The sequence below is a fragment of the Ictidomys tridecemlineatus genome, unplaced genomic scaffold (genome assembly GCF_052094955.1).
Source record: "Ictidomys tridecemlineatus isolate mIctTri1 unplaced genomic scaffold, mIctTri1.hap1 Scaffold_63, whole genome shotgun sequence".
Classification (NCBI taxonomy): Eukaryota; Metazoa; Chordata; class Mammalia; order Rodentia; family Sciuridae; genus Ictidomys; species Ictidomys tridecemlineatus.
Window position 1 is genome coordinate 1,184,909 of NW_027524348.1, and position 144,179 is coordinate 1,329,087.

Here is a 144,179-nt window from a genome sequence, read left to right on the forward strand (position 1 = left end):
ACTTAAAAGTGGACACCACGTGCTGCCTATGTTTCTGCAGTTCCATTGCTAAAACATACAAGAAAAAACAATGCAAAATATCTTCAAGGCAAAATGTGTTTGTGGCAGAGGTTTGAAACGTTCATGGTTGAGAGAGTCCAGGCATTTGGGCATGAGGGTTTATGCCACCCCTAGTATCAAGAGAGTCATCATTACCAGGACATTCACTGGCTTGAAGGAAGAACCCGAGAGATCTCCTCAAGTTACAGAGGTCAAGGAGCATTTACCCATCACTCTGCTAAGGTTTTTGGAACGTTATTTAGCTTTAGTCAGCTGGTCGTTTTATTTTTTTTTCTTAATTGAGCATACAAAACATGAAAATCATTTGATCTTGTTTTGAACGTCAGCATTTTGGTAATATTCCCAAAAAACCTGAGTGCATGTACTTCATCCGTTTGGGAAGAGTAGGATGTACATCTGGAAATGGGAATAAGATCTTATTCTATAGGGACTTCCCAACAAATTCCACAGTCAGCAAATCAGACAAAATTTATAGAAGGCCAAAATTGAACTTGGACATCCTTTGTTTTGGCAATGGGTACAGAACCCAGTAATTAAAATATTCAAGAATTTTCCAGGTTGCAAGATACATGCATACTTCTGGATATCTCTGCCCTTTAAGAGTGGTTTTGCCAGTTTCTTCAGTTTCCCCCTGGCCTTCAACTCCTCAGTGGTGCTTAAGGCGGTAAAAGTCCTCCTAACTTGACTCCATGAACACGAGTCTTGCTTCCCTGTCAGGGCTCACAGCTCACCCCCATGTCATTTCTATGGGCTTGGCCAGCATTCATTGAGAATTATTTGTCAGATCCTTTCACACAAAGAGAACATGGAAGGAAAGGACCAGAAAAAGGGATTTTCACCTTTTTCTCATGCTTACTCTGGGAGGACCTACTCAGAGTCCCTCCACACCATTTACACTGCTGTTTCCTCCTCCCGTATTCTTCTAGCCAAGCTATTAAATTTAAATTTTGTTAATTGAATAGGTTTATAGTGTGACTTAAAATGTTAATCGTGGGGCACAACCTGGGCTAGATCCAGGTTTTTAACAGTTCTTGAAACAGATCCAATTTGAAGATGTTAAAATGTAACACAGTACAAAATTACACACAGAGCTGAGTACAGCGCTTCCCAAAGCCACTGTGCCAGGGAAGGGCACGGATGATCCGTTTCAGCGACTTCAGAGTAAACCCGCCCTGGACCCCTTAATTTGATTATTTTTTAACCTAGGGAGGCAGAAAGATTTGGGGGGCAAGAAAATTTCTGGATCTAAAAATAATTCAGTGAAATTTTGTGAGACCAATTAGAGCAAGGTGAATGTAGGAATATCTGTTAAAACTCTTTTAAAATTTTAATCCTACCTAAGGAGATTACATTGGCATTGAAACCCCCCAAAAAAGAGTTTTAAGGGTTTAAAAACAGATTAGCAGTTAAAAAAAAAAGAAGAAAAGAAAAGAAAAAATATGAGAATTAACCACAGTTCCAAGTTTGTAATATCTATAAAAAAACTAGATAGGAGAGCTTTGGTACCCAGTGAAAGACATAGAAAAATCAAGAACTTCAAGTTTGTAATTCTCGCTTTCAATATTTGAGATTTAATTGTGAACCAAGAAGGGGCATCTAGGAAAAATATCAACTGGGAAGGAAGTTGAAATGTCTGCTAGACAGAGTGGGACTAAGAAAGTGGCAGTTTTCTACATGAGTTTGTAAATACATATCTCCCCAAATACTGCTTATGAGTAAGCAAAGGCAAAACAAATGCATACAGTATGATTTATTTTGTTGTTACACATTTACTTTTATTTTGTTAATACATTATTTTCCTTTCAGTTCATTGAAATTTTGGAAACAATGTTTAGACTTACACAATAATTACTAATCTTAGGTCATCTTTGTATTTATAGACCACTATTATCAGAGCTCTTTCAAAAATAGCCAGTGCTCTGAACCTCCATATATATTTTTCTTAATGACCAATATGGTTTTATTTAAAATATAATTTTCATTAAATAATTGTTTTGTTCTTGATAAATGCTAAGTAATATAATTGTAAAATTATAAATTAACAGTGATTATGCTTAAAAAAGTGATGCTTATAGTAAAAAAAAAAATTCCTCTCCATGTTTTGTGTCTGTTCCCTTATATTATAAAATGGACATACCCCTAGAAACCAAGCAACTTCCTGTTTGATGAAACATTAAAGATGATTCAAATATGAAATAGAAATTTAAATTAAAATATTCTCTATTTATAATGAATGGAGAACTCATTTAAATATTGATGTATAACATTTTTCGACAGCTTATTTTTAACTCTGCACTCCATGATCATGACTCAAAAATATAAAATATAAAGTTCCAAAGAGGGGCTAATTAATTTTAAAATCTGTGCCAAGAGTGAATTATACAACATTTGAGGTCTGAATACCACTAGCTATTATAGACAAATGTTTGTGAATGTTGATGGAAAGGGTTATGCAGCTAAGCAAGTTATCTGCAGATAGGAAAATTCTGAATAGAAAAGGTGATTTCTTCTATGTGTGAGATTCTACTGAGAGGGCAACAGGAGTAGCTTGAAGGTGATAAAGAATGAACTTAGTAACGTGCAATATCACACACATCTGAACATTTAAAAAATAATTATGAATCTAAAATTACCCTATTAAGAGATAAAGGTAAGAAACAAATGCTTCAATAGTGTAAAATTCAAGTTAGGCTAAGAAGCGTCACTGATGACAAAATAAAGCGGGGCAGCATGGACCAGAACATCAGCCTTTATTCAGGCTGTATTCTGACAAGAAAAAATTTGTAATTTTATTCCAATTAGTTCAGAACATTCTGTCAGTGATTCGGAAGAACAAGCCATAGCCATGTATGGGAGTATAGAGTAGTGAATGCATGTGGGTTCTGGAGTCAGCATTTATGGGATGAAATTATCTGGTAGTTTAAGTTATTTAGATGTTTTAGATTCAATTTCGAAAATTCAGTTGGTACTATAAAATAAAAATGTAAATGATCCCCAGCTCATTATTATTATACATTTTATTCAGCTACTGTTTTAATATATTTAGAATAGCACCTAACATATAGTAATTTCTTGATCAAAGTTAGCCATTTTTGTAGAAACCTGTTGTTGAATGGTCTATCTTTTATGAAATTAGTGGCATCCACATTTGGGACATAAATATTTATTATTGTTATATCTTCTTCTTGGATTGTTCTCTTTACCAATATGAAGTAATCTAATCTGTCTCTTCTAGTTAACTTTTGTGTAAAATCTGCTTTTTCCCATCTGAGAGTAGCTACTCCTGATTGTTTTGGGGCTCTATTCACATGGTATTACAATTTAAATTCTTTCACTTTCAGCCTGTCACAGTACTTTCTTATAAGGTGCAGCTCTTCAAATAACATATACTTGGATCTTGTTTTTTTTTAATCCATTCTGCTAGCTTATGTCCTTATTTGGAGAGTTGAGTCTACTTACATTCAATGTTATTATACAAACATGTTGATTAATTCCTGCCATTTTGATTTATTTATCATGTTTAATTTAGTCCTGTTTCTCATTTGCTTAGCAACTCTTCAAATGATATTTATTCTTTTGTGAACTCTGAGGGTGGTTTTTATTTATTCTGGGTATCATATTTCTTTAAGTAAATTCTGTAGTACCAGTTTAGTAGTTATGAATTCTTTCATGTTCTCCTTATCTGGAAGGATTTTATTTCATCTTCAATTTTGTATTATTTTGTTGAATATAGCAGTCTTGGTTGATAGTTATTTTTTTTTTCTTTTAGTACTTGGGACACATCATTCCTAGCTCTCATGGCTTTTAGAGTTTGTGCTGAGAAATCAGAAGTTATTTTGTTTGGCTTGCCTCTAAATTTGACCTGATATTTTTATCTTGAGGCTTTTAAAATTCTAGCCTTGTTTCTTTATGTTAGACATTTTAATTTTAACATGTTGTAGAGAGGTTTTTATTTTTTCTTATCTATCTGGGGTTCTGAATGATTCATGTATCTGGAAGTGCATCTCATTCTGAAGGATACAAAAATTTTCTGTTATTATTTCTCTGGAGAGTTTATCCATTCTATTAGTCCTCATATCATAGCCCTCTTCAATTCCAATTACTCTTAAATCTGGTCTCTTTGTGTTGTTCCAGAGTTCTTTGTACATTTTAATCATGGTTACTTTTTTTTTCTTAATACTCTCTGAATGTTCAAGGCTGGCCACTCTGTCTTTCAGCTCTGAGATTCTGTCTTTGGCATGTTTTAATCTACAGTGATATAGAGAGGTCTTCTACTGCACATTTAATTTGATTTAATGTGTCTTTCATTTCCAAGATTTGTTTGGTTCTTTTTCAATATTCCTATTGCCTTACTGAATTTCTCATTCATATTCTTTAGTAACTTCTTTAATTAATTTAGTTGTTTTCCTGTGTTCTTTTGAAATTCATTAATCATTTTTATATGATATTTTTGAATTCCTTATGATATTTTTTTTTATTACTATTATTTTATTTTAATTATTATTTTTTTCAGGTGGGGATGGAGAGAGTAACCATTTCCTCTGTAACAGTTGCAAATGTAGGAAAGGGTTTCAGTTGCTCAGCAGCCACAAAGCAAACAGTAAAGACTGCAATCCTCCCTTATCGCAGCTGGGGAAGGTTATTATTTTTTTTATTGGTTGTTCACAACATTACAAAGCTCTTGACATATCATATTTCATACATTTGATTGAAGTGGGTTATGAACTCCCAATTTTTTTTTTTTTTTTTTTATTGTTGGTCGTTCAAAACCTTACACAGTTCTTAATACATCATATTTCACAGTTTGATTCAAGCGGGTTATGAACTCCCAACTTTACCCCGTATACAGATTGCTGTATCACATCAGTTACCCTTCCATTGATTCACATATTGCCTTTCTAGTGTCTGATGTATTCTGCTGTCAGTCCTATTTTCTACTATCCCCCCTCCCCTCCCCTCCCCTCCCCTTTTCTCTCTACCCCTTCTACTGTAAATCATTTCTTCCATTTGTATTATCTTGTCTTACCCCTCCATTACATATTTCTTGATATATCATATTTCACATTTTGATTCAAGTGGGTTATGCACTCCCATATTGCCCCTTATACAGATTGCAGATTCACATCAGTTTCACTTCCATTGCTTTACATATTGCCATCCTAGTGTCTGTTGTATTCTGCTGCCTTTCCTATCCTCTACTATCCCCCCTCCCCTCCCCTCCCCTCCCCTCTTCTCTCTCTACCCCCACTACTGCAATTCATTCCCCCCCCTTGTATTATTTTTCCCTTTCCCCTCACTTCCTCTTGTATGTAATTTTGTATAAACCTGAGGGTCTCGTTCCATTTCCATGCTATTTCCCTTCTCTCTCCCTTTCCCTCCCACCTCTCAACCCTGTTTAATGATGGTCTTCTTCTTGTGCTCTTCTTCCCTAGTCTGTTCTTAATTACTCTCCTTATATCAAAGAAGACATTTGGCATTTGTTTTTTAGGGCTTGGCTAGCTTCACTGAGCATAATCTGCTCTAATGCCATCCATTTCCCTCCAAATTCTATGATTTTGTCATTTCTTAATGCAGAGTAATACTCCATTGTGTATAAATGCCACATTTTTTTTATCCATTCGTCTATTGAAGGGCATCTAGGTTGGTTCCACAGTCTTCCTATTGTGAATTGTGCTGCTATGAACATCGATGTAGCAGTGTCCCTGTAGCATGCTCTTTTTAGGTCTTTAGGGAATAGACCCAGAAGGGGGATAGCTGGGTCAAATGGTGGTTCCATTCCCAGCTTTCCAAGAAATCTCCATACTGCTTTCCAAATTGGCTGCACCAATTTGCAGTCCCACCAACAATGTACAAGTGTACCCTTTTCCCCACATCCTCGCCAGCACTTATTGTTGTTTGACTTCGTGATGGCTGCCAATCTTACTGGAGTGAGATGGTATCTTAGGGTGGTTTTGATTTGCATTTCTCTGACTGCTAGAGATGGTGAGCATTTTTTCATATACTTGTTGATTGATTGTATGTCCTCCTCTGAGAAGTGTCTGTTCAAGTCTTTGGCCCATTTGTTGATGGGATTATTTGTTATCTTATTGTCTAATTTTCTGAGTTCTTTATATACTCTGGATATTAGGGCTCTATCTGAAGTGTGAGGAGTAAAGATTTGTTCCCATGATGTAGGCTCCCTATTTACCTCTCTTATTGTTTCTTTTGCTGAGAAAAAACTTTTTAGTTTGAGTAAGTCCCATTTGTTGATTCTAGATGTTAACTCTTGTGCTATGGGTGTCCTATTGAGGAATTTGGAGCCCGACCCCACAGCATGTAGGTCGTAGCCAACTTTCTCTTCTATCAGATGCCGTGTCTCTGATTTGATATCAAGCTCCTTGATCCATTTTGAGTTAACTTTTGTGCATGGCGAGAGAAAGGGATTCAATTTCATTTTGTTGCATATGGATTTCCAATTTTCCCAGCACCATTTGTTGAAGATGCTATCCTTCCTCCATTGCATGCTTTTAGCCCCTTTATCAAATATAAGAAAGTTGTAGTTTTGTGGGTTGGTTTCTGTGTCCTCTATTCTGTACCATTGGTCCACCCGCCTGTTTTGGTACCAGTACCATGCTGTTTTTGTTACTATTGCTCTGTAGTATAGTTTGAAATCTGGAATCATTATACCACCTGATTCACCTTTCCTGCTTAGTATTGTTTTTGCAATTCTGGGTCTTTTATTCTTCCATATGAATTTCATGATTGCTTTCTCCATTTCTATAAGAAATGCCGTTGGGATTTTGATTGGCATTGCATTAAACCTATAGAGAACTTTTGGTAATATCGCCATTTTGATGATGTTAGTTCTGCCTATCCATGAACAGGGTATATTTTTCCATCTTCTAAGGTCTTCTTCAATTTCTCTCTTTAGGGTTCTGTAGTTTTCATTGTATAAGTCTTTCACCTCTTTTGTTAGGTTGATTCCCAAGTATTTTATTCTTTTTGAGGATATTGTGAACGGGGTGGTTGTCCTCGTGTCCATTTCAGAGGATTTGTCGCTGATATACAGGAATGCCTTTGATTTCTGCGTGTTGATTTTATAACCTGCCACTTTGCTGAATTCATTTATTAGCTCTAACAGTTTCTTTGTAGACCATATTGGGTCTGCTAGGTATAGAATCATGTCATCTGCAAATAGTGATAACTTAAGTTCTTCTTTTCCTATTTTTATGCCTTTAATTTCTTTCGTCTGTCTAATTGCTCTGGCCAGTGTTTCGAGAACTATGTTGAACAGGAGTGGTGAGAGAGGGCATCCCTGTCTTGTTCCAGATTTTAGAGGGAATGCCTTCAATTTTTCTCCATTCAGAATGATGCTAGCCTGAGGCTTAGCATAAATTGCTTTTACAATGTTGAGGTATGTTCCTGTTATCCCTAGTTTTTCGAGAGTTTTGAACATAAACGGATGCTGTACTTTGTCGAATGCTTTTTCTGCATCTATCGAGATGATCATATGGTTCTTATTTTTAAGTCTATTGATGTGGTGAATAACATTTATTGATTTCCGTATATTGAACCACCCTTGCATATCAGGGATGAATCCTACTTGATCATGGTGCACAATTTTTTTGATATGTTTTTGTATCCGATTTGCCAGAATTTTATTGAGGATTTTTGCATCTAGGTTCATTAGAGATATTGGTCTGTAGTTTTCTTTCTTTGAAGTGTCTTTGTCTGGTTTCGGAATCAGGGTGATGTTGGCCTCGTAGAATGAATTTGGAAGTTCTCCCTCTTTTTCTATTTCCTGGAATAGCTTGAAAAGTATTTGTATTAGTTCCTCTTTAAAGGTTTTGTAAAACTCTGCTGTAAACCCATCCGGTCCTGGGCTTTTCTTAGATGGTAATCTTTTGATGGTTTCTTCTATTTCCTCAATTGATATTGGTCTGTTTAGGTTGTCTATATCCTCCTGACTCAATCTGGGCAGATTATATGACTTAAGAAATTTATCGATGCCTTCACTATCTTCTATTTTATTGGAGTATAAGGATTCAAAATAATTTCTGATTATCTTCTGTATTTCTGAAGTGTCTGTCGTGATCTTGCCTTTTTCATTCCTTATGCTAGTAATTTGAGTTCTCTCTCTTCTTCTCTTCACTAGCATGGCTAAGGGTCTGTCAATTTTATTTATCTTTTCGAAGAACCAACTTTTCGTTTTGTCAATTTTTTCAATTGTTTCTTTTGTTTCGATTTCATTAATTTCAGCTCTGATTTTAATTATTTCTTGCCTTCTACTTCTTTTGCTGTTGTTTTGCTCTTCTTTTTCTAGAATTTTGAGATGAAGTATGAGATCATTTATTTGTTGGTTTTTTCTTTTTTTAAGGAATGAACTCCAAGCAATGAATTTTCCTCTTAGAACTGCTTTCAATGTGTCCCATAGATTCCGATATGTTGTGTCTGTGTTTCATTATACTCTAAGAATTTTTTAATTTCCTCCTTGATGTCTTCTAAAACCCATTGATCATTCAGTAACCTATTGTTCATTCTCCAAGTGATGCATGATTTTTCCTTGCTTCTTTTATGGTTGATTTTTAGTTTCATTCCATTATGATCAGATAAGATGCATGGTATTATCTCCGCTCCTTTATATTGTCTAAGAGTTGCCCTGTGACATAATATATGATCTATTTTTGAGAAGGATCCATGTGCTGCTGAGAAAAAAGTGTAGCTGCTTGATGTTGGGTGGTATATTCTATATATGTCAATTAAGTCTAGGTTGTTAATTGTGTTATTGAGTTCTATAGTTTCCTTATTCAACTTTTGTTTGGAAGATCTGTCCAGTGGTGAGAGAGGTGTGTTGAAGTCTCCCATGATTATTGTATGGTGGTCTATTAGACTCTTGAACTTGAGAAGAGTTTGCTTGATGAACGCAGCAGCACCGTTGTTTGGGGCATATATATTTATGATTGTTATGTCTTGTTGGTGTATGGTTCCCTTGAGCAGTATGTAGTGTCCTTCTTTATCCCTTTTGATTAACTTTGGTTTGAAATCTATTTTATTTGATATGAGTATGGACACTCCTGCTTGTTTCCGCAGTCCATATGAGTGATATGATTTTTCCCAACCTTTCACCTTCAGTCTATGTATATCCTTTCCTATCAAATGCGTCTCCTGAAGGCAGCATATTGTTGGATCTTGTTTTGTGATCCATTCAACTAGCCTGTGTCTCTTAATTGGTGAGTTTAAGCCATTAACATTTAGAGTTATTATTGAGATATGGTTTGTTCTTCCAGCCATATTTGTTTATTAATGCTGTTAAACCTGATTTGTTTTTCTCTTTGATTTTTCCCCCCCTTTACTGTCCTACCTCCCACTGTTGGTTTTCATTGTTGTTTTCCATTTCCTCTTCCTGTAGTGTTTTGCCAAGGATTTTTTGAAGAGATGGTTTTCTAGCTGCAAATTCTTTTAACTTTTGTTTATCATGGAATGTTTTAATTTCATCTTCCATCCTGAAGCTTAATTTTGCTGGATACACGATTCTTGGTTGGAACCCATTTTCTTTTAGCGTTTGAAATATGTTATTCCAGGATCTTCTAGCTTTTAGAGTCTGTGTTGAGAGATCAGCTGTTATCCTGATTGGTTTACCCCTAAATGTAATCTGCTTCCTTTCTCTTGTAGCTTTTAAAATTCTCTCCTTATTCTGTATGTTGGACATCTTCATTATAATGTGTCTAGGTGTGGATCTCTTATGATTTTGCACATTCGGCGTCCTGTAGGCTTCTAGGATTTGGGGTTCTGTCTCATTCTTCAAGTCTGGGAAGTTTTCTCGTATTATTTCACTGAATAAGTTGTCTATTCCTTTGGTTTGGAGCTCTGTGCCTTCCTGTATCCCAATGACTCTTAAGTTTGGTCTTTTGATATTATCCCATATTTCTTGGATGTTCTGCTCATGGTTTCTTAGCAGACTTGCTGAGCTGTCTATGCTCTTTTCAAGTTGAAATACTCTGTCTTCATTGTCTGATGTTCTATCTTCTAAGTGATCCACTCTGCTGGTAGTTTTCTCAATTGAGTTTTTAAGTTGGTTTATTGCTTCCTGCATTTCTAGGATTTGTATTTGTTTGTTTTTTATTTCCTCTATCTCCCTGTGAAATTGATCTTTTACTTCCTGGATTTGTTTATGAAGTTCCTTGTCAATGTGATCTTTCATTGTCTGATTTTGCTGTCTCATGTCTTCCTTGAGACTCCAGATCATCTGAAGCATGTATATCCTGACCTCTCTGTCTGACATTCCATCTGTTGCAGCTATTACCTCTTCTAGAGTTGAGTTGACCTGCATTGCCTGTGGTCCTTTCTTTCCTTGTCTTTTCATACTGCTGGCGTTTCTTTCTGCTTGGTGAAGCTGTTGTGTTTTTGAGATTTTCCCTCTATTTATTTATATTGCTCTTGTATAGTTGAAAAGTCTCCCTTGCAGGACAGATGGTGGCTGTGATCCTCCACCAATTGGTGCGATCTGTCTACCACGCTGGCGGGCCCTAGGTCTGCTCTGCTGGCCGGTCGAAGGTCCGCCTACCCAGCAGGCGCGAGGGGCACCTCTGTCTCTCCGTAGGTTGCTGGGCCTAACCTCCCGATGGGTCCCTGGTATGCCTACCTTGCAGGCACTGGGGGTGGCGCTGGCTCCGGCCGCAACAAGCCGCTGGGCCTGATCTGCCGCTGGTCGCAGTCCCGCCTACCTTGCAGGCACTGGGGGAGGGGACGGGCCTGCCCCACAGAAGGCCGCTGGTGGGTCGCAGGACCCTGTTCCTTGCAGGCGCGTGTGTCAGCTCTGTCTGTCCGCAGATTGCTGGGTCTGGCCTGCCCGTATGTCGCCGGTTCTCCTACCTTGCAGGCACTGGGGGTGGGGCCGGCTCTGGCCCCAACCAACCGCTGGGCCTGCTCTGCCGGTGGTCACAGTCCCTCCTACCTTGCAGGCACTGGGGGAGGGGACGGGCCTGCCCCACAGAAGGCCGCTGGTGGGTTGCAGGACCCTGTTCCCTGCAGGCGCGTGTGTCAGCTCTGTCTCTTCGCAGATTTCTGGGCCTGACCTGCCTGTGGGTCGCCGGTTCTCCTACTTTGCAGGCACTGGGGGTGGGGCCGGCTCCGGTCCACAACCAGCCGCTGGGCCTGATCTGCCGCTGGTCGCAGTCCCGCCTACCTTGCAGGCACTGGGGGAGGGGACTGTCCTGCCCCTCAGCAGGCCACTAAGCCTGATCTGCTAGAGGTGACAGTCCCGCCTACCTTGCAGGCTCTGGGGGAGGGGACGGGCCTGCCCCACAGAAGGCCGCTGGTGGGTCGCAGGACCCTGTTCCCTGCAGACACGTGTGTCAGCTCTGTCTGTCCGCCGATTGCTGGGCCTGGCCTGCCCGTAGGTCGCCGGTTCTCCTACCTTGCAGGCACTGGGGGTGGGGCCGGCTCTGGCCCCAACCAGCCACTGGGCCTGCTCTGCCGGTGGTCACAGTCCCTCCTACCTTGCAGGCACTGGGGGAGGGGACGGGCCTGCCCCACAGAAGGCCGCTGGTGGGTCGCAGGACCCTGTTCCCTGCAGGCGCGTGTGTCAGCTCTGTCTCTTCGCAGATTGCTGGGCCTGACCTGCCTGTGGGTCGCCGGTTCTCCTACTTTGCAGGCACTGGGGGTGGGGCCGGCTCCGGTCCGCAACCCTCCTTATGATATTTCATCACTTCACCATTTGGAGGGTCATTTGCTGTTGAATCATTATCTTCAGAGGTGTTGTGTTAGCTTGCCTTTTGGGGATGTGTGAACTGGGGATTGAACTCAGGAGTACTTGACCACTGAGCTACATCCCCAGCCCTATTTTGTATTTTACTTAGAGATAAGTTCTCACTGAGTTGCTTAGTGCCTCACTTTTGCTGAGACTGGCTTTGATCTCATGATCCACCTGCCTCAGTTTCCTGAGACTTTTCATATTTTTTGCATTCATCTCTTTAGTTTTATACATGTGTTGGAAGGGATTTCTCTTCCACCCTATATGGATTGAGATTCCCTCATAGATGCGGTGTCTGTAGACTTCATTATTTCTGTTTTTGCTATAGCTATGAATGTCCATAGGGGAACATTTGACATTAATTTTTGTGTGGAGCAAGGTGTACTGTCCTTTGGTTGAGTTTAGTTCAGCAGCAGATTTTCTACCCTGTGAACTTGTAGTGTCCCTGTAGGTTCCCAGCACTTCACAGAGTAGGGGAAACAATGACAATCTAAGTGGACAATGTATACCATTAAATTAAATGCTTGGTTCCTATTATGACATCTAAAATGTTAATTGCCAAAAAAAAAAAAAACAGAAATGGTGGGATCAGCAATTGGCACCAGCAAAAACAGTAAGAAACCATGAACTGTAGCTGGCAAATAATATGTGTTAACTATGATAGCCATAACAATAATAATTGCAGTATCATTAATGGTGGGTCAGGAGTTATATAAGCCAATCAGTGCTAATATATAGTAAAAATACAGTTAATTAGAGGAAATAAAATGTGATAAAAGGTAGAAAACAGTTTGTGACTTCCAAAGGGGAACAGAGAGAATGCAGAAGAAATGTACACGTGATGGTTATAAGCAAGGAGGAGAAAAAATAGAAGTAACAAAGTAAAGAGAGAGAGAAAGAGAGAACAATAAAATTTGGCTGTTAGCAGAAGAAAAAAGAGAAAGAGAAACAAGCAAATGAAAAATAACACAAAACCAAACCAAAATAGATTAATCAAAAACCCTAACCCTCAAAAGACAATGCAAAGAAAACTAACTATATTTTAAAATTGCTACAGATGAGAAAAAAAGAAACAAATATGTATACATGTACATGAACTGATCAGCACAGCAAAAGCACACACAAAAACAAAAAAAAAAAGAAAAATGGTAAGAAAAAGAAAAGATTCTTAATACAAAATTAAGGAGTCATTTTCACTGGGGTAGTCAGTATAGATGATCACTGTCCATGTCCACCTTTCTGTTTCTCCTTGAGCTGGGTACTGAGGATGAGAGCAGGGTCTGAGGGTTGTTGAATCCTTCCTCTTTTGGTGTTGCTCACCAAGCTGCCAGGTGGAGTTCAAAAATTCTCAGCTTGCCTTCACACCCGTATGAGGTAGGATGGGATGGGAAGTACTATCAGCTGGAGTTTCGTCCACAGAGACCAGATTGATGCATTCCCAGGGTGGGGCTCTTGCAGAGTTCTACGAGGGGATTCCCAATAGGTGGGAACCTCAAGATGGCTGGGCCTCAGCTCTCCATGACAGTTGGGAAATACTGGGCACGCTTCATGCAGCAGTGTCCAGTACAGCCCTGGATCAGGGAAGGGTGGCTGCCGTTCTGATCTCAGGATTTTACATACTAAATCTGTGTGTTGCGTTTCTCTGCATTCACCCTCCCTCTGTGCTGAACCAGTTGCTGTTGCTGTTACTGCTACTGACTGAGCTCCAATGTAGTCTTTCTTTGTCTCAAATACCCCAAATTCTAGGCCTCTAAGACACTCCTGATTGTCCAATATTGAGTTTTAGTAAAATACCTCTTTCACCCACCTCACAGAGAAGCAGTATTCCTGCTGCTTGAATCCCAAGTCATGAAGTTCTGATGAATTCAGCCTCCCCCTAGCCCGCCATCTTGAATCTCTCCTTGTAGCCTGCTACATTGCTAATTTAACAAACTTGGAGTAATACCATCTCAAACCTCTTGAAAATAATGCCAAATCTTAAACTTCTTTCATAATTTCTGGCCCAGTTTTTGGTGAAGAGGAAAATAAGTATTAGTTTATTAACAAAATTAAACTTCATGAAGTATATTATTGCTGCCTAATTGTATCTGTCAATTTTTAACTTTGTCAGTAATTCAGACTTTCTGTTATAATATATATAAATAGTGTGGTATACATACTAACCAGATATGAATAGCAAATATTTTTGTTATGAAATAGTATTTTTCACAGTGTTATCAATGAATTATTGAGGTAAACTTTGTGGAATTTATAAAGAAAGGTGTTACCAAGTGGAAATAAGCATCAGAATTAATCACTTTCAGTATGGCAGAAATTCTGTGGTGTGTTCTTAATGACTGGTGCCATTCTGGCTAGGATGAAAAAATGAGCAGAGAACAGTTGGCGTCAAACTCCAAAAAAAATAAGCCCGCCAGAAAATAAAGAATGTCAGTCATTAAAATGGAACAAAAATGGAGAAAAATAAATAGTACCAAGACTAAGAGGAGATCGGAAAATATCTTAGCCAATTAAAGTCTCCATGGAGACAGCAGGTCTCAGGAAAATTGTAGGTTTTGACTTGCAAAGATTATGGTAGAGACCATAGGTGACTGTCATTTTTTAAAAAAGCATATATTGAAATATAAGACACTACTGATTTTGATAAATTAGTAAATTTTCCATCTAATAGCATCTAAATAGCTACATTGACATGGGAATAGCTGTATTAACATGGGAAGTACAGTAATTGCAGTCTTCTGGTAGGACCAGTCCCACAGATTCCTCTTAGGAACATGGAAATGGAAATGTACAGAATTATGCTGCACTTATAAGTAAACTTCTGTATTATAATGTCATGTGACTAAGTAGTAAATTCTTAGGCATTTGCTCTCTTATTTATCAATCACATACATTGGTAAATATTTCATTCATTCCTTATTAAAGTCACACAACTATTACTCAATACTTTATTCATGTTTTTGTTTAATTATTTTTGAATCAACAGGTAAGTGTGTCATGTTTTGGTACAGGTACATATTATGTAAGGATCAACTCAAGATATTTAAGTTATAAATCATCTTAAATATCCATGATTTCTTTGTGTTGAGAACTTTCAAAATCCCCTCTTGTGATGCAAACCATCAACCATGTTTGGAAAGAAAAGCATCCTGGCAATCACCTTCCTAACAGAGAATGTCATTTGAAGAAGGGAATTTGGAAACAGGCTTCTACAAGGCCTGAGGATTGCCATCATTCTTCATCTCTCCCACCATTTTAATTAAAGTTGACAAAGAAAAACCTTAGCTTGCTATATTATTAGCAAAAAAAAAGTCAATTCATGGATTATGAGTGTAAATGGCTATAAGCAGTTAATAATGTAACATCTGGATTTAATGAATAAATTCAGAGCCAAAAACACTTGGTGAAAGTTTAAATGAGGTCATTCATCTGTTTGTGAACAAAGATTTCCCGTTCTTAGTCCCAAATGCAAAAGTAAGCAATGTTTGATGAAGATCTTACCTCAAAACTATGTTGGTCAGTTAAACCACCATGATTTTGTGTCGCCCAATTAAAAAAGTGGACAAAGGACAAGATTAAATCTTCAGTAGTTAACATAAAAGTGCCTGAATCTAGAGTGCTTTTAATTTACAACACAAATTATTTGTAGCTATTAAAGGTCATAACCTTGAATTTCATTGCTAGATACTAATACTTAAAAATTTGAAATGTTTTAATTATACAAAATTTCAGAGTGGTGATCTCTTCTGGCCAATAAGCATCTTTTAGAGATATAAATTTAATTAAAATTATGGTGAAAACATGACCAATTTCAGCTTTTAAGAGTAAAATTAGCTGGCAATTATAAAGAAACAAACTAAGAAATGTTCCCATTCTGCAGTAAGCTGTTTGCACACGAATATTCCTGGTTCATATTTTCTTAGAGACACATTTCTTTATACCCAGAGCTACAGCTTGGGCTATTACTTGGCTCTGTGTGCTACAGAATGTCAGCCAGTAGCCCCATTTGAAATATCACTCATGGAAAGCAGGAATCATTGCAAATGCTGAATTAGGGTAACTTGTGACAATTTACCTGGCACAGGTGGTGAAGGGCAACTGGGACACTGACTTTCTCCTGGTAGAGAGCAAGGCGCAGCTGCATTTGACTGCAGCTCCCTGGCCTTCTGCTAAGACTGACTCACTGGATGCTACCACTTCCATAGGTCTTTCAACAATTTCTTGTAAATCAAGATAACTAAACTTTGCATCATTTAGCTGTCAGGAATGTCCACCAAAAGAGAAAAAGCAAAGCAAAATAAAACCAGATTGGTCCAAAGAGGACAAAATAGTATGATTGAGAAACTACTGGTTTTCTGTTGCCATTTTGTGTTCCCAGTGGAATTTCTAATATATTATGATTTTAAAGCCATAGAAATGTAAAGGGCTGGAGAAATGTGAATTAAATGACTTCCAGAACTGTCAGTTTCTAGTGTTCAGTGGTTACCAAGGTACTGTCACAGTCAAACTCACTAAAGAAAGTAAAAAAAAAAAAAAAAAAAAAAAAAAACACAACCTCAGTAGTGCTAGATTTGCCACCACTTTTAATTAAAATTGTTTTTAACTCTTAACACTCTCTAACAGTCAAATTTTAATTTATTTATTTTGGAAGCCAGCCATGAATCATTTAAAGTGGCCTTTAAGTGGACTCCAGTGTAACTGCTGAATGGTTTACGATGTAAAAGTAGTCAGTTGGGTAGGATTTTTTTCTATTAATTTAGGGCTGTCTGCTAATTATAGTCTATATGAAGCGACATAATGAAACCTACCAATAGTTCAGAATCACTAGCAGTTTAAAACCTGCTTACCTTTAACTCTAAGATTACAAAAACCTGTAGCTCTCAAATCTGAGCCAATTCTTTACCTCAACGTCAGGCTCCCTGCAAACACAGGGTGTGCATGCTCAATTCACGGCCAGTGCAGACTGTCGGCCAGGAACACCAAGACAAAGACGCTCTAAACCTTTGTAGTCATTTTGTTTTTCAAAATTTAGAGCCTTCTCTAGTTTATTCTCATTTTCAATTATGCTTGCCTTAATTCTGCAACCTGAATTAACGGAAATAGTAAACATTTAACAATATTTTTCATGTGCTTATTTGAGAAATATGGCATATTTGAATAAAAACCCGTGAGTCACGCTAATGGGGAACAGAATGATGGGCAAGGGCAGGGAGAACACGGCCCGGAACCTAGGCATCATGAAAATAAGCTGCTTCATGCGACCATTCCCAGGCAAAGTGCAGCAAAGCTTGATGGGAATTTTATGACTACCTTGAAGTCACTATTCCATGACTTTGAGAACTTCAAGACATCTGTTCTTCAAGTAAGTTGTCAGCTTCTGTCAACTTATCATTTCCCTCTCTATATGTTAATTTAAGACTAGAAACTTGGGTTGAACCTACTATGTCTTTAAAGTTAGTGAGGAATTAGAGGTAAAATTGCTTGACTAAAAGCACACACCATTTTCTACTTTTTTAAACAGATTGTTTCTGTTCCAGAATGAAAGTTTGCTCCCACGATTCCCAACCACGATTCCCAACCACGATTCTCATAGGACACACAATCGTGTTGAACACTAGTTCAAAACCCCTTAACCATGAATGCGGTTATGATAGGAGTGGCTGTATGGAGCATATAAAAATTCTAGAAAGAGGAACAATGCTGTTTTCTTTCATATTTCTTATTTCCTCAGCTGTTTCTTGTCAGCAGTGAACTTTAGAGACAGCACTCATGTCTTATTTGTTATTTTGTGGCAAGGCTTGAATATTAAAACAGTTTGCTTATAAATATCAATGCAACAGGAATTTCATTAGTGTGTACAGTTATACAAACCATAGGAGGCCCTTGGAGTCTATAAAGAGAGTATAAAACACAGATCTGCTCTTGAGAAGTTCAGAGTACTTCCTAAGAAGATGGAGCATGCAAGTGTGGGCACAGACCCCTGCGTACGTGGCCTTCCTACAGCATCCACAGGACGACGCAATGCCAAGACAGAGCACCAGACCATTCGTCCACTTACCATGTGAACACTGACACAGGGGGAGATCTATGTGGCATGTATGAGTTGAATATTTTTTTTAAATTAATGAGCAGACAACAGTAACTTTTCTCTTACAAATTAAAAATCATTTCATTTTAGAAGAGACCAGAGACGTGAAACGGACAAATGGAGCCACCCCAGGAGAATGGCCTTCCAGTGATTAGAAAATCTCTGGGAGACAAACTGGAGAGAGGCACCTAAGAAGTCAGTTGGCAGCTCTGTGCAGTGGTGCCCCCTGAGCTAGCCTACCTTAGCCTATCAGCTGCATCTCTTCTAAGTCACCACCAGCTTCCCAGTGTTTGCCCGAAGGCTGGCTGCTCCTGAGCAGCCAATCCCACTCAGCAGACCAGGTCATAGCTCAGGCCCGGCCTACCTGGCTCCGGGATTCAGATTTACTGACGCATCCTGGAGAGTGTTCATTCCCATGGGTCTCCACTTCCTCAACAAAAAGTATAATAGAATTATTTTTAAATGACTTTTGTTAGATAAGCTAATGTATATGAAATACTAAATTCAGTTCTTGGAATATAATGGGAATTTTAACTCAAATCTATATTTTAGAATAATGTTAATGACTGTAAAATCTCTGCGGAAGCCTGAAATGATACTGAAGAAAGGCTAGACTAATGAAGTAAGTGGACAGCTCCAAGATGTGAAATCACTATGAAAGGGAAAGATAGAGGTGTGTTATAGATTCATTTACTTTCCCAGTGTATTCCAGAAAATAATTTCAGTTCATCTATATGAAAATCAATTATACCTGCTCAAATTAATATGCAATGATCTGACACTAGTTGTCTGCTCCTTAGACTATTTTAGAGACTTTTGGTACCCGGGTTACTTTTGGTCTGAGAAGCACATGCTCGTTACCCAGGAGGCCCCCCAGGTGTTTCCTTCTGTATCAGCTCGTGGTAAATTGTAACTCAGGACTAAATTTCTGGGTTCCCCAATGAAGTGAGACAAAATTGCATATGTAGGAGATGCCAGGGAAGACATTAATTTGAAAGACAATTTCTAAATTTTTCCTTGATTTCCCAGGGTACAGCCTTCTGTCCATCACTTTTTGAACTCTCATAGTATTGGGAGAAAGTGCCCCATAGTGTCTTTTACTTCTGCACCTCCTAGGAATGAAGACACTAATGGTTTTTGTTTTGAACTATTTCAAGGATGTTTGCATGGTAAGCAGTTTAGGAAAACAGAAATAGTCTCCCCTTTGTTCAGCAAAGGAGCAAGCAGGTTCGAATTGCTTTGCAAGAGATTCGGTCCTCAGAGCCCATTGTTCATCTCCATATGGGCTGTGTGCCACAGGCGCTGCTGTTACCTAGTCCTCCTCATGTCACCTCATGGTTACTCAGGCTCAAGGGACTGTGCAAAAAAAATGTCCATACACGGATGCTGGCACTGTTATCCACAGTGACCTTTCTGTCTCCCTCTCAGAGGTTGCCTGTCTTCCGCCTGCCTGGATGAGAGTGCATGTCCGACTTGCAGAGATAACACGTAATCTCCGGCTCTTTAAAGTTCCCCACCTTCTCTTTATTGTAATACCTTTTCTTATAAAAGCAGTAGTTCCTGAGAAATTCAATCCAGTTGTGCTTATTTACAAATTTTGACTGATTCTTCAACTCCGTTGAAGTCATGTGTCTTAAGAATGAAATACAATGTCTTATACATGTTTAATAAGGCACTCACATAAATTTTGGATTAAGAAAGTATTTTTATTAATTCATTTTGATTAAAAATTAAATACTAAAAATTCATACAAATTCTCTCTCTAGTACATATGCAAAGGAATTTTTGCCACCAGTAGTTAAGGCAAAAACTTAAACTCTAAGCTGAAGATGGTTTCACAGTTTGTCCTACCACAAAAAGAAAACGTAGTTATTAGATCTCTTTATATTTTCATATTATTTTCTTCCATCTAAAATATTTTAAAGTGTATTTTTGGATGGTATTAAGTCCATCCATAATGTTTGTGATCATCATCTCCATATATTTCTGGAACTTTTTTTAATCTTGCAAACCAAAGTATATGCCCATTGACTAATACCACCCTATTTCCTTTGAACCCCAGCAAAAGCCCTGGCAACCACCATTTTACTTTCTGAAACTGTGTTTTTGGCAATTCTTAGTAACTCACATACAATTTATGCTTGGTGGTTGGAGTATTTCATGTCCCATTATATACTCAGGGTTCATCAGAGTTGGAGCATGTGTCTTTTTAGGACAGTAATCATCTACTGTGTGCCATACCACATTTTGCTTATTTATTCATCTGTCAACAGAGACTAATGTTTCTTCCACATTTTAGGTGTTGGGAATAATGCTGCGGACAGGAGTAACTACAACTGTATATTTTAAATTTTATTTTCAGTTATTTAAGTATACACACAGACAAGGTATTGCTGGACCACATGATAATTTTATTTTTAATTTTCTGAAGGACTGCCATAGTGCTTTCCATAAGAGTTGCTATTATTTTATAACTTGAAGTGTAAGAGATTTTTCAATGGATTCTCAATATTAATCCCTTTCATGTATATAACTGCAAATATTTTTTTATATTCTGTGTGTCATCTTCTTACTGTGACAATGATATCTTTTGGTGCATATGTGTGTTTAAATTATCATGAAGTCTAATTTGTCTATTGTTTTTTATTATTGCATATGTCTTTGGTGATGTATCTAAGAAATCATTTCCAAATTCTACATGGTGAAGCTTCTGACTCATTTTATTTTAGGCATTTTATACTTCTAGGCATTAGGTTAGGGTCTTTGATGCATTTTGAGTACCTTTTGTATATGGTTATATATATGTAAGGGTCAAATGTCATTCTTTCCCAGGTGAATGTTCAGCTTCCCAAGACCAGTTGTTAAAAACACTGCCCTTTCCCCACGGGGGTCCTTGAACTTTTTGTTGAAAATCACTTGACTATTCACATAAAGGTCTCCCTATTCTATTCCATTGGTCAATATGTCTGTTTTCCACCAATACTAAACTTTTTTGATTACTTCAGCTTTGTAGTAAGTTTTGAGGTAAGAAAGTATAAGTTTTGGGGGTATGTTCTATTTATAAAAATTGTTTTGTCTCCCTTGAGAATATGTAAATATTTATGTATATATTTATATTTTTATATATGAAATATATATTTATATTTATATATAATATGTAGATAATATGTATATATATGTAATCTATATAATATATAGATTTTAGAATGGACTTTTTTTAGTTCTGGGGAAAAAAGTCTTTGGAATTTTTATTGGGATTGCATTTAATCTGTAGATAACTTTGTATAATATTGAGATCATGATACTACTGTCTTCCAAACTGTGAACATGTGCTATGTTCTTCCTTTTATATATTTATATCGGAACTTCTTTCATTAATTTTTTAGTTTTTTTTTTAATAGTACAAAGCTTTCACCTCCTTAATTAATTCCCAGATAATTTATTCTTTTAGATGAATTTCAAATAAAAATTTTTTAAAAATTCTTGTTGGATTATTCATCATTAGGTTCTAAGAATGCTAATGATTTTTGTTTGTTGATTTTGCATCCTGTTGTATTGATTAATTTGCTAATTCTAATATTTTTGTGGAATTATGAAGATTTTCCACTTATTAAATTATACCATACATGCTTGGAAGTACTTTGTTTTTCTTTCCAATTTGGATGTTTTTAATTCATCTTTCTTGCCTAGTTGCTCTGTCTGGAACTTCCAGAATGATTTTGAATATAATTGTGAAAGTGGGCACCCTCGTTTGCTACTGATGTTATAGGAAAGGCTTTAAATATTTTGCCATCAAGTATGATACTTTCCTTGGGTTTTTCATGTAGGCTTTTTATTATTTTAAAGTAATTTCCTTTGAACTTTGCTGAATAATTTTATCATAAAAGGTATTGAATTTTTCAAAATATTTTTCTGTTTCACTGGAGAAGACCATGTTTTTCCTTCATTGTGTTACTGCAGTGTAGTACATTGATTGATTTTTCTTATGTTTAACCATTCTTGCATTAAAAGAATAAATCACATTTATAATAAAAATCATGGTGTATATGTGTCCAATATGGTGCTGAATTTGGTTTACTAATATTTTATTGAGGACTTTTGAATCCAAAAGGGATATTGGTCTTATTTTACCTTTCCTGTAGTGTCTCTGAATGGCTTTTTATCATTTTTTTATCATATTCTTTTATTAGAGAAATGTCTAATTCATGGGATGAATTTCTTCCTTTCCAGCTTCTTGGAAAACCTTAAGAAGAGCTTGGTTAGATCTCCTCTAAATGTTCAATAGAATTTACCAGGGAAACAAACAAGTTTTCGGCTTGTTGAGTTACTTTTGGTTACTGCTTCAATCTCCTTACTAGTTATGTCTATTCAGATTTTATGTTTCTCAGGATTTCATCTTGGCAGGTGTCATGCCCACAGTCGAGTTCTGCCAGGGCAGTGGGGTGGGTTGAGGAAAGACAAAGTGCCCAGGACAGCAGGAGATCATGTTCAGGAAGGAGGATCACATCACAGCCAGTCCCAGCAACTTAGTGCAGCCCTAAGTAATCCAGTGAGACCCTGCCTCAAAATAAAATACTAAAAGGCTCTGGGGATGCGGCTCAGTGGTTTAGTGCTCCTGGGTTCAATCCCAGTACCACAACAGAAGAAAAGAAAAGATGCCTTCTCATTTCTTCTGAATTGCTAACAATGTCCTAGATTTCACTTCTGCTTTTAGATTTGAGTCTTCCCTCTTTTTTTCTTTCTTAGTCAATTCAGGTAAAGTGTTGTCAACTTTGTTTATCTTTTAGAAGAACCAACTTTTGGTTTAATTGATTTTGTATTTTGCATCTCTTCTGGTCTTTGTTATTTCCTTCGTTTTGCTAGCTTTAAGTTTAGCTATTTCTTTTTTGAGTTCATTGATTTGTAAAGAGGCTGATAGTTTAAATATTTCTATCTTCCGGTGTAATAATTCCCCACTGAGTGCTGGCTTCTCTGGGTCCCCTAGGGCTCATCACTTGTGTGTTGATTTTCATTCACCTCTAAGTACTCATTGCTCTGTGGCTGTTTTTCTGTTTGATGCATGCATGGTTTGAGAGTTGTTTGAAATGTTTAAGACTGTGTTGGTTAAGAGCATTCTGTCTAAAGAGTGTGTTGTTTAATTTCTATTGATCTCTGAACTTTCCAGTGTTGTGTAACGTGCTCTCTAACACAGTCCCTCATGTTTGCTTGGGCATTAGAACTTGGTTTGCTATGTTTGGTCCTCTATTTCATTAGTTACCTTCCATCACTATTATCACAGAACTATTTTTCCTTCCATTCTATTAGGTTTTGCTTTTAGGTAGTTGGATGGTGTCATTCTGGGTGTGAATGTTCATTATATCTTCTTGCTATGTGAGTCTTTTATTAATATATCATAAATGTGCTTCTTTGTATTTTGTAACTCTTATTTTTAATTTGATTTAATTTAAAGGCAATTTTGTCTAAGATCAGTGTAGTGATACCTGCTCTCCTTTGGTTACTGTTTGGATAGATATCTTTCCCACTCTTTTCCTTCCATTTCCTGTGTGCTTGGATCTGAAGTGATTCTCTTGTAGAAGCATATAGTTAAATCATGTGTCCTTGTTCTTTTTGCCAATCTCTGAATTTTAATTGGAGAGTTTAATCCACTGTCATTTAAATAATTTAAATTAATTATTGATAAGGAAAGATATGTGACATTTTATCATTCTTTTATATATACCTTTTGGCCTTTTCTCCATCCTGTTGTGAATTACTATGATCATTGGTGTTTAGTTGATATTTTGGTAGTGAAATGTTTAAACTCCTTTCTCAATTTCTATTATGTGTAAACTCTATCTATTTTCTCTGTGGTTACTATGTGGTGGGGCTTATATTTAGCATCTTAAAGTTTTCTTTCTAATTTGAATGTATAGTATCTTATATTCAATAATAAAAAAAAAACCTGTTCCTCTATTACTCTGGTCCCATTTCTTTTGTTTGAAGATGGCACAAAACTACATCTTTATACATTAAGTGCCTAGTGAGTGCCCCAAATTATAAGCCAAAAAATCATGTAGAAAGCAAAATGTGGGCTTGTGAACCAAAGTTGCAGTTATGCTAGCTTTTAGACTAATGATTTTTAATGGAGTAGTTTGTAATTATGTAAAAGATAGAGTGGAGTTATAGCCTATTGTTGCAACAACACCAGCTTTAGTAACTGAGAGTGTTTACCTCCACTGTGACCACTGCTTCCTCAAGTGGCTTGGAGTTACTGTGTAGCATAGCTTCTTGTCCCCCAGTGGGACTCTCTGGAAACTTTCACCCACAGCCAGTGTCGAGGGAACATATCCCCTCAGCTTTTGTTTAATTTGAAAATGTCTTTATTAGCACCCTCTTTTGAAGGACAGCTTTTACTGATGTAGTATTCTTTGTGGATGGCTTTATTTTTTTCTTTTAGCATGTTGAATATGTCAGCTCACTGTAACCATCTGTCTCCTAATGTCTCTGATACAATACCCACTGAGAATATTACTGCGAATCTCCTGTATGTGATGAGCTGCTCCTTCATCTCTCTGTGTCTTGGTTTTTGAAAGTTTGGTTATCATGTGTCTGAATGTGAGTCTCTTTGAATTCAAATTTCCATGGTCATTTAAATAATTTAAATTAATTATTGATAAGGAAAGATGTCTGACATTTTTTCATTCTTTCTTCAGATTTGCTGATTCTTTTTTTCTGCCTGCATATAGCTATATTTGAATCCCTCTAGTGCTTTTTATTTTCTTTCTTTCTTTCTTTCTTTCTTTCTTTCTTTCTTTCTTTCTTTCCTTCTTTCTTTCTCTCTCTGTTTCCTTCCTTCCTTCCTTTCTCTCTCTCTTTCTTTCTCTCTCTCTCTCTCTCTCTCTCTCTCTCTCTCTCTCTCTCTCTCTCTTTCTTTCTTTGTTCTTTCTTTCTTTTTACAGCAGATTGAACCCAGGGTCATCTGTCTACTGAGCTACATCCCCAGTCCTTTTTTTTAATGTTGAGACAGTGTCTTGCTAGGTTGCTGAAGACAACTGCTTCAGCCTCCTGGATAACTGGGATCACAGGTGTGGCCACTGTGCATGGCCCTTTAGTGTATTTTTTATTTCAGATATTGTACTTTTCAGTTCCAGAACTACTCTTTGGTTTTTTGTTTAATTTTTTTAATGTTTTCTTTTCTCTTTATTAACATTCCCATTTTGTTCACATATCATTTTCTTCATGTCATTTTCTTGCCTTTCTCCATATCATACTTTTTTTTTTTACATCTTTAAGGCAGTTGAGTTTAAATTCTTTGTCTAGTAGATCTGCCATGAAGTATTTTTTAGGAACTGTTTCTGCTGAGTTATTTTTTAATTTTCTTTGGGAATAATTTTCTGATTTTTTTGTGTATTTTTAAATTTTGTTGAAAACTAGACATTTGAGTCTAATAATCGGATAAATCTGAATTTCAGATTCTCATCATTTCCTAGGATTTGCTATTTTTTGGGTGGGTTATATTTTATTGGAAGCTTTCTTGTGGTTAATAAATAGCCTGAGGTGTGAACTTAGTCTTCTTGGATCTTTTCTGAGTCTTCGCCTGAGTATGTGTGATTAGATTCTGATTTTCCCTTATGTTCCCTTGCTTTTAAATGTCTTAAATTTTATTGCCTAGTTCCAAAAGGGGGGAAAAGAGAAATATAGAAGGAGGAACACTAGCCCCTTAAGTCCCATGAAAGTCACTTTTAGTTGAGAGCTAGGGGCTTGCACAGGGGGAATGTTACAGTAGGAGGGTTGCCTGCCTTTTTGCCTGCAACTCAGCACCATAATAGCAGTCAGAGATCATACCATAGATCCCAAACATTTGCAATACCGTGTCTTTTTGTCCACTCTGGGTCTCTTCATCTACTTGAAAACAACTGCAGGAACCCATTCATGGACAGCTGCTGTATGTCAAGGAGAGGTGAGTGAGTAGCTGCTGTTGTGTTTCAAGGTGAAGTTGATGAAATTAACCACAATGTACCCTCCTCACCTTCCCCTGGAAGTTTCTAGACTTAAGTGGATTTTGGAGTTCCAAAACAGTTCTTTCAAAACTGTGCAATTGCTGCCTAGATAGGAAATACATTCCAGAGGCTTCTCCTCTGCTGTCTTCTTGGGATCCTCTTTGTAGCGGGTATAATTTGTTGACTTGGTTTTTCAGAGTCTCACCAAATTAAACTGCTCTCAGAGTATTTTTTCAAAGTTTCTTTGTAGAGAAAATTCAGATTCTAGGATAACAGGTTACATGTTAGGATTATACAGACTTAAGCATCATCTCCTTTATGGTCTTCTCACCCTTAGGAATTCACGTTGCACCCTCCTCTGAAATATGTTTTTCACAAATGACTACTTTATCCCATAGATTCTTGCTTAAGAACTTATAGTGGTAAGATTTACTATAAAATCAGATTGATTTCTCCTGAATATGAAAGCATTTATCTTATTCAGTTCTTTAATTTTTACTAAACGTTTTTTAAAATATTTTTTTAGCTGTAGGTAGACACAACACCTTTATTTTATTTTATTTATTTTATGTGGTGCTGAGGATCGAACCCAGGGCCTCACACGTGCTAGGCAAGTGCTCTACCACTGAGCCACAATCTCAGACCATAATTCTTACTAAACTTGGAGCCCTATCATTTACAAATTCCTGATTTTTGCATCCCCTGTTGCTGATGTCACTTCTATAGAAATCTTCTCTTAGTGGCGCTGACCCAGAGTTAGCCGACTTCATGTGGATCATTCTGGCTCATGAGTTTTGGTGTCACAAAATTCATCTCTTTCTTATTTAACTTTCTAATTTAACCTTCAATTAGAATACATTTTTTTTCTTTTCAAAATACAGTAGTTTTGTTTTCTCATATCCTGTAACTTTTTTTTATCCTTTATGTTGTAAACGTAAGGCTTACTACATATTAATATTTCACATATTTAGATTAAAAGCAAAAATTGAAACATTTGAATAGGACAAATTCCAAAGTTTTGAGCAATGATACATTCATTGAAGCATTTTAAATTGTAAATTTCAAAATGAAAAACAAAGAACATACAGTATCCTTTTAGAAACACACATGTTCATATGCACACACACACACACACACACTCACATGCATACACACATTTGGCCTGATAAATAAATTTATCTGACATGCTATTTGACCAGATCATAGTAAGTTTATTCTTGGCCGTCCTCCAGGGACAGTGGGTAGTTCTTAACAGATGGAGTATAAATTTTTGGCTATCAAAATTTTATCTTGTAAAATTGATAAAAATAACATATTTTCTACTGCCAATTCAAAAATGAAATACAATCCAACACAGTGGTATAAACTGTCCCAAATGTCAGAACTTTGAATGAATGACATTACATAGAATATTAATACCACATAAACAGTGACAAACTTTCAAACATTCAAAAACACCCAGCTTCTTACATGAGAAACTAATGCTGGTGACAGTGATCACCTAACATGGCCAATCTTTGACGTCTTTCTCCTGTGACGGGTGATTCAGAGGGCGATAGCTAACTCACTCTGTGAACATCTGGAATTGGAAAATAGCCTAAGCTGAGTCTTATTATGTTTCAGTTCTAAAGGTGAAGGAGAAATATTACAGGTCACACTAACACATATATCACTTCTGATGCTTTGTCATATCAACAGTACTTCGAGTTCTTGACCATATTGTATGTTTATACTGAGATTATCATAACATGAGGCCAACATAACAGGACGATATAAAGTATTTTCATTGATCAAGAAACTTACTTTATTTGAATTCTACCAGTCTCCTATCAGATATATCTAGCAAAATACAAGCAAATATCATGGATTATAGGTTTTGCTACCAGAGAGAGAGTCATATGTGTACCTTTAGTAATACAAACATATTGGGTGCGTGTCCTTTGTATAATCATATGTGCCTTCACACAGCCATCATTTTCAAATTTCCTAAGACCCCCTTGCTCAATTAAAGTCCATACAGTGCAATATTCACAAAACAATTAAAAATGTGAAATGTTTATCACCGAATGTTATGTGGATTGAGAAGGGGAATGATGAAATTTATCTGGATTTTTCTCTCTATTCATCAGTGAAATAGAAATCAAGGTAAGGAGCTGAGATGGAGGATAAATAAGCAGTTTGTCCCCAAAGCTCATGTATGAGAAAATGCAAGAAAGTTTAGAGGTGAAGTGATGGGGTTATGAGAACATTAACCCAATCAGTGCATTAGCCCCTGATAGGGATTAACTGAGAGGTGCCTACAGGCAGTTAGGGTGTGGCTGGAGGAGGTGGGTACTTGGGGGCAGTCTTTGACTGTGGATTTTGTCTCTGTCAGGTGGAGTCTCTCTGTGCTTGCTGGTTCCCTATCCTGACCTGCTTTCCTCTGTCACTCTTTCACCTTGATGCTGTACCTCACCTTGTGCCCTGGGGGATGGAGATGCCTTCTCTAACCTGAGTCCTCTGAAATCACCAGCCCCCAAATAAACTTCTCCTCCTTTAATTGTTTTTCTCAGGTTCTGGTTACAGCAGTGAAAAGACTGACTCAAACCGTCGTGGCGACCTGAAACCAAGACAAGTCAGGATTCCTTTCACTCCTCTTTAGAAATGCTAAGTTGCCTAGGTAAACACACAGAGGTAGCACATTTTGAATCAGACTAAAAATTTGTATTTTGTCATAAGAATATTTTGAACTGAAAAAGGGCTGGTAAGAGTGCAAAAATATATACAATTGAATTAGCCATGGGATTTAATATGAGTCAAGAGGAGAGTGTTTTAGTCAGCTACTTCACTGCTGTCATCAAAAGACCTGGTAAGAACAGTCAGAGGAAGAAATATTTTATTGGGGGGCTCACAGTTTCAGAGGTCTCAGTCCCCGGAGAGCTCTGGGCCCTCGAGGTGAGGCAGAGCATCATGGCAGAGCGTGTGACGAGGAAAGCAGCTCAGGACATGAAAATCAGGGGGCAGAAGCGACTCTTGCTTGCCAGAGGCAAAATATAAATCCCAAAGGCACACCCTCGGGGACCTGCTTCCCTGGCACCCCTACCTGCCACAGTTACCACCCAGGTAACCCCCATCCGGAGACAAGTGCACTGATTGGGTTAAAACTCTCCTAAGCCAATCACTTTCCCTCTCAGCTTCCAGCATTGTCTCACCCGTGAGCTTTGGGGGACACTGTATCCAAATCACAGCAGGCAGTAACCATGACCAATGGGTGAGAAGCCCAACGGTCCCTGTGAAACCGGGAGGGTGGCTACTCCAGTGACTGAGCTGGAACTACAGAATCTGCAGGCAGAGTGGGGTGACGGACATGGTGGCCAAGAGAATGCACCTCCTGGCAAGGATGGATTCTTGACTTTGTGGGTAGTGGCTGAGGGAATTTGGAAGTTGGAATCACTGGAAGAAAGAGAATGACTGAAAAGGTAAGGTGCTTCAGGAGAAGCATGGATTTTGAAATAACCAGTAATCACAAAAGAGCGTGTTTGTGCAGAGGAGCCTGAGTCGAGAGATACTGTATAAGACTCTGGAAGGAGAGGAGAGCAGGACGGCTGAGCAGGTCTGTCCGGACAGTCAGTGCAAGGGGATGGAGGAAGAGGTAGAGGAGGACACTTGGAAAACAGCAACAGCAAGGAAGGAATGTGGAACAGAAAGCAGAAACCCCTGAAAAGACAGGGGAACATTGTCTAAGGGAAGGGCCGGGTTTCAGGCAGAGCAGTGGAGAAGAATGTGCAAGCCAAAGACCAGGACCTCGAGAGGTGGCTGACCAGGGCAGCGAGTCCCCAGAGGGCCCGGTGGAAGGTATCTGGAAGAGAAGGCTGAGGCTGGGTACAGGAGAGGAGCTGTGCGGAGTACCAGGGATGTGGGCTGGGAGCCGGGCTCTGGGCAGTCAGAGATGGAGGCAAGGCTGGATTCAGACAGTCAGTCCTACACTTAGGGAAATTCCTTTCTTTGCAATTAAGCTTTTAAGAATAGCTCTCTGGGTAAGGGCCTACCTCACAAGACTTCCATGTGACTTATTAAGGATTGACATGAGCGTTTTGTTGCACATTTGTTGTTAGTTGGCCAAGATGGATAGCTTGTACATAGCATATACATAATGCCTCAATATTTGGAATATAACTCCTCAAGTACCTTTGAATGGGCAAATAGTCTGGAGAAATTTATTACCCTCACTATATAAGCAGTAAAGCATGTATTCCCTTTACTTTCCTTAATTAGGTTTGTGTGAGATTTTGATATATGTGCTAGGAAAAGAGATTGATGGTTTGTAAACCACTATGGATGTACTACTTATTGGATTATTTTGCTATTCCAAACATATTTCTCAAATAGACATAACCTGATGTTTTTCTATAAAACCTTAACTAAAAACACCTTGATGGTTTGAGCAGCTACTTGGACTTTGTACCAGTGACAGCTGGAATAGCTTTTTGTTCCTAATTCATCCTCCTCCTGGTTTTCAAAATTATTATTATTTCTGCTCAGTTGTAGCACTGTAACTGGAGGACATTAATTGGTGAACAAGTCACCACAAGTGTTTTGAACTTGTGATCCTCCTGCCTCAGCCTCCTGAGTCACTGGGAACAGGCATGCACCACCATGCCCAATTGATATTTCTGATTTTTAACTACAGATTTTCTCAATCTACCACCAAAAATGCCTAAAAAGTTGTGAAAGAGTAGTATTTACTTTTTTTTCTGATAAGTTTTGAGTGAGCTTTCACTTTTAGAGAAACATTTTGATAGGCACTGGGAGGGCTTGGAGATGTCTGTCTGCTCTTCCTGACATTTAGCACATTGAAGTCCATCAGAGATGCAGGAGGTAGACCATGAAGCAGCTACTAATCAATAAATATGAATTGTTCATACTGGTGATTTAACAGTGAATATGGTCAGATGGGAAGAGCTCAGCATAGGCTGTGCTCCTACAATATAATTATTAAAGTGAAACTGAGTAGACCATGAAGCAGCTACTAATCAATAAATATGAATTGTTCATACTGGTGATTTAACAGTGAATATGGTCAGATGGGAAGAGCTCAGCATAGGCTGTGCTCCTACAATATAATTATTAAAGTGAAACTGAGTAGACTTGCATAAGGAAAAGAAAGGTAAAGTCTTTCAAGCTGATGAATTCCCCCAGAACTGGTCATTTCTTGAGATGTATTCATCAAACAGGATGGAAAGCTACACAGCAATGTGTGTCTATAGTACTTTCTATAACTTCAATGTGCCAGTTATAGCAGAAAGCCATCAATGCCATTGTTTGTGTTTAAATTAAAGATCTAAAAATTTTGAACAACTCCAAGATTAGAACTTTGCCTAATTGATGACTATATTCCAATATTTTAAAGTAACTGATCAAGTTGACATTATTTGGTTTATCATATTTTCAATACTATTCACTTACAAACTGTTCAAAAGTTACAGGAAAGTGTACTGTACCATGCACCCTTTTATTCTACTAGTCATTTATTTCTCCTCTCTAGAGACAGATGAGCATTTTCTTGGGTGTCCTTCAGAAACAATCTATGCTTTTTTTCGTGAGAGCAATGCACATATTTGTTAATTTTCTCTTCTTTTTTTACTCCTAAAATAAATATTATTGAATTTGTTCCATGTCATGAAGAAGCTTCTTGATTTTCTTTTTAGATGCATGCTATTGCCTTACTTAGATGTACAATGTTTTTTAACCAATCAGCTGCTGGTGGCATCAATCTAGTAAAAATCTCAACCAATATACATGGATATACTTCAGTTTTCAGTGATATAAGGAGAACTCTGGGATATAAAAATAAAAAAAAAATATGCACACATGTAAGTAGTTGCCGATTGCACACCAGAAATGCACAAGCCTACTAGTTTCTTAGCTAATAATATCATCAAATTTTGGGGTCTTTGCTAATTTGATAAGTGATAGTTCACTACTGTTGATAGTTTCCTTTCACTTATTTTGAGAGAAACTGAACATCCCATTATATCTTTAAGAGATATTTATATTTTCTGCAATGTCTAATCAGTATCTTTTGGGACAATTAATGTCAGTGCATTTTTGATTGACATGTAAAAATTATTAATATAGTAGAATAACTGCCCAGGTTCCTGAAATACAAATTGTCAGTGTTTTTCACTGTTGCTGCTTGATTTTGTTTATGGTTCCTTTGTCAAAGATCCTGTTTAATGGCAATATGTTGAAGATCTCTGGATTTTCTTGTGTGGTTTTTTAAAATAATTCCTCAAATGCAATTCCACACTATGATTTTACAAGTTCCATAATTTCTAGAGGCTTTGTAATTTCCTTGGTCATTTATAATATAAGAAACTTTCATTTGTATTTGGATCTTTTGTTAATTATTCATTACACTCCAGCTTCAAATCAATCTGTCTTGTCTACTTTACGATATAAGAGCTGCACCGTGTAAATGTGTCTCTTGGGTTGGCTGGCCATCATGCTAGGCTCCGTCACAGAGGGGCTGGGGACAATGCAGGGCTTGGCAGAGGCCAAGGCGGAGGCCTGCTTCCCTCTCCTGGCTGGTCTGTGCTTCCTGATGCACCAAGAGCCAGTGACACTCCGAAAGGTGGGGTTCACATCTCCCTGCAATGTTTTCAGCCCCCTTCCTGGGTGCCATTAAAGTGGCTGCCTTGCCACCAAGCTGTGCAGCAGCCAGTGGTCCCTGTGGAGAAGCGACAGAGGACCACTGAAGTGGCGGAAGCACAGGCCGCTGGCCCTGGCTGCCCTGCAGAGCCTGCCACACAGAAGGGCAGCAGCAGGCCTGAGAGGTGAGCCAGTGCCAAGTGGAACCAAGCACGCTGACCCGTCACCCTTGGGGGCCAGGCCTCGGCACTGGGCAGAGGCCTGCTGCAGAAGCCATTGCACACAGGGCTGCAGCCTGAACCTGCAAACATAGACCTCAACCTCCCTCTTCCTGGAGTGGGGCAAAAATGGAAGTAAGGCAAACTGAATGGAATTCACGAGTATCCAAGAGTGTCAGTACTTTCCCAGACTCTAATTGGCATGAGTTTGGGCCAATCCCATGCCCCAGGTGCTCTACAAACCCCTAGACTAGCCTAGTTATAAGGAGAAACCTGCCATGTGTTCCCCTCCTGCACTGCAGAAGTTCTATTCCGGTTTATTCTCTTCAGTAAATCCTGCTCTATAACTCACATCCTGTAGTGTGGATTTCATTCTTTGCACTCACAAAATAAGACCCAGAAAGAAGAAGTTGAAGATGAGCTGCTGGAGTCAACTGAACACAGAGGGCATGGCCTGCCACCAAGAGCCGCAACCCTTCTCTACTGCAGAGGCCAGCAACTCAGTGCAGACCCCACGGCCAGCAGAAGCAGAGAAGCCAACTTCATCTTACCTGATTATTTTTTTGCAATTAATTAAATTTATAGATTGTAAATGTATAGATGTTTAATAAAAATGATACAAGAAAGCAACTTGCTTACTTATTTATTTTTTTCTTTTTTTTATATATAAATGAAGTTCTTTTCAGATTTGCTAAATGATTTGATACTTCTAATATTTTTATTTTCTTTTAGATACCACAAATGATGTCATTTTGCCATTAAAACTTTACACTTTCCTACTTATATTTTTTCTCTAATCAAATACTTCAATTTTCTATGGTGAGCACTTTTCACATATTCATCTACTTCATTAGGCACCAAGCTTCTCTTGAAGTTGTCCACAACCATTTACACTGACATACATGGATCAATCTTAGGTGCTCCGGAACTTGTTTTATTGACGTCTCTGCAAAGTGCTTTCGTGATTCCAACACCTCCTAACTTCCAAGTGCCAAGAGCTTTCTCAGAGCTTATGCTTCTTTGCCTCGTCCTCTTACCTGTGCTAGTGGAAATCAGCAGCACAGGTGCTCCTTCTCTTCTAGTTTTGATTTCTATGATACCCATGGGCCCATGATCAGCTCTGGTCTGAAAATATGACATGGACAAAAATCAAGAATCCTTCAGTTCTCAATCGTGTGCCCTTTTTCAGTAACAAGATACAGTCTGCTGCCTTCCTGCCTCATCCTGCCTGGGATGTGGCTCACTCCTGTGTTCATGCCCCACACTGTAACGTACCTGTGCACTGGTCACACGGGACACACCCTCTTATCATGGTATCACAGTGCATGCTCAAGTAATCCTTGTTCCACGCAGCGGTGGCCCCTAAGCAGATGGGTAGGAATGCTGGCAATTCAGCTAGGCCAAGGAGAAGCCTCAGGAGAAAAGGTGAAGATTCTGGGCTGAAGGAGAGAGAATCGTGTCTGCCTGTGTTGCTAGGGCCTACGGTGAGAATGAATCTTCTGTATGTGGAAAGGGAGAAAAAGAAATGTGTGCTAGTTTTGCTATTTCTCCCCAAACTTTTGAAAGTCACGACCACAGTGTGTGAAAAGTGTTTACCTGAGTGCGACAGGATTAAATATAGGGTTCAGTGCCACCTCTGGTTTCAGACAACCTTTCCTGGGTGTCCTGGAACTGCCGTAGTCGCTCCTGAAACTCTTCTCTCCTTTGGTATTAATAACACCCCACACTTTCTCTTATTTATTTTCCTCACATCACGTATACCCGTTCTCATCAGCTTTTGTTAATCTTTCTTACCTTTTCCCACTTTTTTTGTTATTTCTTATAGTTTCTCATAGTTTTTGCTAATTTTCTCATTTATTTTGTGATCTTAGATGCTTCCTGGTTGATTTTATTAGCTCTATCACTTCATTTCCTAGTATAAATAAATGACCTTTTTATCTATGTATGTAATTGCTTACATTTATTGAGCACCTACTGTGTGCCAGGCCCTATGTTGTGTGGTTTACCTCTATTATCTCATTCGAGTCTCACAAAACACTTGTAAGTTAGGTGCTTTTATTAATTCCATTCTGCAAGTGAGGAACCTATAAACTTTATATAGGTTGATTAGAGAGATGGAGTTGAAGTTCAAATACACACCATCTGGCTCTAGAACCTGAGCACTTAATGACTTTCCTGTACTGCCTCTTAGTGTTCTTTTGGGGCTCAAGAAAACTTGGTAAGAAATGATGTAAGTTCATCCAATGCCACACAACCAAACGGAATGTGCAAATGGGGATTTTATTTTAAAACTCCTCCACTTACTATTATTTATTTACAGAGGTTAATAAAAGTATTGCTACTCCTCCCCAGGCTGAAAAGATGACAGCTCCGCCTCAAAGCCAGTCCCCACAGGGCACACGAGGCCCCTCCCCTTCTCTGCCATCTTACCCGACTGTTGCTGGGATCCCATTGAAACTTCCCAAGGACCACACAGCTGGCTTTTTAAATATTCTCTCCACCTACATTTTCTCTCATATCCAGCTCACTAGCCAGACCATGCACATATATTGTCATGTTCTTGTCTTATTGTAGAGCTCCCCCACCCTTAGTCCTGGAGCTACATGGGTTGAATTCTAAGCTCTTTAAGACAATGAGCAAACCTACCTATTTTTCATATGCCTCAATATGAATTTTCCAAGTCACCTCCACTCCCATCTTTCTATGTACAATGTTGAATTTAGAATTTTTTCTTAACAAGCCATAGACAGCCATTTGCCCTGGTGTTACTGTACAAGTTGGGTTTTTGCCTAGAATTACTCCCTCTTTTTTCCACATGTGGTGTTCCATTAATTTTTTTCTCCATCTAATTGATTGCTTAAATCTCTGATTATGTCATAAATGCAACCATTTATTTTAGAGTTTATTATGCCCATATGATCTTGTGAAACAAAATGTTCACAGACATGAATAGATATTTCATGGACTTTTGTTCATTAGAAGAGGAAATCCCTATAAATTCATATTGCCTATCTGAAAAAGAAAACCACTACTAGGATTTGTAATTATACAATCCTACAATATTTTCTTTAAAAGGCACTGTTATTTGGGCTTTCTCATTTTTCTTTTCTTTTAATGAAGAGATTCATCAATTTAATTGATCTTTTCAAGAAACAGCTTCTGCTTTTGTTATCATACTCTATTGTTTACTTGTTTATATAACTTCACTGAATTCTGCTCTATTCATTATTTCCTTTTTTCTGCTAATATTGTATTTATATTGTTCTTCATTCATTAGTTCCCTAAGATGAAAGCTCAGGTTATTGGTTGTACACGTTTTATTTTATGTATTCATTCAATGCTGTAAATTTCAATTGTGACACTGCTTTTGCTTTTATGTCACAAATTTTTATGAGATGTGTTTTCATTTTCATTTACTACAAAACATTTCTTGAATGGGAATTCATCATTGACATGTATTTGCTTTAAATTGTGCCTCTTAATTTCCTAACATTTTTAAAAAATTAGCTATTTTTCTGTTATTGAGTTTTAATTTAATTTCATTATGATCTGCAAACATAATCCACATAATTTCCATCCTTTTAAACTTGTTAATGTGTCTGTTATAGCCTGGAATGTGTTTTATCCTGAAGAATATTCCCTGTAAATTTGAGAAGAATGCAAATTCCAGTATGATTGGATAAAATGTTCTGTATCTCCAATTGGATCAGATTGATTGACAATGCTGTTTAGATTATCTATGCCTGTAACTGACAGAGAGATGTTGAGGTCTTCAACTATAATAATAGATTTATCTGTTTATTTTTGCATTTCTTTTAATTTTTGAGTCAAAATTGAATTTCATGTCATAATTTGATTAATTTGATGTACACCATTTTTTTGTATGATTTTTTTAATTGGTTGTTCACAACATTACAAAGCTCTTGACATATCATACTTCGAACAATAGTTTCAAGTGAGTTATGAACTCCCATTTTTACCCCAAATACAGATTGCAGAATCACATAGGTTACACATTCACATTTTTACATAATGCCATACTAGTGACTGATGTATTCTGCTACCTTTCCTATCCTCTACTATCCCCCTCCCCCCATCTTCTCTTTCTATCCCATCTACTGTAATTCATTTCTCTCCTTATTTTTCTTCCAATTCCCCTTTTATGTAGTTTTTTATAACAATGAGGGTCTCTTTCCATTTCCATGCAATTCCACTTTTCTCTCTCTCTCCCTCCCATCTCGTGCCTCTGTTTAATGTCAATCTTTTCTTCCTGCTCTTCCTCCCTACTCTATTCTTAGTTGCTCTCATTATATCAAAGAAGACATTTGGTATTTGTTTTTTAGGGATTGGCTAGCTTCACTGAGCATAATCTGCTGTAATGCCATCCATTTCCCTGCAAATTCCATGATTTTGTCATTTTTTAGTGCTGCGTAATACTCCATAGTGTATAAATGCCACATTTTTTTAATCCATTCATCCATTGAAGGGCATCTGGGTTGGTTCCACAGTCTAGCTATTGTGAATTGTGCTGCTGTGAACATCGATGTGGCAGTATCCCTGTAGTACACTCTTTTAAGGTCTTCAGGGAATAGACCAAGAAGGGCAATAACTGGGTCAAATGGTGGTTCCATTCCTAGATTTCCCAGGAATCTCCATACTGCTTTCCAAATTGGCCGAACCAATTTGCATTCCCACCAGCAATGTATAAGAGGACCCTTTTCCCCACATCCTCTCCAGCACTTGTTATTATTTGACTTCATAATGGCTGCCAATCTTACTGGAGTGAGATGGTATCTTAGGGTAGTTTTGATTTGCATTTCTCTGCTAGAGATGGTGAGCATTTTTTCATGTATTTGTTGATTGATTGTATGTCCTCCTCTGAGAAGTGTCTGTTCAGGTCCTTGGCCCATTTGTTGATTGGGTTATTTGTTGTCTTATTGTCTAATTTTTTGAGTTCTTTGTAAACTCTGGATATTAAGGCTCTATCTGAAGTGTGGGGGGTAAAAATTTGTTCCCATGATGTAGGCTCCCGATTTACTTCTCTTATTGTTTCTCTTGCTGTGAAAAAACTTTTTAGTTTAAGTAAGTCCCATTTGTTGATTCTTGCTATTAACTCTTGTGCTATGGGTGTCCTGTTAAGAAATTTGGAGCCTGATCCCACAATATGTAGATCATAGCCAACTTTTTCTTCTATCATACGCAGAGTCTCTGATTTGATATCAAGGTCCTTGATCCATTTTGAGCTAATTTTTGTGCATGGTGAGAGGAGGGGATTCAGTTTCATTTTGTTGCATATGGATTTCCAGTTTTCCCAACACCATTTGTTGAAAATGCTATCCTTCCTCCATTGCATGCTTTTAGCCCCTTTATCGAATATAAGATAGTTGTAACTTTGTGGATTAGTCTCTGTATCCTCTATTCTGTACCATTGGTCCACCCGCCTGTTTTGGTACCAGTACCATGCTGTTTTTGTTACTATTGCTCTGTAGTATAGTTTGAAATCTGATATTGCTATACCACCTGATTCACACTTCCTGCTTAGAATTGTTTTTGCTATTCTGGGTCTTTTATTTTTCCATATGAATTTCATGATTGCTTTATCTATTTCTACAAGCAATGCCATTGGAATTTTGATTGGCATTGCATTAAACCTATAGAGGACTTTTGGTAATATCGCCATTTTGATAATGTTAGTTCTGCCTATCCATGAACAGGGTATATCTTTCCATCTTTTTTTTTTTTTTTTTGGTAATGGGGCTTGAACCCAGGAGTGCTTGACACTGAGCCACATTCCCAGCCCTTTTAATTTTATTTTTGTTTGAGACAGGCTCTCAATATGTTGCCCAGGCTGGTCTCAGCCTCCGGGATTACAGGATGTGCCACCTGCTTGTTGGTGACAACCCTTTCCACATGCATACACATGCAGAAACATTATCTCAAATTTTTTACTGTTTTATAATTTCTCCCTTTCCCATCATTTTTCTTGCTATGAAGTTTGCACCTTCTGAAATTAATTCAGAGACTGTCTTCTTTTAATTAGGTATAGTGTCGTTTGTCTTTCTCCGTCTCTTTTCTTTAAACCTGTATCTTTATATTGAAAAGGGTTTCTTGCAAGTAATATTTAGATAGGTCATGTTTTTTTTCATTATCAACTCTGACGCTCTATCTTCTAATTAGTGTATTTAAATCACTAATAACTAAAGTGACCATTGACATTGTTGGATTAGCATCTGTAATTGCTTCTACTTTTTGCCTTTGTTCTTTGTTTCTTGGTTATTTTTCTGCATTTATCAGCCTTGACTGGTTTTAATTGAACATTTTATATAATTACATTTTTTTTCTCTCCAGTCATCGTCTGTCAATTGAACTTTATTGAATTTTAAGTGGTTCTCCTGGAGTTTGCAACATATCTTTACAAAAACAGAAGTATTATTGTGACAAGACTCATTAAATGTATTTAAGAGTTTTCAACATTTTTCACTGGAATTCTTGCTTGCGATCATAAAAGTTGACTATAGATTAACACTTGCCATAAAATGTTTTACATACATAGCATCTTGTAATTTTAAGCTAGTAATTGTATGAAAAACTGCCTAGGTCTCATTTTAATAAAGCTGAATGTATACTCAGGCATGGATGAATGTGCTATGGACTCTACATAAGACTGAGTTTTGAAATTTTAAGGAGTTTCATTAATGTGTCTTTGCTTCCAAATCAGAAGCTGTTTCACAGAAAAACCACAAATTTACTAAACTCCTAAGAAAGTCAGGTTTGTGAATGGAGCCCACTATATAACTGAAGATCTAGGAAAAGCTCAGGATGATTATTTTCTCTCTTACTTAGTAAGTAGGTTCTCGTTCTATAGCTCTAGATCCTCAACAATCAATTTATCTTAGGTCAATTTGTTCTGAAGACTTGCATTCATTGTGCCTGCTCAGCACGTGGTCTTATTATGGATGTGTGTACTTGATTGGGTGAATAAATGAGAGGGAGTGCATATTTTGAAGTCTGTTTAGGATGGTGAGGAACTCAAGGTCTTCATCAGCTTGAGCTGTCCTGTTCAGTGCTGGCCTTTAAAACTAGAGGGACACCAGAAGCTTATTATGGAAACAGGTCTGAAGGGCAGAGCTCAGGAGGTCAGCATGACTGGCATTGTGAGGAGGAAAGTTGTTACTGCTGGGAGCAGTCCTGCACACTGCCCAGTAGTCAGCAGCAGCCCTGAGCTCCACCTGCAGACAGCAGCAAGACCTTTTGCCCTGCTCTGGCAGTGGTCAGTGTTAGCAGACACTGTCAAATGTCTCCTGGTGCAAAGTCACAAATCCCACTTTCAAAGAAGAAGGAACGTTACGTGTCCATCATGTCATTTGCCCACCTATTTATTCTTGGGTTTAGCCCCCACATTAGGCTTTTCTGATAATAAAAAACAAAAACAAAAAAAAAAGACAAGCAAAAAATTTTGTACGGCGTCTGAGCACAAGTAGTACCCAGTGCAAGTGTGGCGAGTCTGTCTGATGACCACAGAGGGAAGCTTCAGAACTGGAAATCAGAACCCAGCTTGCCCAGCCAGGGGGGTGAGAGGCAGTGGAAGCGGCTGCTGTGGCCCCAGGGTGGTGAAGATGCCTAGGCAAAGACTCCGGGTGCCCCAATATGGCGGCCATCCTGCAAGATACACGAGGCAGCCCTTCAGCTCAAACCTTCCTGTGAAGCCCAGCAGTGATCAGAAGAGACAGCAGGTGGTTTAAAAATTGAAGCACCACTAATATTCCAAAATCCATGCTTTGCACCATTGCTTTAAATTGTTCTTAGTATCAAACAAGTCTACGAAGCCTGGACGCAAGGTGAGTCCAGCCAACTGGCTTCTCAGCTCACCTCAGTTTCTTTCCATGTGCAAACTCATCTCCATCCTCTCAATATGCACACTCTTCTTTCTGCCATCTGGCCTCCTTCAACTTCCTTCTCTCTCTCTTGCCCAGCCAACTACACCCCAGCCACATACACATCACAAACAAGTGCAAAATGGCATCTCTCCAAAGAGGCAGACATTGAGTCATTAAAACCATTGTGTCATGATTTAGTGGATCATGGTCATAATAATCAATTCTTATCAAAAATTTATAGTAAACACTGGAAAATACTTAATAAAGTAACCTGAAAAAAAAAGGTAGATCCTAACGATCCATAATGGAGCTCTTTGTTTATGGATTTGAGGTATGTTATCCTGATTCTTATTATTATTACGTGCACAAAGTCGACAAGAAGTTGGTTTTCTTCCTTCATTCTGATTGGTGATTATCAGTATTTTTTCTTAACAGAGGAGAGTCTCACATGAAATATGATACTGTACTAAAACATTTTATAGTAAAAGGAACATTCCAAATGGCCCTTCTAAAAATTTTAGTTTTCTATATTACCTCAGACTTTAAAACAGACTAGTGAAACTTAAGAAACTGTTAAGCAACAGCTTGAAAATCCACAGGAGAAAGATAAATTAGATGATGAAAATACATTTAAGTTGATTTCAGACTCTGGGCTGAATTGGCGCTCACGCTCCCAGTAAAACAGCTTCAGTTTATCTAGAGAGTGTGTCAGTGGCTTCTTCCTGGATTGTTGGAGTGAGTAGGGGAAAGGGGGCAAAGAGAAAAACAAAGGGACCTTTAAGAAGTCTCTCTTCTGTTTTTCACATTGCTGATCCAAAAATAATAACATTCACTTCAATTTTAATAAATGTGCTTATTAATTCTTCTCTATTAAAGCTAGATAGAAAAAGCATTGAATCAGATTTTTCCCTCTAGGGAAGAAGAATCTTAAATTTTATGTTTATATGAAACCCTGATAGAATTTTAGTTGTGCATGGGAACAAAGCCTTTTGATATAATTTTTCATTCAATGCAGGAGCCCCTTTTACTGTGTGTTGGTAAAATAATCTGAATCTGAAGTTAAACAGCTCTAGTCACAGAAATTTCTAAAGTATTTTTTAAGTATCGATATTTAAGGTATACAACATGATGATTTGGTATATATAATAGAATGATTATTTCAAACAATATATCCACCATCTCACATCATTACCTCTTTTTTGAGGACTAAAAGTACCTGAAATCTACTCTCTTATCAAATTTCCAGTCCACAATCAAGTGTTGTTAACTACAGTCTGCATGCTGTAGAGCTGAAGGGGAGATACTTTGGGGGACACAATCTGCTTCAAATCTTGACCAAACTCTGTCACATGTGAGGTCATGGAAACTTAAAAAAGGTCTCAGCTTCAATAGCAGCCCATGACTACCAGGGGGCGTCACAGTTCTGGGAAGATGAGGACGTTATTTGTCCACAAGTTGCTATGAGCTGGCAGCCAAAAGAACAATGCCCTCATGGCAGAAATGCAGTCACTTTGGACATGTGCAAGGGGAGTGCCCATGGAGGTCAGGTGACCAGGGTGTCCAGGTTCAGCAGCAATGGACTGAAGGTGACCAGTCAGCTGGGTTGGGTTTATGAGGGAACATACACTATAATGTGTGTGCTGTATCCTGAGAAACCCAAGAAGCTTGAAAACGCCAGATTTCAGCTGCATGCGATGCAAACTGTGGGAGGATACTGTACTCATTATTAATGAAATCTATAAATTTTACACTTAATTTTTGGCCTCAAAATGTTTTAATAATTCACTTCTACATGTAAAAATTTCATACAAAAATCACTGGTATGCATATATTCATTATTTTCAAAGGAAATACATCTATTGTTTTACATGTACATACATTACAAAATATACAAATAGAAAAATATGACATAAAGATGAATTATAAATTTTATTTAGTTTTCTCAAATATTGATGTTTATTAATATGTCTAAAAGTCATACTAATAGTAGCTTTTGGTTACCATTAGCCTCCATCTCATAGCACAAAATATCTTTACGTAAAGCCCACCATCAACAATAAAGGATATAAACCCATATTTCATATGGTCTTCTTCTTATTTTTTTTAAGAAAAGCTTAGTTCTCTTTTTTAATTTATTAGTTCTTTTTAGTTATATGTGATGGCAGAATCCATTCTGTTATAATTATACAAGCATGGAACATATCTTCTGAATACTATCTGATGTTTTTGCCCAGCCTTACTGATTGGATTAAGTCATTACTGTTTCCATCTACTTAAGAGGAGATGGCTACATATCCTTCAAAAGGACAGATGTGATTATTTTGTTTGGTTGGTACTTAAGATCCTATCCAGGGGCAACATAACACTGAGCTACATCCCCAATCCTTTTTATTTCTTATTTTGAGACAGGGTCTTGCTAAGTTGCCCAGGCTGGCCTGAACTTGCCATTTCCTGCCTCAGCCTCCCGAGTTTCTGAGTTTACAAGCATGCACCATTGCACCTGGCATAGAAATATATAAATATGATGAGTTCTTATTGTTTGATGTTTCCTTCATTCTGTTATTCTCCCAATTGTGGTTTCTTTGCATAAAATTGTGTCTCTCACTTTTCTATTGAGTGATGGTGTTTTAATCAAAACTAGATTAAATGATTTATAAATAAACACACCTTGGCTGTGTAATCTGCAAAACGGTGAAGTGAGCTGAAAGTAACTAAATACCTGATGTTGACCTAATTCCTCATTTTGAGACACTCTTTTTCTTGCCTTGGTGTACCTCATCTAATTCACATGGCAACTGAATCAGATAAATGGACATGGAAAGCATGCAGCTGTCAATCTAGTCGTTGAATATGTGAAGGTTGAACCTGGCTCTTATTTTATATAAATCAATATAAATATCATTATAGTGTCTTCACAACTTATAAACATCTTGGTCATGTATCCAAACATAAACTAGAGGAGAGGCATAATTGAACTTCTATTTGAGGAAGATGTTTCTTATTAGAGTACAAAAAATTTTGAAGCTGGAGGAAGGGACCATTGCACATAGAAAACAGAAAGAACCTGAGTTAGGTCAGCCACTGGAGGGACTGGGAAGTAGAGCAGAATTCTGGGGAGAGTAAACAGAGGGTCCAAATGGCCTCAGTGACGAACGTCGAGGTCACAGGAGAGGTCTAGGATGGGTTCTCGTGGCAGCACTTTGGACAGAAGGATGCTGATGGTGTTCAGCGAGATGAGAAACAGGAAAAGGATACACAGTCTTAATAAAGTCCCAGGTGCCTGTGAGAGGCAGAGGTGGAGATGTCCAGTTGTCTGCTGGGCACACAGTGGAAACTCCAGGTCTGGAGTACGGAGGTGGACATCACCCTCACAGGGTAGTAACTAAGTCAAGGCTGAAGGGCTCAGGTTTTTTGAACAGCAGCTCTCTGTCTTCAGAGGCCTGTGCTGGTTTTAACCTCTGGACCCCTCTTCCTAACCGTCCAGTGTGTCTGTCACATTAAACGTGCTGTTTCTCAGCCTCTGAAAAATGAGTTTGAAGGCTCAGTACAGATCCCCAAGGAAGAAATGAAGGTTCAGTACAATCCCGATGCACTTCGTATCTTAAGAAAGGAGGCATTTTCGAAGGAAACTACCAAGTGACTAGAAGTCTCCATTTAAAGGAAGTGGTGGGTTGAGGGGAGAAGGAGAGAGTTTTAAGGTTGCTGACTTTAGTTGTGTCACAAGTTGAATGCACACACACTCACACTTGCTCACACATGTTTACACACACAGCTATGTGTGTGGATTCAACTTTTGATGTATAGCATTTATGTGAATGGGGGTGTGGGTTTGCAGCATTAAAGAAGTCTATAAATCCAGTGTAGGCAGGGGATAATTGATGGAGTAAGATGGACTCTATCGGGGCTGGGGATTTCAGGAAAATGAAGAAGGGCTGGAGTAATTGCTGAGGGGAATGGGAAATAGGCCAGATAAGAAAAATGTAATAGGATTGCCAAGCCATTGTGGTTACTTCTGTGTTTGGATACCATAAATTTGCTCTGGTACTAATCCTGGAGATCATCTGCTTTTTCTTGTGGTGCACAATATCATGGGCGTGGAGTCTGAAGCAGGGGAGGCAGGGTTGCAATGATCTGGTGCTTCTCGAAAGGTACCGAGGAGGAGAACATCAGGATCAGTGGGACACAGCTTGCTAACTGAGCATGCCTGCAACCTAAGAAGACATATTTTGCATTAATGTACTTGTGAGTGCTGACTGCATGGTTAAGAAGAAACACTGGAAGAAGGCTCCTAATGACCTCGTGGCACAGAGCTGGTAAAAGAAAAGAAGCAGAATGAGTGGAATTAGACAACAATTTATTACGGAGCTTATGGTAATAAAAGTATTGAATTAGATACAAATGGATCTTCAACATTACAGAATACAATGGGAAACCAGATGTTTTGAGATGACAGGGATGTAGACCATGGATGTGCCATCTTGAACAATCATATTGATCTCCCTCTTCCTTATCCTAATGTGTATATTACCGAGGTTAGAATTAAAAGAATCCATGTGTGTAAAATACGTAGAATCAACTGGTACATAGGGATTTCTGTATAGATGCTAGCTCTGATTATTGCGGAATCTCAACTTGACCTGTTTTTTTTTTTTTTTTGTAGACATATGACATAATATAGTGAGTAAAAAGTGAATGGGAAGTGTAGATTTTAAAATAACTAAAATCTAAACATAATGTTCTGCCCAGATCAGTGTTTCTTAAAAATTCAAATTGTGGGCTCAGGGGGCTGGAGATGTGGCTCAAGTGGTCGTGCGCTCACCTGGCATGCGCGAGGCCCTGGGTTCCATCCTCAGCACCACATAAAAATAAATAAATAAATAAAATAAAGGCGTTTTGTCCAACTACACCTAAAAAATAAATAAATAAATATTAAAAATTACATTGTAATCAACTTGTAAAATTGATTAGTGTCATATATGTCTCAGAAGTTGTTGACTCTATATACTTTCACCCTGTATTAAGCCAGAGCCTTCAAATTCAGTTCTGGGTAGCAATCCCATCTTGGTTAAATGTGAGATTTTGCAAGCCATGGTTCTCCTTCAGTGCTTTGCCCTTTAGCATAAATACCAGTCATGCAGTCTAAAAGAATCATTTTCTGAATGAAAGGGATTTTCTATGTGGAGATTGTTAGAAGGCAAAGAAATCATCACTAAAATCTATCCCAGAAAATGAGATGCACGAGGTGTGACCATCCACTCCTTGTACTCCCACTTCTATTCAAATATAACTCCCATGTTCTTAGTTCCTATAGCTATCCATACTTGGAATTCAAATTTACCAACCTGCATAATCATTGTTCTCTGTGTTTGTTCTCAAATGATCTTGATGATGAGTTTTGGTAGTTTTACTGAAGCACAAACTCAACATTTGGGCCTTTCTTCTATCCCTTTCTTTGTAAATTTGTGCCAAGTGTTAAGTATATTTTTTTGTTTATTTGTTTTTGGTTTTGGGTACCAGAGATTGATTGAAGGAGAGCTTTACCACTGAGCCACATCCACAGTCTGTTTTATATTTTATGTAGAGACAGAGCCTCGCTAAGTTTCTGGTGCTGGATTTGAACTCCTGATCCTTCTGCCTCAGCCTCCTGAGCCACTAGGATTACAGGCATGCTCCACCGAGCCTGGCTCTTAAATATGTTCTTGGATATTAACAAGAATGGGATGCTTATGCAACTACTTAGATAAATGCAGGTAAGATTACATCCTCTTGCTTTTAGAACTGTGGTGAACAGGACAGCAGGGAGACCTCCCACCAGGGACAGTGTTTCACAAGGATTCACAGCCAGGGCTGATGGGACAGTCCTGTGATTCATCAGTGCTCCTTTGACTCAGACTGAGTTACTTCTCTTCCCAATCCACTCTTTTTCATCTTTCCAATGATCTTTTCTGGTTCAGAGAACTGTAGCCCTATGACATTTAAACAATATTGTTTTAGGCTTCAACTGACCAAGAAAAACTTGAGTCTGTTATTCTGTCCTTGTTTATTTCAATAACAAAACTTTAATGTTTTCTTTTTACAAACTACCCTCTTTCTGGATCTTTTTTTACCATAAAGTTTGGTTGATTCCTGTGACAGCTCCACGCAGGCCTGGGCCCCTCTGGTTGAACGTGGGTGGCTCTGGGCACATGATACTTGTTCATTCACCTGGGTCACTGAGCCCAGGTCACAGGCATGTACACACACAGGACAATGACTGAGTCACCAGTAGAACCCCAGGCTCTGACCTATGGTCACATTGCAATCAGCCAACATCCTGATTTTCATTAAGTAATAACGCCTGACTCATAAAAATAAGGGTTAAAAAGATGTGAAATGACTTTCAAGGAATGATTTTTTTTTTACTCTATTTTCCTGGTATTTTTTAAAAAATATTAGTTTAATAGATAATAAAAAGCAAGAACTCTAAATGGCTAAAATAACAGAGATGTTATTCTGCCTAGACATGGAGTCTCTTGAGCATGTGGCACTAGTGGCGTGCCCAGGAGAAACCTGAGTGCTAGCAGGGCAGCCTGTGGTGCTGTGGGGGTAGCACAGAGAACCACGCCTTTATTTGCAAAGGCTGGAGCCTTGGCTCAGCTCTCCTGGGTGCTCTGAGTCCAGCCTGCCACACAGTTCTGCACACACACTTTAGTTGATTTAATTGCCACAAGACAGTCGACTGATTTATTACCTTTACTTACAGATTAGAAAAGAACCAAACTCATATTTAAGAGATATACCATGATCAATGGCTAATAAGAGGCCCCAGTGGAATTTAATAATATTCAGTCCCCTTACTCTTTGTTAAATTACAAAAGTAATCATTGTAATTAAAGTATTAAGCTAAATGAAAGGTATACAAACAACAACCCTTGCATCAGCTTGCGTTTCACACACACATACCCGTGCCTGTACATATGTGTATATACAGATGTGTAAATTGATACATACAAATATGCACACATGTAATTTTCTTTCAGCAGACTAGCAGCATACATATTATTCTAAAATTTGTTTTATTATTCCATTATTTTAATGAAATATTATTTCCCAGGATACGCCATATACAATTTAACCATTTTCATAGGAATTGCCACAAATATATCAATATTACAAATTCTGTGCATGTGTGTTTCAGAAAAGCTACCAAGACACAAAAATTCCTCCTCAAAATTATTCTATCATTATTATTAATTTTGGTAAGTGTTTACAAGTAGTTCAGTCACCTTCTCACTGGTAAGAGAGGGAATTTTTCAAGTGTGTCTGCTCATAACTTTGTTCCTCCTCTGAATTTCTAATGTGTATATGCCTTGACTTGTCAATTAGAATGATGTTTTTTTATTAAGTATTTTACCATTAGTATTTTATTAAATATTGTAACATACTACAAAAATATTTTCCTGACATAGGTTTTCACCTTAATTCATTTGCAATTTGGAGGTTTATTCTTTTTTTAATAGGCACATTATTTTTTATTCTTTATCCTTTTTGTGCCTTGTATCTTGCTTAAGAATACAAAATCTGTCTTAGAATAGCATTTTAAATTATATTTGGTATTAATATAAAGTTGCTTCAAGTAATTATTAATTTATAAGATATAAACTTTAGGTCTACTCTGATATGAATTAGAACTTTAAAGTTAAGATCAATCAATTACACCAGGATTGACTTAGCCCCTCTTACATTCCATATTTCATAAGGAATTAGAATAGAGAAGTTTAAAGTTTCCCAACAAAAGTTAAATGTCTAAAGAGGTAGAAATGCTAATTATCCTGATCTTATCATCATACATTATATAGATATATTGAATCATTATGCTGTATCTCCCATAGAAATATACAATTATTATATGTCAATAAAAGTGAATAAAAAGTAAAAGATTATACGTAATCCTATATGTTCAGGTATGTTTCTGCACTTTCTCTTTGTTTCCACTGATCTGCTTATGTAATTCCATGTCTGACACTAATGTTTTTCACGGGGAGGCTGCCAGCACCCTGTTAGGGGGTTCTTCTTCCTGCCAAGGAGGGTGAAAGCCATCTAAGAAATTAAAATCTAGAATAATTAATGAAGAACAAAAGACAAAGTCAGAAAGATGTTTCCAAAAGTTGGAGCCCTGATAGGTACAGTCCACACAGGAGCTGGAGCCATACAATTTAAAAATGGCTCCCGTGGTTTATTTAAGGGGGTACATCAAAGTCAGGGATAAGGTTTTGGGGGGGAGTCTTGCTTCCTGACATATGGCAGTCAGCAGGTGATTGGCATCTTGGCAGCTCACACCCATCTCAGAGGGGCTGTGGGGCTATAGCAGGTCACCCTCTCTCCGGTGCTGGGACCAGGCAGAGCAGGATGGGGCTCAAAGTGTGTTTGGGCAGTCTCACACAGAGGAAATGTCCACTGCAAGTTCCCAGACACCAGATTCTCCTATTCACTAGGCTGTGATGCATGATACAGTCCACGGGTGGCTCATTTTAGTGCCAATGTGTAAAGGACTTTTTTAAACATTAGGTAAAGTGGTCCCATGTGGCAGGTGAGTTGTCCCGGGGCAGTATCTGTGTGCTTCTCCTTCCATTAATGGGGGAGCGGCTCTTCTCTCCCAATTTGTGGTAGTTTCCAATCTTGCTCTTGGAAGGCAATTGCCAGATTAAGAGCTCCAACTGGTTTGTGGGGCAAAGAGAAAGACTTGGAACATTGGGAAGTTAGGAAGAGAGAAGGAGAAGCTCAGAGATGTTCCAGATGGCCAAGATGAACCCTGTAATTTAACAGGAATTTAAATTTGCAATTTTAATCTACAAATTTAAATTTAAACCTGTATTTTAACCTAAAAGGAGTTCTACTGGTGACTTTTAACAATATTTTATCTTCTCTTATAATATTATACAAAGGATTTTGGTTTTTTTTTTCTTTATCTTATGTTTCATAACCCCAGAGACTACAACTGATTTAATCACGAGAAATTATATGATGTTAACTAAATTTTTTTAACTGGAGAGGTGCAATTAAGAAAGTCTTTTCTAGATTAACATGAGTCTTATATTTAATTTGAAAATTATTAGCCAATATTGTTTTTAAAAATTTGTGAAGATGAGAATTTTATTATTCTTTATTGTTAATTTACTAATACACAATTAACCTAAAGACAAATGCTAATTAATAAGTGACTACCAATTTTGTTTTTATTTCTTACCTGAGCCTTTTCTTTTAAAATCAATTCAAGAGGAGCAAATGGGTAGATTGTAGAATTTCCCATTTTTCAAATTTAAAAATTTATAATTGTGTTTTCTGTTTAGATTTTGTTAAGGTCTATCTTTGATTTATTTTGTCATTTAAACTATTTAGAATTAATTTTACTTGTGATGAAGCAACAATATGATATATAATTGGACATTAGTAATTTAATGCCCAAACTACAACTTTTAAAATCCCAGAAATTCATGTGGCAGGTTTACAGTTGACATATTATTAGTAAATAAATTTCTTCCTGTAGGCAATTTTATAACTTCATGTAATTAATCTGTAAGCACGAGTTCACTAATATTACACACACACACACACACACACAAATTAGTAACATATTTTGTCTTCTGAAAAGAATTTTTATTATAATGTTTTCTAGGCATATAAGTGCAGATTAAACACATTTTTTTCCTTAAGCCACATTTAGTGTCCCCACTCCGCCCCCATATTAAGTCACTATCTCCTGTCTGGATATCATGTGTAAATGCTTTGCTGTAAATGGTCGAGTAGGCAGGGCACTGGCTGACAGCAATGTCCCTTCAGGCACCCCCAGATAAACCAAGCTGACTAACTCATAGTTTTAAAACTTTAAACGTAATTACAGAACCCACAAATGTAGGCCAAAGTCTGCATGTGAAGCCTAAACAAGAGGACTGCCTGATAAAAGATTTACAAAGAAGTTTTACTCACCCATCAGGACAGACAAAATATCCAGGAAAGAATAAAAAAAAAAAAAATCACCCACCATACTAAGAAACAAAGAAACCAGAACAGACTTGAGGAAAGAAAATCTAGAAATAAATACATATTGGGATTTTGGAAAAGGTTTTTAAAGCAGCTATCATCAATTCAATGCAATTACAAAGTCTCTTAAATAAAATGCAAAAAAAAAATAGAAAAACTCAGCAAAAATTGAAGTTTTTGAATAAGAACCAAAGGAAATTATAGAACTGAAAAATGTCAAAACACCAATTGAAGACCCAGTGGACGCACTTGAGAGCAGGGTGATGATGACACACCACAGAAGCAGAGAACCCAGGGACAAATAGAACTCACCAACACAAATAGTGCAGGGGACGGTAAAGGATGAGTGAAGAGTAGAATTAGCACCAGAAGAGGGTCAGAACCACCTTTATTCCAAAAGCAAAGCACGCACAAACAAAACAAAAACACCACTGCTCAAAAATTCTCATGAATTTAGATGCAAAAATCTTCAACAAAATATGAAGAAATGGAATCCAATTTTGTAAAAGAATTCTGCTCTATCAAAAAGTAGGATGTTTTGACATTCCAATTTTACTGGAACCTACCACACAAACACACTGGAGAGGAGAATCATTTGGTCTCACTGGATCAGAAAAATATTTGATAAGCCAGGCACGGTGGCACATCCCAGAGGCTCAGGAGGCTGAGGTAGGAGGGTCATGAGTTCAAAGCCAGTCTCAGCAAAGGTGAGGCCTGAGCAACTCAGTGAGACTCTGTCTGTAAATAAAATACAAAATAAGGCTGGGGATGTGGCTCAGTGGTCGAGTGCCCCTGAGTTCAATCTCTAGTACAAACACACACACACAAAAGAAAAACATTTGATAAAAAATCAAATACTCATACCTTAAAAAAAAAAAACGAAAAAACTTGTAGCAAGACAGTGATGTATTGGAATTGTGTTTACTTAATAAACAGCACTTAACATCACCACAACAAAGTCTACCTCACTTAACATCCTGCTGCAAGGAACAAGATGGGAGCGTTCCTCTAAGACAGGAGCAAGGCAAGGAGGTTAGTTCTCACAGCTTAACACCTGGAGAAGCTCTGGTCATTTCTTCATTGTAAGAAAAAGGAATTAAAGGTATATATGTTGTAAAAGAAGAAATAAAACCATCTCTGTTTGCATTTACAAGACTGTCTACGTAAAAGCTCCCCCCAAATATACACAAAAATCAAAGTCCCTTTTTAAAACATTGTTTAATTACAATTCCTTCTTTTGTTGCTATTTCATATTGGAATCCGTCAAAACCTATTTAATATCTTGTTGACTTTTATGCTCATTCTTTGCCTATTTAATTCATTGTGTTTCCAAAATATGTACTATGTTTAGCTATTAAAATGCATCTCCTTGCTAACTCAGTTGTCAATAAAAATAGTTGACATACTGGAGATGTCCAGGACTATTCATTATTTTTGATTAGGAGGGAGGAAAAGTGAATCTCTTTCTATCTCTTCCTGTGTGTGTGAGAGAGTCTTTGAAGGCATGTAGAGAAAACTGTTTTAATTTGCAATTTTAAATGGCATTAGATGTATTAAGTATACAGTTGCAGAGAGTTTGCTTAGGACTTATGAAATAATATATATGAATTTTTTAAAACAAAAGTGAGTTTTCGTGTATAGCTTTCTCAGTAAAATTCTACAAATTAAAAAAAAATGGACATATACTTTCATTTGAGTGCTAAACACAGCAGCTGGATCTGTGGATTTTATTTAAATATTTATAGTTACTTGTGAATCTCTCACCAGTAAGTTTAGTGTCTTTCTCATGTTTGTAGTGACTTTACTTATAAACAATAATTCAATTAATATTTCCATGTGCCATAATTCATGAAGAAAAATGTTCAATGAATATTTAATAATATTTTAATGTAAAAAAGATTGCTATGATTTGTAAGCAAATAGGAATTTTCTGAAACCTAATGTCTTAGTAACACTTCACCTGTAATTTATCAATTAATTGTTCTTTTTATCTTATTAAACTGCTAGATAAAAATGGTTGGCATGTGGAATATAGAGAAAATACATAAACTTTAAAAACATAAATGATCTCCTAATATTTTATTCACGACATAAAAATAAACTGTCTTTTACTTGAATAGTTTGTTTTGATAATAGTTTTTTAAATTGTAATATAAATTTTATCTTTAAACCCTAGTACTTAAATTCCCCATGTAGACATTCATTCATCTGGTATTTATTAATTTTGTAAGCACTTCCTGTATTTCAGATACACAAATTTTTTAAACAGCTATTTTTATGCCATAAATATTGCATGAAACATTTTTATAATAACCAAATATTTTTTATTTATCTAAAATTAAAACTTAACTGGACATTTGAAATTCTGTCTGGCAGATCTACTTTGTATTCTCGTACAACACGCCTCCTTGGGTTCCTTCCTATGGTGATGTCTCTTTCTTTTCCAGTGCATAACGTGTTTTTTCTCTCTCTATCTGACCATAGAGGCCTTGCAAACTTCCCCCTCCTATTGCCACTCAATCACATCCAGTGCTCCCCAATAACATTGCTGCATGAATGTCCATAAGAATAGGATTCTCCCAGGATCTTGGGTCTTCATCTCTGAAGGCCACTGTGTCAAGTAAGACATATTAAATTTGCTATGTTTTCCTCTTGATAAGCTGACATTTGTTACAGGAGTGTCAGCCGTGAACTATGTGGGAGCTGAGAAAAAGATATTACTTTTTCTGCCCTGAAGCAAAATGATATATGATTCCTTGGATCTTTTGCTTTATTCAAATTGCTCACAGACTCCTAGTGCAAGATGATCACTGTTACATATTATCTCCAACTGGAAGCTGCAGGGTATGAGCTAATGTATTTTGAAACTTGTAAAAAGTCGTTTTCTACAAATTAGTTTTGTGTTTAATAATGATCATATTAATGATAGTTCTAACTTTACATATATCTGAGAAGAACTATGATTATAACAATGTGTCTCAAACTATTTTTTCACCTCCCAAATCCTTAGTGGTCATTAGCCCATGAGTAGATTGGTATTTTATTTTATTTTGTTAGTTTTATTGATTTTATTTTTTTTAAATGCATGGCAGTGGAATGCATTACAGTTCTTATTACACATAAAGATTACAATTTTTCATATCTTTGTATATAGAGTATGTTCATGCCAATTCATGCCTTTATACATGTACTTTTTTTCTTTGCATTACAATTCCTATTACATATACATACCACAATTTTTCATATCTGTTTATATATAAATTATGTTGACACCCAATTCGAGTCTTTTTACAAGTACTTTGGATAATGATGTCCATCACATTCCACCGCCCTTGCTAATCCCCTGCCCCCTCCCTTTCCCTCCCACCCCTCTTCCCTATCTAGAATTCATCTAATCCTCCCATGCTCCCCCTCTTAGATTGGCTATTTTAGATAAAGGGAAAAAAATAATGATACAAAACATAGCCAACTTTTTTCCTTATTAATTAGATGGATGATGTTGGCTTTATTTTAACAACATATTTTTACTCAGTTTAATAAAGGTAGATTTTAAAATAGGCAGATTTAAACATCTAGATATTTTGTTTATTACACTTACTTTCTTCTAAATTAAATAATTAAAAACAATTGTGTCAGAAATGATCCAATCCATAGTAGAACTATAGCTATACATAACATTGGACTGGAAACCCTCAGATATGAGCTGACATGTTAAAGTTCATAAATCAAAGACTTTTCTACATATTAATGATGGATTTTACAATGGTGATGTTAGTAGAAGCTAATATTTTAAACTCAGGTTACATGAGATATACACAGATACATAGGACATATGGATATATATATATATATTTATATATATTAAATTAAATGATATATATTTTTAAATTTTTATATGTAAATTTAACCCTTTTCCATAACCCTCCAAACTGGGTATTATTTATATTTTAATGTGGAGAAAATAGGACTCAGAGAAGTTACAGGGCAACTTGGGCATCAGCCAGGGCTCTCATCCATAATGAGATGTGGTAATTTGCTGCTCCTCTGGAAGCTTTCAGAATATAAAGGAGAAATTGTAAATCAATACTCTATCAATTAACTAAGCATTACAATTATTCATTTTAAAACAGGGTGTGTGTAGTTTTTCCACCATATGGTCCTTGGAAAGGGCAAATTCCTAATTAATATGAATTTTCATTTTGGTTTGTTCAGGTCAGGTCAGGATATAAAGCTGTAAATTCTGCTGATGAAAACCAGGCTGAGAGAAGTCCTGGAGTGTCTCTGATGGCAAAAACCTCTCTATCCAGACTTCTCATCTTTATGCTTTCTTCACTCTACCTGATCTTATATTGACTAGGCTTCTAACAAAACTGTAAGCTGATAAGACAATTCTTTAATTGGATTTAATGGTCACAATAGTAGAATTCTCTGAATTATAACTTAAAACATAAAGCATTGTTTTAATTATATGTGTATTTTTTGCTCCTATTATCTGAAAATGTCTCATCTGTTCTCATGCAGAAGGTTGACATGATTCAATGTCATCATAACCTTTGTATGTCCTGGGAATACCTTGAGTGGCTGACCTCATTGCCCATGGTCCATGAAATATTTCTGCCTCTATAGACACTGCTATTCCCACAATTTAATTTACTGGAAGCCCCCAAATGATACTGTGTGGATAAATTAGAAAGAGAATTTCTGGGACTTTGAATTACAGCATGTTTTGCTATATGTGTTTTACCACCCTGACTCTGTGTTCTTACAATGCACAGCATTCAGGAGAAAACCTGTAAGACAATATTCCCTACAATTGGAAACAGCACAGGTGCTTTTTTTTTTTTTTAACATGACCATACATCATAATCTCAGAACTGCCCTGTTTTTTATTTACATATTGCAAGACATATATTCGAATTCACCTCCAGTGTAAGCTGATGTAACTGTACTGAAAGGGACTTTACATACTGACAACGTGGCGGGGCAGGGAGGGGGGCATTCTTATGTGTGATTGTTTAAGATTCTCTTATTGAATTAAACTTCAAATGAACCCAGGGTTCCTGGTAGAAGGCCATGCATCTGTACCTGCCTCCTCATCTTAACTTCTGTGCCAATTCAGTGATTCTAAGGTTGTGAAGACTCTGAGCATTTTCTAACAGGCCACCGAATCTCCACTGTGTCAGGGAATTCAGTGCTCAGTGCTGCTGGGAGCCAGGTGACGAATACAGACAGGACTTTATTTAAACAGATCAAGAGTTATGCGTTTAAGGGCAAGCCTCTGACCTCTACATGAGAAAATAGTGCAGAAAGTACCCTCCATGTTGACTTCTTTCTCTTTTTTTCTTTGTTTTTAGCCTATCACACTCAGCACAAGGATCAGTTCACCTCAACACACCACCAGCCTGCTAGGTGGGTGGTCCCGACAAGTACTAGCTGGAGCAAATACCTCCTAGCACCTTTTCATTTCCACAAAACACATTTTCCATGTGGATGCTGTATTTTTGTTGTGCAAAAAATATCATGAACAAAAATGCCTTAGAGTCTGAACACAGTAGATATGTTATTTGCATTGGCCACAAACTGCTTGAACAATATTGATTCTCAAATTGTTTTATTTACCTCTGGATCTGTCTTCAGAGCTGAGCATAATGTCTGGCACTAGGGAAAAATTAAATATTTATTGAGTGAATGTTGAACAAACTATTCTGTTTCCTTATATTTGAAAGTATTTAAAGAAGATTTTTTTCTCTGTATCATGGGCAATTTTGTAATTAACTGTACCGTGACTTAGGACATTAGGTTTTCACATAATATTCTGAGCAAAACAACTCAATGATGCACATTTGAAAAGTTACTGTTTGCTCCACTACCTGTGTGCTGATAAGTGGAAAAGAAAAGAATGATTGAAGTTATATCATCGACAAGGGTAAAGTTTGCTTTTATGTTTTCTTACCTTTAACTTTTAATTATTCATGTTAATAGAAGATGTAAGAAAAACATACTACTGAGAACAAATGGCAGCAATGATTCATATCACTCTTCAGAAAGCAGGAAAGTACACACAGGCATGCTAACACACAAATGTTTAGACAATAATAACTGTACTTTGTGATTTACTAGCTTAAATCTACAGGCTTTCCCTAAAACTCACTAAAAAAGAAAATACTGAAATTTCTGGAGCTGAGCCCCTGGCAGGGAATGTGAATTAGATCATATTTCAACAATCAAGTAAACTGAGCAGACGGGGGTGTCCCACAGCAGAGGCTGCTAGCTGTGGACCTGCTTCCTCTCCTCTGTCTGGCTGCCATCTTTGCTTCCTCTCTCTTTGGACATAAAGAGACATGGGGCCAGGGTGGAGTGGCAAGTTATAGTTCCTGGAAAAATGTTTTAAAGATCTTCAGAGTTGGCATGCTCATTTTGTTTCTTTCTTCTTTTCCTTTGTCTTGTTTGGAATTTGAATGTGAAAACTGACTGTCTAGAAGCAAGTTTAAAAGCATGAAGATGAGAACCAAAATATAAGAATAACAGAGCCAAGCCCTGGATAAGCCAGGAGTCCTGCTCCTTGGACCTCGACCCAGTGGGGGGCACTCACAGCCTCTGTCCCCTTTTTTTTCAGATCTATGCAAAGACTTTCTGAATTCAGTACCTAAGTGATATGTTTAGCTTACTTTAAATTCAGTATACACAAATTTAGCTCTTTATGTTTTCCTTTGTATCTCACCTAAACAAGCTTCTACTTCCAAATGGTGTCACAGTACACTACTGATGAATTTTCCTACTCAGTTTTGCAGGGCTACAGTTAACTGAGTTCTTTCTGTTTCTGAGATTCAGGGAGATTCATATAGCTCATAAAAAAAATTTCAATACCTCTTTTAAATGATTTCTCCATTCTGTTTTTCATTCCCATTTCTACATGGATCATTGTGATGACTCTGTATCTTGTTACTACAGGAGGAACACCCTTCATTTCTTCCATTTTTCATTCTTTGTTGCCTCCTTTCTGTTCCCCTCATTCTCTTCACTCCTTTCATTCATGGCCTCTAGTTTTACTTAGTGCCTCCTTTTTTTAAGTCTTAATCAATTAAAAATCCCAACCCCTACTCCCTAGTCAACATTCCTCTGCAGCTGCCTGTTATCTGCCTTATACGAGGAGTTCACAGCTCTAGTGCCACTTTACCTTTTTGTTTGGAATTAATTTATTTTGGAGGAAAGGAAAGAAAATGTAGAAGTTGACAAATTGCTTTGAGAATTTTGAAATTTTTTAAAAATTGGAAAAACAGTGTAGGACTGCTGTAACAAAGTAGCAGAAAACTGGTGGCTAAATTGGGGCTGGGATTGTGGCTCAGTGGCAGAGCACTTGCCTAACACCTGTGAGGCCCTGGGTTTGATCCTCAGCACCACATTAAAAAAAAGTTATTAAAAAACAAATCCAAGAGAAATGCATTGTCTTGTGGCTCTGGGAGATGAAGTTCTCTAATCAAGCTGTGAGCAGGGGCCTTCGGAGGAAGGCTGAAGCAAGCCTTCTTTGCCTCTCTTCCTCGGCATTTCTTGTTTGGCAGGCACATGGCTCCAGTCTCTGTCTCTGTCATCACATGGCCATCTTCTCTCTGTGCCTTTGTAGAAACGTCTCTCTTCTTATAAGGATGGCAGTCAGTGTATGGGAGCCTACCTTAATTATCTCATTTTAGCTTCATTACATCTGCAAAAATCCTATTTGCAAATCAACTCACATTCACCGGTACTAGGGTTAATATTTCAACATATTTTTTGAGGGGACAAAAAACCTGTAATATATGATGTGTTTATTCTTTTGGGAAAAAAAGATGCAAATTTATACTGCATTTAAATTTTACAGTTTACATTGAAATGTGTTAAAGGATGAGGAATTACTTTCCACTGAACAAAATGATCAAGGTATAAGAGTATTCTTGAATTTTCACATTTTCCCCTAAATGACCAAAAGCATTTTGATTCAATGGTTTTATCCCTCCTATTGTTCTGACAAGGTCTTAACAGTAAATGGACTAGTGAAAATCAATCTTGTATCTTTAAGAGCCCCTTACAGTTGGTACAGTCAGAAGGAGGCTGCTTCTGATTGGACTGGAGAATCTGGCCACCTTGCAAGGTGCTGCATCCATCCAGAGTATAAGGTGCTGCGTGCATCTCAGAGACCTAGGAAATGCTTTGAAACCCAGGCAACTTCACCTCTGCCCTGGTGCATAAGCCATGCAACTGCTGCTAAACATGATAACTGAGCCACAACTTGAAATGAATTATGGCCATCTCTGTGCCTTCAACTACTTCTGGTTCAAGGGCAAGAACATTCAGAATGTGAGTGGTTCCTTTTCCTAAGAGTCTGTGCAAGTAAACAGGCTTACTTTGATTGCTAAATACTTAAGAAAAATACAATTGATCCCATTGAAAACTGTGGGTGGGCAAGTGTTGATTGATGTGAGCCTATTTCCAATTATTCTGGAAATGTATGAAGAAGAAAAACATTTCCTGGTTGGTTATAGCAAGAGCATAGAGGAACCCAGAAACTTATGAGTTTTATGGTAATAGGATTACTATTGAGTCCTAGAAAAGTAAAAGTAATGCCTCAGATTTAAGAAAGAAGGCACTAGTAGTGAGACCAAGCTTGTTAGTAGAGTTACCGATTGAAATCCAACATTTAAAATTAATCACAAGTTTAGGGGCAGACTGTGAACACATTTTTGAGAAAAAACTAATGGCCCCAGTGTATTAGGAGAAAGAGACTTCACCCCGACATTAGCTGTATGCTAAACTCTGGACTCTTTATGGTCCTCTAGGATTCAAGGTTTCCTAATTGATCGTGCTATGATTTTTTTACTAATGCTGTTTTCAACCATTGTCCAAAGCATACCCCAAGTATTCTCCCTACATAAATAACTCCTTGTTATCAAAACGAACTGTGTATTTTATTAGCTCCAAACTTAACACATTTCTCACATTGTTTCTCACACCGGAATGCTACCATCTTACATGCCCATTCCTAGCCTGCCTCATGGTAATTATCTTTTATTTTATTTGTAGTTGTAGCTGGACACAACATATTTATTTATTTATTTATTTATTTGTGGTGCTGAGATTCGAACCCAGGGCCCCATACGTGTGAAGGGAGTGCTCTACCATTGAGCCACAATCCCAGCCCCTATCTTTTAGTTTTATTGGTAACCATTTGGTACTATGCCTGTTCATTGAACTCTTTTATGTATGGATTTTATTTTTCAGCTAAATTACAAATCCCCAGAGCTGTTCTTTGTGTGCCATTTTTTATGTTCTGAGATTTGAGTATTCTATCATTAGAGATAACTATTGATAATAATTAACATAGACATTTACAAAGAAAAAAAACTAAAAACAGATATTAGAAAAATAAATAAAAGCTCCTGACAAATATAACTCTTTCCCCCTTTAATTATGATGTTTATAGACATCGTTGTGAGTTGAATTGTGTCTGTCCAAATCATGTATTCAAGACCTAGGCCCCCGTATGAATTGTGTCTGACCCAAACACATGAATTAAAGTCCAAGCCCCAGATTTTATGACTGCTACCTAATTTGGAAATAGGGTCTTTTGTAGGTGTGAGTGCAAGATGAGGTCGTGTTGTATTAGGATTAGCCTTATAAAGGACATTTGAACAGAATTAGCCCAACACAGAGACAAACACTAATCGATACATCTACACACCAGAGAATGCCAAAGAGTGTAAGTAACCCAGACTCCAGAAGAGACAAAGAAGGATCCTTTCACAGGGCTTCAGAGGGAGCAGAGCCCTGCCCAACCTTGATTTGGAACGACTATCCATAACTTCGGGTCAATAAATTCCTATTGTTGAAGATACCTTTCGTGTGGCACCTTGAGACAGCAGTCCTAGGAAACTACTGCAGACACAAACCCATTGACAAAGGGTTTCAGGCACCAGTGGTTGGAGAGAATGAGGAAGCCCTCTGTTCTCTCAGACAGTATAAAGCTAACTGCAATAGATAATGCGAAGCAGAACTTCAACTACAAGCCTTATATACACATGTATGTGTGTAGGCACCACATGTTTATGTATGTAAGTGTACACAGGTACACAGATATGAAACTTGAGTGGGTTTCCTAAACATTAGAGGACAAAATAGTCACTAATTGCCTTTACAAATGTAAATTTCCCAGCCAGACCCTATGATTTACCTCACAGCTTGGAGTGACAGGATAGATAACCACATATTTCCAACTATCCCAGGAAGTTTCTGCTACTGGTAGAAGATCCACAAACCACAGAGATGAAGAACTCATATATAGGCACACCAGGCTACTTAATTTACAAATATAAGTAAAATTTATTGCATACACTATGAATGTGAAAACAATACAATTAATCAAGTATGACATTTATTTTCCTGGGATTTATACACGATGGAAAGTTGACGAGGAGAAATTGGAAACTCAAGCTCAACTCCAGATAAGTAAAAATTCCAAATCTTTTTTGTTGGCTGGGAAAGTTCGTGTGCGAGTATCACTGTTGTTGTTCTGACTAATTATGGCTGTCAGTGGCAGTGGGAATGCTAGCCGTAAAATAGCAGAAGAGAGCTCTCCCCTCCCCTCGCCCTAGAACTAGGGGGGGGGATCATGGCAAAACTTAAGAAATGAAAAGAAAACATGCAAATCAGTTTGCTTCTTTTTCTGGCAAATATTATCAATTAGAAACATAACTGTCTTCATTTGTTTGTTCTTGTAGCATTTAGTAAAGAACCAATGATGTCAAAGTGATAAACTAACTCAGAAATACCATAGAAAACAAACTGTTTAAATTTGCTTTAATTCCACTCCATTCAAAAAAATGCATGACTCTCTTCCACCACATTTTATTTTTGTAAAAGCCTTGTTACATTTCCCAACTGAATTCCAGTGAGCCGGCCAACGTCTTCCTGATATGTAGTGTGTGTTTTGGAATTTGAAGCATGATGTCAGCAGTGGCTTGCTGTGGGGTTAGGGAAAATAAGTTATTTTAGATTAAGACTGTAATTAGATAAAAATCACTAAGAAAATAAGTGATTTGGTAATGTCAGCTAAACTCACAAAAGCTCATATTCATCTTCAAGTCAAAGGTTGTGTGTACAATGGCAAGCTCAGATGAAAAATGGAGTCAATTATTTAGATAATTCAAGTCTAAAATTGTGGCTCTTTAGGAAGAGAATATTTAGTGAATGGGTTCATGATTTATGTAAATAAACTATCAACACTGACCAATTAACAACCTTCTCTTTGGCACTGGAAATATATGGTACCTTCTTAATGATTTTCATGGGACTTTCTATGAGAAATCTTCCATGTTAAATAAGAACCATAAAATACTTCGTAAATCAAGCAAAATAAAACTAAGTAACCTAGTGCATCCTTGTTTTGGTTCCTATTCATATAAAAATAGATAAGACCCAACATAGGTGGAATTATGTTGGATTCCAAATATCTGCATATTCTGTTTTGTTTTGTTTTTGTCTTGAAAGGACTTCTCATTGCACTACACATTTGTTACAGTAAATTATAAAGCCTTTGATTTTGCCTACTAGTTTTTAAAAGCAACCTTAAAATAATAGAACTCAGGTAAAGCAGATATTACTATATTTTACTCATTTTTAAAAATTTTGGCTTCTTTTTTCCCCACTCATTAATTCCTTTCAAATTTGGTTTAGAGCTGATAAACACCATGTGACATTGTTCCTGAAATATACTGAAACATCAATCATCATACTCAGATATTTGCATTTTATTTATTAGCATTTAGCTACCAAAGTGTTCACTAACATTATGTTTAAAATCCACTTTTGCATTCTCTTCATGATTTTCTAACTTTATTTATTTATTTATTTTTGGTACGGGGCTTGAATCCAGGGGTGCTTAACTGAGGAGCCACAGCCACAGCTCTTTTTATATTTCATTTAGAGACAGGATCTCATTGAGTTGTTTAGCACTCCGCTTTTGCTGAGGCTGGCTTTCAACTTGTAATCCTCCTGCCTCAGCCTCCCAAGCCTCTGAGATTACAGGTGTGGGTCACTGTGTGTGTGTGTGTGTGTGTATTTGCATGTGCTCGTGCGCTCTCATGCACAACAGGAGATGCATACGCAACCCTGCAGACATGCTGGGCCTAAGTGCCAGCTTCAGGTTGTGAGCCATTTAATTCTTTGTACACATTTCAGAGCTGCTGTTCACAAACTTGATTATGTAAGAAAGACCTTGGGTAGCTTAATGAAAAGCCAGAGTTTGGCAAAAGAAATCCACATAAAAACTACAATTTAAGACTATTTCAGGATTCCTAACACTTGGTAGGTGGGGGTGTAAGACCAGATCATATTGCTTTCCAGCCTCAAAGACTTGCCCACCTTGCTGCCCTACCAGCTCCTCCTTCCCAATCCACTAGGCTCCTCCAAAAGGCTTTTATATTGATTCATTTTCTCAGACAAGTCCATCCTCTTCCTCAGCACACCCCCCTCTCTTTCTCTTTTCCTGAGATGCTGTCCCCTGATCCCCGCCTGGTGCCTGTGTCTGCCTTGGCCCCCTCCCTCCAGGCTGCGTCCCTCTTCCTGCCCTTTCTGCACCCCCTCCTCCATCACAGGGCACTCCTGATCCTGACCTCTCCTGTGCTGCCCGCCTTCCCCTTCTCCCCAGTCCCTCTCCTCCGCCTCTTTCTTTCTCGCTCTCCCTCTGCCCTCTTTTTCCCATCACCCCTTCCCTTCACGTCTTCTTCTTAGCATAGTCCAACTTTCTGCAAGTGATGAGAGGACGGCTAAAAGGAGCGGTTTCTGGGCTCTTTCCAAAGGGTCATCTGAGGGATGAGGGCCTGCTGGTGGAGGGAAATCCACAGTTCCGCGTGTTGCGCTGCACTGCATCCTTCCCTTCCTGTTGTCTTCTGCTCCTTCCACGTCGGCCGCCTCCTTTTCAGGACCTGTTAGTCGGAACAGCAGAGTGTTCACGGAGATTAAGTTAAATTTTTATTATTCTGCCATCAGGAAGTTTACTTCTTAGAAGCAGTGGGCAATAGATGCATTATTTACAGGTTATATAAATTTCACTTTTATAAAATGTTTAGAGCAGGTACTGTCCAAGTGCGTGCGTCCGGCATCACACAGGACTCTCAACAAGCCAGGCAGATCAGATAATGTCCCCACAGACAGGCAGTGATGATGAACCATGGCTTAGGACCCAGGGCAGACCAGTACTCAGAGTTTAGCAAGCATCACAGGGCCAAGGGGGTCTCCTCCCTGCCCACACCCCGAGTGTACCAAGCTGAGAGACCCCCAGAGCGCGCCACCTGGACAGATACATCCCACCGACACCTAACTCAGAGTTCAAACTTGGTAGAGTATTTTGCTCTAGGTGGGACGACCGCACCGCCAGACTGTTCTGGAGGTATTTTCTATATCTGAGAACGCTGTGCTCAGAGTGTATTTTATAAGAACTGTAAGTCACAACTGTGAGGAAGAATAGCCATGCCTGGGTTGTTGTCCCAGGTCATCAGGGGCTTGTTCTGCAGGTGTCCTCGTGCACTGGCCACACACAGTAGCCTTGACAACTGTATGCAGGACGACTCAGCCCTAATTGCCTTCTCCTTCCTTATGTGGCGACCAGGAACCATTCTGCCCACGGGCCCAGGAGTCTGAGAGTACTAGGGATGGAGGGGCTGTTCCTCACCCATGACTGACAGACCTGGGTGTAAATACCAAGCTCTGTACTTCTGTGGCACGTTGAATGGCAGGCTGCACTCTGGTCACCTGAGCTTACAAGGTCGCACTTGAGATGCCCCCATAGGAAGTAGAGGTCAATTGGTCAAGTGAGCGGTAGCATCAGAAATCTTTTTTTTCCCAGGTTCCCTAGGTGCTTTTCTTCCTTTCTTCCTGTTTTTTTGTCTTCTTGCCCACCTGTCCACCTTCCTTTCTTCCTCCCTTCCTTTCTTCCGCCATCCTTCTCTTTTTTTTCTTTCATTCATTTTCTGGAAAGAAATGCCTTTTCTGGAGCTACTGCTCTCCCAGGACCTCTGTGTGGGAGTGCGTGTGTATGTAATCAGGAGAGGACAGGAGTGACCCTTTAATTTTCAGTTGCGGATCTTCCCACCCTTAGTCCTAATTGTTTGTCCAGAAATGTGTTCACACCCGTGTAATGCATGTTTGTTCCATTGCACTCACTAGATGTGGAGACAACACAGGAGAGGAAAAAATCACCTTTTACAAATATCCCAGCATTCTTTGAGAGCTTTCTTCATGTTTGTGCTGCCTGAAATCTGGTGTGATCTTAATGACTATAAAAGAGTTTTGATCATTCAAAGAATAAAAACATATGCATTAAATAAGCATAAAGGAAAATTATAAAAAGCAAATGCATAATGAAAAGCATCATGCTGCTCTGTTACTGCCTTAATAAGCACACACACACATGCAGGCATACGCACATATGCAGAGCCCTGGCTGTGCAGATTTACAGCTTCCCGATGGAGAACAGATGGAAACAAATGTCACTTTGGTATTAGTTTATATATTTTCAAATCTTATTTGCCCGGATTTTTAAGTCTTTCACTTATTTCTTAATCTTTGCCTTAATGATTGCCTGTTAAGATAAATGGATTAAGCAAATGCCATTTTGTAACTACCATGAAGTATGAAATGTGACTTTCTTCCAAAAGTTAATTGCTAAATTTGCTTCTCAAAGAAAACCAATCAAAAGCAGAATTCATCATTTACCTCCACATTTAGGTCTTCTTTCTAATTTTCCTAGTTCTGTTAACATTTTATTTGCTTGGTAAATTGTTCAAGTTCAAGCTCTCAGGGTAAATATCTTCTGAATATCAGATGCTGCCCTTCTTCTCCAATGCGGCACCTCTCACATCCACTTAGTCTCCGCCTGTGTTACTGACATCCTGCTCTTTAAGCGGTGCTCTGTTCACATACCACTCCAGTTAATTGGATTCCACACAATTTGATTCATTTGAGCATTCTAAAATGTTCAGTCCCACCAGCATGTACTGAGTGGCTAAAATATGCTAGATCTCGCAGTGTCAGGGAAGAAGGGAAACGAGGACTCCAGAGTTTGTTCAGAGAAATAGAAAAAATATGTGCACATAGAATTAGAGGGAATGATGCAGAGGAGAGGACAGGGACAATTTCACAGGGACAATGATGTCTGAGGAATTTAAGGGGAAATTCTCCAAACAGATGAGGCACAAATGTACTGGAGAAAACACTCAAGACCCAGAGACATAAAACCAAAGATACGACGGACGGCCAGGTTCTTGACTGAACACTACAGTAATTTTGCAAATTAACAGGTCTACGGTTCCTCTTGGTGAGGATTACAGTAAAAATTGATTGTACGCTTGAACTTGCTAAGAGAGCAGGTCTTCAAGTGTTTTCATCACAAAAATAAAGCTGGTGAGGTGATGGATGTGTCAACTAATCAGTTTGTGACAATCATTTCACAACATAGGCATATCGAATCATCCTAACACATGCCTTAAATATAAATGGTTTTGTCAATTGTATCTCCATAAAGCTGGAAAATTTTTTAAAAACATAAATGAATAATTAAATTAACGTCTTCCCTGCACCTACTTGATAAATCCAGAAAAGGACAGCACCCAGGCTCAGACTGCTCATTGTCATTCCATTTTTGTGCTCGTTTTTTTCCTAATGATAGCAAGAGGACTGCCCTCCACCCTGTCCTTAACTGGGTAAGAAATAGATGATACTTATGCATGTTCTTTTGTATCTGATTAGTGGAGCATTGGTCACTTGTCACTTCAGGCTGAGATACATGTGGAAAATCTGAGCATTTAGCTTTTATAGACTGACGGTAGAAGCATGCAAGGAGATAGAAGGTCACTAGGGTAGGGACTGCATGGACCAGCCAACCTTCAACCCAATCCCTATAACCACCCACGTGCCCTCTGTACCACAATAAGTTTGTGGAGTCCATAATGTTGTAAAAATGAAATCTGCAATATCTATTCTTCTGTGTCTCTTTTTTCCCACTCAGAATAGTGATATTAACATTCATTTTTGTTGCATGTTTCAATAATTAATTCCTTTTCATTGTTGGATATTATTTCACTGAGGCTACAACATGATTGTGCATGGAAATTTGGTTATTTCCAGTTTCGGGCATAAGATTACTCTGAGCATTTGCATACAAATCTTTGCATGATGATGGTATGTAGGTTTTACCCCTTTAGTTTTCTAGCTATCAATCTGAGTAGAAACACTTCTAATAATTTCATGGGTTTTTTTATTCTTGGTATCATCGTGAATAGAAACTTCTCAGTCATAATTCCTTCAGTGCAAGTTAGACCAGACTTTATTGTAATACCAATTCATAACATTTTCCTCATTTGGGGTAGTAGGAAAAATCCTTTCTTTTTCTCTAAGTTATTAATCAAAATATAGAAAAGACCCTAGCAAGATCTCTAGGCAAATAATTCAACAAATGTAATTTTTCAATCTTTCTCTCTTCAGAAAGATTGTTTAGCATTTGAGAAAAATTACAAAGCACAGTCATTAGTTATACCCTGCCAGTCCATCTGCTTTCCTATTAATATCTATAATTACATGGTAATGTCAAACCACCTCATCATCTTTCATGACATATGGTGTCCTAGACATTTGAGATCTCCTTCCCTTCACCTATCACAATTGTAAGAGTGTACTTTATGTGACTTTAAAAGTATGTTTATCGCCAAAATGTCTTTTCAGTTCATGACTGTGAGAACTGTTTTATTTGCTGAATTCCTCTCTGCCTAGCACAAAGAAGCATCCACAGAAGCTCAGTGTGCAATGAGTGAACAGCTCAGTAAAAGGAACAGAACTATCTGAATATTTTGTTAAAAATGTCTTTATGTAACCACTTCACACACCATAGCAAGTTTCTCTGGTAAAATCCATAGCCTCCCATGATGAAAGTATGTTTTCGATTCCTACTTCATCTTAAAGATTGTGTTCCATTAACTCTGTGTTGTGGGGTTTCTTGACCTTTAGGATTCAACATACCATAAATGTATCCCCTGTGTTCTTCATAGCAAACCTTCCTCCAGACAGCAACTAGAATATTTTGCTGTTGATGGAAAATACAGGATAGACACCATGAGAAGGGAAATTTCTAGTGGAGAAATGAGACAAAATACAAAAGAGCCACATGACAAATAGTACCCTGGCCCTCTGCTGACCTCTGCTACCTTTCCCATGCATCACCACTGTGTCCTGTATAAAGGCAGCACAATCCAGCTGTCTCACAATGCTCAGGGAATGACAGACTGCATTGAATTTTCTTGTACAAACTACAGAACTGGAAACAGATTTGCTATCCTTACTTATGTATAGAACAGGTGGGAAGGGAAGGAACTAGTTTGGAAAGAAGGATTGCTGTTATCCTCTAGGCTGCACGTAAGAAGGACAAACAATTTATATTTCATTTTGAGGAAACACACAGTAAATGATTTATCATTGTTATAAAAATCATGAATTCATCAGGACCTATTTCTTCAAGTTGTTGGTTTATTTATTTATTTATTTTTCAATTTTACATGTAAAATATAAGTTATGTTTTCTAGCTTAAAAATTTCCCTAAAGACAATAAGAATATAGTTTAATCTCAACTATAGAGAAAGATTGAGAATATCTCATTTCACATATCATGAAAAAATTATTAAATGTTTAGTGCTGTTCTTACCCATATTAACACTGTATGTACATAAATGAGAAGCAATATGTGCAGTTATGTTTTATGACTGATTTATTGCTACTTTACATTAGACTACGTGTTTAATGTTTTCTTTACATCACAGACACGGTATGCAAACTTTGAAGTCTTTGATGTTTCAGTGCAATTTAAAGTGAAACCAATTCCCACTGTGCATAATTTTGAAAACAAGGCCAAAAGCAAGTGTTCATTTATTTTTGTGAAAAGTCACTTTGGTGATTCTCTCAAATGAATGTTGCATGTAATAACTGAAACCCTGCCAATTAGGAGAGGCACAAACATTTACTTTCAACTAGAGATGGCTTTAGAAATTACTACTGGCTCATCTTAGTCTGCAAAATTGCTTCTTCACAGTATTCAAAATGATTATTTTGTAAGAAATATAATTATCTTGGGCTGGGGTTGTGGCTCAGTGGTACGGTGCTTGCCTAGCATGTATGAGGCATTGGTTTCAATCCTCAGCACCACATAAAACTAAATAAATAAAATAAAAAATATTGTGTCCATCTACAACTAAAAACATATTTAAAAATATGTTTATCTTCATGTTAATTATAACTTAAAACTGAGACATACAGCAAAAGTAGAAAGTTTTAAAGAATATCATTAAAAATATTAAATTGCCATAATTTGTAGGTAGGACAACTATGTGTTTATTTGATGACTTCTAGAAAACTGAAGAAGAAACATGAAAGTGTAGTTTTAGGCCAAAGAGAATATATTGCTGTATGTCCTAGGAACATTTGATTTTACAAGGTTATTAGAGAGTAGTCATACATTATTAGGAGATACTGCTAACGTGCTTTAGTTAAAATCTACAGCAAAAAAACAATATTGCCCTCCTAAAATAGATTCTTTAGATCATAGTCTGTGCTTATTTGTAGGGATCAAAAACAACTGCATCTTCAATGAAGTTACTGTTAGACATAAATTATTTTCAAAGTAAACTAGGTAAAATTGTGCATCTCATTCATTTTATACCTTCTAAATTAATATATTAAAAGATTTTATTACTTAGTCCTTTCATTTATTGCTTCAATTGATTTTTCACATAGATATGTGCACTTTGGAAATAGAGCAATTTGTATGCAATTAAGGGGAAGTAGTTATAGAAAGGTTAATTGACATTCAAAATGATGAAGTCCAGATAATTGTATAAGCTCTGCTGTTCAGTTGAGTCAAATGTGCAATCGCAAATTTCCTAATAGTCACATTTTAAAAAGTAAAAGGAGCAGGTGAAATCATTTGCATACTTTTACTTTTCTATGACATGTCCAAAAGGTTGTCACTTAAACACATCATCAATACGAAACTTAACATGACATTTTGGATTCCTCTTCCTTTACTCAGTTTTCAAGCTCTGATGCGCATTTTACACCTGCATCTCATTTCAGGCCAATGACATTCAGGTGCCCAATAGCTACAGGTGGGTAGCCCTGCATTGAAAAGCAAGCAGCAAGGGTTTGGTTCAGACCCTCGGAAGTGCTGCCCTCTGCTCAGTGAGCTCCTCTTTCCCTTCAGTTCTCTATCTGTGCAGGTATCTTTGCTGTTTCCTGGTCCTTCCTTTCCACCCACAACCTCAATCAGAAACTCTCACCTTCACCCAATTCCCGTCATTATCTTCCCCAGTGGAGACTCTCTTCCCACTCTCCTTCCGTTTCATATCCTGATTCCCAAAAGACCTCCCTCATTTGTTTATCTGATCCCATGACTCCCTGGTTTCTGAGTTTGTTCCTCCCCATGTTTCCCAGTGTGGAGTCCAGCCATGTCTTACATAATTGTTCTGGGATGTTCCCTGGGTAGTTTTGAGAAGTCTGTCTGACTAGTGTTAGTCGTCCCTTATTCTCCAGGGTCATAGACTGGCTCTAAGTATCATTATTCTCACCTGCCTGAATATCTTGTACCACATGTGGGTTTTGTGATATCAGGTCTGGCCCCAGGAGGACTTACTACACAAAGGCATGTATTTGTTAACAAATTAACTATATTTTTAAAAATGTAATAATTTACTTCACTCACCAAAATTACTTTAATGAGTTTCTAATTAAAGAGCTGCTAAATGTATCCATGTTAGTTAAAGAATTGCCTAATGTTTCCCCCAATAAAAATAAGAAATAACAGTTTGATTTTTTTCCCCTGAAATGAATACAATGATATCATACTAAGAAAATTTGAATGACTCAAGTCTGAATTTCTTATTCTGTTTTCCATGGCTAATAACACAAGATTATGGACTAAGTTATAAAGCATGGAGGTTTGTTGGAGCTGACCTTTCTTGTTCAAGGACAAGTGACTGCGTCTGATTTTGACCACTTTTGCTGGGGGACTTGGGGCAGTGAAGGTCATCACCTAGCAAGAGAGGTGCATGTGGGAAATCTAACCAAACTGGCACTTTCAACAGACTGTCTCTGGAGATAACCTGCTAACCCATCAATCAACTAACTAGTCTATTCATTTGGTTAATTCTTTCATCAGCTCTAAAATGTCCCTCCTGTTCTCACCTCTTAATATCTCATCAAAGAGATGGAATTCGGTCCTGAGTTTCAGAGGGGACAAACCATATTGAAATCATAGCACTGAACTTGATTGATTTCATATTTTGTGTTACATTTAAAGCATAACAATTCAACATAACACAGAAAATGTGATTACTAGAAAAAAGTAAGAGAACTGTAACTTTTTAATAAATTACTATGTTTTATGAAGTTATTTTTTCTGTCCATCTTTTCACCATACATTTTGAATTTCTATTGTTAGAATCATTTACATTTAGGATTGTTGGGACTTTTTCCCCTTAATTAATTAATTAATTTGTTCCAATTTGTTATACATGACAGCAGAACACATTTCAGTTCATAGTACACAAATGGAGTCCCATTTTTCATTCCTTTGGTTGTACACAAAGCAGAGTCACACCATTCATCAATCCCCAGCACCTCCCTACACACACACAGAAAAAATGAAGAAGAAGAAGAAGAAGGCCTCTTCTCAGAAAAATATTACTATTTTGTAGTGCAAAGCTCTTTTTGCTGTGCTAGGGATCAAACCCGGAATCTCATGCATGTTAGGAAAGTGCCATTCCAAAGCTACCTTCCAGCTCTTTAAAGTGTTTTTGTGATGTATGATGTGGTTATCAATTCGCATCCTAAAACAGTAATATTTATCAGTCTGATATATATTTTATGTGATAAAAGGGTTGCTGACTAGTTTTTTTTTTTCTTGGAAAAGTATACATATCTTGCATGCCAATTAGATTATTCTTTGGTAAAAATAAAATAATATTTATCATCTAACAGAAAAATGTGTTTAAAACACACTATTAGTTTTTCAGCTATGATCAAAGTTAAAATAAATAAATGTATCTCTGCAGGCATTAAATGGTATCTTCAAACTGCATACAAAACGAGGCCAACCTTAGGGATTTTTTTTTTCAATGAAAAGACTCCAATAATAGGATAAAAATTGAAATGGATTTTTATATATATTTCCCGAGGCTTTTATTTGATAAGCCTTTATAAAGAATTTAGGAAGATGAAATAAAATGGCAAGATCAAAGCGCACACACATGCAGAAATGAATTTCCTGCTATAAAGCATATACATTGGAATGGTGCAGCTAATGAACAGCTTTCTTCCTGAGAGTCCTTACATGGTTCCTACAGAAAAAAAAGATATTGAACATTTGATTTGATGAATATAGTCCACTAATTCAAGCCTTTCATTTAAACTAGGCAAAGGATTTTAGATCTTCCCTGGAAAACTGCCTTAAAGATTTAGCCCTTTGCTTAGAATTGAGTGGACTTGTGCACACACCAGTGTCAGAAATCACGGAGGGTGTTGGCTTATTGTGCCTGAGGTCACCCCTGCACTTGGTCCCCTGATAATGCTCCCACAACACTGGCAGGTAAGTCCCTCAAATACACCCAGCACGTCATCGTAGGGGCTTGGATTTCTAAAAGAGTTCCTCCCTTCCTCACCGCAGGGCTGTTTCTCACTCTCAGCTCTCAGCTTAACAAATGCTGCTCAAGAAAATCCTCCCTTTATCATCCAAAGGTTGATCTCCTCCTACCATTTCTGCTTTAGTGACCGATTTATTTCTTTTCATGGTTTGTAATGATTTGATTCTTTAACTTAATATTGAACATGAGTTCAATGGCTTTTACTTTCCTGAACACACATTGTTCATATTAATGTGATTCAGCATGGCATTTCTGACCTGGCCTGTAGTGTACCTTCATGGTTTCTTTGTTTAGTTTCTCACTTGTTTGTTCTTCCTGATCTATCTTTTTGCCTAAAATTATTCATTAATCATTTCATATTGGTGAATCAAATAGTGTCTGTCACAAAGTTAATGCCCAATAAATAATTTTTGTCTGATGAAAAATTGAGTAAATCATAATGTTAAATTAATTTGATGTTAATCGCATAACTGCATATCAGCTGTTATGGTTTGGAATAAGTGGTGGCCTTCAAAACCTCACATGTGGGACGATGCAAGAATGTTCAGAGGTGAAATGATTAGTTTTTGAGCTATAGCCTAATTGGTGGTTTGACCCATGAATGGGTTAACTGGGCAGGAGCTGCAGGCAGGTGGGGTGTGGTCAGAAGAGGTCATCACTGGGGTTTTTCTTCTGTCCCTGGTGAGCAGAGCTCTGTCTCTGCTTCCTTAGTGCCAGGTCCTGGGCTGCTTTCTTCTGCCCTGCCCTCTGCCATGATGCCTTCCGCCTCATCTCAGGCCCTGAGCAAGAGCCAACTTGTCTTTAGAGAAGAGGAAAGCTTTGTGCACAAACTCATCATTTACCATACTTGATTGGATGATCTTTCTTGATACAAAGTCCAGATTTCTTTGGAAAACAGTATCCTGTTACTGACAGGGAAGCAATGAACATATCTTACGCAGTTTTTCAAGCTTTTGCCTTGTGTAGCGAGCATCATGAGCAAAAACAGGAGCATCTCATTTCAGTTGAAAATGAAATTGGCACAAATCTGACTCCAATTTAGGGTTAGGGAAAAAAGGAAGTTCAAGTTTCACATTAAAGATTAAAGAGCTTTATCTCAATTTTTTTTAGTTGTTTAAAATATAGATATTTTTGGGTACTGGTGAGAGAACTCAGGTCTTTGAGCATAGAAACACACTACTACCAAAGTGAATGGCAAACCCTGTGAAGACATGATTGATACAGATGAATACACTGTAGCAGAGCTGTTCTTAGGTGTTGCATATATTTTTTGGCTATATAAGAAATGGATTTGGGGCCGGGGTTGTGTCTCAGCGGTACAGCACTCACCTCCCACATGTGAGACCCTGGGTTTGATCCTCAGCACCACATACAAAAATAAACAAGTGAAATAAAGATGGTGTGTCCAACTACAACTAAAAAATAAATATTAAAAAAAGAAATGGATTTTAAGCAGTTTACCGCTAGACAATTCATCAGCCTGTAAGATTTTAATGAAAAGGGGATAATGATTTTGTAACTGCTAGACTTCTTTTTGGTTTCCAATCATAATTTAGTGTGAAAACATTGTTCTAAATATCTAATGTGAAATTTGTCTTAGGCTATATGTTCATTCAGTTTGTTTATTTAGTAGTTCTGCTGTTCCAAATCATTTTTTTTTTAAATATTGCAAAGAGTATCCATTAAAATCAACTTACAACTTTTATTTAAATTAACTATATTAAACTATCTTTTGAACATTAAATTTTGACTTAAGTCAATTATTTAGCCAAAATATATCATTTGCCTTAAGAATTTCTAAAATTTGTAACAGAGAAAAATAGTTTTGTTTTTTGTTTTAAATATATATGGAGAATAAATGTCTTGGTTTTTACTGGAAAATTTACTTAAAATCCATTTTTTTTCTGTTTTAAATCACATACCACATACCACACACCAATAGTATCTTTCACAATTAAAAATTAAAAATTTGTGATGTGGCATTTAGGCCTATTTTAATTAGAAAAAAACATTCAAAAATCTTTTTTTTAAAAAAGTATTTAAAACAAACTAAGAAAAGCAAAAATGAAATTTTCTTTTCCTGTAAGTATGAATTTCACTGAAGTTGATGTCCCTGCTAGGATGGTGAATCAGAAAAGTACAGTAACAGTTAAGATATCATAATCTACACAACTTATTGGCCATGCTAAAGTACATAGGTATTATAATTTTATGCAAGGGCAAAATAATACCTGAATGGTTCCTCCAGGTAAAAGTAGTAAAGAAGGCTGGCATTTATTTTAAGTTTCAATAATCTGTTTTTTTAAAAAGAAAAGATTGTTAGAAATCATTTCACTTTAGCAAACAAAGTGGATGGCAAACCCTGTGAAGACATGATCCATACAGATGAATGCATTGTAGCAGAGCTCTTCTTAGGTGTTGCATATCTTTTTTGACCATATAAAAATGGATTTTAAGCAGTTTACAGCTAGACAGTTCATCAGCCTGTAAGATTTTAATGAAAAGGGGATAATCTGGTGTCACAACATGAGGACTCCAGAGTCTCTTTCATCAATAGTAAATCTCTAAGTTAAATAAAAGCACATATGGCATTTTTGATCTATGAAATTAGAGAAAGAAATGCCAGGACACACAGGAATCATATTTGAAAGACAAGTATTGCCTAAGATTTCACAAGGAACAAAAATAAAAACAAAAGAGTCCAGACAGGAAACAGAGGGAGTTGTCTGCAAAGACTGAAGTGTCTGCAGAGAAGTCTCCAGTTTTTCATTACTGCACACTCTCTGTCCGCCAGCACCGCCTCCCAGCCCTCACACAGCCCTCCCAAGGCACAGTGGGAAGCAGTTCCTCATCCCAACCTGAGCCATTGAAAGAATGCCCACGAATCTTTTAGCTCTGAAATAGAGAAGGTGTGTCACTTGTTGAATCAGGCTTGGCTTCATTTTTCAGAGACCAGACTTTTAAAAGTAGGCATAGGATAGTGGCGGTGGGATCATGAAATCCGACCACCATGACTCTGAGAGTAGTACTTGAGGAAGAACCTTCTGGCTAAACTAATACAATTCTGTTGTATGTAGTAAGCACTGATACATGGCATAATCTTAGAAGTTATTTTTACACTGATTATATTTTCTTTTTCTGATAATTAATTTCCTGAAAGTGCTACAGCCTTGGAGCCCTTCCCTCAGCAAGGAAATTTGTATACTTACACACCCACTCCCTTCCGTTCCTGTGGCTTCACCTCTGTGACTATAAAAATGACCTATTCCTAGTATTTTAGTTTAAATTATAGGCAGAATGGTAGACAAAACTTTTTTCTCAACCACATAGTCCATAAACGTTCTGAAATTGAAATCTCACCTTCCTCTAAATCTCCAAGTATTTGTCTATTTGGTTGACTTTAGTGACTGTCACCTCTGAGAGCTTGCCTCCATCACTGCTGATGATGTGGCTGACAGGGTTCCAGAAGAATAGGAGCAAAGGACTGAGAAGTCCTTAGGAGAAAGGATAAAGGGAATGGACGAAGGGAAAAAAAAAGGAGGTGGGATCTTTGCCATGTTATAGTGAACATCAGCACCAGCTCCTTGCCCTTTAGGATCTCAACAACTCCTCCTCCTTTGATTTCAAATGCTGACCATTATCAGCACCCTGCTGAGTTGGTCACCTGGGCCTCAAGAGGTGTTCTGAACCCTGCATTAAGTCTCGGGCTATCAAATGAGGCCAAGCCCTGTGAGCATGCAGCTCATCATGACAGCGTCTGTGTAATTCTGGAGATCAAATTTCATGATTATGTGTATGTATAAATGTATATACTTACTATCACAATCTGTTAGGATTAGCCCCAATAGTGCCAGGTCCTGTGCTACCACATGCCCACAGGACAGGACTGGTGACTGTATCACATGATCATACCCTGTTCACTCTTAATGCTGAAATAATGAGAATATCCTAAACTCAGTAGACTTACCTACACTGGGAAATAGAGGTGTATATTAAAAACTTTCAAGTAATAATAAAACAGCTCATTTTCAGCCATTTTATTTGGATGTAATTTACCTACCACCATAGGAATTCATTTGAGTGAATAATTAATGGAATTTAGTATATTAACAGTGGTCCAGCTTTCACCAAAATATGGCAGCAGCTTCTTGGCCACACAAAGAAGCCTCATATCTGTCAGCGGCCCCTGCCTATTCCTGAGCTGTTCAAATTTACAGGCAAGCACTAATGGATACCCTTTCTCCACAGGGTTTGTTTCACATGAGTAGAATCACAATAGGTGCTCTATCGGACTTGTGTCTTCTTCCACCGGGCATGCCGTTTGTGAGGTTTATCTGCTGACAGTATATCAGCATTACAACTCTTTTTATTGGTGATATTCCACATATACTGGTAATCCATGCATTTGGATGGATGGGCTGTCATGTACAACGCTAACTATCAGTAAATCTTGAAGAAAGAAATGACAGCACGTTGATAAATTTGCCATGTGTTGCTGACTGTACAGAAAATCTTGTTTCAGTTGTTGTTAGTCCCTGTGGAAATTGTTACCGTGGACATAAATGAAAGTTTTATTAAGATGTACTTAATTATAATCAAGAAATATTTAATTTCCACTTGATGTGATCCATCTACTTTCCCATTTGGTAATATTTGTGGATTAACATTACTTTACAAAGACTTGCTTTCTGTTACTTATTTATTTGTGTGTTTATCTGAGCAGCTGGAGGTTGGACCCAGGACCCACACAGGCTAGGTGAGCGCTATGCCACTGTAGACTTGCTCTTCTTCACCAAATGTGTTGAGATATACTAGAGATCTGAGAGTTCAGTTATTTTGGGCTAGGTCTAACCGTTTTCTGAATCCTAGATTTGACTAAGAGTTTCAAGGTATTCTTTTTGAAAAGTTAAAAGTTACATATAATGTGTCAAACTTGTATTTAACTCATGATCCACGGGAAATGGCACCGGTAAAACTGGTCCCGATGGCATTTTAGTAACTAAGTATTTATGGACATTTAAAAAGGAATGTCAGAATAAGATTTTTATATCAGATACTATGCAAAGGCAATAAAACAATAACCTTTAGGAATGTCTCTCCTATTCAAATAAATAGTTCAGCTTATTTATTTGTTTGGTTTTCAGATTGGTCTTGCATTGCTTGGGCTGGCTCTTTAGCTCTGGGCTGAAGGACCTTCCTGCCTCAGCCTCTGGAGCAGCTGAGTAGGACACTCCCAGCCCAGCTCTTGAGGTCAACCTGTAACTTGATGGTGTCTGACCTCTGGTCAGCAGTAAACAGCAAAGTCTGACGCTGCTCTGAGTGAACATCCGAATTTCCCAGAGCCCAGGACCTTGGTAGTGATGAGAAGATGCTGGTGGTGCTGGCTGGATTGAACTGGGCCTGAGCCCCACTCTGCCCCTTCATTCTCACTTCTGAACAGCCACTCTGACACAGGCGGTGCAGTTGCTCAGGAAGCAGATACTTGTCACCAACAACTAAAGCTTTGTTACTATGGTAGTTACTAAGAATTTCTCATTTTAATATTATTTCTTTAATAATTCTAAACGTAATGATTGTAAATAAACTTTGGACTATATCTAGTGCTAAAACCTGTGGTACTCATGCTTCTAAATAATAATTTCCATTTTTTGCATTTTAATATTTGTGTGCTTTGGTAATCATTGAAACACTAGTTCCATATTACTTCCAGGAGTGCATACCAATGTTATTGTCTAGGTTTCCATGGCTTTTCAACATTTCAAAAATGTATCTTGAAACTTTTAACCAAATCAAGGATTTGAAAAAATTTTTCCAAACTTTGTGTCATGAAAATTTTTCTTTTAATATTCATGTTTAGTTAATATAAACAAGATTTGTTTTATTTGTAGCTAAGCAATAAACCTTAGCTTTAAACACACACACATACACACACACACACACTCATGCACACACACACACTCATGCACACACACACACACTCACACACAGATGCACAATCATTAGGACTAAATTTGATCATGGCACAAGAAAAATCTCAATGTTTATATTTTAGTAGCTCTCTCCATTGTCTAGGTAGGGCATTTTTAAAGGTTCATTCTATTGTGTTTTATCAGAATGAGTATAAAACAAAAGTTAATAATAACTTTTAAAACAAAAATCTCTGGCAACTTTTTTGTTTGTTTCTGTTTTTCTGTGCTTGAGATGGATGGTTGGCTGTGCCAGGCAGGCGCTCCACCATGGAGCCTCATCCCCAGCCCGAGCTGTTTATGAACTCAATGTTCATGTCAGTAGTTACTTTTGTATTTTTTGTGTGCCGTGAGAAATTGGAAGGGATTCAGATGTAATCCTAAAGAAACGTCACTCTGAGTGATTATAGTTCATGGGTCACGTGGAGTCACAGGCAAGTTCATGGCCGGCCCTGGACACTGGTAGTGCCCGCACAGAGGTAGGATTCTCCACCAGGGCTGTCTTCTAAAACTGACAGGAGTAATTCTGATTCGTCCCCTGCTCAAGCTCAAATTAACAAAATCGGGATCAACAGCAATTTGCTCCACTGGCTTCGCTCATCTTCTTTTTTAAAAAAAGACAAAAAAAAAAATACCTGACAAACTTGGAGGCAGAAACAAAGCTGTTTGGTCTTTTTCAATCCCTCAGCTCTTCTGACAGTGCCAGGTCTGCATTCACTTGTCCACAACCTTCCTTAATGAACCTGAAGAAAGGCCAAATTCCTCAGGAAAAAGAACTACGGAAGACGGAGAGCACAGCACTGACCTGCCCTCATCTACTGTCTACCCAAACCAGTAGACACAGTCCCATTAGCCCCCAAGGAAATAAGAGATTAATTTTACGGCGGCTGCTGAAGTACTATGAAGACTAGACAGTATGAGCCTGCGCTTACAGTAAATGTTATTTCATCACAAGCCACATACTTGACAAGGAGGCACACTGCATCAGAGAATTAAATAGAAGCTATAATTTTATTAATTTACTTTCCCCCCTTTTACAGTGGTTTTGGGGAATTATAATTTCCTTGACTTATTTTTTTCCAAAAAGTAATACATTTATATTAAAAATGGAAAGAGGTGTGAAATTCTGCCTTTCTCTCCACGGTGCAGCATTTGGTGGCCCCAGAGGGATCCTATAGGACATGGCTACTACATGTGATTCAGCCAGGGTCCTTGTGGCCTCCAGCTGCAGAACACGTGTTCTGTTTTCTTTTGAAAACGTTCTCCCTGGAACCCCCACCCCCCACCCCACCCCGTGCTGACCCAGATTCACGCAGGCCTACTGTCCCTCGTAGGACGCTCTGGATTCTGCCCCTGAAGTGGGGATACAGAAGGCAGATGACGAGGCCACAGCCTCATGTCCTAAAGGACACCAGGTTCTACATGGCTGATTAGAGATTCACAGCCAAGTGCCTGTGAAGAGAGCCAGCCACCTGACAGCGACCAGATCATGGCCATCTGGAGATGGCTCTGAGGGGCCTGCTCCTGGCCAGGGCTCCAGAGAGGCTTCAGACATGTTTAACGGCCTCGGCGTTGAAGGTGGCATCTTTCACCCCTCAACATCATCAGAGCTTGAGGTCTGATTGAGGGAAGATTAAACTATTTTTAATTTCTGTCCCTCTCTAGGTAAAGTTCATAATTTCCCAGAATAAATGGGAAGGAAGAATAAAGATGCCCTCTAGTCAGAAATCCCTGCAGGTGAGAACAAATAGTTTAGGTTGACACCCTGAAAACAGGAGACTCCATGGTAACAGAAGCCCATCGAGGAAGGAATGCGAGGACACTTGTGCTACTTTCTGATGGAGGTTTTGCAGGAAAGTAGCAGGAAAGAGGATCTGCCTTCCCTGAGCTCTGGACCTCCTTCAAGGAGTCCGAAGGGCTTTGCAGAGGGAAACTGGCATTATTTGAAGGGCACTTCAGGAGTATGACTGCTTGTTTTTCGAGGATGAATAAGACTGTGACAATATTTCAGTAAATGGAGCACTTGTGTGTAAGCAGAGTTATGAACTAACGCAGCCCAGCTGGGTAAACGTCAGTGCTACTAGAAAATGGGGAAAATATTAAAATGATGTGTGTTGATGAAATTTAGAGAAAAGATTAGTCTATCAAAGGAAAAGAGGACTTTCTCAGAGTTCTGATCTAGAGAATGGTTTTAGAATATGCTTCTTCATAGTGTCCCAGATAATCCTGCAATCCCCAGGCAGGCTCAGCCTGCACCTGGCTCCTCTGTGCACCTATGCAACCTTTGTCCTGTGGAGACATCTCCTGGGGAGCTGCTCTGGTTAGAATTTGTACCCACACACAAGAGCATCAAGAACACCCAATTCTCCACATCACCTTTACCTTGTTTTCGCATACTAGCAACTGGTAATCATATAAAGTTTAAAGACAATGCCTCTTCAAAGTCACATTTAATTGTTAAACATTTATGCAAGCTGGAAATTGAGTGGGCCACCTGGCAATTTTACAAGGTGAAAAAATGCTCAGTGATGACAGTTTTGCTTCTACTTCTCTGTTGCACAACACACTAATTATTGGCAGCCATGACTTTCACTGAATTAAGAAACTGTCTGGATTTGGATTGTTCTTGTTCATCTTAGGACTTTTGGATTATCCTGAGGTACTCATAATTTTTAACATATTTATTATACTAGAGCAAAAGCTAACTGCATTCATGGGAATATATCTGGGCATTTTTACATGGTAGAGAAAAAAGCTAAAGAAGCATATAAAAGGAAGTCCTTGTGAAGCTAGGTGGACAGTGAGCTGTGAGGAAGTCATCTCAGTGATTCCAAACACATTCACATTTATGAAAGCCTCCGAGAGGCTGAGGAAGTATGACAACATTTTATCAAAAAGAATTTTAAGCCAAAGTTGATTCTTAAAATAGATGAACAATTTCAAACAAAAAGTACACAAGAAACAACATGAATTTTTGGAGGTATTAAAAATGTTGTATATTTCAAGTATGAAGATGGAAAGATTAGGTTGATCTCAGATCATTCCTCTCGTCCCAGGATAATAATTTATAGTTCCTGACTCACTTTCAAAAGCATCCCAGAATGGACAACAAGTTAAATGGGTGAGAAAAGTTTAATAAGAAATAGATTTTTCCAAGATAGAATTATCATCATCTGAAAGAAAAGAAAGCAGACACATTGTCTTTTCATGGTTATTCACATCTAGATAGACAGCAATTTTCACTAGAATTTTCTTTTTCATTCATGAGTTGTTGGAGAATACATTTTAAACCTTCAAGATATATACACTGTACTTGTTTTGTTCCTTTCTAATTTAATTTCCTCACATTAGAGAAATGTCAATGCAATATTTATTCAACAAAAACTTGTCAAAATTTTCTTCATCACCAAAAAGTCAATTTGTTCACAGTTCCACACTTATTGACGTATTGACCTATCAGAAGTGTCCTGATCATTTTGTTGTTAAAAGCTAGTTATTAATGTTTAATAGCAAGCAGGCCTATTATTCAAGCATGAGGGGGAAAAAGGGCACTTCACAAGTAATCAGAGACTGGGAATGTACTTCAGCGACATAGCACTCTCCCAACATGTGAGAGGCCCTGAACAAAAAAAGGAAATGAGGTAAAATTAAATAATCAGAGATCATAGAGAAATACCTCTTAATTACTTTGGAAGACATGATCTTCTGAAACAAGTTTGTGAAGGCAGATAGTGGTAATCCTGGGCAAAGATATTAACTATGGGTATATTAATAGTTTAGTGTTAGAAATTAAATTTTGTTTGAAATAAATTGAGTGGATTCTACCAGTTTCAGAGCAAATCTGTTGAACTCTTTCCAGTCTGTGCTTATTGACTTGTCAGATATAGATATACCTTTCTCTGACTTTGCTTTCTTCTTTCAGAAGAAGCTGGGTTAAAATAGTGCAGTGGGGTTATTGAGCTTTATATTCTATTGTCTTATTATCGAGGAGTTGTTCCGTTTTACTCTCAGTTGGGCTGACAGGTCTGCTGATGTGAAACTCCTAGTTGGTGTTGGTTTACTCTCATCTCTGTGGAAGCCACAGTTGCTGGAACAAAGCCTGTTGCTTCTTTTCTATTATCAAATTTCTTACTCATCGCATCTCTGCGGTCCTTCACATATGCTCAAATGTGACGCAATGTTGTTGGGTTTCTTTCTTTCTTATTTATTTATTTTTTGTTGATGTTTCTGTTAAATTCTGGGAAGTTGCATTGACTTTTGTATCTCAGGAACTTACATAAATTCCAGAACCACATTGACGATGCCTCTTCAAATATTGATTCTTTATTTTCTTATTCTGACTCTTTCATACCTTTAGTGAGAATTCTAAAGGTTTTTATCATGTGATATTTAATAAATTTCTTAATTATGTCAGTTTGGGGAAAATTTTCATAGGTAGATAGACAAAGTTTATTTTTATTGTAATACAATGTCTCTTTCAGAGATCACTGTTCTATGAAAACATTTCTTATGTGTTAATCTATCCTTTTGTTTATCTATGTCATCGTTATTATTGTAATTATTTTGGTATGGGGGATTGAACCCAGGATGCTTAACAATTGGGCCACATCCCCAGTCCTTTTTTATATTTTATTTAGAATTCACATTTTGCATTTTGTTTACTTTTGTATTTTATTTAGTCTCACTGAGTTGCTTAGGGCCTCACTGGTTGCTCAGGCTGGCTTTGCACTCAAGATCCTCCTGCCTCACCCTCCCAAGTCACTGGATCACGGGCGTGTGTGACCATGCTCAGCTACATTATCATGTATTACTGAGGATTTTTATTTCATACTTACTGTTTTTTAAATCAGTATTTAGCATTTTATTTTCTGAACATCCAAACTTCATTTGATTTGAATTCTTAAACATATTCTAAGATAAATTTTTCCTGGAGCGAATGTTTATTTCATTGCTTGATTCCTTGAATCATTTAGTAAATTCAGATTATGGGCATGTTTTGAATGTGGATGTTTCTGGACTAAGACTTTCCTTTCCACTTTTTCCCCTTGGCATTTTCACTATTTTTCTCCCCTCTGTGGCATCTGTGCAATTTTATGGCTGCTTCCTTCAGACCCATAGGCCTCCACACCAGATGTGGCCATTAAAATGACTCTTTGCACTTTCCATTTCATAAAAATGCCCAGGACGCCACGGATCCAGCCTCAGAGCCAACTGGCCCCTTGGTGTAGCGATGGTCAAGGGGCTGTTTCCTATGCTAGTTTCCTTGAGTCTGTGGCTCTCTATCAAGCTCCATCCAAGTCCAAGGTCAATGATCAATGGGCGCCTTTTGGCATGGTGGAGGAGCATGCCCATGCTTTCCATCCTGACACACTCTGAGACTAACCAGAGACTGACCTAAGAGTGATAGCCGCCTGAGGAATCCAGCCTCCTGCCGTCACTGCAGTTTCCAATGCCCAGAGTCCAGCAAGCCAGAGGCACACGGCCTCAACAAGTGAATTTCTGAGGACTCATTTTTGATCTATAAAAATGTATGTGTGTGTGTTTATGCATGTGTGTGCACGCACACATATGCATGCATGGTATTTTGGGATGGCTTAGTCAATTTAGGCATCTTTCCCCTAGTAATACACACTCACAGTAATAGAATTAAAGAAAGAAAAAAACTTACTACTCATGAACCCTATTGTGATCTTTGCATGATTAATTAGATCTCTAGAAACTGAGAAATAGGTGTTTTCTCTATTTTTTTCAAATATTAGTATTGGTATACATGTACATAGTTAAAGGAAATTTATAAGGTAAGAATTTTAGTGAACTTTGAATCATAGAATGTCATGCTGAATTAGAAGTATTAAAAACTTCTAGGTTTTAAACAAGTAATTTTCAAAGTGGTAACTTGTGAGTAGAGTTGACTTCTATTTGCAGAATCTTTGAATTAAATCTATTAGAATCACCCCATAATTCTTACATCATGTTCAATCTAAAAAAAAAAATCTAATAGAAGCAACTACTAATACTTGTTGAGTTCTCCTTCTGTTCCAGGAGGCTACGGTTTCATGATTTCCAGGAAAGGCACTGACAGGTACCTTCTGTTGGCAGAGTAAGGGGGAGTTGGCCCTACCTGGATGGTCTGGCTCCAGAGGAAGCTGTTTTTCAGTCCTGCTCTTTTTACTCCCAGAACAGCGATCATCAGATAGTGTGCGATAATGACTGGTTTTATGTCTCTTTATGGTTATGGAATGAGATGTTTTCCCTCTGCAGTTTTTCCCTCCAAATGGCCTTTCTTCATCCACAATTGCTTAGCTATGTGGTCGTTTTGTAGACATATGAAGACATTTGCTTTTGTATCTGATGTGGTAGTTTTAATAATATATGGCCTTAAAGATACTGGTTGTAGATGACTGTGTTAATATACAGAATGTATAATAAATTGCAAATAGTGATATACATTACAGAACAATGTATACACAAAAAAGTAGTCAAACATCTGTCTAATATAATCCTCCTGACTGTTAACTCACCATAAATAAACAGATTCTAATTGGTGACAAAGGTTCCATAAGTATGGGGTGTTTGACCTTGAAGATTTAAAAACCAAAATGGAAATCATTACCAATGTCATCGTCACTAAAATTAAAAGACTCAAAAATAAGACCATCCAATCCAGTTTCTCTTCTAGAACCCAGTATAGTTGGCCTAATATAAGTACTGTGAATTCCTCCATGTGAAGAGAAAAATTCAAATACCACATCCTCAGGATTTTACCAGACGGTCAAGTGTTGCATTCCTATTCATTGTCCCCACTCATTCTGTGAGGGGGACATTCATCCTCATGACACTTGGTGAGGATTTGCTTCTTTGCTCTTGCTGGACTTTATTTAGGTCTGTCTTTGTATAAACAGGTCAGTGATTAATCCACTAATTATATATAGACTTTTAGAGTCAATCTATATAATATCAATTTTTATTTGGAAAAGGGCGAGTATATTCACAAACAAGGTGAGAATGATTCCATGTGGTTATTCAGGTATGGTTGCTGGAAGCTCATACTTTTCGGTATCTAGGAACAAATCTAGTCTTAGAATCTGAATGCATAATTTGGAAGATTTAATTGACTCAGGAAACCCAAATATATCCACTATATAATCTTCCCCAAACTCAGATTTCACACCAGGGAAATCCAGTTAATATTAAAACAGATTCTATTCTCTTGATAAAGATAAAAATGCTAGAGAACAAATGTATGCTGAGGTGTTTTCTAAACTAAACATGCACCAATCATCTTAGTTATCGTAAGAGATGGTCACAAAATGCAAACACTGGAAAATCCCAGTTGAGGGACAGAGTGGGACTGGGAAGCCCTGGCGTGCCACTGAGGTCCCCTGCAGCATCAGGAATGTCAGGTCCTGTGTGGGGTCAGGGCTGGCTACCCTGGGATCCTCCTGCTCAGCAGGAGGCTGAAAGGACCTTTGGCTAAATTCAGTTGTTTCAGTCTGGGAGAGATTCTCAACACCTTACTCCCCCTAAAGCTATTTACATTTTTTCAAAGAACAACTCATTGGCCCTAATTCATGTCTAAATGGTAGAATTTTATGCAATGTGGTAAATGTTACATGAAGAAAACAAAGAAGAGGGAAAAAAAAGTCCTGGGACAGTATGTATGGGAACTGGGGAGATTTGGCAGCTCCTTCTTCCAACTTAGAGAACAGATATTCTTTCAAACCCTTATGTTTTGTTTTGTTTTATTTAATTTCATGGCCATTGTTCTGCTGTTGACAGAGAAACTGGGAATAAAGGTACGCTGGTGCAGTTCTGCTGTGTCCATGCTAAAACACTTTAATAGGTTTTAACAGTTTTAGAAAGTGAGCATTTTGGGGGGGTTTTTTGCCTTTTTTTTTGGTATTATGTAGTTAAAATATTACATATGAAATTAGGGCAAAAACTGTCTAAGTCATGACAGCTCTGATCTAAATTTTTGCCTCCTTTCATTATAGACACAGTTCACCAAACAGATGATTTCCCTCTAGATAAATTAATAAAAGAGCTTCTTTTGCCCAAAATAGAATTTCTAGAACGTGCCACTATACTCTTAAAACACTTCAAAGGTATATACACTCAGAATACTTGCAGACCTACTGAATAGCTTGTAAGGAGCATTTAAAAGCTACACTTAGAACAGCTCAGTAGAAGGTCTGATGCTTTTCTATCTTTTTAATGTGCAAGGTCCTCAGTTGTTAAATTATATATATTCCAGAATTCCCTCAAGTAAATTGTGCCTAGAAATTTGTATTTGATTGATTAGTAAAATATGGATCAAAATGAGATTTCTGATTTACATTAATTAAGCTGGATATTAGAGGTCAAAAATCCTGCCAACTAATTATAAAATTTATGTCAAGAAACATAAGCAATTTTTCAGTGAAATAAATTAAAGTTCTGTATACTGAAAGAATCATGAGAATCATCAATTTTTAATTTAATGAGTTCACCTCTATTAAAAACACACTCTTGCTAATGTTCACTATATTTTATTGTTTAATAGCATCACAGATATTTGAGATCTCTTTACTGTTCCACTGAATGAAGTATTAAAATAAAAGAATGTGATTTTAATTATTCCTAGCTTTACCCATACACAAATAATCTAGTCTAAACCTCAGATGTAACATAAAATGTTTATTTTGCTTTGTTGAGGCAAGGTTTGAAATATCCATGATTCTTTCTTATTCAGAGACAACAGTTAACTTCTGAACATTTAAATGGCACTTTTATTGTCAGAGTGATTTATAATTGCTTTCTTTAATTATTCTCTTGCCATTAGCTATGTTCCTTGGTGCCACAAGCAAAAACAAAACTGAGATATATCTGAAAAGTTACACGCCCTTTTTCCAACATATTTTTTCTTAGTGTCTGTAAAACAAGTCATCACATGATTTATTGTGATTCATTGTTAGCTTATTAGAATTTTAAACATAGAGTTTATGATTTTTGTGTAGATATTTGCAATATGAATATCTGAACATCTAAAATATAAAGTAACAGATGTTAGAATGGTAAAATCTTCAATTATTTGTGTTAAGTGTAAAATAAGCTAAATAAAAATGTGATCCTATGATAAACAAATTTCATGTCTAGACTGGATGTAGACCATCTCCTTTCCTTAGTGATTTGGGTCAGCTTCTTGGGGCATCAAAGAATTTCAAGGGAAGTTTAATTAGTAGAGAGAGCACAGCTAATCCAAGAAGAGGAAATCCAGACAGAAGGTAATTTTGAGTAAGTTTCTTAATGGTAAGGCAGCTTTAAATGACTTCAAGAAAAACAGCAGGCCACCATGGATGTGGCTGACCTAATCAAAGTTAAGGACAGTAAAGAGAGGTGGCAAAAGAGCAAAGATGTCATTGGACACGGTGGGGAGAGGTCACTGGAGGCCAGCTCAGTGCAGGACTGTTGGTGCTCAAGTGAGAGATGATCAGTTTTTGAATCAAGGTGACAGTGAAGCGGGAGGACGGGGACTTTTCCCAGTCCACTGCCACAAATGACCACAAGTGTCCTGGCTTTTACAAACAGGAGTTAATCTTCTCACTGTTCTGGAACCAGAACCAAGGTCAGGAGCTCAGCCACATGCCCTCTGATTGCTCCCGGGGCAGCTCCCCCTGGCGTCAGATCCCGCGCCCTTGGCCTGTAGAAGCAGAATTTCCACCAAGGCTGCGTTGTCTTGTGGCTTTACTGTCCTCTTTCATCAGGAGACTGTCTTTGGGTAAGACCCACAGGAGTCCAGCATGACTTCCTTTCTACCCCTACCATTAATGGCCTCATGAAAACCCTCTTCCTAAATTGTCCCCGCTAGGGTCCTGGTGGATGTGTATTTGAAGAGACGAGGAAGCTCTCTTAAATTCATTGTAGAGAAGTAAAAAAGATTCTTCACAACTCGTGAAAAAAGAATGCTGAAAAAGTGTGCAACACAGTATCACCATGCATGTAAGTCTCAGGGACACCACAGTACAAATGCCACTTTAAGAGGTCCTGAAAGGTGTGAGCCATCACTGATGAGCAGGAATCAGAAATTGACCATCAGGGCAGGAAGACTGGTGCCTCTCATAAAGGTCTCAGTCCAACGTGGCAGAACCGACTTATATATTGGTCTCTCTCTCTCTCTCTCTCTCTCTCTCTCTCTCTCTCTCTCTCTCTCTCTCTCCTGACCCCAATAAAAGAAGAACAAATATGTAAAAAGTACATATTTCAAAACAGAGAAAATGATAAATACCAACATGATATGACTTTAATAATATAAACACGAACAACTGTAAATAGGGAGGAGAGTTAGTGGGAGTAAGAAAGGTGAATACCGCAGACTCGCAGCTGAGGGTTCTGGTACGGAGCAAGCCGATTCCTGCTCAGAATCCCAGGAGCTATGGGGCTGGGCAGGGGAAACTACAGACTTCAGAGTGACTGAGGAGAACTAAAACAGTCGTGGATAATTTCTCAAGTTGGAAAATCAGAAAATACAATTAAAAGCACATTATTTAGAAGTGACATAGCAGAAGAAACAGAAAAAAAGTATTAAGGAATGTGACTCAAGTACAAGGTTTTGTGAGCGATGTGCTGCTGGTCTTCATGTTGTGCCTATTAGTGCCTGAACTTCCAAACTGGGACTCCTGAATAGTACCAGGAAAGGCTTTTATTAAGGGCATTAAAATAAATACAATAGAAATGAATTACTGTATTAATCAGACATTCACTTGGAGACTGCCACAATGCTAAATATTTTGTTTGTATTACTTTACTTTATATTCACGATGACCCTCAGAGATAGGTAATGGGGATATTATCGTGATCCCAAGTTTACAGATAAGGAGACAACTTAGAATGATTTGTACAGACTGCAGGATTCTGAAGTGGCAAAGATGAGATTCAAACCCGGGGCCTTCTGGTCCCAAATGCTCTTGATTGATGGAGTACCATATAATGTCATGAAACAGACACCTGCCTGAGGCCACTGTCATTGTGTTATGTGGTAAAACAACCCTCAGATAGTGTCTTATCAGCCCTGTGTTGTAAGAGAGCGATGGCACTCCAAAACAAGTAGAGTATTCCCAGTAAACAGGCTATACAAAAGATTTTCAAGTCCTAGAATGCCATATTGTAAAATGTGGGTCGATTTCTGTTTGATTTTGGATCTTTAAAGTTTCAGAGGTGGGGCTTGTAGGCAATGATGAGAGGTGAATCTCTTCAGTGGATCAATTCATTTGATGAGTTAGTAACTTGAATGGATACTGATTAGTAACTTTAGTCAGGTTGGTGTGGTTGAAGGAAGTAGGTTGCTGAGGGAGTGCGCTTGGAGATTCCATTCTGTCCCTGGCTTCCCTCCTCCTCCTCCTCCTCCTCCTCCTCCTCCTCTTCCTCCCCCTCCTCCTCCCCTCCCCCTCCTCCTCCTCCTTCTCCTCCTCCTCCTTCTCCTCCTCCTCATCCTCCCCTCCCCCCCTCCTCCTCCTTCTCCTCCTCCTTCTCCCCTCCCCCTCCTCCTCCCCTCCCCCTCCTCCTTCTCCTCCTCCTCCTCTTCCTCCTCCTCCTTCTCCTCCTCCTTCTCCTCCTCCCCCTCCTCCTCCCCTCCCCCTCCTCCTTCTCCTCCTCCTCCTCTTCCTCCTCCTCCTTCTCCTCCTCCTTCTCCTCCTCCCCCTCCTCCTCCCCTCCCCCTCCTCCTCCTCCTCCTCCTCCTCTTCCTCCTCCTCCCCCTCCTCCTCCTCGCCTCCTCCTCCTCCTCCTCTCCTCCTCCTCCTCTCCTCCTCCTCCTCTCCTCCTCCTCCTCTCCTCCTCCTCCTCCCCTCCTCCCTCCTCCTCCTCCTTCTTCTTGTTCTTCTTCCTCTCTCTCTCTCTCTCTCTGATTCTCTCTCATCTTCCTCCTTCCATCTCTCCCTTCATCCCTCCCTCCCCATTTCTTAGCCATCCTGAACTGAACAACCTTCTCTGCTTTCCACCATGAAGTTCTGCCTTACTTCCGGCCCAGAGCAATAGAGCCAGCTGACCTTGGGTTAGACCTCTGAAACCATGAACACAGAATAAACTTTCCTTCCTCTAAGTTGTTCTTGTCAGGTATTTTGGCCACAATAATCAATCTTATATATTGAATTCGAGATTATGAAATGCCTAATCATCATTCTTTGCTTTAGAAAAGAGAAACACAGCTAATAAATCTTCTTTCTTTTTTATTCTGAAGTGTAATCAATAGGGTGAACTTATTAGGTGTCAATTTTCACAGGTGAGTCCCAGTTTATTCCCCTTATGTGCCACATCTAATAAGAGACAATGTGGATGCCATAGCATGACTACTAATGGTATTCCCACCTACTTTCAGGAATGTCCTAATATAGATGATAACTTATATTGCTCCTCTATAATTTATGGATGGCACAATCATACAAGTAAATACTGGAGTTTATAAATTCTAGAAGCAAGGCACTTGTTCTTTCTAATCCTCCATATAATGTAGAACTTCTCCCTGTTCTGAGAATATTGTGACCTTTTAACTTAAAAGCTTGGTTCAAAATGGGACTTGGGGAGGCCCATCAACTCTCCCCTTCTTTTTGGCAGAGGACTTAAAACTTGGGTTCATGCCAGGCATCTTCTTACTCCCGGTCTAATTAGATTTCAAACAGGGGGAACACCTTGGTTCCCCTTACCCTTAAATATTTAAGTACACCCTTGGGTCAGCCAGCAATTTACACCCCAAGCTTCACCGCAGACTTGTAAATCCCTAAACTGTGTGAGATTCTGCTCCCTCCCCTTCCTGTGAGCTTAGCAGCTCCCATAGGGAAAGGGACACTTGTAAGTTCTAAGATTTATAAGTGTGCTGAACTTCTAAGGTTTAAATTGCGAAGGAACTTTGCAGCACCATTAAACATTTACATGTGGTAAGCGTCCTGCCACTTTGTCCTCAGGGGCAGCCTAAACTAAGAGAGGGGAGAGGACAAGGTGTAGCACTTGGCCCCGGTACCGGTACCCTTCACCAAAGCGCGAAGCCCGCGTTGGAGACATCCCGATCCAGCAGCAGAGACAAGCTGGCTCGTGCTTTGATTGCAGTAAGAATTTCAACATGGCCCTTTATTTAACAAAGCCAACACGAGCTTAATTATTAAATAGTTGAAGCAGGTCCATCCTCTAAACACTTCATTTATTAAACATGTCCTTGTTGCCTACCCCCTCATTCAACTGTAACCACATGGTTACTAATAAATGTAATAACCAGCTCTTAAAGGGAATTATAAACTCTCTGGCCTTAGACAGTTTACTATGGGGTAAAAATAAAGAGGGCCATGAAAAACATTTTTTCCCAAGGTTATGAGTCTAGAGCACTAAACGAACAGCGTTCCCGAGTAAGGCTTTTCTAATTTCTTTTGACTCCGGGAGTAGAGTATGATCTCTGCACAGATGTTGGAAAGACCATGGCAAGAAACGCCATCTCCTGACCCAGGCACATTCATGTGAATCCCAAAAGCTGTCCCTGTCCCTGTGCCTGCTCTGTGCTGTGAAGCAGGGCCCTAGGATTTTAACTGCCAGATCACTTAAGAAACCCAGGTGGGAATACATACCTAAGCAGAAAATAACCTGTAGGAGCTCAAGGTTTTCTGTTACTTGGGTTGGTGTGCTTACCTTTGGCTCCCAGGTGTACACTCCTTCATTTGGGAATGTGGAGGAAGAATGGATCAAGCCCATCCAAACGAGGAGCCCTAACAGCACGACTTCCCTACTCTGGGTAACAAGGCTCAGATGACCTTGCCCCCAACTTCTACACTTTGTGCAGAGTCACTGAGGCACGTGATGGAATTTCCTGGAGCTTTGGCATTTTGAATCCAGCAGCACTAGGAGTGAGGGGGAAAGAAAACAGAAGCGATTACAAAGCTTCTTATTATCCCGAGAAATTCAAAACCACAGACACAGCTCTCTCCCTGTCCCTCTGTCTGTCTGTCTGTCTTCCTTCCTTATTTTTGTTCTGCATGCCACCAGGCTCTCTGGGGTGGCTTGCGTCTTTGCCGGCTCCTGCAGCCAGTTGGTGTGTTCCTGTCAAGCTGCCTTTCTTCTCCTGCACACAGTCCGTTCTGTTCTTAAATCCCCACCCTGTTGATGTTTCTATTGGAAGATCACAGTATTACAATTTGTCCTCTCTTGTGTTCTCCTTTTAATTTAGTTCCTTGTATGTACATTTAGTACATTAAATGTATTCTTTTGATGCTATTATTTTTAAAGTTTCCTTTTGGCTCTCCTGCTCAAGATCTTTTGGAGCTTTTTCTAAGTTCATTTAAAAATGTGTATTTTAGCCTTTGTTTCAGTCACTTCTCTCCACCGACTTCATCCTGGTTTTCCTTTACATCTCTTTCTTTCCATTTTTATTTTTCCAGGTGTTTAGCAGGGTGTTTGAGAACATGAAATCTGGAGTTGACTGACTTGGTTCAAGTCCCTCACCGTTCACCAGTTATGAAGGTTACTCCAGCAATCTCAAGCACATTTTATCCCTCTATTAAAATGGGATGATAACACTTGACACTATTGTGCAAGAATGTAATGTAGTAATGTTTGAAATGGTTGATAACAATACCGTAGTAACCATCCAACAGAGGAGAGTTCAGACTGTGTTAATCCATAAGACAGAAGAAAAGGAGGGTGTGCTGTTTTTTATTTAACTTGTAAAAAAAATGAGATAATTTGTAAATTGTAATATTTAGATGGAGAAAAACAATCTTAGAGCATGTAGCTAAAGAACTGCAAGGGTGATTTGTGTGTGTGTGTGTGTGTGTGTGTGTGTGTGTGTGTGTGTGTGCTGGGGATTGGACCCAGGGGCAATATTCTGATGAGTCACATCCTCATCCTTTTATATTTTATTTATTTTTTTAATATTGAGACTGGGTCTCATTAAATTGAGGGCCTCACTAAATTGCTGAATCTGACCTTGAACTTGTGGTCCTCCTGTATCAGCCTTCTGAGCCACTGGGATTACAGGCATGCCCATGTATAATTTGGGGAGCACAACTTGAGTGTACCTGGAATGTGATTGACAAGAGATAGCACAGTGCTAAAAGAATTTGAGAACCAGACACTTTTTTTTTTAAATCACAAATTCTCTTTTTTAATTTGCTACGTCAATGTGGTCAAATAACTGTGTTGGGCTGGGGATGTGGCTCAAGCAGTAGCGCGCTCGCCTGGCATGTGTGCAGCCCGGATTCGATCCTCAGCACCACATACAAACAAAGATGTTGTGTCCGCTAAAAACTAAGAAATAAATACTTAAACATTCCCTCTCTCTCTTAAAAAAAAAAAAACAACTTTGTTTTCTGATTCTTGACACTGTCATCTGTTAGACTATAAGAATTACAAGCTTGTGAAACTGCTACCATGGACTTGATCTGCTACATCATGCTAGACACTGTCATGCGATGGGGAGTGAGTTTGAAAAGCATTCACTTCTATAGTGTGAAGAAGTCCATGACCTCAGAATGGCATCATTGAGCCAAAATGGCACATCATTGTCTGCATCCATTAATATTCAAACCACACACCTTGTGTGCAAATAGAGACACCTGAAATGAATATTCTAATAAAACTTGAAAGATACATCAATGTCTTATATAAATCATTTTTGGTAATAAGTACTTCAAATTGGCTGTGACCAAAGTGGACCAAAGTGAATATCCAAAAAGTTAGGTTGAATGACCTGTAGTGGTTTCTGCTCATGATTTTCTTCTTTATTTTCCAATAAAGTTTCCATTGAACTGAATCCTGCTTTCTGAGCTTTCAGGATTTGAAGAGCAGCTGACTGGGTCCTTCAACTGCATGCAGTTGGTCCCCGTGACACCGAAGAGATGATCCTGCCTCAGGTGGCCTGTGTCACACCACGATTCCAGCCACTGGGCACCGGGTCGGATCATGGCTCAGTGGTTTGCTTTCTTCCCCATTAAAAAAAAAATGGCCTCTTTGCTCACCAGGTAGTGACAGCTGATTTTCATATACCATACTTAACTGCTATAAGAAAATCTAAACATTTCTGAAATGTGTGAATTTATATTTAAGGTTTTATAAAGTCATTTTAAGCCAATCCTGCCAATTTTCTATAAAATTTAAAATGAAAAATTATAAAATGCACCTTAAAGTGATAAACAGTAATTATCTTTCTTCCCCCCTTTTCTACATATTGGAATGTATAAGAAGACGTTTGAAAATGCAAAGATAGAATAAAGGGTTTTAAAAGTTTTCCTTTTGAAAAGAAATGAAATGAATAATGATACTATTCTATGGAAATGATAATTACATGCCATGCTTTCCCCTAAAACACATCATATGGTCCAACAAATTAATCTCTCCAAATGTTCCAGCTCCCTAATGTGCTATACTGTCATGGGCACAAAGGGTTCGCACAGTATTCCCAGCATAGTAACAGTTGAAGGCAACAAAGCCAGCTTATTCATCCAGGTAGCCTATTTTCAGAATCCAGGCAAATAATGATATGGTTAACAATTATGAAAAATAAGGAGAAGATTGTCCTTTTAATATGACTTAAAGAGAAACTAGAATAAGAATTTCTATATGCACATTAATTCCTGCCTCCGGTGGCCTGTGTCACACCACAATTCCAAATGACAACCTGCTGGAGTGACAACCTTCATGACAACCACACTCTATCTTCCTCCCTCCTTTCATGAGAGAAAGGCTCTTAATTCACCCGAAAGTGCATAAATCTCTGCGTGGGAAGGTGAGGTGAGATTAACATTTGCTATTTTGCTTTTACCCTGAGAAAATACAGAGCATACTTCTATGTAAAAGAGCAAAAGATCCGTGACTTCCCGTTCTACCAATACAGATCTCGCTGCACATACCATCGCGTTCTATTTTCTATGGCTCTATTGTTTGCTCTCTGGGAGCAGGATTTCGTATTGCATTTTTTAGGGAAAGAGGGTTGGCATAAGGTGCTGCAGAAGGAGGACCTTACTTTTGAAGCTCCCTGGGCTGTGCTGTGGAGTGTCTTCTCCACGCTGTGCTGTGGGGACTTAGCATGTAGGTTTATCAGTGGGGCAAAGTGGACAGCTGGGGACACGTTGCACATACAGATTCTCACTGAATAAAATATCAAGTTGCCAGCCTCTTGCCCATCTCTACAGCAGCAGGGACAACTGAGATAATGTGTATCTCTCCTCTGCTCTGCCCACTGCCTGATCCCAAATCATAGCCAGGTCAACCAGGTCAAGACAGATTTTGCTTCTATAAAATTGTTAATAATTATATTCACATCTCTCATACAGCTTCCAGAAAAAAAAGGCACATAATACTCATTTAAATGAAATGTGCAATTCACAGGGAACACCTTGCAATATCATCTACCAACCTTTCCTCCCATCAGCTGTTCATAGTTCTCAAATGTTGACAAGCTGAGAACCTTTTTAAGTAACACTCGTGTGTTTATTCTATGTACACATATATCAACATGCGTGTGTGTGTGTGTGTGTGTGTGTGTGTTACATTTTGAGATTCATTTTGGCAAAGGAATGAGAGTATTGTTTGGTGGGAAACCAAACAACCAACTAAAGCCTGCAAGCTGAGGTGGACGGCACAGGTGACAGGTAAGGCTGGTCTTCAGTTGGCCACCAACAGGCTCTCTTTTCTTAGCTGCATGTTATAGATGTCATCCTACTAGTTCCAGAGTCTGCATGGATCGGCAGTTGCCCTTGCATGCAGTTATAGGAAAGGAATTAGACACCAGTGTCCAGACCTGTGAAAGAGTAGGGTGACGTTGTTTAAAAAGAAAATGTACTGAGAAACATTAAGGCATATTGTTTCTGAATGACATAGTTAAGTTCATCCCAGGGCTGTGATAAAGCTGTGTCCTTCCAATCCTGCCACAGTCCTCAAATGCTTGGTCAACACAGAAACAAAACTGCTTTTCTTTAACAAACCAGAGATTATCCTTTTGACAGCTATGTGAATTTTTCAAATGACCATGTTATTGCTGCAGTGCCATCAGTCCTGAGCCTGGTGCTCTGTGTGCCTCTCATGGGTGTTGAAAGCTTGTGTTGCCTCGAGATCCCCAAAGGGGCTGAGCTCCTGGAGACACAGTGAGATGCTCTACAGTGAGGGTCTTGCATTCAGGTTAAAAATGCAGATTCCTCTGTCTACTCAAGTACTGAGTCCTTGGGCTGTACACTGTGTAAAGAAATCTGCATTTGAGCCTGATGTGGTGGTGCACACCTGTAATCCCTGTGGTCCAGGAGGTTGAGGCAGGAGGACTACAATTTCAAATCCAGCCCAGAAACTTTGGCAAGACCCTAAGGAACTTAGTGAGACCCCATATCTAAATAGAACATAAAAAATGGGTTGGGGATGTGGCTTAGGGGTTAAGTGCCCCTGAATTCAAACCCAGGTACAAAACAAACAACCACAACAAAACCCTGCATTTTAATAAATCCCTCAAAAAAATAACTTTTGAAATATTGTTCCAGGAGAGGTCAAAAGATATTTCCTGCTTCTTGGCATGTGGCAGGCCACCTACCCCATGCAATGGGAAATGACATTCCAGGTATTTTGGTATCTATCATCCAAATGTGATATATACCAAGGGACTGCCTCAAGCTGCCACATATTGGATGGCAGTGGATATGTGTTCTCAAATGCCTGCAGATTTAAATCAGATAATTTTATTTAACAACAATGTGAAAAAAAACAACCTAATAAAGGCCAAGTTCCCTATCTTTAAAATACTCAAAAATTGAAATTAGTTTATAATTGAAATAATTTCTTTCTTTTATTATTTTGTTTTTGTTTTCGGGGTGTTTTGCTTGTGTGTTTATTTTGCATTAAGAATCACCTAAATTCATGGCTATTACTCTCAGTTGCAAAACTAAACATTTGTAAAATTGCTGGTCTGTTTCCACTTGAATTCATTTGAAAACAGAAAGCTATATGTGGCTCCCACCCCAAATAATCAATCAGCACGGGGCCTCAAAATTGGCCCCGTCAGATTTAGAAAGTTTGTGAAGCGTTCAGTAAATCGAATTCATTTTTAAAGTCAGTAACCAGAGCCCTGACTGGGTGGGTATGTCTTCTTTAAAATTGGTTATATTTTTAAGCAAAAGTATTATATATCCCAATGGCATTTCCAAGGTCACATAAGCCAAACCTTAGAGTACACTGAAGGAAAATAGTTTATGCTTTATCTCCCAAATATGCAGATTAAATTCTCTTGTCTTTAGTTTCATCTATTTTCCTTCTAATGACAGAGTAACAAATATGCACCACACTCAGGCCTATTTCCACATTCTGGGTGGCAAAAAGCAACCCCCATCCCAAAACCCACTAAGCTACAAAAGTAAAAGTCTGATTGTGTTCCTTAGTAGACAGAAGCACTCTAGTTATAAATAAACTCACACAAGTAATAAGTTTTACTTTTTAAAATTTTGATGAAGCCACAGCATGATGGCCCTTGCCTGTCGTCCCAGATAATGAGGAGACTGAGGCAGATGGATCCCAAGTTGAAGGCCAGCCTGGACATCTAGTGAAACACTGTCGATAAATCAATAAATAAAATCATTGAACAACACTTGAAAAATATGTATAGTCAATGTACGAGGGGTGGGCAAATAAAGAATGAAGACATGGGAAAACTGTTACTTCTGACTTCTCTGTACTTGTTGTCACAGTCCCTCCAGGACCAATCATGATGACACTCCGGTCTTGAAGAACATGGAATGACATACAGCAGACTGTGTAAGATGGACCACCCTGACCTACCAGGGGACCCACTGTCCAGTTGTAAGCTCTCTTTCCAAAGGGGAAGGTGGTACATGGTGAAATTCCACACTAAAGACACTTGTCAAAATCACCCATAGGATACGCATTTTGAGAAAGTATTTGTGGGCCACTTATTTTTTGAAATTCAAAGTAAATCAGGAAAAGCAAGAGAGAATCTTCTTGGCTGGTGTAAACACAGAACAAGAATGTTCCAGAGGGTGAGGTTTTAGACCATCAGAGCAGCAATTCACAGGGTCAGCTAATTAAGGGCATGGCTCCAACTCTGCCTCATTAACCACAGACTCTGGCAGCCCCGAGTGTGAAGCTGGGAGATGGCGGCACTGGCTTCCCCTCCTAAATCATCCTTCATCAGAACCAGGAAGCCTGGGCTCTATAAACTGCTTTCCTAACGTCCATAAACCACCTCTGCCAGTTGAGGGACCTGTGCTCCCTACACAAGAAACCGCTGTCTCTTTCCATTGTCTGTCAAGACGCCCTTTTTGGTTTTCAGATATTTCTCCCTTTAGAGTTTAGGGACAGAACTTAGAATTCACTCTTTTCTTTTTCCAGTGTCACATATATATTTTTTCTAGTCCTTTAAAATTAGTAATTTGAATGTAATCTAGGCTATATAAACCATGCCCTCTGCTAGTCGACTGAGATGACCGATTTACGTTGATAACCTAAAGGAATGAACACAGCGTCCTCTTCCCGTCTCACATTATTATAGCATGAATCTACACATGCATCCAGGAATGAAGAGCGGCTGGGAGTGACCTCCTCAGGAAATGTGTAGAGGAGAAGCTGCTGATGTGCAAGCCATGAGATTCCCAATAGTACAAATAAGCCGATCCTGCAGGCAGCCTCCAGGAGTGACCAGCATCTTCTAACACAGTTTTTCCATATTAAAAATGTCAGATTACCTAATGGACCACCAGATTAACAACACGTGGTGTGTTCTTGTAATTATCTGCCCAGTTATTGATGCCACATGTTTGCATTGTGTTGGTCCAAAGGCAGGTTATCTATGGGATAAAATATTTAGTGCCTTTTTATAAAAAGTGTTTCACTGAACCTGTAAAAATATCGACTTTTTTTTATATCATGTGACGTGATGAATATATCAGCAACTCTTTTCTCTGGAGCTTTAAAATACACAAAGACTTGGACTGATACAATTGCTCAGGAATAATCATCGGGCAGTGGATTATAAAGTGTGTCCCAGTTCATGTAGCCACGTGTTCACCAACCATGAGAGTCCATTTTCTGCCAGGCACTGCACAAGCTTTGAAGAGTCAAAGAAAAACAAACCATGCCTCTTTTCTTAAGAAGCGAATGGTTTATTGAGAGCGACAGACACATAAATAATTACAGTCGCTGCAGAAAGTGCTGTAATGCAGACTTTGGAGAGTTTTATGGACGGGCAAAACACAAAGCAACACATTTTGCCTGAGGAAGTAAAGTCTTGGGGCGGTTCTTAATGAACAGAGGCCTTGCTGACAGAAAGCAAGGGTGGCAGGTGGGGGGACAGGGAAGGCAGAGGTCAGAGTGAGACTAGGTGAAGAGACACAGCCTCCGAAGGAGGTTGCTGCTCCAGGAGGTGAAGCGGCCCTGACCCTGTCCTTGGAGGATCTGGCTTCCATGCCTCAGTCTCATCCTGAGCAAAATCTTCTTAATACAAAAAAATTATTGCTTTTGAAGCTTGAGTATTCATGGAAACTCGATCATAGGATCTTGATCCTAAAATGCCTGAAAATTTAGTAGAAAAAGAAAAAAAAAAGAAACCAAAACACTTGTTCCCCCCACTCCCCAAAGCTGTGAGAAGTTTTTGATTTGATTTGTTGAAAGAGAAGACGGGTCCCTACCCGTAGAGCAAAATGTTCCCTTGGGGTAAAAATCAATTAATCAGGCCATTAGTTCTGGAAATGAGAAGTAGAGACCACAAACTGAACAGCAATTGTTTGAGGCCACGTTGATGGAAGGATTTTACTGGAAAAATGTAAGGGTGGTCTGTTTATGTGGAATCCAGGAATTATTCTCTAAGATCCCTTTTTTTAAGTGTGGGTTAAGGTGAAACTCTGACTTTTTAAGAGTGAATCTCATTCCCAAACTCTTTTGTTTGTATAACTCAAATTAACTTATGACCCTCAGCTCCCCTTCCACAGAGATGTGGGAAAGCCCCACTCAGTGTTGCTGGGGAGTGCCTGTCCCACGCCTTGCCCCTGGGGTCCTCCCCAACCCTGTGCAGCAGCCTCCACCTGGGCAGAGGGAGGTGGGCATCCGTGCAGGGCGGGGGACAGTGTTTCTAGTCATCCATCCTCTGTACGGGCTTGAGAGGTGGCTGCTTTTCTTGCTCAGGGAACTTCCTAAGGTGTGGTGGCTTCTGGATGCTTCTGGGCGGAATCTCCCCTCGAGGGTCTTCCAAGTCCCTTATGTGAATGTGTCATGATACCATTTCTTCCCAGTGTCTTGCTGTCTCCTTGGTGAGTGCTGTGTCACTGTCAATGACATTCACAAGTTCTGTTTGACTGCACCAAGACACCACTTACTTGGAGAATCTTAATGTCCCTCTGGTGATTCGACAGTCACATTTGATGATACCAGAGACTTTTCCCAGCTCTGCCATGAAAGCGTCTTCCTCTGGGGTCCTTGGGAGCTGGCTGGATTCAAGCATGGCCTTTTATGGACCCTGAGGTCCTCCTGTTGGCTGGGCCTCCCAGGCAGGGAAGCTTCCTCTCCTTACTCAGTTGGAAAGCAGCACAACACCCACCTTCCTAGCAAACCTCTGACTGTAAACACCCTTCTTTTGTGTTCTCTCAGGAGCATGTGTGATGATTTACTACTTCAATCACTCATTTTAGAATTTACGTCCCACCGTATCCTCTCCCTTGGCAAGGAAGCAGCCACTGTTTAACTGGGAGAAAGGGATAGGAAGAAATCCGTTAGAGGAGGGGGCAATCAAATATTTGGCAATTTGTCTCCAAGTATAACCCACTTAATTAAAGCAAAAGTGAGGGCCTTTTCTCCCCACTCCAATCCTTAAATGGAAGGAGTGTTACAGTTAAAGCTTCGTACGGGGTTTCATAAACTGACTTCCAGACCACTCACGTATAATGGAATCAAGCCTTTATTGAAGCACACTGGTGGCGGCTGACCAGAACATAAATAAAGCTGTTCCCCTAATCAGCCCCGAACAATTACAAGGGCACTTTTTATAAGCCTGAAAACCATAAAAGGGATGTTCGGGGGTCCAGCCAATGCAAGCCAGCCAGGTTACAGAAGCGGGAGAGTGCAGTCAAGCAGCGGGAAGCCTAACCAATCACAGTTAGCCCAGTCACGCCAGTTACAAAAACAGAGCCCCATTACCTAGTTACAGAAACAATGCCCCATTAGGTAATTCCATGTTCTAAAAGGTTTCTATAGCAAAAGGCAAAGAACATCCTGCCCCAGTCCTGACCTTTCTACTTGGCATGGTTGTTTTACAGGATGAAGTCATAAAACAAAATGGAGTCACATTTGCTCCTACTATCACAGGAGTAACCAATATTCCTCAACCAGACTTATTTATTTATTCTAATGAGTTGTACTTGACAGTAGAATGCATTTTGACACATTGTACATAAATGGAGTATCACTTCTCATTCTTCTGCTGGTACGTGATGTAGAATCACATTAGCCATGTAATCATATGTGTACCTAGAGTAATGATGTCTGATTCACGGACCATCCGTACCCCCTCCTCTCCCTTCACTCCCCTCTGCCAAATCCAAAGTACTTCTCTTTTCCCCTCACCTCCCCACTTATTGTACATTAGCATCCACATATCAGAGAAGACATTCAGCCTTTGGCTTTTGGGGATTGGCTTATTTCGCTGACCGTGGTATTCTCCAGCTCCATTCACTTATGGAAAATGCCATCATTTCATTCTTCTTTAAGGTTGAGCAATATTCCTGTGTGTGTGTGTGTGTGTGTGTGTGTGTGTGTGTGTGTGTGTATGTGTGCACCATTCATCTGTTGAAGGATATCTAGGTTGGTTCCACAATTTAGCTACTGTGAATTGTGCTGCTATAAACGTTGATGTGGCTGTGTCCCTGCAGTATGCTGTTTTTAAGTCCTTGGATATAAACCAAGGAGAGGGATAGCTAGGTCAAACTGTGGTTCCATTCCCAGTTTTCTGAGGAATCTCCATACTGCTTTCCATAGTGGTTGCACCAATTGGCAGCCCCCAGTATTGTATGAGGGTATTCCCCCCATATCCCCACCAACACTTATTGTTGCTTAAATTCTTGATACTTGCCATCCTGACTGGAGTGAGATGGAATCTTAGAGTAGTTTTGATTTTCATTTCTCTAATTGCTAGAGATGATAAACATTTTTCATATATTTATTTATTTACTGTTTTTCTTCTGTGAAGTGTCTGTTCAGCCCATTTATCTTTTTTTTTTTCATGGAAAACCTATCCTATGTGCACAGCATCTTCTGAGTTGGAAAGCTGAGATTCACAGGATCAGTTATGCAGCCTAACTACCCAGGGTGGGGTGGGAGGATAATAATAAATAACATAAGAGTGTTTTTTCCTGTGTATTTACTTATCACGTTCTATAAAGCATGTAATGGTGTCCTTCATACCAGATCAAGAATCTGAGCCAGACAGGGGCACATGACTTTCCAAGGCCGGCATAAGAAGTAAGGGAGCCCTCTGTGTGCAGGGACCCTGCTCTTGACCCCTGTGTTCTGATAAAACTGACTCCACCCCAAGCAAACAGAGAGAAGAGGTAGAATTTGGGTCTTGGACAGTACCAGCCCCCCTGGGTTTTAAGTTCTGTGGAGAGTTAGTTGGCAGAGAGCATGGCTTGAATCCCGTGGAGTTGGGCTGTTGAACGTACTCTTGCTCCTGAGTTGCCCACCACCCCTGGGGCTGGGTCCCACAGATAGCGCGGGGGACCTCCCAGGTGTGTCTGCCTTCATTAGGACGCTCCCAGAGGCAGCCTTGTGCACTCACTTACACACTCACCAAGTGGAGTCTCCAGGCCTTGTTTTCTACTCAAATTAACCTCAACTGTCTGATGGAGAGAGAAAATGGAGTCCGACTGGGTCCAGACAGGTGTACAATCCTGAATGAAAACAAAGAGGTCTTTTTTCCTCTCTTAGATCATTTATGATTATTACGACTTGGAAAAATGTTCCCTTTCTCAGGCATCAGTGTCTTCTCTAGCCAACTTACAGTGATGTGTCTCCCAGGAAGTCAGGAATGAAATGTTAGAGAAGGGTCCACTTGTCAGAGTACCACGATCCCTTCGCACAGATGTTGAAGACATGGCAAAACAGGGGCCATCTAATTTACAAACTATCTCACTGCAAGTCCCAGCACTTCCACTAGGTGGGAGGAACCAGGCTAGCGCCGATGAAATTTTATTTTCTGATGCAAAAATTATCACTGCTAATAAAAACTCAGAGTATAAAAGGGGCCATAGAAATCAGCTGTTTCTCTTAGTACTCTACAGAGAATCACAAGGTGTAATCTTGTCCATAAGTTCCAACAACCTGACATTTTGCCCTCAGATCCATCTGCAGTTTTTATCCTGAGTTTAAACATCCCTCTCCAGGGCTCTCTCAGGGTAAGCCTCAGCATAGACCTCCATATTTTTGAAAAGGCATCAATGACTACAGAGAATGGCTCTCCAAGAGTTTTAATTACATTTTTTTTCTAAGTTAATAAATTCCAATTTGGGGACTTTCAACCCATTCTTGGTTCAGAAACGCTCGTGTTCAGAAGACGCCACCATTCTTGTTGTGCCTCTATATTTTAAGTGTGATGCTTAGTCAAACCACAGTACAATAAACATGTCCTTCTCTTATTCAGTTTCTTCTCTGACTCCAAGGGCCCATCCTATCCTGATGGCAGACAGTGCACCTCTGTTCTTCCTCTAACTGGGATGGCTCCGTACACACCAGGGCTTCCCCTTAGGGGGTTCCACTGAGAGGCTCAGCACCCCCTCTGTGTGTGCCAACCTCTGGCTTCCCACTGCTCCAATCTAAATATCTGTCCCACAGTAGGGACCAGGCAATGCTTTATGGAATTCTGACCTGCTACTCGTGGCTTCCTCCAGTCTGTCTGCCTCCCATCATATGCCTGGCCACAGTGCCAAGATGAAGGACCAGCATGTAAAACAAAACAACAGAGGTCTTATTGCTTCTGCAGAACCCAAGGGGATATTTCTCCCTAGGTAGAGGATAGCATTGCTCCCTAACTTCACAACTATTGAGTTTCTCTAAATATCATTTTCCGTGTCCACACACCTTCTTCTTTTGATATTCCTTTTTGGAACACTTCACTTGACCTCATCAATGGCCTTACAACTTAACGTAACTACTGCCCTATTATTCCACAAACCTAACATGCACAATGTGAACTCAGGACCTTTGATATTATTAAGCAGAAAGAAGGTAAAAGACAACAGGATAAAGCTGAGAAAAGTGTAAAGCGATTTCAAAAATAAATTCCAACCACATGTATGTTAGTGAAGGGCAAGTATATCTTTGTATTGCTTGAACATATATTGATGATTTTTAAAAAAGCTATCATTCAGAACTTTGTAAGACTTAGAACAGGAGCAGAGTCATTTCAACAAACAGGTATCTATGCATCTCACCAAATTCAAGAAGGAAGTGTGTTATACATTCCCAGGTTGGAGCCAAACTTCCTCTACCTCTCCATCCAATGACCAAAGTATGTGCACAGAGACACAGACCCAGGCTGCTTTGTCAAGAAGAGAGGTTATCATGGAGATCTGTGCAGTAGGACAGAAAGGAGACCAAGCTAGACTTATCCCTGCATCCACAGGAGACATGGCATTCCAAGTGGGCTCACATACGACAGAAGTATAATCAAGGAGGACAGATTTGGAGCACTGGTTGATTTCTGAGCTGTCATAGGAAGCATTGTAGTCTTTCAGCTAAGATCTTAAGAACAAAGGACTTTGATTAGGCTGTGACTTTTTGTGATATATACAAGGTGTAATATTGAACAAGCTTTTCTAGAAACAGAGCATTTGATGTGGGAGAGTGCATGTTAGGAACAAAAGAAAGTATCTGTCAAGTGAAGAAGACAGGGCCTTGGACAGTAGTTATAAAAACAAACAAGTTGATATAATTTACAGGCCACTATAATATGCTAAGTTATTACAAGTGGAGCTTCAAGAGGAAGAATTGAAGGTAATTTATTAAAGTTTAGCTCTTGGAACTGAATACGTGTTTGATGCCATCACCTAACCCAGGAAACATAAGAAGATGATGGGGAGAACTGAATTTTCCAGGGAAGAAAATAAATTCCATGTGGGAACTATGTATTTATGTTTCCTGCCTGGTATTCTACCAAAGACATAAACTGGCAGTGGAGAGGTCAGCAGTGGAAAACCAGGTGAGAAAAACCATAGAAAAGTCACTGATGAACAAAGCATTGTTAAATGACTGAGTTAATGAAAAGCATGCACAAATGTAACAAAAAGTGGGATCCAGGATGCACAGTAGGAATACAAAGGCTGAAAGAGCAGATTTAGGAAAAGAGTCTGAGGAGGAGACAGGAGCTAGGAGAGAGCCAATAGGGGAATGGGAAACTCGATCCCAACAAGGAATGTGTTTTTAGAAGTAGGAGAGTTCAATATTATGTTACAGAGAAATCAGAGAGAAGAGAAAGGGTGAGAAACTTCCCATTGGATTCGGTGATGATCCAATCAATATGAGTGATTTTGTGATATTATTGAAAAAAGTTGAAGAAAAGCAACAGACTGTGGATTATAATTTTAAGAGGACTGGACATAAGAAAGGGTGACTCAGGCTCACTCCAATTTTGTTCTGGAGAATTTTGTAAAAAGAAGGGATATATATATATTTTTTCCCCCAGTATAAACTGACTATTTTCTGTATCCAGAAGAAACATAAAATGTGTAAGGACTATGAAAGAAATTTATTTCATGGATTTGTTTGGTTGTCAGAAGAACTAAATCTATTCTCTCACTTTTCAGAGGTTCAGAAACAACACACAATAATACACAAACTCTATGACAGCACACATGTCCCTTGTTTCTGTATTTCTCTTCCATTTTTCTCAGTAACTGCAGGCCCTTTTTCCCCCATGGTATCCAAATTTAGCAGAGTCATTGAAAGGAATATTCACCCTGAGAGCTCATGGCCGTGTTGCTGTTTTTCCCTGCGTGGAGTTGAGGTCTATGAAGAGTATTGCGCAATCATTCCTGTAACCCTATCCGCACTTTACCTGCCAGTTCTAAAAGTGGAGTGTCTTCTCCACTACCCCGTTCCTGGTGCCATAGCGCTCCCTGTTCCTTCTTGCCAAGCTTCAGTTGTGCTAAAATTATCCCCACTAGACTGTTTGGGGTTCTCAGTCCTGCTCTTCACTCGTACTATTTCCAGATGGACGGCCCAGTCGTGAATTGGTCATGTGATATCACATGTCTGGGGGCATGCAGGATCAAGTTCTCTGTTAAATGGCTGTTACAGGAGAAAAGATTTGTGGTTTTGTAGGCATGTTGAGTTATTTTTGTATCATTAGCATTATTAAAGAGTTAAAGACCAAAACGCAGAAAACAGAGGGTCAAGAGAAGTCATGCTCCTCTTGAATGTAGAAATGTGATAAATCTAGAATAAGACAATAAAATAGATACAGGCAATGATGATGATGATGATGATGATGATGATGATGATATAGGGCATAAGGAGCAACCCTGGAAAGAGACTCAGAATGGCAGAAAAAATGAGATCAGTGGTGCCTCCGTTGACTTGCTCACTATTAGTGGACACCACTTTACTCAGTACGTCATGTCTGGGAGAATAATCAGTTATCCTTGTAAAACCTTCATAAAGTAAAAGAAAAATCTGTCTTCATGGGTCCTTTGGTTGAAGAGCCTACTATATGCTCATGTTATTGTTAAGAGCACAGGAAAGCACACCCACTTACTTCCAGCACTACAATTGCCAGCATGAACATTTAACCTGGGTTTGTTGAAATCAGCGTCCCTGTGCCCCGTTAGCAGAAAGTGTTTCCACCAGGTCGGCCCAGAATACTTGACTCCATTTATCCTCAACAGTCTACTGGCAAGCAACCCGCGCAGCGTGCTGGGAGCTGTGGCTGGAAGTGGGCCTTCTCCCAAGGCCTGCAGTTACTGGCAGCACTTCCCTGTGGTTCCATCTCTGGCCTCCACACCCCATGGAGAAGTTCTCTCTGGGTTCTGCGTGGGCAGGATGAACCTGGGAGGAGCATGATCCTCCGACTTCCCTTTTCTGGGTATTCTCCCCATCTCTCTCTGCTTTGGTCATTTAACTCATCTGTTGTCCTGGTGTCGAGTTCTCTCTCTTCTCAGATAGTTCAATGTACCATTCCCTCTGGAAACCATGTGCTAAGCTTAGGCCACACTGAGAAGCTAGTAATAATTCTGCTAGCAATTACTGTATCTCGAGACATTAAATGTGCTCTTCAACAAGAGGAGGGGTATTATGCAAAAAGTGAGTTAAGAAAAAAAATGATGAAGTAATCGTTCAGTAATTCTATAGTTTAATTATCACAGGCTCGTAAACTAAATGATTAAGCCCCATACAGAATTTTAGAGCTCAACTTATATGATTTAATAAAAAAAGATATTAATTTTAATGACTATCATATTTGCATTGTCTTGTCAGAAGAAAAATAGAGTAATGAACAGCTAAGAGAGTAGATCAGGATATTGTCATAGAATACCTGAAAATCACACCAGGGAGCCCGCTTTGAAAGGATAACCTAATAAAAATGGAGAAAGAACAAGTGGGTACCAATGTATATCAATACCAAACATAACTCAGTTACTCTGTCTGGGAGTCAGAATCTATTACACTCCAGTGAGACAGATGGATTTTCTATTTTCCAATTATAGTCTAGGTTTTAACAGAGGTCAATAAACATAAATGTTATGAGCCTTTCATAATATTTTTTCATATATATATATATATATATATATATATATATATGCCAGAGCATGCCTTTAAATGCCAGAGCATGCCTCTCAGTGTATAAAAACAGTAGCAAGAATAAAAATTTATGAGAAAACAAAAAGCAGCGATCACATTCAAGATACTATGCATGGAGTTGGTTCTCTGTGTTAAATTATTCTTTAATCATTTTAATTAAATCATCAAATCCCATAATTAATTTCTACTTTCTAAAAACCTTTTCTTTGGCCTTTTTTTTTTTCAAAAGCAAATGTTGATTTCATGTCATTACTTGGGTTGTTCTTGGGCTTTTGTATGTGTGGGTACTGGGCTGGCTGAGATTTTAAACGGAATATAGTGCAATTTTTCACAATTCATCATGGCTAGAATTAGTTTTAATTATTTTTATTTTTTATTTTGATAAAATATGAACCACCTGTGCTAAATTTGGGAGAAAACTTCAAAGACAATTTACAGTAATCCCCCTACCTGATACCCCATTATCCTCTGAAATTTTAGTGTCTATTTCCTATTCATGAGACCATTATTCTATAGTGTCATAGTATGTCACTCAACTCATGAGATTAAAATTCATACAGTGCTATTATCCACGGTTTAGATCTGATTCAAATTTCTTGAATGGTACCAGTAGTGATTTGTTGAGCAAAATATCCAGTTCATGATCCTGTGTTGCATTGAGTCTTCGTATTTCTCCAGTCTGGCCTTCTTCTCAGTCTTTCCTCTACTGCTAACCTTGACATCTAAGACCATTGGCTGATTATTGTGAAGGCCACATTCTGACCTGGAGCTGATGAGTTGGGCTGTGGAGGCTGGGCAGTGATATCACAGAAGACATGCACCATGTTTCACTGTATCTATTCAAGAGCCCCAGGTTCAGTCTATTCCCTTATTGATGTTTGTTTCAGTTATTTTTTGTGACAATAATCACTGAGATTTTCCACTGATAAAGTATGCTCTAGCCCTGTGTAATTAACATATATTTTGTGAGAAAGTAGTTTGAAACAGTAAATATCCTAGTCCTCATTTAACTTTCAGTCTGCACAGTTCTATATATGTTGGATTCATCATTTACTGTTTTATTTAATGGATTAAATTCATGATTATTTGAGCTATCTTGATCGAATCATTTCTTATTTGGTCCACAGAACCCATGAAAGGTAGAGTCTGGAGATTTCCCCATCATTCTTTGAGCCCTTTTGACACAACAAATAATCCAGACTCGTTTTGCACTCTGTCTGCCAAAATCTGACTTCAAATCCAGGATGCTTTTCCCTACACTGTTCTATTTGTGAATGACTCATGAAAGTAATGAAAGGGTTTTCCGTTGAAAAGCCAAATCTGTGGAGCGAATTTGTACCTTTGATATAATTCATTTTTATTCCACAAACCATAGTATGCAGATTATAATAAGTACCACTTCTGTCTTCCTGGAATTAACAATGGGAAAAACAAACACACAAGTGAAAAACAGCAAGAACATCTAAAAAAAGCTTTCCCTTGGCTTGGCTCACTCCAGACTAAATGCCCAATGACATGAACACTCAGGATTCTGGGTGGTGGATAGAAAAAAAATAATGATGAACATTTAATTTTAAATTTCTATACTGATGTCAGCATACGAGTGAGAAATTGTACAGAGGTTATTTTTGCATTACAGAGTACTGATAATTCAGAGTAACTGATTCCTATGCTACCTTTTTTACACCAAAGTCAGTTTGGAGGACAAAACTGGAGAAGATGCAAAGAAAATGGAAAATTTTGCAACTCTCTTAGTTTACAATAGAATCCTTAGACCCAAGTGGCCACTGAGCCTCTTGTTTAGTTTACACTTGCTGTGTCAGAGCACTCTTCTCAAGCAATGGCCAGTCAGATCTGAGATTTGTCCAATATGCTGGTCTCTGACAGGAGCTGCCCTACAGCAGGATGAACAAATGCTTGAGCCCAGGAGTCTGAGAGCCTGAGGCCCAGGACCAGCGTGACCTGGGATCAGCAGCCAGGCCTGCCGTGAACAGAAGTGACCATTATATACTTGTCAGACTTTTATGAGACAGTCTAGATATAAACAGCACGAGCAGCAGCCAGCTCGTCTTTCCAGTCTTCGCTCTTTCTCTCTGTAGCTGTGTCTAAAATCTACGCCAATGGCCATTGGGATTTGTAACACCCTTTGCCAGTAACAAAGGCCAGACAGTCATTAAATTGGATATAAACAAGACAGGAATCAAGAATGGGGAATGGGCTGCTGGATCTCCTGTGAAACCATCTGGAGAAAACCCAGATTTCCCAGAATCAATCGTAAGCCTTGGAGTCCAGCTCAGCAACTCTGCCCTGAAATAAATGGAGGAAAGTCCATTGTGGGTGAGGGTGACGAGGTGTGGTGGAAGGAAAGGTTCCCACACTGAGCGAACAGGGTACTTTGGACACTGATGCATTTCTCTCTCCTTCTTAGTTCATCCATATATCCAAACACAAAGTTGACCCTGGTAAATTTTAGTAATCTACCTATCCTTTTTTAAAAATTACGAACCTTCAGTTTATACAGGAAAACTGATGATACCTAGGTAGAAGTTTCAATAGCTAAGTAAAATTTTTAAATCACTCTCAGAGTGAGGTCAGCAGCCTTTAATGAAAAGAGTCCCTTCAGCCTGTCCTGTTGATGTAGCCCGGTGACTGCACCTCTCCAGAGCCCATCCAGCTCTGGGAGAATTGCTTCATGTCACGGGGACCTGAGACAGAGTCCAAGTCCTGCCACAGTGAAGTCCTCAGCCGGCTTCACTGTGGTCCTGTTTAGTACTAGAGCAGAGTCCTGAACTTGAGGCCCAGACTGTCACTTATATGGGACCTCAGCGCTGAGAAGACCCCAGCAATCCCATACTGACTACTGTGCACTATGTATCTTCAATAAAGTCCCCAGATTGGGTAAGTTTCAAGCCTCATAGAAAATATAGAAGTAACAATAGTCTCTCTATATTCTTCTGTTTTCCTGTTTTCTCCTAACAGTGTATTTCTATCCAGGGCGTATAATTTGTCATCCATCCATTCAAACAATGTCTAAAGAACATTAACGTTGAGCTGCCACACTAAAATTTGGGGGGGAAAGAAGTCATAGAATTGGCTTTTAAAGAGTTCATATTTCTGTTCTAGTGGGAAAGAGAGACAGAAACATAAGTGTGTAAAGAGTGAGAAACTGAATTTATGACTCACAAGGCTCTCTGTGCCCAGCTAGTAGGTCGGCAGGAAAGGAGAAGGAGAACTCCATCTATAAGAAGCAGCCTCTGGCAGGAGGAGTCTGGGGTTCCGAGTCTGCCTGTTGTTTTTGAGGTGTCCTTTTTGATAGTGCTGCCCACATTCCCCAGACATCTTTGTGGATGCAGCATAATGGGCATAAAGACAGGAAATGTTTGGTAAACTAACATCATTTAAGCAAGGAAAAAAAGTTATTATTCATAGCTCAGTGCCACATTGTGTTTTGAAAACCTAATGACCCTTCTCAATCAAGCTGTGGGAAGTCATAAAATGCCACCCAAATTTAGTGACTTCAAAGTTAAGGAGTTGGTGACTTTTTCTTCATCCGGTAGTTAGATGGTTCTGTGGCTGTCTGAAATCTAAGTTCACTCTAGGACATTCATTTTTCTTGCTAATTTCTGTTGAATTTATAAATTAAAGTTGAAAGTAAAGCAACATGATATTAGACTTTTAAGAAAAAATCTCAAGTGGTTTTACACATATTTAATTAATTTTATAAAAATGTCATCAGGATTTCATTCAAACACCTTATGAATCTTAAAATTCTTCTAAAGGAAGTTACATGTTACATAAACAGCAGGAGCTCCTCTGCAGATTTATATTAAAAAATGATAAAAGTAGACAATTCTTAAAACAATGTACATAATTCAGTCTGTTTTTAAACTGCCTCAGTGGTCCACAATAACTTTTCTGTACTTTGTGAGCCTCAGTCAATTGAAAAAAAGCACATGAGTGTTACTCCTTAAAGATTTGTTCCATAGCAAAGGCGTAATTTTGGCTAATTATTTATTCAACAATGATAAAATCAGTGCCCAAAATATGTCAGGTAATTGGCTAAGTCTGTTTACAGTAACAGTGAATGACACCGAAGATAAACACATAAGCACATTGCAAGCCCTAAGGAAGTGCCCCGTGTGACAAGAAGTGTGATCATAGCGCCCCGAGGGGGGACCACTTGCTCTACCATAGACTGTAAGGGGATCCCCCAAGAGCAAGCAAGGCTTTCTGTCTTTTAAGAAGACAAAGCGCTTCAGGTAAAGAAGGAGAGAGGTTTTTCAGGCCTAGAATCAGCTCGATAAAAATGTCATGAAGCCATAGCAAAGTCTCGGCTGCTCAGGGAATGACAGTGACTATACAGAGATGGCAGAATGGACTGCTAGAGAGGTTGGGGAGACCCAGTCACACTCCAGAGGCTCAGCTGGGTCCTGTGGGCTGCAGAGAGTGAGGGAGGGCGGGAGCTTGGGAAGAACACAGTCCGATTCTCTCCTCAAAGCAAAATAGAAATCTATTACTAAACTCATACATTAATAAACTGATTTCTTGTTTTATCTTTGTGTCCTGGGTGCTCACTCTGCCTGGAACAGAAGACAGGGAAGTAGAAGGAAGGAGAGAAAGAAGAGGCAGAAAAGAAGGGAGATGTAGAAATGCGCACGCCATTCAAAGATAATTCTATCTGTAAGAATTTGTTCTAAGGAGGCCACATGTGAACACAGGCAATGCAGAGAAGTCACTCATTGCCAGAAGCAGTGGCCTGTGTCTGTAATGCCAGCCGTGGGGAGGAGGGTTGAGGTTGGAGGCCAGCCTGGGTAACTCATCCAGACCTGGCTCCAAATAAAACAGAAGGGGCTGGGGATGCAGATCAGTGGTAGAGTGCTTGCCTAGCATGCACCAGGCCCAGGGTCTGATCCCAGCAATAAACCACAGCAGCAAAAGGAAAGAAAGAAGGGAGGGAGGGAGGGGCAAGGAGAGGGAAATCACCATCATGTTAGTGGCATCAATCAACCAGAAGCAACCTGGGTGTCCAGAGCAAAAGACCATGAAGAAAAATCACGATACAGCCAAATAACAACACACTTTTCAGATTTTAATAGGATTTTGAACATTTGTATATGTTGACATGAAAAAAATCTGAGTGAGTCAAAGTGGAAAATGAAGAGTAAACCCAGTGCATAGAGCATACAGTGGGCTCCTGTTTCCATTAAAGGCCAGTGTGTTACAGCCAGGGCTGCCCTGGCACAGGCTGGTGGGTGTGAACCTAGAACAGCCTATTGCCAGAGCTCTGGGCTCCGAGTCCTAGCCCAGGTGGTGGCTCCTAGGTGGTGGCAGACTGTGCTTTCTCCAGGGATCAAGGGAGGAAGCGTTTCTGCCCCTCTTTCTCTTCCAGTGTTGTCTCCTTTGGCCTGTGGACAGATCAGCCCAGGCTCTGCCTCCATCTGCACCACACCTTCTCTTTCGTGTGCTTTTTCCTTTCTGCATCACTTATAGAGACATTTACCATTGGACATAAGGCTCACTCAGTGGGATCTCCTCATCTCAAAATCCTTTTAATTATATCTGCAGAAACCCTTTTGCCAAATAAGGGCACACTCACAGGACCCATGGATTTGGACGTGGAGATCTTTTGTGGGGCCATCACTTAACCACTGCAAGCAGCTGGCTGTCTTTGTTCCAAGATGGACATTTTCTGAGAGTATATGCATGAAATTGCCAGGATTTTGTTTTGTTTTCTTGCACAGAAAGGGGAGACTGGTATCTTTGCATGGAAAGGAAGATTTTTTTCTTTGTATCTGTTTATTTATTGTTTGAAGTTTCTTTTTTATCATATTTTACATTTTTAGTTAGATAGAATGAAAGCTTAAAAATGATTGCAAAAATCATTTGACTTGGAAATTCAATTATTTAATAGAATAACTTGAAGTTGTACTTTTGAAAAGACCCTATATCTGTAGGGACTACATAAAACAGAGGAAAAGTAACAGAGCATCCTGGAGGTTATCACATCCTGAGAGAAGGATAAGATAGCTATTTTGGATTTCATTCAATAACTGAAATTTTATCATTGGAAAGGAGTGGAAATGCTGATTCTAGAGAATCTGATTCAAATCCATTTCTGTCTTAGCCCCTTGGATATAAAAGCTCTAAACACCAAGACATTAACATCCCGAGTCACAGAGGCTCAGGGTCACCGTAGGCCACAATGCTACCTGATTCTGGCAGGTCTCAGAGACCCCCTGGGAGGTGCTCTTCCAGTGGAAGACACTGATGGGTCTCTCCTGAGCAGCAGAAGGTGCTGGCTGGGTGGTGAAAGTGACTTGTAAATGGCACTGAGGGACAAGTCCTTGAATGCATAGGACATTTGGGAACTCCAGAAATAATCAGTGGCATTTTCTCAGGGATCAGAAGACTTTTAAGAGTAAAGAGGTAAAAGATTTTCATGATTAAATTATATTGGGATATAAGGACATTTTCCCAAAACAGGTCTCAGCATATTTCTGCATATGCATGTAATCTAGATACAGGACTAAAGAAGAGAAAATGGCAATGACTTTATCCTGTGTCCTTAGAGAAGTAAAAGTTTATCCACTACCAACTGATTTTTCATTGTAGTTTAAATTTTGATTCCTTTCAGGCTTATTTGAGTCTTTGGCTTATTTTCACTTAAGTTATTACCAAAGGGTTAGCCATACACAGGGAATGCCTGTCTTCTGAGGAAAAGGGGTATGTAATTCTGAGCTATTTTTAACTAAGGACATTAGCAGTAATTGGCTGGCATGGGTCGTGCGCTTATTGGTGCTCCAGGCAAGGCAGGGCTCTGGCCAGCCCCAGCTGAGCACCCAAACTACTCATCCCCTCGGTAGGTGCAGGACTAACACGTCCGTCAGGTGGGCAGGGCCCAGCATCTGAGCAGACTGAGCTTCACCAGTTTCACTGTGGTCACTGTAACTGGAATCCTGGGGGCTCCCTTAGCAGGAAAAAACTGAGAGCCTCTTTGCCTTAAAAATTATAAGTGATTTTTTTTTAACTTAACCTCAACAACATGAATATAGTGAAGGAATAACACGTGAAATTCAAAAAATAATTAATAAGAAATGCTGAGATATAGGAAGAAGCTGTAGTTTTGTTTCATTTTACTCGAGAGGGCTCAGTGAGCAGCTTTCATTTTCACGGAAAGCTGTCCTGAGTCCCCCAGTCCCGAGAACAACAATAGAAGTGGAGTAAGAAGCAGTCAAATGAAAGGTGCAGATTTCGGCTGCAGCACTGAAGAGCTGGTTTGTGAGCTCCTCGTCCTGCCTCTGGCCAGGTCCCCAGAAGCCTTCTTTCCACCCTCCCTGCCCTGTTATCAGAGTTGCTGACTTCCACATCCAGTTCCCACCAACTGGATGTCTGGACTTGTCTAACCACTTCTTATCTTGGAAGTAGGACTTGATTTTTTAAACTCAAGGACTGACTATTGCTGCAAGCAGCTCTGCTCTCCAGTGAGAACCCTCCGGGGTCACTCCAGCCTCCAGCCTCCATGTGAAGGTGCTGCAGTTCTGCCAGGGACAGAGAGGTGACTGGGGCCCCACTTCTGCCCTATTTCTCACAGGCTCCACCCTTTGACAGAGGTCTCTTCCCTCTCCACATTGACTCTAGAGCACATGGCTGTAAGTTAGTGTGCATGATGTTGGAACTGCTTCTAATCCCACATGCACTGGAAATCTGACTTCTAAAACTACCTTTCTAGTAATACCGATTCAATGTGGTGAACTTTATATTGTAAAGGATTTTTATAATGATTTGACATTGTTAAGATGTCGGCTGAGTTTCTGGAAATTCTGAAGATTTGGAGGATGAATCCTATGGTTTTCATCAATAATAGGAATACTTATTTAAGATTGTTTCAAGATTTTTTATACAAATATTTATGTATATATATATATATATATATATATATATATATATATATATATAAAATTTGAAAAGATAGTTAATTGAGGAACCAGATGAGTGTTATAAATCATGATTTTTTTTTCCATGAAAACATCTAGTTTTAGGGGAAATGGTTGGTGTTTCCTATTATTAACAGGAGCAAGTACTTTTGGAGGACAAATATTGTATGATGAAGTGCTTTTGTTCTTCACATACACTGTATTATAAGGTTCTCGGTGTGTTCTTCATGTCAGCTCCACAGAGAGATCACTTGTAGTGGCCGTGAACTTTCTGAAATCTCTGCCATGCCTGTGATGTCTTCTAAAACTGTGAGCTTCTCCTTAGTGGAAGGGGTGGTGGAGAAAAGAAGGGAAAGTCTTCCTGCCTATAGGCAGATATCCAAAGGCAACTGAGTAATGGGATGTTTTGAACCTACTCATGTCCCTCCAAAGTCCACAATGTGATTCTGACATAAGCCTCCCACATTTTGAAAACCAGAATCTCAATGATTTATAGCCCAAAACACGCATTTCATTTTTCACGTGTGCTGGGATGGTCAAAAATTTGAGAACCACCAGTGAAATCAGAAAAGACAGGCCAGACGGCTTTTTGAACACAATCAATAAAACATTCAGATTATTTTCTCTGTCTTCACGGTTTCTTGTGGCATACAGAAGCCTTCTTCAAACCTCACAATCATCTGAAGCCACAAATATTTTCAAGAAGATACCTCAGAATGAATTATCATTCTCAGAATCGTGGACACTGTTCAGTTGCCTTCTCCACTGAGTGAGCCTGCCCTCAGGATGGCCTGGTCTGTTTGTTCAGAGCAGCCGTGTGGCTCCAGTCTCAGGAGGCTGGGGACCGTGTGCTGCCGTCCACCCCTCAGCACAGCGACTGGTACCTTGTAGACTTGCTTTATAGAAGGGCAACCATTAAAGCTCTGATCCTACCTGGTGGTGTTCACCTGACAGTATTTTATAACAGGCAAGGGTCATTCCTACCCAAAGTAGGGGACTGCGCGACAGCTCCGCCAGGCCTCCTCTAAGGGCCTACAGTGGGGTGTTTTCAGGGCAGGCGCCCAGAGCCTGCTGCCAAGGCCAGAGAAGCTGCCGCTGTCATCAGAGTGCCATAAACAAGCAATGCACAGTCACACTTGTGCAAACAAGCCCAGGAGGAATGGCTCACACTCTGTTTTCCTTTCGCCAGCCCCAAGGGCAGGTCAAGTGACCCCTTGGACCACCTACTCTCAAGCCCACCACACACCACACAGGAGGGCTTTCTCAATGCTGTTTCCCCTCAGTTCCAAGACCCCATTTTCATCACTTAAAGCTATAGGAAAATGAAAAAAGGCTCTTAATGGACAAAGGGAAAGAATAAAATGCCAGCCGGCACAGGGGCTGTTCAGCGAGGTGCTCGCCATCCTCTCCACCCAGGGGGGGCTCCAACTCTGACTCTGCAATCAGTGGCAGGAGACAGAGAAACGCAGATATGAATTCTACTGCTTTCCCCAGTGCTTTTAACTTTTCTTGCACTGTCAAACTTTCCACCCAATAAAATTCTGCAGTAGATGTGGGTCTCTATGATTTGAGATTTGTCAGCGACTCAGAGCTGAAACAGGAGCAGAATTAAACTAACCCTCTGCTTTCAGCACCCCCGGCATCTTTGATGATGTTTTCTGAAAAGCAAATAATATTTGAGCTGGAAATTGTTGGATCTGTGATTATCCCTTTTGCTTTCTAGAGTTATTTTTTTCCACTGAAATCCCACCTTCCTTCCTTTTCTGTAAAAGAAAGACTTCAGCTTTAATTTGTGCACTTCATGCTGAAGTTTAAACAAAAAATGGAACACTTTTATTTGAAGAACGTGTACTTGAAAGTTTAGAAAAGTGCATGTTAGTGAGCTGTCATTGAATTAATAACTGGAGGATTCCATTTCATTATTTTTTTCCAGCTTGCTGCACTCTGGGTGTGTGTGCTCCATGGTCTTGTGTAGCACCAGGATCTGTTCTCTGTGGAGGATTCAAGACGCCCCATCTCCTTTATAACTATGAGGTCATGGTCCTGAGCAGGCTTTTATGTCACTGTTTCCAAAATGCATTTTCCTTAAAATTAGGGAACCGACAGAAATTTAGTATGTTTTTCAGAGCCCTGTAAGTGCTCCCAGGATCCTCTCCACAGGAAAATAATAACTAAAGGTGATAATGAGAGGATCTACAAGAAAGGAGAGGAGGCGTCAAAAGAAAAATAGCACCAAAGATCAGTATCTCGAGATCAAAAAAGTGTCCAAGTTCCATTCTTGAGTGTGTCACACTTTTACAGCTTGTTTTCTTCAAAACATTTTCACTTGGTATTTTTCCAGGTTAGTCATTACAAAAAAAAAAAAAAAAAGACTAAGTTGATTCTCTTCACTGCAAAAATCAAATGGTTGCAATGCTTGTCCCCTTCGGTTATTTATCAGACAATAAACAAACTTTCATTTTCTGCCTTAGAGAAAACCTGGCTCTTGAAGAACTTTGAAAATGAAGTGTTTTACAAAATACCACGTGACACACAAGACGGAAAAGTGTGCTAAAAGAGAAAGAGCCCAAACCACCAATCTGGGCATCCCAGGAGAATATTCCCCCACCGAGGACTCTGATAAGTGCTCCCTGGGCAGGAGACATGCGTGCACACAGAGTCATGGAGTCCACGGGAAGCAGAGCAGAGAGAGTGAGCAAAGCTACTTGGCCCGTGAAGAGAGAAAGAGCATGAAGATAAATACATAGAATATCCAAAACCCAAAGTAGAAAACTTACTTAATAACAATACAAATGTTAAAACTTAATTTTTTTCAAAGCCCTCAATATTTCATTTTATGGAAGGTAGACATCAACAAGTATATAAGGGAATGAGTCATTCAAAATCATTTGGAATTATCCACTTTATTCCATTATAAAGGAATGCCAGAAACTGGCTTAATGAGGAAAGGGGCCAGATCATTCTTTGAATCTCCCATAAATACTCTTCACTAAATGTATAAATTATTATTATATCTATGAAACTTATTTTAATATGTAAGTTAATTCTTCATGCCAGGTAGATGACAGTATGGAAATCTGTGAATGTTAATAAATCACTTTAAAATCATGTGTTACTTAGTTGTATATTAAAAATAATGTACATCCAAAAGGACAAATAATTAATATAATAATTAAGGATCAGAGGTTGCTTACCAAGTACAATTTTAAATCAAATTGAACTATTTGTGCAAGAGATAATTAGTCTAATCACTTTTCTACTATTAATATAACACATGCCCACAAAAAGTCAGAGTACATCAGAAAATGCTTTCAAAATCACTACCCAAAGAAGTAACTTAAGAAAATAAGCCTGTATTTTCCAGTCTGTTTTCTACACACAGATTATCATTGTTCTTGGTTTGGTTTTGTTGTAGTGCTTTAAAAAAATCTTCTTGTAATAATACATAACCCCTCCTTCTTTTTCCCACTACAACTTATTTTAAACATTTCCCTCCTAGTATCAGTGAGCATAGACAGCACTTCTAGGGGCAATAGTCTTGCCATGTGAATGTAACACACTGTTCTTATTCTTCTGGTACTAAACATGCTCTTGATTCTTCGTGTTTACTTAGGATTTTAGTTCAGTATAAGACTGTGGGGCAAATGCAAAGAAGGACACTTTGGACATGTGGTAGAACGTAAATAGAAACAACTTTTTATGTGATATATATATATATATATATATATATATACACACACACACACACACACACACACACACACATATTTGCATGTGTTTATATTAGCATAATGTTTGCTAGATAGTAGTCAGTGGATAATAGATCTATAAAAATATACTTTTATTAGGCATGTGAAAACTTGTGTTAGGAAGAGTATTTACACATAAAGCATTCATGCAAAAACACCACTGTTCGTATCTGAGGGCACTGTTGATGAGTGTCTGGGAAAGGAGAAATGATGTTCTAAGGTACGGCCTTCCACATCTGCATAGATCACATAGACACTGGCAATTGACTATCCCCAGAAAGAGTAAAAGGAACATCTGAGTAGGAATCTGGGATTCAGGAAAAAGTTGTATGAAATGTAAACATGAAGGTGAGAGCCACCGCAGTGTAAATGGATATTGAAATTCTGAGACACTGAAGAAGTAAGAACAGAGAGCAAGGAGTCCCAAGGACTGTCCTCTGGGCATTGGGAAGAAGGAGCCTGGGGTAGGAAGAAGACCCACAGGTAGAGGTTTCAGTGGGGTGGGGAAATCCAAGAGGAAATCCAGAGCTTGCCCTGCAAGTTAAGTAAAAAAAGAATAAAAAGTGTACACAGAAAAAAGAATGAGATCAATTTAGTGAAAAGCTAGATGTGGTGGTGGTAATGTGGAAACTGAGATCTGAGAATGAATTTAGCATGAAAGTCATTTAAAATTTTCTCACTTTTCCACGATAAGGTTAATATATGCCTGGAAAAGACAAGTACAGGACATTAGAAAAAAATTAAAGGGGGAAAAAAGACCATCAGGTGAGAAATCATGGTGACCTGGACCAAGCTCACAGCAGGCAAGTGGGAAAAGTGGTCCCTTAAGGGATTGGAGAGCGATGGCTCATGTCAATGCATTGGACTAAGTGTTTAATACACCACAGAGAAACCACTGTTACTGTCACTTGTAAGAGAGGGTGGGTGCAGCACATAGAGAACTACGTGCAAGGAAATCACTGGAGGGGAACTGAAACACGTTGGAATCTGTGGGCAAAGTATGAAGATAAATTGTTATTTTATTATGTTTTTAAGTATAAAAACAATCATACATCTTCATGCAGGTGAAAATGTTTAGACAGAGAGATATCTGCTTTAGGAGAGAAAGTGAAGAATTAAGTTGCTCTAGGCAACTTAGTGGGACCCTATCTCAAAAAAACAAAAGCAAAACAAAGAAACAAAAACCATTTTTTTAAAGGGCTTGGGAAGTGGCTCAAAGGTTAAGCATACCTGGGTTTAATCTCTGGTACCAAAAAAAAAAAATCTCTTTCATTGACTCTCAATGTTTTGAAACTTTGAGCTGATTTTGTAATCTTTATGATTCAATTATATCTGCTTTTGAAGTTTACCATTAGAACAGATTTGGTTCTTTTAAATTTTACAAAGAAAATTAGAGATTGGGGGAATTGTTTGAAAACATCCAGGAAGGGACCGTAAATCTACTTGTTGATTTACATCCTAATTGAACCTTTTGGTGTGTGGCTATGGGAGAGGTCTGTGTCATAAACATATGACATTCGTATGGAATGGAGAGCTGTCATTGGCACAAGGCTCTGGATACAAAGGCCAGTATCTGCCTATATACCTCTGCAATGCAGAACCAGTCCAGCTCCATGGATTTCCACTGACACTGGAAGCAGAGTCTGGAAGGGGGGTGGAGCATAGGATTTCTCTCCCAGAAAACAAGACCCAAGTGGTCCTCAGCTTTACTGTAAGAAGAGCCCAATGATCACGAATTGAATCCAGAACAACCCCTGAAACATGTGACATTCAATAAGAACAAGGCTCATCAGGCACCCAGACACGGTACCATTCACAATCGTTTCTCTATTTGCCCTTAACTTTCATAAAAAATAAAATCAGGAGTACAATTGTCCTCTTTTTAATATTAAACTACTCAGATACTTTAAGCAAAACATTCTGTGCCAAGTGCTAATATTTATTTTATCCAAGAGAGTTTTCTTAGCCAATATTTAAACAGCACATATGGTTCTTTTCTGTGTGCAAAATACTTAATATATGTTTTTATATATTTGAAAATAATAACAAAGATAGTTAACATATATCAATTGTGTATTGCCATGAGCTCAGAAAGAATTAAAAGAGACAAAAAGTTTTATTTTCTTAAATTTTGTTCAGCTGTTGTAAAATTCCATATTTTATTTAATTTTGGCATTACTTGTCTTACCATTTCTGATTCATTAATTTTACAAAAGTTGTTTTTATTTTTATATCTTCTTTATTGAAAAATGTTATGATAATATTATTTTAAGTTGCAAACATAATCTAAATCAATAAATATTTTCTAAAACATAAATAATTAAATGTAAAATGTAATAATTGTATAGAAATAAATGTAATTATTAAAAGTAAATATGTAAAATGCATGTGCTCATTTGAATAGTTGGGCTTCAGATAGTTTATCTGTTTTATATAACTAAATATTTAACTCACCAATGTTAAACTTCAATAAAACACAAATTAGAACCATAAGGTTTTCTATGATATTCACAATATTTTGTTTAAATTTCCATTTTTAAATATGGAAGTTTTCATCTCCATATGTGCAAGGACTTTTGAGGGCCTATTGATTAGCCCTATAATTTTTATTTCTGTATCATTTCCTCAAATTTCATAAGTAACAATGGAAAGAAAAAGAATTCAATCAAGAAAGGCCATCTATAAAGATTAAATATATTAGATTAGGGATAGTAAATGTATTAGGAAAAAAAAACAGATATTAAACATATGAAAGTGAGATTTTATATGATGGGTGACATCTTCAAAGGGGAACTACATTTCGTGAGGAAATGTGAAATGGTCATGACTTTGCCACTGCCACCTGGACAACGGATTTCCTTAAGGAAGGGAAAGCCAGCGCCTTTAGTGGACTTGTGTGATGGTTTGGATCTAGAAGTGTCCTCTGGAAGTGGGACCCGCAGTGCACGGGGTGCAGAGGTGGCCTTGGAGACAGGAGGAGAGCTGCAGGCTCGCTGAATCCACGACCTGGTGGGTTAGTAAGTTGAGTTGACAGCTGGGTGGTGCCCGTGGACAGCTGGGAGGTCCCTGAGGGTGGACCCTTGGGACTGCAGTGTCCCCTTTCTCCTCGGGCTCTCTGTCTCTGCTTTCTGGCCTCTTTGAGCAGACAGCTGTCCTCGGCCGTGCCTTTGCACCCTGTGTTCTCACCGCAGGCCTAGTGCAATGGAGTCAGTCAACCATGGACTGAGCCCTCTGAAACCATGAGCCCCAAAGACACTTTTTCTCCACTAAGTTGTTCTTGTCAGGTATTTTGGCACCGTGATGCACACTGACCAACACGAAAGGTAGCAAGAATTGTTCTCATAGATGCTTCTTTTCAATAGTGAGATTTTGTTTCTTAAGGCATCGTATTATTTCAGGAAATTAAATGAAAGAGGGTTAAGAGTGTAAAAGAAACATATAAAAAGAATTTTAAATAATACGCACTTTGGGAAAAAAGTTGACAGCAAGTGATGATAAGAGAAAGTAGCAGAGGAATGGATGTGATGCTGAGCCTGCGGAACACAGTGCCACCTGCTCTCAGTGGAATTCCATGCCTTATTGCATGTTTGGATCACTGCATCCTGGACATTGCTTTGATCTATCTGTATAGAATCGTGCTGAGGAAAATGCTGGAATGCATGGAGCTGCCTAACAAGGATTCATAAAGAAACGAAGGGAGACTGAAAGACCAAAGAACTATGGGAAGAAAAGGAGGACAGGAGGGACAGAGGGGAGGGAGGGAGAGAAAGGGAGAAAGGACCCTGTCCATTATTATTAATAAATGTCACTGGCATCTGCTCTAACACTTAAATATTTTACAATTATTATTTTAGTAATTTTAATTTAAGCACTATGTAATCTCAATTCAAATTCTATTCTTTTTCAAAACCAATTTAAGGACATTATTCTGGCATTTATTTTCATATAAACAACCAAAAAAGATGATTTTCATAGAATATATGAACATGTGCTGTCCATTTTTAATGAAAAGTGATATATTAACTGATAGAAATGAATGGAGAGAGAGAGTGTGTGTCTTCTGCAACGTTGTTGAACACAGAGCAATGACATTTTAGTTGGTGTCCTATCAGATGCAAAGCACATTTCATTAAGAAAGAGATCTATAGGTGAACAGATGTCAGAGAAACCCATATTTGAAAAACGTGTGACGGCCTGTGTTTTCATGGCATGACCTTCTCTCCCGGGCTCCAGACACCTGCCTATGTCAAAGTACTTGAAATTGCTGGAGAAATGCAAAAGGAAAGAAAAACACTCTTATTCAGATTAGGATATTACAGGAATGCTTTTTAACGAGGTATCAGGCTTGCATGCCTACAATTTCTGAGGAAGAAATGAATTTAAATTTTTTACCCCCCATTTTAATCAACCAAGATTCAGTTCTAGGAACTGAGTTATCTTCAGCTGATAGGAAGAAGGAAGTGGATAATCCAGGTCTTGGGGAAGATGCCAGGTAGGACGGCTGGCAGACACGTGTCCTCTTCTGTCCTCGCTGGCGTTGACCTTCAGGAGTGATGCACCAGTTAGTGTGAGTTAGAAGCTGAGGACCAGCACCTCTGCTCAGTGCTTTTCTGGGGACTTGCAGGAAATTGCCTTGCAAGGGAGTTGGAGCCGCAGAGCACTCAGTGCCCGGTCCTGGGCAGCAGCAGCATTGTGGGAAAGGAGTGGAATGGACACAGGTCAATAGGTCTGCAATGCCCCCCTCCCCCACGCTTCTCTGGTCCTTACACAGCACGAAGCCGCTACAGCAGGGTGGAGCATGAGGCGAAGGGCTCAGCTGGAGGATGTGACAGAGCATCTGCAGCACAGGAAGGGCGGAGTCAGCAAAGAGGAGTTGACTGAGTGAGGAAAATTACATTTTGTGGTCATCAGCCCCAGATGTCAGCAGAAATGCCAGCAGAACATCCCGAGAAGGGTCCAGGCCAACCAAATCCTGCAGCAGACAGAGAACACCCACTCGGTAGAGCCTGCAAACCAGGAAGAGTCTGATGGGGATCCAACACTCTTCCTTCCCCCTCAGAGCTCACAAGACCCCACCCCCCACCCCACCCCTGCATTTAGCCTACGGCCATCCCTGGGCAGCAAACACCTGCCCTGGGTGAAAGCAGGAGATTCAACACTCATTTTCCAAACACTGAGCATTTGCTTGAAGGACAATTAAATATGGGTTGGATTTGATTAAGTTTGAAACCGAACTGGACTAATTGTAGCTTTTTATTTTTAACAAATCATGAGGGAAGCCAGAATTTTTATAGGAAACAAGAAAATAAATTCTTTTTTTCTTGCTCTTCTCATTAGAGCAACAGTTGTATCTCTGGGACATAAATTCCAAGAGAGGATTAAAAGTGTTACTGTTGAAAAAATTATAAAAATATGCAAAACGTTGTAGGGAAACTAGAGAGCAAAAGTCAAAAACCTCTTTATTGACTGCAATACTATTTTAAGCATATTATATACATACTTCCATTTTATTTTTTAATAATAAAGTTATCAATTTAAAACTGAGGCTAAGAAAATTTAAGTGTTACAACTAGAATCTAACTTTAAAATATTTGACTTTAGTATTCTTTCTTATAAACTGTTCTGCCAGGAGATTCTGCACTAACCTATCGATACATTTATTTAGTTTCATATTTTGATTGCATATTTAAAACAATGCTTTATTGTTGTTTAGGTAGCTTAATGTATAATAAAAATTATAGGAGTTTAGTTATTTCTGAAATCCTTTTCTATAATAAGATTTGGGGTTGGAATCAAGTGTCTTTGCCTGTTACATTCAAAATAAGTAAACAAGTATGAATATGAGAAGCCAAGATTGTGATCTTTGAGGAAAGAGAGCTGCAGTTGTTTCAAGCCAAAAGGCCCATTAAACTAACTTCATAAAATCATATAGAAAGCTAAAGGCACATTGGTCTCATCCCAGAACTTGGAAGATAACTACATTAGAAGTTAAAAGAATGAACTGAATTTATTTGGAAGATCTCAAATACTTACAATGTGAAGAAAATAATACAGGGAACAACAATTTGTAATAGCATAAATTTAGTACCAAGGCTGTCAAGAAATTGAAATAATACAGATTAACTTTTATCTATCCAAACACAAGATTTAAAACCTTACTGCACAGCTCTCTAAACATCATTCATTCATCAAATTTTACCTCCTCACTAAAAGGCTTGCTTTATGGGCTGGGGTTATGGCTCAGCAGTAGAGCGCTCTCCTAGCACATATGAGGCACTGGATTCAATCCTCAGCACCATATAAAAATAAAAAAAAATAATAAACGAAGGTATTGTGTCCATGTACAACCAAAAAAAAAAATTAAAAAAAGGCTTGCTTACATGGCACATGCCAGCTGATCCTAAATTATCTATTATATGGGGGACACCTATTTTACATTTGGTACGCTACTGATTGCCTCATAACCTAAAATGTGTGTGTGGATATGCAGATGCATAGTCACATACTCTGAAAGCAGTCAGCACCTAGGAAGAGAGCTTTATAATAATTATAAAATATATGGCTCATATTTGTAGGTTTAGGAACAAACACCATGACTCTTGCTAAGTAAGTAACTAAATTCATTGAAGTAGGATTACCCAAGAAAATTGTAATCCAACCATAAACATTCAGAAATCTAGGTAGAGTTCAATGCTTTCCAGAGAAAATTGAAAATGTCAGTCAAAAGAGTCTCCTGAAGACTCACAGGCAGTTTTAATTGTGGCATCCAGTGCATAAATGGGGCTGCTGTTGATTACTTTCAAATCCAAAAAGGCAGAGTACAAATTGAATTATTATTGTGTGTATAAGATTTCATTCATAATTATAAAGAGTTAATATAAGCATTGATATTTCTGGAAGTGAGGGCTTTGGGAGTTAAGTAATTTCAAAATAAAATGGAGATATATTAAGAAAACTATTTTTTCAGAGTATTGAAATAAATGGGAACAACAAAGTAATTTTAGAAAAAAAATATTAGGGTCAACTCTGCTGGAGAAACAAATTGTAGGAAGTTCACAAAGTTTATCTTCCAATTTCAGGTATATTTATTTTTAAATTCTTTTGAAAAAGCAAATAGACCTGCTTTCAAGTGACAGAAAATATGTAAGAAAATATTATTCCTACTCTAATTTGAACTCTAATGTAAGTGCAAAGTCAAGTGTTCAAATTTTTTAGATTCAGGCTGAAAATTGAGTTTAGGTACAGATTTTGCAGTTGAGTGTCCTTGAGTAAACTAGAGAACCTTTCCATTCCATGGCCATCACATGAAATCATCACTTATTTATTTATTTTAACAAGATTTTAAAATTTGATTATCACAAGAGTTGCTCCAGGAATTAAGTTGCTTCCAAAAGTCTGGGTGAAAAAAAAAAAAGAAAATTCTGCTGAAATATTTAACTGGAAAAGCAAATGTGTGAAAGAAGGATTTTAAGAAAGACTTTTAAGACTCCCTTAGTTTGCATATGGCAGAGGGTGTGAGTTAATATTAATCAGGAAAAGTTTAATTTCATCCTTTCAGACAAATATGAGGAATAACACAACAAATATCCTTTCCATTTGTTGGAATTCTATCCAACTGCATTTGGCAGCAGTTCACCTCCCTGGTCAGGGAGCAACTGGAGAGGAGGAAGGGGTAGGCTCTCCAGTCTACCTTTCATGCCATAGCGTGACACCACAGGAGTGAAGAGTCACATCACATGTAATATTTAAATGGAAGAGAACCTGAAACGCTCTCAGATACACGCATGTGCACATGCAGGACTTCAAATTCTTCTGAAATGCTTGGAAATAATTTGGCTAAAGATTAGATATCATTTCATTAACCATGGTCATTAATTTGATGTCACTCTAGTGAATAGCAAAACAGCAGAATTAAATATATTTGCGCTCATTTTATTACTGTTGCATTAAGCAAGACAAAAAAAATGGTTCCTTGAAATCTTCCCATCATCTACTGAGAATTCCTGTGGTCGTTAGCCTGTCCCAGTAGGAACGATCCAGATGGGAATGAAATAACTTACTCAATTAATGTCACACACACAATAAGGGAATCTTATGGTTTGGTATGAGGTGTCCCCCCAAACCGCTGTGTGAGTGCAGGAGTATTCAGAGGTGAAATGATGGTGTGAGCTGCAGCCTCATCAGTCCTGAGTTTGACTGCGCTGACTGCATGGTAACTGCAGGCGGGGACCTGGATGAAGGAGGCAGGTCACTGAGGGCCAGCCCTGGAAGCCAGTGTTTTCCTGAGGCCCATTCTTTCACCCTCTGCTTCCTGACCACTTGTCCTGAGCTGCTTCCAGCATGTCCTCTTGCCATGATGTGCTGCTTCACCTTGGGCCCAAAGCAATGGAGTTGGCCCATCATGGACTAAATCTCTGAAAGCATGAGCCCAAACCCACTCTCCTTCTCTAAGTTAATCTCATCAGTCATTTCAACAACTCAAGGCACCCAGGGACAGTCTGGCTTAGGTATGGTTCAGTTCAAGGCTCAAGCCATGTGCCTTGGACTTGAGTTTCCCCCTGCTCTCTCTCAGCTTAGGTTTCTCACATGTTGGCTGTGGTCTCCATCATCATGTCATTACTCCCAGGGAGTTTAATTTATGTGCCGGCAGCTGGCTCAAGCACTGTGAATCCAGTGAATTCTACCCCCACCATATGACTGAAAATGGGAGAAGGATATTATTCCAAAGGAAATTTCTGGAATTGTTATAAAGAGTAAATTGATACTGAGTGACTGACCAAATATACAAACGAAAGAGGCAAATGGCCCATGTAAGGAGCAGAGTAATTAAGAAGGAGGACTCTAAATCACACTGGAACTAAATTGTAAAGTAGGAAATGCTTCAACCTCTGCACCTTCTGTTCTCCTGAGCTGAAGGGAATAGTGGTGCTAAGAGCCTGAAGTCAGTGGAGAATTTGGTGGCATGGTCCCCATTGAGACCTAGCACAGACAGGGAGTACAGTTGCAGTTCATAAAAGTGAACTGTACTATTATTAGTTTTCCACCTCCTCCCTTCTTTGTAGCATGAATTCTTCCCTTTATTGCTTTCAATGATAATTCACATTCAACTATTGAATGTTAATTTTCTTCACCATTGTTCATATGTCAAAAACTCCTGCTGTCACATCATTTTGAGTTCTCCTTATCTTGTCCTGCTTTCCTTGGGCTGTTCCACCTCCTTTCCCAGAGGCTGTCTGTCCAGCCAAGGTGTGTGGCTGTATCTTTTGGCCACGTCTGCTTAAGCTCGTGTTACGAGAGCATTTGGCTCTGCCGGGATCTACTATGTGTCAATCTCCAAACTGCTAGGCTTGCAGTAAAGAAAAATAGAAAAATGAAAGCTTGGGACGCCCGTGAAAGCTCCTTTCAGAAGCAGCAGCCACTTGCTCTGCTCACATTTCAGCAGCTGAAGCAAACCAGGTGGTTAGGGCTGACATCCTAAGCAGGGTTACATATCCCTCCTCCAGGGAAGGCAATGTTTTGACAAAGTTAATAATGCAACCTCATGCCTCATTTGGGGGATTTAAAACAAGTCTCCTTTCTCTTTTGTTTCAGGCAGAAACTCTAAACAATAAAGAATCGAATGGTTTAGATACTGGGTGTCCCCCAAATCTCATGTGTGAGACAACGTATGAAGGTTCCAAGGAGAAATTATCAGGTTTTGAGACCCTGAGCCGGGTCAGCAAATCAATCCCCTGATGGGGTTAACTCAGTGGTAACTGAAGGTGGGTAGGGTATGGCTGGAGGAAGTGGGTCTTTGGGCCCCTTTGTGGTATATATTTTGTATCTGGCAAGTAGACTCTCTTCCTCTGCTATCTGATCGTCATGTGAGCTGCTTCGCTTCACCACATTCTTCTGCCATCATTTCAGCCTCACCTCAAGCCCTAAGCCATGGAGACAGCTGTCTATGGATGGAGACCTCTGAAACTGTGAGTCCCCAAATAAACTTTTCCTCCCCTAAAATTGTTCTGGCTGTTCTTTGAGACATTGCAATGAAAAAGCTGACTAAACCACAGATATGCAATCTGTTTTCCTCATTATATCTTCTTTACTGAGATTCAAGTCATGCCTGTGTGAATGATAAGTACAATTAGAAATGCCAAGGAGTCACCTGAGTTTTATTTACTTACGTGTGTGAATAAATATGTATGTGTCTAACATGGCATCCTATGGCTGATCCTATTTAGTATGCCCCTTCTCTTTGATGGTGGTTCTCAAACTATAGACCCCAAAGTCTTTATTGAGTTCCATGAGATCAAAACTACTTTCCCAATAACCCCAAGACACGATTTACTATTTCACTGTATTAACATACACCAATGTTATAAAAGTAACAGCAGGTTAAACCCCAGATGATTTATCCCCAGCCAAGGCAGAAGAACCCAGATGCACTACAGTCCTAGTCTGGATTTTCTGAAAGAGAAACATTCTTCATTGCCCTGGGGATTTAAAAAATCCAGTTTTATCCTAACCTGCCTATCAAGAGGCAGTAAATATCATTGACTTTGTTGCATTTTTATTTTGCGTGATTGTTATGGTTTGGATGTGAGGTGCTCCCAAAAGCTCACGTGTGAGTAATGCAAGAAGGTTCAGAGAAGAAATGATTGGGTTGTGAGATTCTTAACCCAATCAGTGAATTAATCCTCTGATAGGGATTAACTGAGTGGTAACTGGAGTGGTGGGGTGTGGTTGAGGTGGACAGTGGGGGTGTGGCTATGGGTATATATTTATATCTGACAAGTAGAGATCTCTCTCTGCTTTGTGATCACCCTTTGATCTGGTTCCCTCTGCCAGACTCTTCTGCCATGATGTTCTGCCTCACCTTGAGCCCCCTGGAGAAATGGAGCCAGCCTATATGGACTAAGACTCTGAAACCCTGAGCCCTCAAATAAACCTTTCCTCCTTTACAATTGTTCTGGTCAGATCCTTTACTGACAGCAGCAAAAAAGCTAAGACAGTGATGGAATGAGAGCAAGCCATACCCAACTGAGCTGTGAATGGAAACTAGCTCCTTTTTCTATTAATGGAATTTCATTTTTATTTGAAAAAAAAAGACTGTGAGAAAAACAGGTGTTATTGGGACTTGTAGATTTGTTAGACATTTTCTCAAAAAAGAATGTGGCTGTAATGTTGAAAACAAACAAAAACTATGATGTTGGTTTTTAATGACAAATTTAAGATTGTAGGTGAAAGATCAGGGCTCAGAAGTTTTCTTTGGACTGCCATAAGCTCTCCTATATTTCAAGACTTACCTGATGAATTTAGTAGTGCTAAAGATGAAGAGATTTTGGCTACTGTGTAATAAACTGTGCCAAAATTGAAGATATCTTTTCAACTTTGTCAGCCAGGATTCTCCAAGTGATCCATGCATGGTGGAGTCTGTGAGACCCGGATGCCTGCTTTACTCAAACTGCAAACTGAAATAATGGGATTGTTGGTGTAATAGTAGTAAATAGAAGTAAAAGATGAGTGCTCTCGGGTTCCACATGATAAGTGATAGTTATGAAGCTACAGTTGTTGAATTTTGTCTGTATTTAGAAATAATACCCCACATTATCTGAAAGGATTATTAAATTTTCTCACTTTTCTAACTATCTCCATCCATTCATCCTTTCTTTCTTTCCCTCTTTCTCTCTCTCCCTTTTTCTCTTCCCTTCTCTCTTTCTTCTTTTTCTCCATTTCCCCATTTCTTTTGTTTTGATTACCCAGTAGAATTTTTTCTCCAAGATATACACAAAGATGAACTGGGAATGAATTATAAGAAATAAGAAAGTACTTATGTAGGTGGTTTTGACATCAAATTATGGTGTAAACTCTAAGAAGAAAATGGAGTACAAATATCTTGATGAGTGACAACAATATTGTTTTTCTTTATGATATTTTGATTTTTTTTCATTTCTATTCTTATTCAATTTTTATGTGACAAGTAGCAAAAGCTAAAAAATCAAAGACTTAAAGAAAAGATAGAGCAATAGCTCATAAACTTGGAGAAAGATCTTAATTACTAAGCTTTAGGAAAACTTGAACGAGACCCCATGGGAACTATTCTTGAGTCTCAGTCTTCTAAAGTCTACCCCTGGCCTACTTTTACCCAACTATGTGCAGCTCTGAGTTTTGACTTGGATTTTCTGATAGAGAAATTTGTTGGTCAATCTAGGGTCATGAATGCCTGGTGGAGATGGTGGAAGAGGATACTTCCTAGGTGATGGTCCTGGATTCCGGCACCCAGGAATGGAGTGCACTGATCAGAGTGAGGAACCCCACCATGAAAATCCTCATTTCACATCCACACTTCATTCATTCACTTCAGACCTTAAGAAAGTTACTTAATTCATGTGTTTTTACAAAAGGTTTGGGTAATACAATATAATAATAATATCAGGGCTGGGGATGTGGCTCAAGCGGTAGCTCGCTCTCCTGGCATGCGTGCGGCCTGGGTTCGATCCTCAGCACCACATACAAACAAAGATGTTGTGTCCGCCAATAACTAAAAAATAAATATTAAAAAATTCTCTCTCTCTCTCTGTCTGTCTGTCTCAAAAAAAAAGTATATAATAATAATATCAAACTTGGTCAAGTTGTTAAGAGGAGCACGTAAACTGACATTTTTAAATCTTTGTTTACCAATCTTTTTTTACAGCACTGGCTTGGTTCCTGCAGTGTTGCCATCTTGGGACACAGGGCTTCTGTAACTACTTGTGTAAGAACACACTACTAACAGGCTATGGTGGTGTAGCCTGGTGTCCCAGCTACTCCACAGGCTAAGGCAGGAGGATTCTTGAGGTTTTAATTTTTGAGACAGGATCTTGCTAAGTTGCTTAGGGCCTCGCTAAGTTGCAGAGACTAGCTTTGAACTTATGATGTTCTTGTTGTAGCCTCCAGAATTGTTGGGATCACAGGCATGCACCACCATACTCGGCTATAAATCAAATATTCATGTACCATGTACATGTTTATATCAATGCATTATGGTCTGTTTTACATAATTGTTACTATTTTTAAATAAAGAATAGCTGAGAGGTAAGCAGCTACACCAGTGTGTATCTATTACACTCTTATTCCACATATCACTATTAACTTATGTAATTAATTGTTTTATTTTGCATATTAAAATAATGGTAAAGTTGAAAGAAATTTCTATAATGGAAAATCACTAAGTAATGGAATTATGGACCTGATACATAATTGGGAATTTCAAAGACTATTGAAGACTCCCAATAGTTGGCAAGATACTAAATGGGATTTAGACTTTGAAATTTGAAATTATGATTATAAAAATTCAATACAAGAAGGGGCGCTAGGTACTGCTTGGTTATTCCCCTCACTTATGACTGAGGATGTCAAGTTGAGCAACCACTGTGAGACTCCACAACTGAGTATGAGAGTCAGGACTAAAGGGGCATTCCAACTTCCGGTCCAAAAATTAATGTGTTTCCAATAAAAATTGTGCCTTCCTTAAAGTCTTTTTTGTGCCATGCTGCTCACTACTTTCAAGTTCCTCAAATACTTGGTGTTTGGACTCTAATATCAGCACAGTGACTCTGTCTGCCCAGCACTGGCTTTGTTCCTGCAGTGTAGACCTCTTTGGACAGAGGGTTTCTAGAACTATAGGAACACACTACTAACAGGCCATGGTGGTGTAGCCTGGTGTCCTAGCTACTCCAGAGGCTAAGGCAGGAGAATTCCTGAGTCCAGGAGTTCAGGGTCAGAGTAAAAGCTACTACTGGTGACTAAAATCCTTAAAATCATTAGCTTATTAAATTAGTTTGTTGGAGGTCAAGATGGGAGTCCCTTAGGCTTGGCTATCAGCATCTAACATACCATTCACCCATTCTATCAATATTCAGTAATATTCATTGGACGGAATTGTACAAAAGTGAGTTGAATTGAATTGAAAGAGCTACTCACACTAGTAATCACACCAGTGGTTACTATATGAGGCCACTAGGAGGAGATGCAATTCAGAACATTGAATTATTGCTGGCAAGTCACAAATGACAAATGTTCTCCACCCTGAGTCCTATTCAGCTTTGATTAGATCATTAAATTTCTTCTAGACCTTCCAGAAGAAGAAGAGAAGAGGCTATTATCATTTTTTTTTTGTTTTCAAAGTTAGGTAAAAAGACCATGAAAGCCTTATTTTGAATATAAACATATTAGTGTTCACTCACATTTTAGGGGAAAAATAGTCTGGGAAAGACCTTGAGACTCTCCCTGCCATCCAAGAATACAGCTATCTCTCTGCAGTATTCTTCAGGAATGGGAAAAACCCATGTGGGTCTGAATTCCCCATAAACAAAGAACCAAGCAAAACCCCGCTGCTTATTAATCTTAAAATGATATACACAACACAGATGGTGGTAATGGAAGATGCAGCTAAATGCTCCTCTATTATCGAGAAGTTTTAAACTATGTAATTGCTGTACTATTTCATCTCATCCACTCTGTCGTTCAATAACATATCTAAGACAAACAAAGAAATGTCTGTGATAAATTACTACAAGAGCATACTTGGTTTTCTCAGGCATAAATCTGATCAGAAGGGAACTTTAATGATCTGACTCTGCCTCTCCAGTGGTACATGGAAGCATTAGATCAACAAAGCCAGCTGTTTTGAAGTTCCATTAGGAGCCAGCATTAAAGTGAAAGTAAATATTAAGTCTGAACCTAATTCTATTTTATAAATATTGTTGCTAATTTTAAAAAATACATTTCTTGATTATCTTTTTAATTTTAACTTCTTCAACTTGATTGTAAAATATTTTTCCTTCTCATTTTGATTGTCAAATAATGTGTTCATCCCTGGAAATAAGATTTCTTGAACTGTCCCCACTACTCCACCCACATGACATTATCTAGAACAAGCGATACAGTGGAATCACAGAGGGCTTTTGTAATTGACCTCAGTGTCTGTGAAACTTCACTTCCATGTGGAGTTTTGCTTTTTCAGTAGAAACCACAGAACTGGATGGTATGAAAGATTCAGGCAAAACAGATTTATCATCGTACTAGATCAAATTTCAAAACCATAAATAGCAGATTTTCGCAAACATCAGCCAACACACAATAATTCATCATATTTAGGGTATAATAATTTCACTTTTTTCTAATGCAAGTTATACAAACTGATTCATGAAACATTTTCATTATTAGAATTCTGAGTATGTTCAACAACAATGAAGAGGATGGGGATGGTGCAGACAGTTATTTAGCACCCACTATTTGCCATGCTCATCATTTTCCTGATCTACACTTCAGAAAGATCAATACCATCAGTGGATTTCCTGAGAAAGGAAGAATAACATATATACTTTACTATGTGGAATATTTAATATACATGTACTTAAGCATATAAAATATAAACTTAAATATATGGAAAAATATACTTAAATATATAGAATTTATAATACACCTAAATATATGTAATATTTAAATCTATATATTCTTAAATATATGCAATAGTTAATATACTTAAATAGTGTAATCTGTAAATATAAGTGGTTAAATATTATAGACATAGTTTTGAAATTTATTTATCATATAAGTATAGCAAATCTACGTAAGTGTTACATACATGTTGCTAAATGTATACATCTCTGCATTCTACATGTGGACTGGAGGAGAGGGCAGAGCAGGCCCAGTCAAGACATCCTCTGAATATCCTTGGAAGTCACAAGGATGTCTTCTGACTCCAGGGGGTACAGAGTTCTAAGTAGTCCGTCCTTTTGGAATTCCCTGGAGGTGATGGGGTTCATATGCCCTTGAAGGACTGTCTTTAAGCAAAGCAATTGGCCATCTCATTGTTTCTGGTCCACATCTATTTTAACTCAGCACATTTTAAAATCAGCAGTTATGGAGAAGGAAATCTGTATTGTTCCATCAGCTCCACTCACTATTCTTTTCTCAAACAACAGAGGCTTTATTAAAAGCAAGCTTGTATGTGGCCATTTTTTTGAGTTTTTTATTTTATTACCAGTAAAAAGAACAAAACACCAGACAAGACTATTGTCTGACCCATCTGGTGGTGTATTTCCTCCCCACAAGCCTTGAACAACACACACAATATTTCAACGGTAAATGTTGTTTAGTTTTTAAAACAATTGCCTATCAAAGCATCCAGGTCCCATTGATAATGGAGCAGAGCCTTTCCTGCAATTGTGAGCCAAGAAATGCTGGCCCCTTGGCAAGTCTCATGTGTCCTGTGGCTTGCAATCTCCCTCCCTCCTTGCTGGAATGTGTTATTTTTAAGAAGCTAGGCTAACAGGAAAAGAAAGTTGTTACTTCTTTTCATGTGACACAGGCTGGTCAGGGATGGCAGCAGGGAAAGAAGTCTGTGTTTTCGGAATTGGGGTCCATGACATCTTCAAGCCACTTACCAGGTAGCAAGCTGCCGCTCTGAGGGTGCGCTCCAGGGCCAAACACAGTTCTGGATCAATGGCACGTTCTACCCTCCATGGCCCAGTACCTCTTGCGGGTTTGTACAGAGGAGAGTCCAAGACACCTGCTGGACTCAAGGTGCAGAGACCTTCATTGTCCTGTGCTCACCCGGATTAAAGAACGAGCTTCATTTTGCAGAGCTTGAAATCACTTGAAAGTGTTACATACAACCACAGAAACAGACACCTTTTATCTCATGTGCATAACTGAATGTTGAGCTAATATTCAGGGAACTATTTTATCAATCTCTGTAAATGGATTGTGTACTTTGTAGAAGAAACACTTTCTTTCAGTCTTTGTAGGAAGCAGTATTTTAGATGCAACCTACCACATCCACATATAAGAAGAGGAACCTATTTTCTGACTTAAGTTTCATGTTTTGTCTCCTAGGAGAGTTTGCTATAAAGAAACAGATATGTTTTAAGAGGAAAAATCTGATCAGGGGTGTGTTGAGTGGGAAAGGTGCTTGTCCTTGATGTTCGAGACAAAGCCTGCTCCTGTTGGAGCCCTTGCTCCTGCCTCATTTCTCCGTGGATGCTCTCCTAATCCCTGCATCAGGTCTCCTTCAAATGCAACCTCTGCATGATTCCAAAAGAGCAGGCTCCACCCTGGTGGGCTCCACTGTCTTCCCCGCCTCCTATTTTCATAGGCCTTAACATCACGGAACATCTATACATTCACTTCTTTATTAAAAAATTTCTCCTGGTGATGTGTGAGCAGGAATGTGAGCAGAGATGCTCCCTGTGACACCCTGACCACTAGGACAGAGAGGGGCTGTGGCAGGTGAGACTCCCAATAAGGGAAGGTAGAATGGCTACGGCAGTTAATTTCTAGAGACTCCTTTGTAATGCTTTCATTAATGCATCACAGTTACACAGAACAGCTGGGCTCATTTTGACACACTCTTACAGGCCAGAAACTTAATTTGGTCCATTTCAGCCCCCAGTGCCCTGCCATTTCCCTCCCCTCCTCCTCCTCTATTCTCCTTCCTTTACTGGTCTTTCTTTCACTCCGGTTTTAGTTCATTTTTGATTGGACCTTCACAGACATACGTGAAGGGGGAATTCCTTTTGGCATATTTACAAGCACACGTAGCATAATTTTGTCAAATCCCTGTCACATTTCCTCCCCTTTCCTGTCCCCCTTGCTCTCTTGCTCTCCCCCTTGTACTCCACTGATTTTCCCTTTATCATTATGACATCTGACCCCTCCCTAGCATTTTCCCCCTTATTGTGCTCTAGTTTCCACGTATATGAGAAAACAGTCAACCCTTGATTTTCTGAGCTGATTTACTTTACTTCACAATGTTTTCCAGTTCCATCCATTTACCAACAAATGTTGGAAAGTTTGTTCTTCTTTATGGCTAAGTAAAACTCCATAGTGTATATATACACATGTGTTTTATCAATTCATCTTTTGACAGGTGCCTGGGCTGTTTTCATAACTTGATTACTGTTGTGCTGCTATAAATATTGATGTAGCTGTATTTCTATATGATGCTGATTTTAATTCTTTTGATAAATACCATGCAGTGGGATAGCTGGGTTATGTGATGGTTCATTCCTTGTTTTTGGAGGAACCTCCATACTGCTTTCCTGGATGGTTGTACAACTCTGCAGTCCCACCAACAACTTGTGAGTGTACCTTTCCTTCCACATCTTCACCAGCATTTATCACTGTTTGTATTCTTGATCATTGCCATTCTGATTGGAGTAAGATAAATCTTAGTGTGTGATCCTGATTTGCATTTCCCTAGTTGCTAGAAATGTTGGAGATTTTTTCATATATTAATTGGCCATGTGTGTTTCTTATTTTAAGGAATGTCTGTGTAGTTCTTTCACCCTTTACTAGTTGGCTTGTTTGATATTTTGGTGTTAAGCTTTTCTAGTCCTTTATGTATTCTGCGTATGAATCCCCTGTCAGAAGATAGCTGACAAAGACTTTCTCCCACTCTGCAGGATCTTTCTTCACATGCTTGGTCATTTTCTTTGCTGTGCAGAAGCTTTCTGTTTATTCTAGGTTTTATTTCTTGAGTTTTGGGGGCTCTTGATAAAGAAGTTGGTGCCTGCACCAATATGTTGGAGTGTTGACCCTGTTTTCTTCTAACAGTTGGAAATCTTACGGTCTAATTCCTAAGCCTTTGATTCACTTTGACTCGACTTTTGTTCAGGGTGAGAGATAGGGTCTAGTTTCATTCTCTACATACGGCTAGCCAGTTTCCCCTCCACCACTTGTTTAAGAGGCTATCTGTTCTCCAATATATATTTTTGGCACTTTTGTCAAATATGACATGACTCTAAGTATGTGGGTTTGTCTCTGTGTCTTCTATCCTGATCCACTGACCTTCATGTCTTATGTATGCCAATGCCATGCTGTTTTTGTTACTATAGCTCTGAAGCTTGAGACCAAATATTGTAATGCCTCCAGTATTGCTCTTCTTCTTTAGGATTGCTTCAGTGATTCAAGTTTCATTCTTTCAAATAGTACTCCTTTTTCTAGTTTTATTGGTATTTTAATAGGGATTACATTGAATCTGTATAGAGCTTTTGATATTATGCCCATTCTGACTATTAACTCTTCCTATGCATGTGAGGTCTTTAAATCTTTTAAGGTGATCTTCATTTTTCTTTCAGTGATCTATAATTTTTAGTGTAGAGATCTTTCATCTCCTTGGTTAGATTAATCCCCAAATACTTCATTTTTTGAGATTATTGTAAATGGGGCCATTTTCCTAGTTTGATTCTCAGTAGGATCACTGTTGGAGAGTAGGAAAGCAATTGATTTATAAATGTTGACCTTAGATCCTGCTACTCTGCTGAATTCAGATAAGCTACTTATCAACTCTATAAGTCTCTTATGGGGTTTTTTGGTGGTCTAGACACAGGATCATGTCTTCAGTAAACAGACAATTTGACTTCTTTTCCTTTTTGTATCCCTTTATTTTCCTTTTGTTTCTTGATTGCTCTGGCTAGAGTTTCAAGAATTATATTGAATAGGTGAGAGTGGACATCCTTGTCTTGTTCCTGATTTTAGAGGAAATATTTTCAGTTTTTCTCTGCTTAGCCTGATGATAGCTTTGAGTGTGTGATATATAGCCTTCATAATGTTTGGGTAACTTCCTTCTCTCCCTAGCTTCTCCAGCATTTTTAACATGAATGGATGCTGGATTTTATCAAGGCTTTTCTGTACCTATTGAGATGATCATGATTCTCTCCCTTATTTCCATTGAAGTGGTAAATTACATATATTAATTTGCATGTGTTGTTTCAATATTGGTATACCTGGGACGAAACCCACTTGATTATGGTGTATTATCTTCTTTATGAGTTTTTAAATGCAGTTTGCTTATTAAGAACTTCGGCATGTATATTCATCAAAGTTATTGTTCTGTAGTCTTTCTTTCCTTTCATGTGTCTTTGTCTGGTTTTAATATCAGGGTGTTACTGTTTAGGTATTAGGTGTCCCACAAAAGCTCAGGTGTGAGAAAACACAAAAAGGTTTAGAGGTGAAATGATTGGGTTATCAAAGCTCTAATCCACTCAGGGCATTATCACTTGATAGAGATTACTTAAAAGGTAACCAAAGGCAAGTAGGCTGTGGCTGGAGGAGGTTGGTGCCTGAAGAAAGGCCTTTGGTATTGCCGCAGTCCTGCTGCAGCAAAATAACCGGGGGGTGATGAGCAACTTGTGTACATGGATACAGCAGGAGTGGGAGCCGTTTATTGTAGGACAGGAGGGGTATATATACATTCCACACAGCTTATCTTAATTAACATAAACTAGATACAGCAGTCAACCAATAAGGAATCTCCACACTTAATGGCTCACTTTTGTTACTTCACAAACCACTCCCTCTGGCAAAATGCCAGGTGCCATCCTGACTTGTTTACAGACCCTAACATGGTATAATATTTTCTATCTGGTAAGTGGAGTCTCTCTCTACTTTCTAATCATCTGATTATCACATCTTGAGCTGCTTCCCTCCATCACAATCCTCCACCCTGATGTCCAGCCTCACCTCAAGCAACAAGGAATGAAGTGGGCCATTTAAGAACTGAGACCTCTGAATCCATGAGCACACGGATGAACTTTTCCTCCTCTAATTGTTATTGTCACATCTTTTGGTCATAGCAGCAAAAAGGCTGACCAAAACACAGGGTATACCGGCTCCATAGAATGTATTTAGGAGTCTCCTCCCTCTCAATGCCATGGAGTACTCAGAGGAAAACTGATGTTAGTATCTCTTTAAAGGTCTGGTAGAATTCAGATGAGAATTCATCTGGTCTTGGGCTTTTCTTTGTTGGAAGGCTTTTGATTACTATTTCAACCTCATTACTTAGGTTTTCTGTGTTTGGGTGGTTCAGTCTGGGCAGGTCATATGTGTTTAGAAATTTGTCACTGTCACCAAGATTTTCCAGTTATTTGAGTTTAAGTTTTCAAAATATTTTTTGATGTTCCTCTGTATTTCAGAAGTGTTTGTGGTGATATTTCCTTTTCCATATCTAATTTTGTTTGTTTGGGCTTCTATCTCTTTCTTTTGGTTAGTTTAATTAAGGTTTTATTAATCTTATTTACAGACAAAAAACCCTCTTTGTTGTATTGATCCTGTGTATTTATTTTTTATTCTAAATTTCATTAATTTTGACTCTGATCTTTATTAATTTCTTGTCTTCTACTAAATTTGGAATGAGTGTTTTAAGGTTTGAGGTGGAGCATTAGATGATTCATCTGTTATCTATTTTGTTTTTGATGTGGACACTCAATGGTATATGTTTTCTTCTTAGAACTAAATTCATACTATCCCAGAGATTTTGAAGTGTTGTATCTCTGTTCTCATTTGTTTCTAAGAATTTCTTAACTTCTTCACTCATGTCTTGTATGACCCATTCCTTATTTAAAAGTGTTTTGTTCAGTCTCCATGTGTTTATGTGGTTTCTATTACTGTTTCTTGCAGTTGATTTCTAATTTCTATCCATTATGATGTGACAGCATGCATCAGATTATATTAAGTTTGTTTTTATCTGCTAATACTAAGACTGTCACCTAGAATACATTCTATTTTGGAAAATATTCCTGGCTTGCTGAGAAGAAAGTAAATTCGGGTGTTTGGCAGGGAAATATTCTGTATATGTCTATTAAATCCATTTTGATTTATAGTATTATGTAGGTCAGAAATATCTATCGTCATTTATTTTGTTTGAAGGACCTTATTGGTGATCATCCACTATTATAGTACTGGGATCTATCTTTCATTTGATATCAAGTATTTTTAATTTAATTGCATATGTGATATTCAGGGTATATAAACTCACTATTATTATATCTTCTTGTTGGATTGTTCCCTATATCAGTACATGGTGGCCTTCTTTGTCGCTTCTGATTAATTTTTGTCTGAAATCTTCTTTGTTAGATATGAAGGTAGCTACTCCTGCTTGTTTTCAAGCTTAATTTACATAGAATTTTTTATCCTTTTATTTTTAGCCTGTGGATATCTTTCACACAACCTATAGTTGAACCTTGTTTTGTAATCCATTCTGCCAATCTATGTGTTTTATTGGGGAATTGAGACTATTTACATTTAGTGTTATTACAGATAGATGCTTGTTAATTCCTGCCATTTTTGGTTTGTTTGCTATAATTAATTCAGGCTTGATTTTCATTCAGGTAGTTTCTCTTTTCATATACTTCATCTATTTGACAGCTTTGGGGTTTATTTTTGAGTTTTTCTTTGTGCAATATATTTTTAAGTTCTCTTTCAAGAGGCTTAGTGATCATGAATTATTTTAGTTTATTCTGATGAATTTTTATTTGTCCATCAATAATCTCATTAATGGTCTTTCTTTGGAATTTCATTCATTTCTATGTCTGTTGATTCATTTGTTGGGGGATTGGGAATTTTAGGGGGAGATTTGTGTGTCTGTTTTCTCAGGTCTTGAATTTATCCATCAGTTGATTCATAATCCTTTTCCTCTTTTATATGCATGTCCTTTTAAGTGAAATCAATCTTTTTTATTTTTTCTTTTAGGAACCGCTTTCTGCTTTTTCGATATGAGTAGATTTCTAGGAGTGAGTCCTGAGGTCTCTCTAGTTGTTTCTTCTTGGGCTCTGGTTTTGGTTTGAGGTTTTTTCTCTCCTATTCTATGTGTTGAAGTATTATTGAGTCTCAGGTAGGGCTAGTTCATATGTGAAGTGAGATTCACTGTTACTTGGCTCAATTGGGAGTGTTCCTCAGAAGCAGGATCTCTACTTTACAAACTTGAAGTGTCCCATTTATTTCCAGTCCCTCTTAGAGAAGAGTGGGGGTCCAGAAATAGCAAATAGCAATATTGTTAGTAAATTATGTACAGCCTTAAAATAAAAGTCCAGTGTTTACTTTGACCTCTATAATACTAATTACCACCTACATAGGAAAGACAGGGTTAGTGCTTAACAGGAGCACCAACAATAGACTCCTGTAAATTAGATCAGACATTAAACCAGGAAGTGTCTACTATATCATCCACTGAATTAATAATCACAACATGAATGGGATAGGTCAAAAATAAACTATATAATCCCACAAGATAGTGGAATTACAGTTTCTTAAGTGAAGAGAAAATAGGAAGGCAAGAAAATGTTTGAAATAGTTAAAAAGCGTACAGAAGAGAAGCAGGAAATAGGTAGGAGATGATGACTACAAAGGGGTAGAAGAAAATAATTAGAAGTAATAGAATAATAAAAAAGTGGAAATGGGAACAAGAAAATTTGTCAAGTAGTGGTGAAAGAAAGTGAAGAAAGAAAAATAATAAAGTCAAAAACCAAATATGAACAAACAAATATAAGATCAAAGCAACTCAAACTCACATAATTTTACTCCACCAAAGTCAAAAACAAAACTAAATAATAAATGGGTGAAGAAAGCAATTAAAATGAAACCATAACTGAAAATATACATATATATGTATATGATATTCATATATACTTATGTATTATATTTTATGTATCATATATATTGTATATATTTATACACCCAGAGAGAGAATGGGAAAAAGCAAAATATGAAATAAATTTCAAAAATTAAACTTAACTTTTAAATATAGTAGATTTTTTTCTAAATTGGGGACAAGATAAAAAGGAATGAAAGTAAAAACTATGAAAGAGAAAGTGCTTGCTTCCTCTGTGGGGATCAAAACTGTTGGCAAGAGGGATTTTCATTGCTTATGCTATTGAGCCAGTTTTTGTGTTTATTTTATGAAGTCTCGGTAACCCTGGGGTCATGGGCTGGGGCTGTTGGGTCCAATGTGTTTGTGTTTCCCACCAAGTTGCCAGGGTCCAAAGCTGATTGCAGTAGTCTTAGCTTCCCATCTCCCAGTACAGGGTGGGATAGACTTGTGAATGATGTACTTCAAAGCAGGGCTGGTGCATAGTTCTGAATTGGAGGTTCCAATAGTTGAGTTTTCATCTTGGTCACCTCGGACCTCCACTAGTGGGTTCTGAGGTTGGATCCACACCCCTGCTGCTGGGGAGATGCTGATCTCTGCTGGACATCTGGGTCTTAGGTCCCTCCATAAATCCCACCTTGAGGATTCAGAGTCTAGCCTTCCACAGGTCTCACCTTCACTCCTGTGGATGGGATTCAGCCTAGATCACCATGGAGTGCAGATGCTCCTGTCTCACTGGTTATTGGTGTCTTCTCAGTAGCTCTTCTGTGGTGCCATCAGCAAAGGGAATTCTTTCCTCATATCCCAAGCCTGGATGCTGAGGGCACAGTCCTTTCTGCACCCGCTTCAGCCCTGGTCCAGGCACACTCTGGACCCCACAATAGATAACTTACTAAGCCCAGTGGCAAATTCCTTTATGAGTTCCTGGTCTCCTGCTTTGCTCTCTACCTTGTGGCACTTATAAATTGTTCCCCACCAGAGTCCCAGGTCCCTCTGGCTTATCTGCCCAGAGGCTGAGCAATTTGGGTTGCTTTTCACTCTTTAACT